This window comes from Eptatretus burgeri, chromosome 6 (genome assembly GCF_056783735.1).
Source record: "Eptatretus burgeri isolate ZD-2024b chromosome 6, Ebu_testis_v1, whole genome shotgun sequence".
Lineage (NCBI taxonomy): Eukaryota > Metazoa > Chordata > Myxini > Myxiniformes > Myxinidae > Eptatretus > Eptatretus burgeri.
Window position 1 is genome coordinate 32,408,171 of NC_140966.1, and position 144,179 is coordinate 32,552,349.

A 144,179-nucleotide genomic window follows, 5' to 3' on the forward strand; every position below is an offset into this window, starting at 1 on the left:
GGAGGTACCAAACGGCCGGGATGAAACAAAAATCCGGGCAAACGAAATTCCAGTGATTAAAAACAATGAGAAAATGTTTATACACAAGTCGAGGGTCATGAAAGAGGTAAGGATTTTCAATGCGAGGAAGATGGGGACAGATGGAAAGCATGAAGGAAAAGCAATAATAAACATAACGCTCAAGGATGATTGATGGCTAAAGCAGAGTGAGAGCAGAGGGGGAGCAAACAGAGCCATGAGAGGGTAGACTGCACTCAGCAAAATCACAGACAGTCATCTTGAGGGTCGACTTCAGAACAACCAAACGAGTCGTAAATGTGGGGGGTGTAAACTTGCTTGGAAAAGAGAGAAGAGAGCGAAACAGCAACGGGAAAGTAAAAAGACCACGAGATCCCCCAAAAGAAATGGATACTTGGTGATGACAGATCGAAAGTTAATTTGGTTTTCGCGCAAAACTTTTCGGAAAGTTTCGTGCTGGGCGCGGAGCAGGCGCGACGAAGAGGGAACAGGTCAGAGCGACCTTGAGAATTGGAGAGACCATTGTAGGTGTGCGTGAACACCTCGGTGTTTTGTTCACCGGTTAAGAAAGCACAATTCTCACCTGCCGCCAGTGCGAACGCCAACAAGGAGCAGCGCACGGCACAGCAACACATCGCGAACGCAGGACGCACGGCTCAAGGTTCCCCCCGGTGCTCCGGTCTGGTCTCTTGGGGCCAGACGAGCTCGAGGTCCGCCAGTTGGATCTACTCCTTGGCTGTGCCGGCAGAGACGCGAATGGAAAGGCAGCGGGTTTATCCTTGTGTGTGTGTGTATGTATGTGTGTATGTGTGTGTGTGTGTGCGTGATGCGTGTGTGTGTGTGTGTGTGTGTGTGTGTGTGTGTACGTTTCTCTCGCTCTCTCTCTCTCACTCACTCACACTCCACGTTAATCCACGCCCCGGGCAGCTCCCTTCCTCCCTGTCCCTCTTTCTCACCCTCTCACTCTACCCCTCTCCCGTAACCCCCACCCCGACTCTCACTAGCCCCCACCTCCACCCTCCCCCAAGCCCCGGGCGCGCCTGCAGGCAGAGCTGCTGCTAATCATTCGGCCTTTGTGTGCCGAAGTGCTTCGAGCGAGGCAATGGGGGTGGGAGGGGGGCAGAGGGGGAAAAAGGGGAGCATTGGCTCTTTGGAAAGCATATTCATTTGAAAAACCAAATCTGCAGCACTCAGAATCCATCAGCAATACGGGTTCAGTGGGGAAGTTCACATTAAGCTGTTCTTTCGCTTTGTATTAGGGGGCGGGGGGGGGACTGGCGAACTTTGCCCCCCATGCTTTGTGTGATTAATGTGGGTTACTGATATTAAAAGTGGTGCAAATCATGCACGTAACTGAATCTGTTTAAAAGGCCGGTGGGTGGGTTGGGCCCGTTTAATGCAACACGACGGACGACACGGCGCAAAGCACGACCAGAGCACGGGCTCCGTGCGCTAATCCTCTAGGAACGGGGGGGGGGAGGGTCGCCGCGGCAGGGAAGGCGTGCATTGCATTGGGAACCAAGCTAACGAGCGACACAATGACGTGCTACAAGGGTGGGGACGAGCAGAGAGGAGAACATCTTGTTGAATATGAAACAGCAATGCGCGAGGAGGGACGAGGACGGAGGCATGATGTCCGAAACGCGTGATCACGTGACAACGTTCACCACGGAACATACCAGCTGTTGCACCTGGACGCGACAACTTTATTAGGCTTCGACCGTTCAAGGCTTTTTTTATGGGTCCGTTGAGTAAGTTGTCGGTTTAAGACCGAGAGGGGTCACCACGAGACTCGGAGGGTCAACTCACGGGGAAGGAATCGAATACGTGTCCGTGGAACTGGTTACGAGCTCGAGGGGTGCACCGCCAGGGAGTGCACACTAAAGTTTTCGGCGATAGCTCACCTACTCTTGGTGAAGCACATCTTCGTGCGATCTTTAACATCCACTGACCGATGCTGACAGAGACGGGAAATCCCGTTTAACCACCATCCAACGACGGCACAAGCACCTGATGGATCCACCATTACCTGTGAAACACCGGGACGACAGTTTATAGCTTGGTCGGGATTCGAACCCGACGCGCCGGACAGTTTCGAGGCGAGTGTGCAGACCTCAAGGTCATCCCGCCAGCCCATCCCATGATTGTTGGACGAAGTCTTATAAACTCAGACGTGTAGTGCAAGGACACTCGGTAGCGCATACCTCCACCGCCACAACATATCGGGCCCAAGGAATTTTTGAAATACCGAGCTGGATATCGTTGTTGGCCCCCATCTCTCAATGGTGAAAAATCATTCTCAGATCCGGAGCCGGAATCGGATCTTCACCAAAATCGGATCAATTGATCCTCGTCACACACCCAAGCTCTGCACCAAGTTTCATCCGAATCCGTCCACAATTTTTTTTTCAGATACATGTTCACAAACCACAACAACAACAAACAAACAAACAGACACACAAAATGTTCGTGCGTGACATGCGAGGCAAGTTTGGCGCAATCGAACGCACAGACAATGCGAGCACATTCACGGCGCACAGCATGGATCGAGGCAACCCGTGCAGGTGTGCTGCCAAGCTCTGGTTTGCACACCTTGCTCACAAAGGAAGGTATAATTGATCGAACGAGCATGAATAGAATGAATGAACATTTGCAATTCCATAATCGACACAATGGAGAACAATTACCCGCAGCACGTTTCTCTACTCACAACACAATCACAACAGGTATACGTAGATACACGAAACACACACAGGGGGGGGGATAAGCCATTGTGAGTCCGTTTCACAGTGACGTCATTTTGGATTGGTACATTGAAATGTCCACCGACACTGAAATCTGATGAGTGGCCAAAGACGCAATGATGAGTGTGTCTGCAGTTCAGACGAGTGTGCGAGTTGACAGGTGGCAAAGTCTGTGGACACCGAAAGAGTGCCCGCTGAGTGCTGGGGACAACTATGGTGGTAGAAGGAGCACCGCAAGTGAGTGCGAAACACCAGGTGACCAAGCAAACCGCCGGTGGGAGCCCCCCAGTGAACCATGGCACGGAGGTTGAGGAAAGCCTGGGTCCTGGACTCAGCCTTCACTCTTCATCAACGATTCATTCACCATGGAAAGCCACGACCGCCATCACCTTGATGATCGGTGAAGGTTTCAATCAGCAGTCGATCCACTCCAACTGCACACTTTTCATGTCCACTCATCTCCGGTTCTCAAACTTTCTCATACTCCAAACGATAAACCAACCGTTAAACCAGAATGCTACTCAGGAGAGCGCATACCTCCACCAGGTTGAACGGTTTAGTTTTGTATCCACTAATGGACCGGATCTGGATCAGGACCTCCAAAATCACCGACCCGATCTGTCCACCAAGTTTCTTCCGAATCGGTCCATAACTTTTTTGAGATATCCTGCTCACCGACGAATACACAGACAGACAGACACACAGACAGGGGTGAAAACATAACCTCGGTTCACCTTCGGGATGTCAGACGTAATTCGTCAGACTGACTGTGAGCTCACAGAACAAGCAATGGTGGTATTGTGCATTTGGTCATTGTTCATCCGGTAAAAGGGTTTCACCTCGAGGCAGAGCCTGTTGCCAAACACCCGAGGTGAGCATCCTCCATGTTGAGTACCTGTACAGGTACGAGAACTATGTTTTGTTTTTCGATCTGTGCTCCGGAATCTCAGTGGCAGCAAATACATTTTGAGAACCAAATTCTCCTTTCCACACATTGGTACATATTCTGTCCATCGAGTGTTTCTCATGACCACTCCTAAATCACCACTTCATGAATGTAGATTTTTTTTTTAAACGACAGTTCAACGGTCATTGCAGGTGCGTTCACATATTACGTCCACAATAATGGCACGATTCCACTGTCGAGGGATGATGGAACTGGGACTTGCAGGATGGCATAGACTTTAGAGGTATGCACATTCGCCTCGAAGCTGTCCAGCCTGGGTTCGAATCCCGACCCAGCTATAAAACCATCGGATTGGTGCTTTACAGGCATGGCGTCGCATCGCAAAGTGCATCGTCGTCCTTGGAATACAGGTTAAGCTGGGTGTCCCATCTGCTGGCAACGCTTAGTGGACGTTAAAGTTCCCAGGGTGTCTTTCACGAAGCATTCTGAACAAAAATACAGTACTGCCACATTCAGTCGAACGGCAGGCCTGAACAGTCGGTTCGTGAAAGACTTTGGCCAATAACCTTCTCCGGCCAACCCCACAATAAGGTAGATAGATGTTAATATGTAGTGGGGAGGGAGGACGCAAAAGAAGTAAGAGTCGGTCTATCAAAAGAGGATTACAGTGTTAAATAAATAAATGAAACATATAGCCATTTTTTCCAGGATCTTTCCTTGTCTTTGAGTGCCTTGAGCAGTCAGCTTGAATGATGTCATAGGTCTCCATCTTCTACAACGGAAAAACGAATGAATTTACATATGTGTATGTATATACATATCTATGTAAATATATCAAAACGAATGTTGGAAAACATTATATACTGTCCCCGAAGTGCTCACGGAAGAAACCGAGAAGGGCTGGGGTAGGATGTGCGTGGGCTCGGCCGCTATGGGAAATGAGTTCTTCAGAGAAAATTTCAGGCCAAACAAGGCATGGAGGGGTTGAAGGAGGGAGGGAGCTGGGCATGGAAGATAGTGAGGGAGAACGAGAGAGAGAGGGAGGGAGGGAGAGAGAGAGAGAGGGAGGGAGGGAGAGAGGGAGGGAGGGAGGGAGGGAGGGAGGGAGAGAGGGAGAGAGGGAGAGAGGGAGAGGGGAGAGAGAGGGAGGGAGGGAGGGAGGGAGGGAGGGAGAGAGGGAGAGGGAGAGAGAGAGAGAGAGAGAGAGAGAGAGAGAGAGAGAGAGAGAGAGAGAGAGAGAGAGAGGAGGGGGAGGGAGAGAGAGGGAGAGGGAGAGGCAGGGAGACAGGGAGAGAGAGGAAGGGAGAGGGAGGGAGGGAGAGGGAGGGAGAGGGAGGTGAGGGAGAGGAAGGGAGAGAGAGGGAGAGAGACAGAAAGGATTCTGCAGAATAAGGCAAGGCCGATAGGCAAGTCGCCATTCAGGAAAAATACGAACTTCAAACAAAGTCTATTTTACCGTGATTTGTATCCCACGATTGTGCTGTGTCCACGTGACAGACAACATAACATGTTTCAGGGTCCATGTGACAATATGACATGTTCCAGGGTCCACGTGACAACATAACATGTTCCAGGGTCCACAAGACAATATTACATGTTCCAGGGTCCACGTGACAACATGACATGTTCCAGGGTCCACGTGACTGACAACATGACATGTTCCAGGGTCCACGTGACTGACAACATGACATGTTCCAGGGTCCACGTGACTGACAACATGACATGTTCCAGGGTCCACGTGACAACATGACATGTTCCAGGGTCCACGTGACAACATAACATGTTCCAGGGTCCACAAGACAATATTACATGTTCCAGGGTCCACGTGACAACATGACATGTTCCAGGGTCCACGTGACAACATGACATGTTCCAGGGTCCACGTGACAACATGACATGTTCCAGGGTCCACGTGACAACATGACATGTTCCAGGGTCCACGTGACAACATAACATGTTCCAGGGTCCACAAGACAATATTACATGTTCCAGGGTCCACGTGACAACATGACATGTTCCAGGGTCACGTGACTGACAACATGACATGTTCCAGGGTCCACAAGACAACATTACATGTTCCAGGGTCCACCAGACAACATAGCATGTTCCAGGGTCCACAAGACAACAATACATGTTCCAGGATCCACGTGACAACATGACATGTTCCAGGGTCCATGTGACAGACAACATAACATGTTCCAGGGTCCACAAGACAATATTACATGTTCCAGGATCCACGTGAAAACATGACATGTTCCAGGGTCGTGACAGACAACATGACATGTTCCAGGGTCCACGTGACAACATAACATGCTCCAGGGTCCACAAGACAACCCATGTTTCAGGGTCCACGTGACAACATGACATGTTTCAGGGTCCATGTGACAGACAACATAACAAGTTCCAGGGTCCACAAGACAATATTACATGTTCCAGGATCCACGTGAAAACATGACATGTTCCAGGGTCGTGACAGACAACATGACATGTTTCAGGGTCCATGTGACAGACAACATAACATGTTCCAGGGTCCACAAGACAATATTACATGTTCCAGGATCCACGTGAAAACATGACATGTTCCAGGGTCGTGACAGACAACATGACATGTTCCAGGGTCCACGTGACAACATAACATGCTCCAGGGTCCACAAGACAACACATGTTTCAGGGTCCACGTGACAACATGACATGTTCCTCCATCCACGAAGGGGCCTTGAAAATCAAAAAGCAACTTTGAACCTTGGCTGCAAGTTCGAAGGAACGCATGAAACGCTCATGGTTTCACGGTGAGCCATCGCAGACAACAAACTTCACGAATGTGGAGGGTGGTTTTTCAGTTCTGGCCGTTCAGGTTATAAATGAAAAGTACGGAGGGAAAGGGGTGAGAGAGAAACTTGCGTTTCATTAATGCAAACATGGGGCGCGGAGCGAGTTTTTCTTTCGGCTTTTATGAAAATAAAGGCCCAGGTTTAAAGAGCGCCGAGGCAAAGGTGCGTAAAAATAGAAAAACATGCTGAAACACGCGCTTGTTGTTAACAGGCGTGTTAAAAGCCTTATTTTAAACGCCTTTCGCCGCTCTGCTGTTCAATTCTTCAACTCCATGCTTAACTGTCGGAGAGAAAAGGAAGTGTAAGAATATGGCGGTGGGTGTGAGTGCTTGGTTTGGGGTAAGGGGATGGGGGGTGGCGAGGATAAACACGGAGACAGTTATACAAAGAATGCATTATACTCGAGCCTGCAGCAAACCATTACCGGACCTCAAAATTACCATAGCATCAAAACCAGGGACAAGCACGGAATTACAAGAGCTTCCATCGGCAGCTCTTAAAAATTGAATGTATCGTCATCGTGACGTCATGTATAACCTATATAAACGCATCTCGTTTTTTTAACGGCGTATGCAAGAGATTAAACGAAATATTAGTTCTGTGTGAGTCGTGAAAACAAGACTCAGTGAGCGACCTGTAGCTGCGGGTGGTTAAACTGTCTTTAGGAGGGTATTCAATCCATCTATTCAGGTGCAAAGAAAAGTGCATATGACGTCATGGCGTCGCTTTGTGGAAGAAATGTAAATGATCTGATCCCGAAGGATTGTCCATTATCATCACCAGGCAATGATTGGTGTTATAGACTGAAACTTTCCCAAGGTGTGTCAACTGCCGTTGCAAGCAAAGTATAACACTGACGTTTCGGCCGACAGGCCTTCATCGGACATTGGCCGTGGTTGGAAGAGGTCGTCACGCCCGAAACGTGAGATTTTGCTTCCCACAGCGGTTCGCAATCCCGTATCACCTGTCCTTTAAATTGTCCGCCGATGAGGGACCACAAGCCTTGACAAAGTCGAGCATATTGCTCCGTATCATCACCTAGTTAGATGGGTTTAGTGGGCTGGCAGGATGGCCTGCATGTTTGCACACTCGCCTCGAAGCTGTGTAGCCTGGGATCGTATCCCGACTCAGCAATAAACTGCCATCCTGGTGTTTCACAGGCAGAGTGATTCATCAACGTGTGTGCTGTCCCTCGGATGGACGTTAAGCCCGTCTGACAAAATTAGTTGGTGGATGTTAAAGATCCCACGGTGTCCTTCGTGAAGAGCAGGCGAGCTATCGCTGGCACCAGGAACCAATTCAAAATTCCTGCAATAACTGCGCTGGGAAGGCAATGATAAACAACCCAGCAGGACCCTTGCCAAGAAACTGCTTTGGCAGCACCGACTTTCTGAAAAACATCTTTCTGAAACCTGCAACATTCCCACCTGAAACCTGCGAAGATCCCAGCTGAAACCTGCGACGTTCCCACCTGAAATCTGCGACGTTCCCACCTGAAACCTGCGACGTTCCCACCTGAAACCTGCGACGTTCCCACCTGAAACCTGCGACGTTCCCACCTGAAACCTGCGACGTTCCCACCTGAAACCTGCGACGTTCCCACCTGAAACCTGCGACGTTCCCACCTGAAACCTGCGACGTTCCCACCTGAAACCTGCGACGTTCCCACCTGAAACCTGCGACGTTCCCACCTGAAACCTGCGACGCTCCCACCTGAAAACTGCGACGCTCCCACCTGAAAACTGCGACGCTCCCACCTGAAACCTGCGACGCTCCCACCTGAAACCTGCGACGCTCCCACCTGAAACCTGCGACGTTCCCACCTGAAACCTGCGACGTTCCCACCTGAAACCTGCGACGTTCCCACCTGAAACCTGCGACGTTCCCACCTGAAACCTGCGACGTTCCCACCTGAAACCTGCGACGTTCCCACCTGAAACCTGCGACGTTCCCACCTGAAACCTGCGACGTTCCCACCTGAAACCTACGAAGTTCCCACCTGAAACCTGCGACGCTCCCACCTGAAACCTGCGACGCTCCCACCTGAAACCTGCGACGTTCCCACCTGAAACCTACGACGTTCCCACCTGAAACCTACGAAGTTCCCACCTGAAACCTGCGACGCTCCCACCTGAAACCTGCGACGCTCCCACCTGAAACCTGCGACGCTCCCACCTGAAACCTGCGACGTTCCCACCTGAAACCTGCGACGTTCCCACCTGAAACCTGCGACGTTTCCACCTGAAACCTGCGACGTTCCCACCTGAAACCTGCGACATTTCCACCTAAAACCTGCGACCAAAACTTCCTGAAAGTGAAAGCTTCATGGTGTATAAGCTTGTAATGGTTCGTCGCAGCACGAGTAACACGTCAATACCCTCCCTATACATATCGATGATAAAGAAGTCTTCCCGTTTGAATGTTATATATATATATATATATATATATATATATATATATATATATATATATATATATATATATATATATATATATATATATATATATATATATATATATATATATATATATATACGCCGATGTCCCATGACCGCAGGTAATATCCCTCTGTTGGACGGCCCTCCAAGGCGGGACACATATGTGGGCGGAGCAGAACGCCTCGGTTAGCCACGCCCACGCAGGACGCACGTCGAACAGGCTGCGCACGCCTGCGCTGGAGTGGCGGCACAAGTTTTCAGTTGTTTTCACTCGGTTTTCTCTTTAAACAAAGAAGCCGTTTATGCGCGCAAGACACGCTCGCTCGCCTTCGCACGCGAGAAAACACCTGCCCAGTTACCCAGGTTCGCGGGTTAGCTCGACAGGCGGAGTTCCCCGGAGGTTTATCGAGTTAGCAGGCATCTCCAGCGTTCAAAACGCCAAGGAAAACGGCAAAGCAAACGCTTCGGGCGCAAAAAGCTTTGCGTTTCCGTCTTTGCAGCTCTACAGTGTTTATAGAACCAACGGGGTGTGTAGCGCAATCGGCGCCGGACACCATTCCAGGAGGGTGGGGGGGGGGGGTGAGACAGGGACTGATGATACTGACAGCGTGACAGCGTGACAGCGTGATAGGCAATCATATTATTAGCACAGCTTTCAAGGGCACGATTCACAAATAGTAAGCTGAAATATATATCTATCTCCATTAAACATAGAGGGAGCACACTGACCCAAGATGTGCAATGACACCGACGTCAAGTGTCGGAGTGTGCTGTTTGTATATTATATGTACAGTGGCCTGGAAAAGTATTCACCCCCTACCAATAATGCCACATTTAGATGAATTATGAATTATGTAGAAACAATTTTTCCAAATGAACATTTTTTTTCATAACTGAAGAGATCAAACTAAACACTGTTATAGTTTAAGGAGGTGACATGTCAGGACTACCTGTAAAAAAAAAACATGTACAAATCAAAGTTCACTGGTTGTAAAATTATTCAGCCACTGGTGTCAGTAGTTTGTGGAAGAACCTTTTACAGCAATGACTGTGATGAGTCTTTTTGGGTGGATCTCGACCAGCTTTGCACAGTGAGATGGCGAAATCTTTGCCCATTCTTCACGTGAAAATTGCTCTAGCTCTGCCACGTTTGATAGGGATCGTCGATGGAATGCAATCTTCAAGTCTCGCCATAAATGTTCAATTGGGTTCAAGTTAAGACTTTGACTGGACCATTCAAGAACATTCATTTTCTTCTTATTCAGCCATTCCAGCATGGCTTAAGCTTTGTGCTTCGGATTATTGTTCTGATAAAATGTGAATCTCCCACTCAGTTTTGGATTCATGGTTGACTCAAGCAGGTTTTCATCAAGGATTCTCCTGTACTTTGCACCGTCCATTGTCCTTTCTACCCTGACAAGCTTGCCAATCCCTGCTGATGAAAAGCAGCCCCATAATATGATGCTGCCAACGCCATGCTTTACAGTAGGGATGGTGTTGACTGGGTGATGTGCCGAGGATGTGTTTGTGATGGGTGATGTGTTTGGCTTGTGATGGGTGATGTGATTTGGTGATGTTTGGCCGACTGGTTGATGTGTTTGGATTGCACTAGACAACGCTTTGAATTGAGCCCAAAATAATTAAATATTTGTCTTGCCTGTTTTGTCTTTTTTTTTGGGGGGGGGGGGGTTTGTCTTGTCTAACCACAAAACTTTTCTCCACATGCCTGCAGTATCATTAAGATGCTTCTTTGCAAACTCCATCTCAGTTTTTGGATGTGTCTTTCTCTGTAATGACTTGTTTCTTGCCACCAGTCCATGGAGGCCAGCTTTGTGAAGGGAGCAGGATGTTGTCAATTGATGAACACTGACCCCCATGGCCGCCATAGAGCCGTGCAGATATATGTCATTGTTGGATTTACAGTGACATCCCAAACCAGTTCCCTGCTTGCCCAGCTGCTGAGTTCTTAATGGTAGATTAAACCGTACTCAAAGGGATAATGAGTAACATAGAAATCTTCTTATAACCCTCTCCTGAACGGTGCTTCTTCACCACTTTATGTCTGACTTCTTTGGAAAGCTCCTTGGTCTTCATGTTTCACTTGGTAGTTGCCTGCATGGCTACTTATGTGCAACATACATGCCCTGGGCCTCATTCTTTCTTCTCATCCCGCTGCCTTGACCTGCTGTGATTCCTTACACTCCTGGACTTTCTGTGCTCAATGTTCGATCATTGGTCCTAAGCACAAGAGTAGTGCAGGAGATGCCTCCCAAGAGGTCGAAAAAGTCGTGAGCGTGAGCCAGAAAGTGGAACTACGGACCTCTGGTAGCTTGTACGTGTTGCTGTGTTTGAGTCGGAGGAGTAACTGCTGAAATCTATCTGTCCGGGTTCTTCCCGACATCTTGGGTCTTTGTTCCTTTCACACTTCTTTGTAATTTTTTCACAATTTTCTTTATTCATTCTAATTCTTTTCTTTTTCTTCTCTTTCATCTTTTACTCTCTATTCCTCTCTTTTGTTATCTATCTATCTATCTATCTGTCTAAGGAGAAGTGAATTCTTGCAGAAATTTTTTCTGTTAAGTTCACTGGGCTGCACCTGGGTGGGTTTGAGGGTAGTGGAGTAGTGGCTGAAACCCGAATCCTATCTAGGTTCCTCCTGATGACTCCATATTTGCTCTTTACTTCTTTGGGTTCCTTCTTGGTCTTTCGTTTCATTATCAAGAGGTGAGAGTGTGGCCTCTTTGGGCAGGCATTATGGTGTGAACGAGTCGACTAGCCATTACATTAAAAAAAAAAAAAACAACATAGGGACAATACCTCTGGGCACTCACCTTGGTAGAATAATGATACTGAGGAGGAAGTCAACATGGGATGGAATCAGCAAAATGTACGTAATGAACCAATGTTAAAGCAAATACCTATTTGGGGGGGGGGCAACCCCCCCTCCATGAATTCTTTTCGACCCCGATTTTTAGCTCACCTACAACGTAGTTGTGGGGAGCTTATGGCATGGTGGGTCATCCGTCCATCTGTCTGTCTGTCTGTCTGTCTGTCTGTCTGTCCATCCATCCACAAATACTTGCAACAACTTCTCTGAAACCACACATAGGATTTCAACGAAACATTACCACAATGTTCATCACCATGTATGTACCAAAGTTTGTACATGGCATTAAAAAAATCTTGATCTAAGGGGTTATATGGGGGCAGATTCCCCCAAAATATGCATTTGCTTTCTTTTCTGAAACTACACAAACGATTTTGATGAAACTTGACCACCACCTTCATCACTGGTGGTAAACTAAATGACATAACAAAAAAATGTTTATGACATAAAAAAGGGGTCTAAGTCTTTCTACGGGGTGGGGGGGTGGTGTTGCCCCCAAAAATATGTATTTGTTTTCCTCTCCAATATAGTGATATCGTACTGTATGGCATGATATTTCAATAATGTAATGGACCTGATATGTTCTCGTGGATCAGGCATTACGTGGCGGAAATATGTGCTCTACCGAGTGCCCTTCTGGTTTTTATTTGTATTTATCTATGCCGAAGTGACAGATTGTATAATGGAAAAACAACAACGGGAAACATCGTAGAAAATAACATTCCACATTTTCAGCGAGGCAGCCACCACCTGTTGCACCACAGAACAAAACATGGCCAACGCAAGCGAGTAGTCTGTACCTTGTTAAAGTTGATCCATAGTTCAGGATTGAGTGACGGTGTGAATATTGTAGAGTGCTGGCTTAAGCACTCAAATGAAATGGTTGATAAGAATCAGCTCCCTTGGCACGCAATTGGCAATCACCAAACCGTCAGGTTAAACATACACCTCCCGAAGATGCCCAAAATGTCAAATATGTCCGAATTGGACAAATGAACACTTTTTTTTAGGAGTCGGAAGTGCTTGCAAGTTTGATTCTGGAGCTTAAGTTTTGAAATTCTCCATATTTTAAGATATTTTTGTGGTGATCGCATGTGCGGAAATGAAATAAGACAACAAACGCTGATGTCTCCGGGTGTTTATAAAAATTGCAATGCACCTAGCGATTCATAGCTATGATGAAGAGGCATTCGATAATATGTAAGGAAAGTGAAAAAAAAAAAACTTTATCGTTGAGAAATCGTTGCAGCCTGTTCCAAGTCAAAGCAAGATTAAGCAGGCCAAAAAAACATGGCGCCTTAAGACCCCAGCGAGGTTACCCAGGAAACGCCTTGAGACCCCAGAGAGCAAGGTGACCAAGGATTACCTGATTAAGGATATAATTAAATAAGGACGTTAATTATCTTCAAAAGGGGTATTTTAATTAACCCAAACACCCAATTTTCCCTCCTGCACTTCCTTGGAGTTTTCTTAGTATGCTTGCAAAGTTTCAGGCTGCTCGGTTTTATAGTTTTGGAGTTATGGAGGAGACACACTGACACACACACACACACACACACACACACACACACACACACACACACACACACACACACACACACACACACACACACACACACACATTTATAGATTAACCCCGTCATGGACCATAACATGTTATTAACCAATGTTAACTAAAACACTTAGAATAATTCGAATTAATAAATAAACAAGCAGTCAAAGACTGGTACTTACGAAATCGTCAACTTGACCTCTGACCTTGTCTAATAAAAGCTGTCTCTCGAGAAGGTAGCGACGCAAACCAGAAGTTTCTACGATGATTCTGTACCAAACCATCAAAAATCGTAACGTCGACCGAAGCAAAAATCTCCATTTCTCCACGCAATTATTCAATATTATTTTATCAAAGTCACAAAACCGTAATATTCGGCCATCCACCAACAATCTTTACATAATCTGACGGCTTAGCGAGTCAGGCATGCGACGATAACCGTTATTGGGATAAAAAAAAAGACTTTTAAACACCATCTTTATCGAAAACACCGTCAGCGCGCACATGCAAAACCTTTACATGACTCAACGACGCATCTGCTCGAGCGCGCTGCGCCACGTGACAAGCCATGACGCAACGAGTGAAATATTTTTTATACAATCTTAAAACGTCTCCAAAACATCCGATTTTTACCAGAATTTCGACAACCGAGTGTTAAGCATACTTAGCCATTACCAAAAGTGAAAACAGAATTGCGATCCGAGTTAAAACGAACTCGTAACGTCGACTAAAGCAAAAATCTCCATTTCTCCACGCAATTATTTTATCAGTCACAAAACCATAATATTCGGCCATCCACCAACAATCTTTACATAATCCGACGGCTTAGCGAGTCAGGCATGTGAAGATATCCTTTATTGGGATAAAAAAAATGAATTTTAAACACCATCTTTATCAAAAACACCGTCAGCATGCACACGCAAAACCTTTAAGTGACTCAACGACGCATCTGCTCGAGCGCGCTGCACCACATGAAGAGCCGTGACGCGGTGAGTGAAATATTTTTATACAATCTTAAAACGTCTCCAAAACATCCGATTTTTACCAGAATTTCGACAGCCGAGTGTTAAGCGTCCTAAGCGATCGCAAAAACCGAAGACAAAATTAGAATCGAAGTTAAAACGAACTCTTAACATCGACCGAAGCAAAAATACTCCATTTCTCCACATGAATTTACGGAATTATGTTTGACCTCACTGTGACCTTGACCTTTGACCGATCTTGACCAAAATCTAATCAGCGCTAGCCATCACCCTCCTGAATCACGTAGTGTAATTTGACATTGGTAGTTTCTTCCGTTCTCGAGTTATCGTGCCTACAAACAAACAAACACACAAACAAACACACAAACAGAGGACGGAAATCATCAATATACTTACGAAATCTTAATATTTCGTAAGTAACAAACTAATACATTATATCCACACAAAGTGACGTGTTTACTTGCAAAGCAACTTTGCCAGGATGTTCTTGATACGTCATAAATGATTTATACAGACTATAGATGTTTTGATGATTATTTATTTTTGTTTACGAGTTACACCCAACTACCAACTACAAGATGATTAACGCACCACATATGTATAAATGCACACAAACGTGACTACGACTTACCTGGCACAGAAACCACCCCAAAGTCGGTTTCGAGCTCAGACTAATTTCGTTTTCCCAATTTTTTCTCCTCCCGACATCTGCAGGGAATCAATACATTTTAAAACCCTTCTCTTACCGATTAGTACATTCAATGGCACAGCATCCTGTCATTTAAAAAATAATTGTGTGTGTATTCGTGTGCTCATTCAAGAATGGTCCAGGAAACAAAATGGTGCCCATGACCCACGTGACCAGATATTTTTGGCACTCGTTATATTGTTACTCCTTGTATATAGGAACTTCAGGAGGACCCAATTCTCTCAATATTAATATTGTTTGTGTCGTATAGCACAATCTTGAGCAAGCTGGTATTAAAAATCATAACCCACCGTTAATTTGCAACATTGTAAAGTACCCGTCTCTGTACGGATTTGTACAGGGTGAGTGATAAGTCTCAGAACATGGTTTTCGCTGCTTATACGTTATACCATGTATTTATGCTGTTTTCTGTTTTTTTTTTCAGATAATACAGGCAATACATTAAACCAAGATGGCAGACACCAGACCATTTTGAGTGGAAGAGAGGCTGGTAGCAGTGATGTGGTACTGTTGCGGGGCCGGGTATCGGCTGCGAGCACGACCGCAAGATGGAGCAGCAGAGTCGGCTCCACCGAACAACCGGAATTTAGATCATACCTTTTCAGAAAACTCCGAAAAGTACGGGTCCCTTATTGGACCGTGAATCGTCAATAATTCTGCCACGTGGTACAGGGTTATTTGCCAATCTTCAAAATACCTAGAGATCCACGTGGCGAGTTACCGAGTATTCACACCCTCGACGACACCCGTACGGAACGAGCCGCTAGCATGCTCGAACCGTGTGCGACTCGAGCGGATGATCACCGAGGTCCGTCGGTCCAAATGTCCCCTTACGGTGGCAACAGCCTGGGTAATTCTCCAACACGCACCATGTTAAATCAATAAAAGGCACACAAAAACGAACCGATACATTTAACACATGGGTTTATTTATAATGGGGCAGGGGGGCACGCAAGAAGCAGAGTTATCCGAATATAGAGATGCACATATGTACAGCAAGGCACTTAACAATTACTTACTGGACTGGTACCATGAACACACACACACACCCAAAAGAAACGGTGGCCACAGCCTTTATTGAGGCCTCAAGCTCAGATGGAAAGGCGAGCTGAAGACCAGAACCTGCCTCGGACCTGTCCACCTCGTGTGGTCTTCGAGCTGATTCGAACCGGGCACCAGCGAGAGGCGAGCCGAATCCAGACACCACAAGCCGCGATCAGCCGCCTCAGCTCCGCTCGGCGCTCGTCCTGGCAACCAAACCTCTCCTGGGTATCTTTCAGAGACACGGCGCGCAAACCTTGAGGCTCTGGTGGGGGGTCGTGTCTCTCAAGCTCAAGCTCTTGATCATGAGGAGGAGGAGGAGGAGGAGGAGGAGGAGGAGAAGAGGAAGAAGAGGAAGAAGAGGGTCTCGGTCCGAACACGTCGCACCCTTATTCACCCTGTCTGGGGGGGGGGGGCATGCCTCCGCCCTCCCCGATCTCCCTCACTGGACGGTTTTGGCGCGCACAATCGCTCTGCGCCCTGTCACTGGCCAAAACGAGCGGCAAGTCCGTTGATTAGCCTGGGGGCGTGGTGACGTCATGTGGACCCCTTCCCCACCATCATGAGGCTCCTCCTTGAACTCCGCCCACCAAACAGGCAGAGGAACATTATCCTGCATGGGCTCCGCCCACCAATCAGCCAGAGGAACTGCATTCTGTGTGGGCTCCACCCACGTACGTGCTGACAGGCACGCAGACAATGGCGTCGGTGTGCGGAAGCGAGGTGAAGGCGTGTTGTTGTAGTTGATGATTTAAAAATAAAAGAAAACCCTAACTATCAAAATAACGCACAGCGCATGTACATTTATTCACCCATTGGACTAGGGACGGGACCCAAACTGGAAACCCATAACGTACTTACCGATATAACCGTTCTATAGGACCTGTATGTTGAGTGTTCAAGCCTTCCAGATTCGCAACATGAACAGTACAACGACAAGAGAAACACAAGCAATATCTGAGTAATTGGAATTGCTGTATTCCTGTAATACAGTATTGTATTATTACTCCTGTTATTATGTATTATTTGTTACCAGTAGAGTACCCGCTCGACGAGCGATCTTATTCCAAGCATGCAACACGCTCTTCTGATACATACCTTTATTTAGGCGGTGTATAGGCAGGCAACTGACAACTCTGTATACACAAAAAAACACAGGGTTACGGGTTATTTTTGAAGCAAAAACATACCTCTTGCATATAATTCAAAACACCTCATTGCACTGGAAAACGTGTGGAGAGGAATACTGTGCTGTAAATGGTGGAGACTTGTAATAGCGAACGTAGTGAGCTTCATAATAAAGATATCTCCCGCATCATCAAAAAATAATTTCAAATCGTGATTTACATTATTTGATCGCTGATCCCGAATCCAGGCCGAAGTAACCGGAAATTGCGTCGACAGTTGTGAACAAGTTTGAGGTAAAGTCAGAAGCGAATGCAGGAAGAACTCTAATGTTGAGGAATAATGTTGAGGAAATAATATGGAATAGGTAAAGCCTAGAAGCGAACGTATAATTCTTCTTACATTCGCTTCTTAAATATATCAAATTAAACAGTCTTTTTGCTATGAAAAAATTAATATTACCTCAACATTACCTTCACAACAACAACTACACCGCCTAGAACAGGATCTCATCTGAAAAAAAAAATTCCTCCACATTACCTTCACAACGACAACTACACCGCCTAGAACAGGATCTCATCTAAAAAAAAAAATATTACCTCAACATTACCTTCACAATGACAACTACACCACCTAGAACAGGATCTCTTCTTCTTTCGGCTGCTCCCTTTCAGGGTCGCCACAGCGGATCATCCGTATGATCCGCATAGTGATTTAGCACACGTTTTACGCCGGATGCCCTTCCTGACGCAACCCTAGTCGCCTCTTACGACACAGGGATATCCGCCTCGAACAGGATCTCATCTGAAAAAAATATATTACCTCAACATTACCTTCACAACGACAACTACACCGCCTAGAACAGGATCTCATCTAAAAAAAAAATACTGGAAGTGAACGTAGTATTCTTCTTACATTCGCTTCTGACTTTACATAAAACTTGTTCACAACTGTATACTTGCCAACGATACCGTGGTACATGTAAGCGCTGCACAGCTGATGATTTTGATGCAATTTCCGGTTACTTCGGCCTGGATTCGGGATGAGCGATCAAATAACGTAAATCACGATTAAAAATTATTTTTTGATGATGCGGGAGATATCTTTATTAAAATCAGTGGAGGAAGTATTCACCATATCTGATTATATTTGGGTATTTAATGTCGCCGACGATGCCTTTATCTCCCAGCATGCATCATTCCCCATGAAAAAAAAACTGGAAACAAAAAAAAACAGAAACAAAATGAAATGAATGCGAGAGAAAAACCTTCGGAGTATAAGGCTTTATTTCACTTGATTGAAGCCGTCTCTACAAACACAAAAGGAATACATGTGCAGTCAATCACCGCAAAATATATCAGCAATTAGCCAGCATACGCGCGGAGTCCGGTATACTCTCAATTCTCACCATTCAACGAGCACCAAGTGAACCACTGCCGTAAATGACAATGCCCCAGGGACAATCCCCCCGACAGCGCGGCATCTCGGTTTTATCTGTCTCGTGTGCGAGCCACGCGACACGTGATCGCGCGTCACTTCATCTTTTCTTTCATCACATTCTCCCCATCTTTAAAATGTAACTAGAGGTTCAACTAACGCACCATGATTACTTCAAAGCTATAGGAGCATACATTTCAAGCAGTGTGAACTATTTAAACTACAGAAGCATACATTTCAAGCAGTGAGGATTATTTTGAGTTATAGAAGCATGGTAAGGTGCCATCGAGGGATGCCGATAATCCCCTTTACAGATCGAGTCGTCGAGGGGGTTTTATCCGTCGACCTCTCCGGGAGTAAATGGTGGTTTCACTTGAGGGAGGCTTCCGATCCCCTTGGGGAGCCTCGACTCGTGCCGGGGATGACTCCTCGATCGCTCTCGCGTGGAATGCGGTAGCTCCGTCTACATCAACCCCGACACCACCATTCTCGGGTGGAGAAGTTCCTGAGGGGGAAACACCTGGGGAGGGAATGTCAGAGGGAGGAGTTCCTGCGGGAGGAGTACCTGCAGGAGCCAGATGGCGAACCGACACAGTGGTCTCCCTGCCATCAGGAAGTCCAACATGAGCATACTCAGGATTAGCATCGATGAGTTCAACCTTCTCCGCCATCGGTTCATACTTGCTTTGTCATACCGGGCGCTTCATGAGCACTGTACCCGGATAGGTTAGCCAGTTGGGCACCGATTGGCCGCCAGTATATGGTCGTTGGTGAGTAAACATTCGTTCGTGCGGAGTAGCATTGATGGACGTACAGAGCAAAGGGCGTATGGAATTCAGGGCATCGGGAAGGGTAACCTCCCACCGCTCGGGCCCCAGTCCTCTCGATCTCAGCGCCAGGGTTACGGCTTTCCAAATGACTCCATTGTACCGTTCCACCTGCCCATTACCCTGTGGGTTGTAACCCGTCGTTTGACTAGTTGCTATGCCGTGCTCAAATAGGAATTGTTTTAGCCCGGCCGACATGAAACCCGGTCCTCTGTCTGAATGTATGTACGAAGGTTTCCCAAACATGGCAAAGAGGTCAGAGAGACATTTCACGACAGTGCCCGAGGTCATATCCGATCACGGGAATGCAAATGGGAACCTTGAGTATTCATCAACAACAGTGAGTATGTATCTGTTGTCTGTCTCAGTCGGCAGGGGCCCTTTGAAGTCGATATTTAGTCTCTCGAAGGGTGAAGTGGCCTTGATCAACCTGCCAGGAGCGGCGCCATAGAATCTGGGTTTTAGTTCAGCACAAACAGGGCAAGAAGCACTCATTTGTTTAATATCTTCGATAGAATAGGGAAGGTTTTGTCTGCGCACAAAATGTGCCATTCTGGTTAGAGACACATGAAGGTCTTGCAACGCCCGACCGGATGTTGCCGAACAGTAGACCCGAGAGAAGGTGTCTGCAGCAGGGTTTTCCCTCCCGGGCCGATAAACAATGTCGTAACTATAACAAGATAGATCGATCTGCCATCTCATTATTTTCTCGTTCTTAATTTTCACATTATTTTTCCCATCAAACATGAAGGCAACGGATCGCTGGTCCGTGACGAGTGTGAAGTGGTTGCCCAGTAAATAATGTCTCCATTTACGTAGGGCTTCGACAATAGCGTACGCTTCCTTCTCTATCGCCGAGTGTCTCTGCTCGCTTCCAGAGAGAGTTCTCGAGAAGAACGCGACGGGTCGGCCGGATTGATTGAGCGTCGCGGCGATCGCGTGATCGGAAGCGTCCGTTTCCACCACGAACGGCACCGTGCTTTCGATCGATAATACCACGGAATTACTGATATCATCTTTGAGGCTGTCGAAAGCTTTTACAACAGCGGCATCTAGCGGGAAGTTTTTGCAATGCACCAGGGGATGCATTTTCTCAGAGTATTGGGGAATCCATCTAGCGTAGTACGCGAACATCCCAATCAACCGACGCAATGACTGCAGGTCATGAGGTGGGGGTAGCTCACGGAGCGGGCACAATCGTTCAGGATCGGGCTTAATCGTGCCGTCGGCTATTGTGTAGCCGAGAAGATCAATTGACTTTGCCGAGAATACGCATTTGTCGTAGTTGAGAGTCAGATTATATTTTCTAGCAATGCTCAAGAATCTGTCCAGATTCGCATCATGTTCCCCCCCGATCCTTACCACACACCGTGACATTGTCCATGTAAACAAAAGTGTCTTTGAGGTTTTCATCCGAGATGATGTCGTCCATAACTCGTTGGAAGCAAGCTACTCCATAAGTGACACCGAACGAGATCCTTTTAAATTGATAGAGGCGTCTACCTGCCTCGAACGCGGTGTAAGGTTTGTCTTCCTCTCGAATGGGAATTTGATGATAGGCGCTTCACAAATCGATGGTGCTGAATATTTTGTAGTTGGCCACGCGTTCGACCATCTCGTCTATGCACGGCAATGGGTAGGCATCGAGGTGGGTGAAGCGATTGACCGTTTTAAGAGTAATAGACAACCATTCATTTCTTATGGTTCTGGCTGGTGGTCACCAATATCTGTGCGCACCATGGCGAATCGCTCGGTTCTATAATACCTTCTTCCAGTAATCGCTTAGTCTCAGAAGTGATGAAGTTCATATCGGCGGTGGTATATCGTCGCGACTTGATCGATATCGGTTTACAGTCTGGCGACAAGTTAGCAAACAGCAGGGGGGACGATACCTCTGCGGTGGTCAGAGCATTTAGAATTAAACGAGGTTTATTTCCTCCAAAGGGTATTTCGACACTCGTGTGCTGCTTGAGGATATTATGACCCAAAATTACATCTGCGCATAAATCACGAAGCACCAGTACCCTTACATCCCGATACGTGTACCCTTTTACGTCCAGCTCAACATTACAGTACCCTCGTACGCTGGACTGTAGTGATGTGGAGGCCATGCATACCGTATTGTCTGTCGGGTGGATCTTCCATTTCCTGCCCTTCGCTAGTAAGCTGTTGACGAAACTTTCAGAGCTACCGGTATCGATCAGCGCCTCGGCCATATGCCCGTTAATTCGTACGTTGATGATAACTTTGGATAGATTCCCCGGTGAAGCTGCTGTTACTTTCTTTTGTGAGTAGAGGGCCGCAGAAGTGGGTTTATTTCTTCTAAGAGTAGATTTGCATACCCTGGCATAATGCCCTTTCTTGTCACAGTTCATGCATGTGGCATCCTTGGCGGGGAATTTGCTACGGGGGTGTCTTTTATACCCACAAAAGAAACATTTACCAACCGAAGTAGTTGCCGAGGAGTTCGACGAGGTCTGGGTGTCCGATTCCTCGGGTTTATCTCCATCCTCAGTGTCGGAGGTATCCCGGGGAGTTCTTTGAGTTTCCGCTGTAGCAGCATTCATTAGCAACACCGGTGTCCCATATGATTCAGATTGCTGCTGAGCCACATCCATAGCTTGGGCCAGGTCAGCAACCATTTCAAGATTGGGTTGTGCTTTTTCCAGTAAGCGTTGCCGAATGGGGGCTGACCTGAGCCCCTGGATGAAAGCCTCTCGGGTCGCTTCATCTCGATGTTCCTCGGCAGTTACAGCCCGGAAATTGCAGTCTTTGCCCAACTGCCTCAGAGCTTGCAGGTACTGATCGATTGTCTCACTGGCTTCTTGCCTGCGTGTGGTGAGAAGATGTCTTGTGTACACCTCGTTCTTGCGCTTCACGTAGAGTGCCCGCAGCACGTCGATCGCTGCGTCATAGGTGTCACACTCTGAGAAGAGCCTGAATACTCTTGGCGAGACATGGTTTACAAGTGTGGCCAGTTTGTCGGCTGCCTCTTCAATGATGGTCGGATAGTGTGAGAAGGAGCGGTACCAATGGGTCCACTTCATTTCCGAGTCAGTGGCGTTGGGGTCCGCATCGAACCTCTCCGGCTTGTAGATCTTGTCCATAGTCGTTTGAGGTAGCCGAAGAAATCAAGTGAAATAAATTGAAATGAATGTGAGAGAAAAATCTTCAGAGTATAAGGCTTTATTTCACTTGATTGAAGCCGTCTCTACAAACACAAAAGGAATACATGTGCAGTCAATCACCGCAAAATATATCAGCAATTAGCCAGCATACGCGCGGAGTCCAGTATACTCTCAATTCTCATCATTCAACGAGCACCAAGTGAACCACTGCCGTAAATGACAATGCCCCAGGGACAATCCCCCTGACAGCGCGGCATCTCGGTTTTATCTGTCTCGTGTGCGAGCCACGCGACACGTGATCGCGCGTCACTTCATCTTTTCTTTCATCACACAAAACAAAAACTGAAGCAAAAGGGTCATAGGCAATGACACGGATTCACAATTGGCAGGGTATTGTGTTGTTTTTGTTGTTTCCTATTCTCTCTTGTGCACGCGTTAAGTAATATTCACAAGATAGAAATAAAACCCAATCGTGTTTATACAGCGCACAGCGTTTAGCAACAACCAGAAGAAAAGGTGATAGCAAACGACACAGATTCTCAATAGCCAGGGGTATTGTGTTGTTGTCGTTGTTTCCTATTCTCTCACGTGCACGCGTTAAGTATTAAGCTCACTGCCTTCGCTATTAATTTTTTTAGATGAGATCCTGTTGTAGGCGGTGTAGTCTAGGCGGTTCTAGTTGTCGTTGGTTCTCGTTGTCGTTGTGAAGGTAATGTTGAGGAATTTTTTTTTGCATCCCAGGAGATAAAGGCATCGTCGCAGACATGAAATACCCAAATAATATCAGCCATGGTGTATATTTCCTCCGCTGATTTTAATAAAGATATCTCCCGCATCATCAAAAAATAATTTTTAATCGTGATTTACATTATTTGATTGCTAATCCCGAATCCAGGCCGAAGTAAGACTTATCTGCACAGAGACTAATGAAATAACTGATCCTTGGGTCTCCTTCGTGTCCATGTAAATGCTCAACCTCTTGGGTAAGTTTCTAAATCCGTAACAACACTAAACATTGCAGCCACTTACCAGGACGGTGGTTTACAAGGCTTTTAAATGTACATGGTCATCAGGGTTCACCTACCAGGAAGGTGGTCTACAAGGCTTTTAAATGTGCATGGCCATCATGGTTCACTCACCTGGACGGTGGTTTACAAGGCTTTTAAATGTGCATGGCCATCATGGTTCACTCACCTGGACGGGGGTTTACAAGGCTTTTCAATGTACATGGTCATCAGGGTTCACTTACCAGGACGGTGGTCTACAAGGCTTTTCAATGTACATGATCATCAGGGTTCACTCACCTGGATGGTGGTTTACAAGACTTTTCAATGTACATGGTCATCAGGGTTCACTCACCAGGACGGTGGTCTACAAGGCTTTTCAATGTACATGGTCATCAGGGTTCACTCACCTGGACGGTGGTCTACAAGACTTTTCAATGTACATGGTCATCAGGGTTCACTCACCAGGACGGTGGTTTACAAGGCTTTTCAATGTACATGGTCATCTGGGTTCCTTCATACAGTGACAAGAGCTCGAATCATGCATTCACGAACCTCCAAGATGGTGCCCCCAACCCAGTCAAGCCGACCACATGGACCCACAATGCATCACTCTTTCATCGGTTCATATTAATTACTTGCCAAATGAATTAAAAAAGTTTCATGGAACAGAGAAAATCCAAATCAGTTCAGCTTTTGCACAGTTCGGGACAAAGTCATCATCGAACCCCAAAGCTGATACGGTTGCGCCCCCTGTGGGTTTGTGGATAATAATGTTATAATTTTCCTAGAAGAACTACGCATCGTGGTTGTTATAATTGCCCATAATTATTATCCCCCCTGTTGGGATGTGGCTTCTCTAACTTTCATCAGTTAATTGGTGTGCGTTTACGTAAAATTTGTGACCAAGTAAGCAACCCTCTGATCCCCAACAAACAGGAGGTGCAGGAAGTTGGTTAGTATTGGGAGAATTGTTGTAAAAATTGGCAATGTACCTTCGGTTTGTCCTTTTTTGATAAACTCAGAATGTTTAAATTTCCGCAAGTACATAATAGTATAAAAAAAATTAAAATCCAAACCAAGAACGTAATTGTTTATCATCCTTGTCCTTATCCACATCAATCATCCTCATCGTCATCCTCGTGGGTATCATCCTTAATTATGTTTCCACAATCACTGCCATAGCACTTACAGAGAGAAGTACAGGGAAGTCTGTTCTTGAGGCAGCTGCACCTTCCTTGATTTGATTGACATGCACATTCCATAAGTTCAATGACAGCTTGAGGGGCGGGCAGTGTGAGACACCTCAATGGAACATAAACACCTTCCTCAACATTCCAACCATTTTCTTTGACGGGAGGAAGAGCCGGACAGTTGGTAGTGTATGACTTGTCACGCATGGCAATGTAACTTGCACGTGTGATGTGTGGTAGTGAGGCAGCACGAGTAGGAGGTAACATCTCTCCCTCCAAGTTATTGGAACGAAACATTTCCCATCTCAGAGCTGGTGGGGTTGTGGGACCTGCCGAGCAGTACACGTTACAGATGAACTGCTCCAAACCCTTGACCTGTGGTGGCAATTCGCCATTGACCGGGACATTCGGAATAGAACCTTCACCAAGCACCCTGAAGCAGTTGATTGCCTGGTCATCTTCTTCAATCTTCATGTAGGCACCAACCCAGGTCTTCTTGGAAATACCTACAAATTTCCCACCCCAGTCAGCACCGGTGAAATTGTGGAGTCCAATGAGTCCTTGGCATTTGTGACGTCCAATTACTTGCACTCGCTCAACAACATCAATTTCTCTGTATTTCGTTCCCTTACTGGTCAAGAACTTGAAGAAAATTAGAGCTCCAAGTCGACCATGAGAGACCAGTTCAAGAAGAAGCATGAGAACATCACTGTCTGGTGACAAAACACATATCTTCCGCCAAGTGCTCGGATACAGTTGACAGGACTTGGTGAGGAAGAAGTGGATCGGCCTTTTCGTGTGAATGTTCTTCTTCAAAGTCGTAGCCCTTTATCTTTTTACTGGACACAACAACCAGCTTGAAGGCCCTGTTATCGGCAAAGTTGTCAAGCAAACCCTGGATGAACATGGTTGTCAGTCTGCTTTTGGTCTTTGAGAGACATGGGGCAGGCCAATTGAGAGAGGTGTCTGGACAGTCTGCTGAAACCCATCTTCCTTCTTTGGTTTATGCTTCACCTGACGATCAGTTCAAGTATTTTTGGATGAGGAACTGGCAAGCGACATCAACAACTTTGTCTACTTCTTCATTGTGAATTCCAGAAACTTTGAGATGACAGCCAAAGAGGAGATGAGTGAGGAAGAACTGGAATAGTGGAGGAATCTCAAAGTCTTCAAAGCTACAGTTGAATGACAAGTTTCGGTACTCCATCAGCTCCTCTTGTGGAATGTTTGCCATGCTCTTCAAATGGTCAATTGAGTCGTCATTATCCAGCATCACAGACCCAAGTTCCATAGCAATGCCAACTGCTGTTGGGAGGACGAGGTTGTCAGGCTCATTTTTGAGTAGTGATTCGATGAACTGGATATTAGGAAGTCATTCAGTTGTCAGTTTTTTCAGATGCTTGCGGTAGTTTTCTGTCTTATTAACCTACACCTGGTACCTCGTCAAAATTGACAAGTATGCATCATTCACCTCTGCCATGTTTAGGGTAACATCATCGTCAGAGAGGGTATTTTGAATGGAGAGGAGCAGCTGTTCATCACATACAGCGTGAATGACCTGGGCATTAATGTAATCTAATGGAGCGAATTTCCTATGATAGTACTTTTCAAGAGCAGAAGCATCCTCGGCGCTCTCTAACTCAGATACACAAGTTTTTACATGGTCATCTTGAGTCTTGTGATTTATATCCAGGAAGTTTTTGTCAATGTTATCCGAAAAAATGCAATGAAGAGGTTCTGAAGCATCATTAGGACAAAAGCTGCAAGACGAGAATGAACACACACCTGTGCCTTTGGTGTGGTTTTTGTCTTTTCGGGCAGGAAGAATCAGTTGCATTGGAAGGTCACCCAGGCCTTGGAGAGGAACATGCAGGGGAATCGGCCAGGTTCGTTTCCCTCTGAGTCTTTCAATCATGCTCTTGTTGACGATGGGTTTCCGACATTCAGAATGACAACATACAGATTTGTGCTCCGCTTCACTCAAGCTACCTAAGCGGTCACTAAGTTGTTTCATATCAAGTTGACCCAAAGATAATCGTTCATTCTAGCAAACAATTCGATCTTCAATCATGTTTGGGTTATTCACCAATCTCTTGCTTGGGGTAGCAATCTCATTGCAAATGATGCACACACTGCTTGACATGATGATTAGAATATCTCACCTGAAACAGAAAAAACAACAGCATGAGCATGTTCCAAAAATTCCTCAAAATAAAACAAAATTCCTAAAATTGGTTCATAATCAGTGGAGAGATATATATGAGTTCAGTCCCAGATGGGTGGGCTCCCAGAAGACAGGGGGGGGGGGTCCAGAATGAGATCTAGGGACAGGAAAATTTGAATATCATTTTTCAACATCTAGATTCTAAAATCAAACTGAAAATGAAAAATATATATATTGTTGCGGATTCGCGCCCGCCGGCGTGCGAGCAGCCACGTAACTCGAATCGCGGCACGTCGCCCACCGGACGGACAATCCCGTCGTGACCCTCTCGGACTAACGCCGGGAACTAGTCACGGGTGGGCCTTTCGGCCTCACCACGATCGTGCCAAATTCGACCTACCTAAGTACCCACACGGAGGGTAGACCGGGCGATCGCACCTCGCCGCAGGTCGACTTCGGACACGGGCCACTTTAAGCGACCCGTTCCGTACTATCGGGATAACCGAGCGGTGTTATCGTCAACCTCGACGGTTCCGATTAATTATCGGGCGTATTTAGCCCACGACCAACCCTTTACGTGAAGTAAGATGGAGATTCAAATAAAGAAAAGACGAAGCGAAACGGGAAAGACAGTTCAACATAAAGCACATTTATTCCGCGCAAACGGAAAGCACACATATACAATTACAACAATTATGCACAAAAAGCAAATGTAAAAGAGAAACACAATGCAGATCTACTACCGACTACGCGAGCACACGGCAACACTTACACAGTTTTACTTCACAGACGGCGCCGACAACACATATACAGTAAGTCCTCGCTTTTCGCAAGCGTTGCGTTCCTGGAAAACCTTATGATAAGCGAAACTGTGTTAAACAAAACATATTTTCCCATAGAAACCAATGTGTTAAAGGGGGGATGTGTTTTTGGCTCGGAATTTTTTGGACATAAACACAAATAAACAAAACACACTCCTCGAGTCGTGGAGACTTACCCCGAGGCTGGAGGAACGGAGTTGATTGCGGTGGACAAGTCACACTTGCGGAGTGGCAGAATCGTCCCCCTCTTCACTTGACACTGTGCTGTCACTTTCTTCACCAGCAGGAACGGTCTCTTGGCAGCTGGTTGAAGGAGCATCCTGGATGGTGGATGGAGTTGCTGCTGCATCTTTTGGCTTGAAAAATGCATGGAGAGTGGGCTGGATGGCTTTCCTTTTCTTTGCTGCATAACGTTCCTTGTAGCAACAAAGGGCATCATAAACAACACAGCTAAAATCAGTGCTCCTTTCAAGATTTGGATCTTGCTCGATAACAAATTCTGTGGCACTTTCAAACGAGCTGAGGATTTGGCTGAGGTTTTTCATGGTGAGATGCTTGGATGAAGGTGTCACAGCATCTTCTTCTTCCTCAAGAGCCCACTGCTGTTCCAACTCCATAAGATCTTCATTGCTTAAGGGTTCTGCATGAGACTCCAGTAAGTCATCCATGTCCTCTTCGTCAACCTCTTCAAACCAACCTCCTGCGCCAGGTCTACAATTTGACTTGTAATCAACGGAACATCAGCAAACCCCGTGAAATTGTGGACACACTCAGGCCACACTTTCTTCCACACAGCGTTCATTGTGGAGGCACTCGCCTCCGCCCATGAATCCTCAATGTTTTCCAAAGCCATTTTTATGTTGTATGTTCGCCAAAACTCCTTGATTGATAGCTTGTCCTTATCAGTTTTTTTGATAAGCTGCAGCATGTTATGCTTAACATAATAGGCTTTAAAAGCAGCAATAACTCCCTGATCCATAGGCTGTAAAAGTGAGGTAGTATTTAGTGGTAAAAATACTACCTGCACGTTTTCACACCAGTCTTCCATTTGCTGAGGATGGGCAGGAGCATTGTCTACAAGCAGCAAAGATTTGTTGTCAATGTTGTTCTCCTTGGAGTACTTCTCAACATGATTGGAGAAGTAATTGATCACGTAATCGTGGGTAAATGCCCTAACAAACTACGCGCTTTTTCTTGTATCACAGCAAGAAATAAAGGCATGCGACGTTTAGTTTGATCTTCCATCCACACACATAATAAACGCTCCATGTTGTGCACGGCACCATCTCTCATTCTCGTTAGTGTCGTTGCACTCGAACTGGTCGCAATCTGTGATATTTTCTTTATCTTTGCCGAACTTTGAATGATCGAATGTACAGTCGATGCAGCGATTGCTGCGCGTGGCCGATTTCCGTTGTCCCTTCACCTCGTTCATGTCTTTTAATTATATCCAATTTCACCTTCAATGTGACAGCCTTTCGTTGTCACTTGAAACGAGGTGTGCTCGGCAAAAGACTTGCAGGTCGCTTGGGATTCATACAGGAAGGTATGCAGGCGAGCATGAAGAGAATACGTACAGTACAGCATACAGTACATGTGCAGTAAAGTGAAAGTATGTTTATGCGCATCCTGTGTGATTGTTGTTTTTTGCAGGCAGTTTAAACTTTTTTTGCGTTTTTCCTTGCAATGACATTACGATAGGCATAAAATGTTTGCGATAATTGAAAAATTGGTCATTAAAACTAAATTACGAAAAATCGAAACTACGATATGCGAACTTCCGGTTAGCGAGGACTTACTGTACTCCAAAGCAAAAGAAAAAGGGGCCACCCTCAACGACAATGGGGCAGACGGGCCTGGGGCCGAGACCGCGTCGAGCCTACCCGTCTGGTGAAGAGCCGCAAAATGGTGGCGGCGCCCCGACTCCGCGGGCCTCGCTGGCACTGCCTGGAATGGGGTGGGAACGGGACCCCCCTTTTCGCACTATCTCAGCGCGGGGGGGAAACAGGGGGGGTTGTTGATGCTCTGGGGAAAGAGGATAGCTGGCTTGCTTGGGTCCCGCGACGAGCGACTCCACTGAGCCCTCGACCGCGTTCCCGGCTTCTCCTCTCTGCAGCTCCCCGACAGACTCCGAACCCCGACAGACCGACTCCCCTCCAGACCCGTCTTGACTGCCGCCGCCACACCTCTCCAACTCGAGCCCGAAACAGAAACTCTCTCGCTGCCGCTGTCGCTGCCGCTGTCGCTGCCGCTGCCACGCTTCGCCGCCGCCACAACGCACCTCTCCAACTCGCCCGAGCCCGAAATAGAAACTCTCAACTCGACCCAATTCGCTCCGCGCTCGGCACTTTATAGTGCGACAGGAGAAACCATATGCAGATTTTTGGATCAGGATCGGCTCGGAGGCGGAGCCACGCTTGCCCATTGGACGAAGAAAAACTGGGCGTGAATCATTCCTGATCCTCGAATCTGCATATATCGATTCTACTCCAACGCGCCTGGAGGCGGGGCCAAATCGCCCCGCGCTCGCTGATAGGACGGAACAGAAGTGGGCGTGTATCATTCCCGATCCGCCTTCCCCGGAAAGGCCGCTCCCTGCACCCGCCGCTCGGCGCGCGCCCCGCACGAGTCCAGGATCGGTGCCCACAAGCGGCGCGGGAATGGCGGCAGAAGGAGGAGAGGTGAAGGCGGTGGAGGGTCCATTGTGGCGATGATGGCCATTGCGACGCTTGGGATGGCGGTGATGCGATGATTGCGAGAGCGAGTTGTGACGGTAAAGGTCATGGCTGTTGGCGTTGTTGTTGTTGTTGTTGTTGTGAAGCAGCGTTGTGGTTGGTGGTTGTTGTGTGATGGCTGTTGAGACGTGGTTGGCTCAAAATAAAGATAGAACAGAAAAACGGCTATCTTGAAGGGTCGCAGCCCGAATGAATCACATTTATTCCCTCTAAACAACGGGTTTGGGCCTAACTACACATATACTTACAGAGATATCTCACCTACGGGACCTGAATGGTGGTTTGCAAATTTCCTCAACCACAACAATATTTTAGCACACAAATCCGACGGGATTACACTTCATACCACACTATTATGCACGGACCCAGACAAAAAGAGACCAAAGACGAACAAACAAAAGATGAACTGTCCAACTGTGCATCTCACCTTTTATTTACTCTCTCCCCTCCCCCAAACTTGGGGCTGGTATAGGATGTTTCCAACACGTGTTGGATTGCCATAGGTTTCTCCATTCCTGCTGCGATCACACCGGATTGGCCGAGCCGTGTCACAGTGGCATCACACCCAGGAGCCAGAGTCTTGGGTCTCTGTCTTCGTTCCTTGGCTCTTTGTCTTCGTTCCTTGGCTCTTTGTCTTCCTGTGTTCACTCCTTTGTGGAGGAGTGAGGCGCTTGGAGATCGGAAAAGTGTGTTTGCGAGATGCTGAAATAAGAGAAGGTAGAGAGGGTGAAAAGAACAGAAACCTATGTTAACTCAATGTATATTTATCCCATGTATACAATCTAACTTGGATGCTAAACAGAATACTGACTCACTTTATGTGTATGTTTTATGTAAGATATAACTGACTCACTTTATGTGTATGTGCTTTCACTCGCCCGAGAGGTGCATGGCGTCCTCTTCCGGCGCACAACCGTCACGGTATATCTTTAAAACGCTAAGGGGGTTAAAGCAAGCAAAGAAACTGCTTACATGAATAACAGAAAATGAGAGTGGGATTATATACTCTAAATAATAATTACATGTGCACAAATATGTTTAGGTTTAACTCCTTATCACCCATCAAATTCCAGTGGCCCATCAACCACCCTGCACAGTGAATTTGTCACCCATGTTTACTCAAATTCCGCCAACTTGACCTCATATTTGTAAAAACTAAACTCCAATTTAAACCGAGCAAGCGCAAGACTCTTAAAAAGCAACAGCAAGTTGCAATTCCTCTTCGGTAAACGTTGGAGTTTCGTTTTGTGCCATGTTTTCCTGAGCCGAGGAAAAATTGGCCAACGGCGTTTCCTTACTACAAACAGCTTTTCAGCACACCACACAACATAAGTGAGACATGTCCAACTGAACTGATGTTTGGAATTTCAGCTAGGGCAGTCACATTCATCAAATCACTTACTCTCGGAATGTTATTTCCCACAAAATGCTCGAAAAAATTTCGATCCTTGGGATTACTTCCAAACAAGGAATTGTGAAAGAGAGGTTCACGGAAGAACATTTCTTTTAAGTACAGTATGTTGTGTTCCAGCACCCCAGAGAGTGCTGCAATACAGATGTTCAAACGCTGGAGCTCAGATGATAACAGAGACAGGTGGTCATCCTCTCTTTGGGGTAGGACATTCCAGGAATCCACGCGAAGGGGCCGCCTCAGGTTAACCCAAGGAGACTGCCGGTTGGTGGACGACTCCTCAGCACCACTCTGCCACACAACACCGCAATCTGACCCAGGAAGTTTAACCCCTGCTTTTCCTCCTATCATCAAAGAATGGTGTCCTGAAAGCTTTGCCCCAATCTCGCCATCCGGTGAGCTGCCCTGTGAAGGGCAGTACCCAAAGTTCCCAAAGGAGTGGGGTTTCAGTAGGAATGAGAAGTGTTTTACGGTGGCCGGAGTGCAAATCCTGCTACCAACCTCCTAAAAAAAGTAATCCAACTGCAGGACATCCGCAGACACACTTGGGCACTAGATATGCATGGTCATTAGCTCACAAGGAGCTCCTCTACCCTTTGACAGGTTTTGTTTTTAATCCTGCTGGGTGTCCAATGTCCATATCCATTCACTCTCCTCACCAAGAAACCTGGTGGGGGAGACAGTTTATTCGCCAACAACCTGACCATGAAACAGATTCGTACAGGTTTACATGGTACCTGTAGCAAGTCACAGATCTAATCTAGCCTGACCTGACAAAAAAACAAACAAACACATCCAGCCGATTTTGATGAAGGACTTTTTGCCACTTTGGACAAAATTGGTATCTGTGGGGTGATACCAACTTAAATATTTTAGGCTTCAGCTTTAGCCCTTAATCTGTTATCCTAAAGCTTCTGCTTGTGGCATGAGCGGCTTTTTACAGTTGGCTTGTCTGAAAATTGCACACAATGGACATTTCGCTACAAGTTGCTCAATGTAACTGCTCATTCCAGGCCATAAGTTGACTTGACGGGCTCGAGCTTTGCTTTTTTCTTGTCCAAAATGGCCTTCATGGATCGTACTGAGCATGTTTCGACATTGTGCTGCCAGAATTATTATGCGGTCCCTAGCAAAGAGCAGACCATGGGCAAGATGTAGTTCATGTCTGCTGTCCCAAGATGGCTTGATGCTGGGTGGTGAGTTTGCTTTGTGGGATAGCCATCCATTTACAATAAATCCAGCTAAAAGATGAAAAACGCCATCATCTGAGATTGCAGAATGTAGGGTCTCTATTCTGCGTTGGCTTACTGGAAAATGGGAAATCAACTCGTGTACCCTCATCTGCATGTCTTCAAATAAAACATTGGCAGTTGGCACAGTGCTAATAGGAGCTCCAGAGAGAGTGTCAGGAATATAGAGTAGCTTGCTGGGCACATACTGGAGTTCCAAATCATAACGAAGAAGACGAAGCAACATAATTTGTAATCTGGGTGATGCTATGTGAAAGCAGCTTTCTCACGATGCTCACCAATGGCTTGTGATCTGTTTGCACCTGTCTTATACGCACATGCGTACTGATGGAACTTTTCTTCTGCAAAAACTACAGCAAGCAGTTCCTTTTATATCTGAACATAGTTTTGCTCTGCCACTGATGGCGAACGAGCAGCAATGTTATTTCCCTGGATATCCTTGTTGTGGATATCCTTGTAATACTGGATATCCTTGTTGTAGCAAACATGCTCCTAAGCCACTAGATGGCATGTCAGCCTGGATGACATGGTTTGGATGGCTCGAAGAACTTCTGTAATGGTGCATGGGAAATAGCCTGCCTGAGGGTGTTGAATGCTGCAACGTGTTCAGGGCACCACTGCTACCGTGCATCTTTCAGAAAATTACGTAGCGGCGCCATGATTGTCGACACGTGGGTGCAAAATGCGAGATGTAGTTAACTCGCAAGGCACGCTGTCGGTCTGCTTTGGATGTGGGTGTTGGCAAGTTTGTGACAGCTTATACTTTCGCCACATCAGGCCTCAGGCCTTCGGCAGTGACGACGTGTCCCATATAGCTGACCTCTGACACCTTCCACTGAATCTTCTGTTGATTAAATTTTACGTTACGAGACCAAGCACGCTTGAGGAGTTTGCCCAATATCTCGTCATGTTGGGCTTCGTTGGCCGCAGCCACAATCATGTCATCGGCAACGAAATACAACCCTTCGAGATCACCAAAGGCACCGATTGAGAGTCTGCACTACTTCGCTTGCCAAACTGAGTCCGAAAGGCATTCTGTTGAAATAATATCTTCCAAAAGGCGTGTTAAAAGTACACAACAATGCACTGTCCTTGTCTCGTAGAACCTTCCAGAACGAGTCCTTTTGATCAAAGATAGAAAACACCCGCTTACCTCCGAACCAGCTGATTACCTCCTCTGTAGTGGGGATCTGCTGATGCTCTCGTTTTTGCACTTTATTTAAATTCCTTGGATCTAAACACAACTGTAATGAGCGATTCTTCTTTTCGATGACCACGAGGTTGTGCACCCAGTCTGTGGACCCAATCACCTGTGCAATGATGCCTCGTGATTCCGGGTCCTCGAGCTTCTGCTTGAGATGATCATGCAAGCTACGTGGAGCTCTCCGTAGAGGTTCGATCACTGGACACACTATGTCTAACTCAATATGATATTGGCGGTTGAACATTCTGAGGCCGTGAAAGATATCTGCAAACGATTGGGTTATACCTGGCAATGTAAGTGGTTCTGGCTGCCGGTGCATGGAACAAATATCGATGTTGTTGTCACTAAATTTAATCAGGTCGAGGGCAATACAAGCCAACAGTCTGACAAATAGGTGGTGCTGAGGAATCAACAACTTAGAACTCAAACGTGCCCTTTCTGTTGTCTGTCTGGCAGTGAAGGTTAGCTTTACATTTGTATGCAACCTGACGCCCCCCATATGCTTTGAGAGTGACGATGAATTATGGATATGGGGTTTCGTTGTAATTCCCGATAAAGGGAAAAGGGTCTGACAGATGCCTGCGCACCAGTGTCCAGCTTGATCTTCACCTTCAGCCCTTCAATAGATAAGTGCACAAAGCAATTCTTGCCAGTGACAGCATCAACACCATCAATAATCAACTGATCAAGACTTACGTCATATTGGTCAACACTGTGAGTGTCGAAGGCATATACAGAGACATGACAGAAGTAAATAGACCCCTTAAATATATTCATTTCATCTGTGTAAAGAAAGTTTTACTCCGTGATTTGTACTAAGATTCAACTATTTCTTTGCAGAAACGAGTTCCTCGGTCGAGTATGACAATTAACTATGCCTCGAATCCAGAAAGCACACGACCTTTGCGATTTTCAAAGAGGACGAATTGTTGCTAATCGGAAGGTGGAGTCAGCCAGCATCAGATAGCTCAGAACCTTGGCATTCCGCTTTCTATGGTCAATCGGGTGATTGTGCAAGTCACCAGCGAAGGCAAGGAATCCACAGCTTCCCATTCTGGTTGACTTGAGCCCTGAGAAAGGTGTCTTCGAGCTGTCAAGCGGTCCATTGAGAAATCTCCCCGTTGCAAGGCAGCATATGTTGCAGAGGAGGTCCAAGTTAGCTCAAGAACTGCCATGTGGTACCTTCATCAACTGGGCTACTATGGGAGAGCAGCAAGGAGAAAACCTCTTCTTAGACCAGCCAACTTCCAAAGGAGAAAGAAGTGGGCTGACGAGATGGTCACCAGATCCTTAGCAAACTGTCATTTTTTCAGATGAGTTCCAATTTGCTCAATTTTCTGACAGTGGACAGGCATGGGTCTGGAGACTTTCCAGTCAAGAATTCTCTTTGAAGCGATTGCAGCCTACTGTCAAATACGGTGGTTTTTTTCAGTAATGGTGTGGGGAGCAATCTGGAGAGCTGGTCGGTCAGAGCTTGTGGAGTGTGTTGGCAACATCAACTCTACAATGTGCATTTCTATCCTTGAGGATAGACTTCTCCCTGTCTTCTCCACTGGTCAGATGATCAAAAACAACACTCTGTTCATGGAAGATGGAGCTCCATGCCACAATGCAAAAAAGACCAAAGGATGGCAGGACAGAAATGGGATCAAGCGCACTTCCATGGCAAAGTCGGTCTCCTGATGTGAATCCCATTGAACGCCTCTGGGCCATATTGGATCAAGTTGTGGGGAAAAAGTCCAGGAAACCAACATCAAGGACAGAATTGCAAAACCTTTTGTGAGAAGCCTGGGCAGAAATCCCACAAGAGAAAATTTCGGAACTTGTTAGTTTTATGTCTGAAAGAGTAAAAGCGTTGAAATCTGCAAATGGCAAGTCTACAAAATATTAGTGTGTGAATTAAAATGGATAAAATGTTATCCAAATGTGAAATAAATAAATTCTTTTAAAATCATGGCGTCTATTTACTTCTGACATATCTCTGTACTTGTCTCTGAGGTGGTGCATGGCACATTCTCTTGAAATGGCCCATGTGGCCACAATTATTGCAGTTTTTCTCTTTAGCTGGGCATTTGTGCCTGCGTTTCTTTTGGTATCTGTATCGAGAACACCTTCCGATGGTGGGTGGCCCTTCCGGAGCCGAAGATGAGCGGTGCTCACTGCGAGGAATATGAGCACGACCCAGCACTTTGTCTTGATGTCGAAAACTGTGCATCTCATTTACTTCGAGTGGTGTCTTTGTCATGGTCTCATGCCTCCTTGCTGTGAGTTGTGTGTTAGCTCTCATATGAGCCTCAACCAAGGTATACAAAAAAAAAAAAAAAACTGGGAGCGACTGGCCTCTGCTGCTCTGCATATGTCCACCGCTTTGGGAAGGTCAAGATCGTTTTCACGGAGTAAACGCTCCTTCAGGCGTAAATCCGACATGGTGAAAGTTATATGGTCTTGAACCATGTTCTCCGTTTCTGCAAAACTCTACAACATGGACTCCATCCTCAACTCGGTGTCATCCTGGTCAAAGGGTCGCCCCTCTTGCCGTCGGTTTTCCCACAAACGGTTCCTTTCATAAACTGCATTCATTTGTGGATTACAATATTCCTCACATTTCTCACAAACCGAGTCGACTATCTTCCTGTCCGTGGGTTCCCTGAACATGAATGTGTTGTTCACGTCAACCGCGGCCTGGCCGGCTCAATGAAACAAGATGGCGACTTTCTTGCTCTCCAGTGTCGACTCTGTCCTTTGGTTTGTCCTGACGCCTCCAAAAACAGTTCAAACAGCTGTCTCCATCGGCGCCAAACATTGCTGAGGTTCGAAGCATCCAGAGACAGTGGTGGCGTTGGTTTAAAACTCTCCACCATGAGTCAATGTGATAAACCTCTGTCACCATGAAATGAGCCAGACGAGGGTTCGACCCCACCTGTACATTTACTACTACTACTACTACTACTACTACAACTACTACTACTAATACCACTACTACGACTACTACTATTACTACCACGACGACCACAACTCCTAACACTGACGTCACGCAATGTATCCCATGGTAACAGTGGAACGGTACGTCACAAAAGTCAGGGTATTGTCTCGAACAATCAGTTCGATGTGGATCTGTCGCGGTGATCGACGTGTGTCAAGTCGGCTCCCGAATATTTCATTGAACATTCATCGAAAGAATTTATTTATCTCTCAAGATGCGGATCGTGAAGAAGAAAACGCAACTGAGGTACCTCACACGGACTTTTCACAACATTAAGTGAATTTTATCTCGTCATGTCGTCGAGTGTTTTATCCTCCGTCTCCGTGTGGTGATCCGTCCCGTCAGCGGAAATACGTCATCACGTCGTTCGTGCTTTCTCAAACGGAGTTATTTATTTATTAACGATAATAATCTCTGTGGTAATTTTAATACCAAGGACGAAACCACATGTACGAACGGACTCATTTGTACATGAAGTTACTTCATGGAGAAACTCCAGCTCCCCTCAACATCATTTACTGTTTAATAATTTCGATATTATAGATTCGGGGTTGTTCCCCCTTGTGTTGAAGAGCCTGTTTTCCCGGCACCCTGAACTCCGTTTATCTCCGGCACCCTGAACAAATTACAAATTCCTGCCGGTCACCAAAAGGATTGGTCAACCAATTCGTGAAAGACTTGTGCCACAACTGTTCCCATTGCAGACCCAAAACACCAAAACAAGGGATGGGTGGTGGAAAAATAATAATATGAAGAGAAAGTTTAAGGTTATAAGTTTGTCTTGATCTGGAAGAAGTGAACATGGGAAGTGTCTGGAGAGATCTGATCTGAGGGAAGTGATACACGGAATACCACTTCAACCACACCGATTAAAACAAACAGAAAGGGGTGAAAACAGTAACCTCCATCCATCTTCGAAGATGGCGGAGGTTAAATATGTTATCTTCCACAACAACCTTCCACAACATATATATATATATATATATATATATATATATATATATATATATATATATATATATATATATATATATATATATATATATATGTATACATACTGTAGTTAGAGACAAGATGGGTCACTCGATTGGATGGAGAACGGGTTAATGAAATTCTAAACTCATCAAGAAGATTTATGTTTAAAGTTGCAGCAAAATTTCACCCGAGAGTGCACCACGGTTATGATGGACCAAATGGCCTTATTTCCTTGTTTTGAGCCATCTTATTGGTTATCAGACATTCGAACACTTGAACAAACAGGGAATTGCCTTGCGGGTGTGGGAAAGGAGTGTTTTGTGGGAAAGGAGTGTTTTGTGCCCGTGACCTGACCTTTGGTACCTCCAGCACGGATTTAAAAGATGATGGAGATTGGTCCAGCCGTTTTTTTTTACCAAATCCAGAGGACTGGATGTTGTATTTGGGTCATTTTGTCTTTGCTTGTTTTGTCTGTGCAGAACGCCGATTGTTTATTAATTATGTACTATTGGAAAGTTTATCCGTAAATTACGTACAACTGCAATGTTCATGCTCTGTCTGTTAATGATATTTGGTGAGAACGTGAGTGTGTCTATTTATACGTATGTTATTAAATGTGAGTCCGTCTCCGACGATTGAAGGTGACTTCGTCCATTAATTATGTACAATGGGAACCATGACAATATTTCTCCTTCGACCTCGATGTACAGTACCTCAAGATTCCCGAAAACACTTGAGACTCTTTGGAACCTTGAAGACCCCTTGGACAATTAATACCCTTTAGAACCCTCAAGACCCTTTTGGACTATCACTTCAGGTTTTCCAGTTTCCATTTCCTGAAGCATCAATCTTACAAAGGCCATGTGAACACGCCAAACATTTACCCTTCACGTCCATTCATGGTGTTAAACCCCTCCAAGTCTGAACCATCCCCCTCTTCTGCTCCTCCCTCGTCCTGCCTCCTCTCGACTTCAACCTTGTTCTGCCCCTTCAAAACTTATCCCTCCCCTCCCCTACTTCTACCCCACCCAATTTCACCCCTGCCCGTCAGGGGATCCCCACACCCGTCTCAAATCGTGTAGACCTCAAACATCCACAAGGCCAATGTTCCAACCTGCCAGATATCTCAATCTAGACCACTTCGGATAAACCGGCCATCATCTGCGTAACTGAATCCTTCCTTCCACAGGACATCAATGACTCCTTAATGGCTCTCCCTGCCGATTGATTCCTTCAGTTTCATCGAGCCAAACTCTTTCCTAAGCGCAAGGATTCCTCTGGTTATGACTTTCCCTCCGTTCTCACTTCAGGTTTTTGTGTTGCACCATTCTTCCAACAGTGATAACTTCATCTGCATTTCTCTCTGAGATGACATGGACAAACTTTTATTCATTCATCCCAACTCTCTCTTCCTCATTTGGGGAACTTCAATTGTCATCAAGTGAATTGTCTGTGTTGTTACCTTTCTCACGAGTCATGGCACTTCTGCAAAGGACTTTTATGACTCCATCGGTCTGATTCAATCTCTGAACTTTCCCATCCGGATTTCTCCAAATGGAAAGTCTTTCCTCCTGGATTTGTTGATGACCAACTTCCCCGCCATTGTATAACACTCATCCTCTGCCCCAGTTGGCTTTTCTGATGATGTGCTGGTGAAGGTCACATCTCTCCCGCCATTCTCAGAGAACAACCTCGGTGCCGGCAAGTCTGTCAGTTCATTCAATAAGTCTGGCAGGAACTGCAAGCAGCCATCACACTTCAGGACTGGTCTCCTTTATCGACCGCCCCTGATATTAACTCAACCTGGGAATTCATCCACAGAAACCTGCTCTCTCTTATGCACAGATTATTATGATCTCTTCTTCAGTTATCTTATCTATCCTCCTGCTCTTGGTACTCTGAATAATGGGGTGAGGCTGTTGCTTTAAAACAACTTTCATTCTCCTCCTGGAAGGCAAATCCAACGGTAGGCAACCTCAGATCATTCCACAAAGTCGCAACAAGTGTGTGTTTACCCTCAGGAGAGCCAGAAAACAACATCTGTCCAATCTCCTGAATTAACTTTCAAACTCAACTCCTTCCTCTAAAACCTGGTGGCACCTTGTCACGTCTGTCTCAGGTGGATGCTCCCCTTCCATTCCTTCTTTCACTTCAAATGGCAACATAGCCGACTGCTCGTGAGAAGGCTGAATGCCCCAATTCTGTGTTTGCTTCAAAATCTTGTGTCCCTCATCACTCTCTGTGTGTACCCATCTTTCCCAGTCGTACGCAGCTCCTCCTAAGTTCTGAGTTTTTGGCATCTGAAAAGTTGTAAAAGTTTCTGGCAACCTTACACTCTGACTCTGTGACTGGACCGTTCAGCATCAGCTCATGTGTCCGACAAACCTGCTCTGCTGCTCTTGCATGATCTCTTTCTGCCCTTTTCACCCTGTTATTTACCGTAGATCATCCTCTCTCTGCTTGGAAATCAGCCGTCACAGAATTACATAAAAAGGTATAAAAACGGATCCCCTTGTTGACATACCAATTAACTTACTTCCAATCATCAGCAAGGTCATGAAATCCATCATCACAGTTGACATAAAATAGTTCCTTTTCTCCAACAGCCTCATCTCAGATCATCAAGTCAGATTCAGACCAAATCACTCACTGCACCTCAGACATGCAGCTTCTACTCTCCCAACAATGGATGGAGGCCCTCAATGACAGACATGAGATTTGGGCCATCTCACCGAGCATATCTCGAGCTCAAATTTTAGTCTGGCATCCTGCCCTGCTCTCCAAACTCTCTGCCTTTGTAATCCAAGGCCAACTCCACTGTTGGATTGCTGACCTCCTCCTTTCTCATCGCCAACATGTGGCTCTCAAAGGAACCCTTTCATCTCCTCTCCCTGTCAAGGCCAGAGTACCACAAGGCCGTGTTCAGGGCCTCATATTATTACTAATCCTCATCAATGATCTCACTGACTCTGGAAAACACCCTCTCTCTCTTTGCTGAAGACCACTCTCTGCCATGAGATCCCTCATGTCTCTGACAGACAGGCAGCAGCCTCTTCCCTCTCCTCAGACCTTGACAAAATCATAAACTGCTCAAACACATTGAACATGTCTTTAAATCCTGAGAAATCTCTCTCTCTCTCTCTCTCTCTCTCTCTCTCTCTCTCTCTCTCTCTCTCTCTCTCTCTCTCTCTCTCTCTCTCTCTCTCTCTCTCTCTCTCTGTCTCCCCTCCTCTCTCTCTCTCTCTCTGAAAGGACCACAACACAATCCATTCCATCTACTTTCTCAACAATCCTCTTCAAATGGTTCAGTCACTTAAAACTCTTGTGTCTCAGTCTCACTCTCAGCCATGATCTCTCTTGGGCAAGCCACATTTCAAAATTGGCCTCCAACGCCAGACAATGAGTGGGCATCCTCCATCGTGCAAAATCCTTCCTTGGCACACCTGAGCTCCTATCCACCAACAAGCCTTTCATCCGCAGCTTGATGGAATACTTCTCTCCCCTCTGGGCTGGCTACCCTGCTCAGCTAAGCACCATGCTCAGCTTGACGCTGCAGAAACAAAGGCGTTCAAGATGATTGGAATCTCTCATGATGAAGCTGAGTCAATGGGCCTTTCACTTCACCATTGCTGACAGGTCTGTGGTCTATATGTCTTCTTCCACCTAATTTCTGGACTTGCTCCCAATGCCCTCGCTGTGCTTTGTCATGCCCAGGTGTTAGCAGGATGCACGGTGTTCACCAGCAACCCCCTCCTGTTGAAACTGCCTCAACCCAGAATCACTGCTCACCTCCACTCATCTCTTCCTCTTTTTCCCCACTTGTGGAACCACCTTCCATACTCTCTTGAAACTCATTGTTCCCTCCAGGTGTTCAAGACAGGTGGTCACCTCCATCTCAGGTCGTTCCCCATCCAAAATTATGATATTTTCTAAGCCCCTTGAAACACCACGCACCCCTCCCAAAATTTTGCTTCTTGGGAAAAATTCCAGGGAGACCACAAGGGGAGTTCAGCATGCACATGATATTTTTGAATGGTCCTTATTTTTTATCGTCTGGCATTTCTGCAAACTATGCAATGTCCCTTCTTTTCTATAGTTTGACACATGGCACACACACATAAAAGGGATTTTTATGCCCCTGGAATTTTTCCCAAGAACGCCCCTTCTTTCCTTGGATGCTCTTTTGCACATCCAAAGGAGATGAGATAGAGCGGTGGAAAGAGAGAGGAGAAGATGCCTGAGGCCACAGATCCCTCACCTCATCTTGAAGAGGTCTGTGAGTGAAGCGTGTACCTCCATGGGACGCTCCACTTGAGCGATCCCACCTCGAGAGCTGGCACGTTATCTCCGGCTTAGTCACATTGCCGGGGCTCGTGGCAACGTGCGCTACGCACTGGTCCTCCGGAATAAGTACGTCTCAGTCGCACACCAACCGCGAGTGAAGATCCAATGATGGGCAAAGGCAACGAGGAGCAGTGAAGAAGAGGGCGAACAGAAATGACGTAAAAAGCGAACAGAAATTGCAATTTCTTTGCAATAGGGACCGAGAAAAATGTGGAACACAAATCAATTACAGTGAAGTGGGTGGAGTTTGCGGTGATAGATGAAATCAACACCACTGCACTCGGTACCACTGTGTGAACACTTTGAATCACCTAATTTACCTCGCGCAGGTCCTGAACAAATCTCAACCTGTCCTTTTGTGGCTTTTTAACCGGCAAGATTGGTGTGTTGCACAGACTCGAAGTTTCCACAACTATCCCTTGTTCTTTCACTGATTTAATTACCGGTGCTATTCTGGCCTCTGCCTCCTTTTGGAGGGGATTTTGGCGTCCATTTGGTCAACGCACTCCAGGTTTCAGTTTGACCATGAAGGGTGCTGCCCCGATGATGTGACCCACACCATTATCATGCTGGGTCCACAATTCTTGCTGAACCTTTTCCAGAAGACTGTCTGAATCCTTCATCTCACTTTCCGTTCTCGTCAGCATTTCACGTTTGAAAGGGAGATCAATTTCCTCCACCATCCCTTGTGGAACCTGTTCCTTTAAATCACAAATCCACCCTTCGTTATTTACCAATATAAGCACTTGCCAATGAAGCAATATTGCAGAGCAATCCACCGCTACACCCTGCAGGCGATAAACCATGAAGCCTAAATCCTTGAGGTGATATCCCACCACTGTGGTTATTGTTAAATGTGAGATTACATCTGATGGATACCTTGACAATCGTCTTTGTTCTTCCATGAGTTTAACTTCCACTGCAATGCCTTCTTTTCCAATCATTAAGCGGAAGATGGACAACTTATCACTTTCCCAAATGTGGAGCGATCCTCTTCGCAAATTACACATCATCTCCGGTTAGATCACAGTAAATTATACAATGTGGGGGATCGTCATAAGTTTGTGTCATTACCTGTTCATTTTCTGAACAATTTCGTATGCTTTGGCTCTCTGTTAAGATCGCATCTCAGCACATGAGAACATCACGAATCGGTGGTTTCAGCAAACTCCACCAGTAAACAACTGGTTATGGTGCCATTCAAACCATCATTGCAAATTGTGCTTTCTTTGGGAGTATGTCAACAAAAACCCCTTTCTTTGCACATGCTATCGTGCATCCAAACTTACACAGCAAGTCTCGACCTAACAAGTTCACTGGTCTGGTGGCAGGGCTGGATTAACCAGTAGGCCCTTGAGGCCCGGGCCTTGGCCTACAAAAAATATTTGGCCTACGAAAATTTCCGACGACGTTTTTTTGTTTGTTTTTTTTCAGTCTTAATTATTTGACTCGACATGTGCAGGAAGGCTGTACACACCGTGAGCGAAGGCGGCTGGCACGCTGCCAGACAGTGATCATCGACAGCGAGCGTGGGAACCATGTGATCACATCACAATCAGCCAATCACAAGCGTCGCCGCTACCGTCTGGTTGATGGGTGGAGTAATGTTCATGCTGAATATGAACATACTGACACCCTCTTACTTTCTTGTGAATTATCGAGCATCCTGATGCTTGCAGTTCTTCGTTTTGCTCTTATTTGTCGTTTTTTATTCTTGACGATGGCCGACGGATATATTCGGCACCACAAAAGTGGTACTTGCAAACGCGACAAAAAGAATAGGCGTGAAACAGAAACAAAAAGACTGTCTGGATCCATCTTGAAACTTTTTTCACCTCACGAGAGTCGAGATGAGCAAACGGAATGTGCGCATGCAGAGTCTTCTGATGTCAATGTCGAGGGATCAAGTAATCTTTCACTGCATCACATTTCGAAAGCTGATGATACCAATCCCATCGCATCAAGCAACAAGAGAAGCATTGGAATAACTGCAGCCAGTGCTGCGGCTCGTAGTTTCAATCCTGATCCTGCTGAATGGACTCTTTCCACAGAACTCGTGGATAATTTCATCCAGAATCCTCTCTGCCAAGATCGGAACGCAGATTTTTCGTAGATGGCCCAAGTGTATCCAGATAAAACACGGTATTTTCGGCGCGAACACTTTCAGCGGAAACTCACAAACGGGGAAATAGTGAACAGGGACTGGATGCTGTTTTCTCCATCAAACGGTAAACTATACTGCTACGTGTGCAAACTCCTATGTCCCGACGGCGATGATCACGAAAGTCATCACAGTAATTTTCGAATCGGATTCAATGATTGGAAGAATGCCTCTGCACGTCCAGCGTCGCACGAGCGTGGTACTGCCCATATTCTCGCAATCAAAAAGTACCTCGAAATGAAGGTGACAGACAGGATTCACACATCATTTGAACAGCGGTACCTCCACGAGGAAGCTTACTGGACCAATGTCCTGAAGCGAATTGTCGCTGTAATATCGTTCCTCGCCGAAAGAGGGCTTCCTTTCCGGGGCACGACTGAGCAGCTGGGTTGTGCTAACAATGGAAACTATCTTGGTTGTCTTTAACTAGTCTCAAAATTCGATCCATTTCTCGCCCAGCATCTTGAAGTGTATGGGAACAAGGGACAGGGAAGTGTATCGTACCTGTCATCAACAATATGCAACGAGTTTATCCTACGACTGGCCGAAAAAGTGAAATCTACCATCGTGCGAGAAATAAAAGATGCTAAATATTATGGTGTTTCCGTCGATTCGACGCCAGACGTTTCGCATATCGATCAGTTGACGGTAATATTTCGATATGTGATGCAAGATGGTAGCGCCGTTTAAAGGTTTCTACAGTACGTCGTCATTGAGCATCACGATGGTGAATATCTGTTTGGAAAATTGGAAGAGGTACTGGAAGCCAATGGGATTGATCTCATGGATTGTCGAGGCAGTCATACGACAATGCAAGCAACATGTCCGGTGTCTATTCAGACGAACAAGCAAGAGTCTGTAAAATTAATCCATTGGCTCAGTGGGTACCATGTGCTGCGCACAGTTTGAATCCGGTAGGAGTCGCTGCCGCAGAGAGTTGCTTGGAAGCCGTCAAATACTTTGGACTTATTCAAGCCGTGTATAACTTTATGTCAGCATCTCCCCAAAGATGGACCATTTTAAATAAGTCACTCGATGAACGTGCCATCAAACTCAAATGTTTGTCTGATATGAGGTGGTCAGCTGTCGCGGATGCTTGTAAAGCGTTTTCCGAAAGGTACAAGGACAGAAAGAAGGCGCTAATGAAGATAGCCGAGCACCCGGAAGACGCGCCGTCAGTGAGACTGGAAGCCAAAGCATTGGCTGAGAAGATGGAACTGACCGAAACAGCAATCATATGCACTGTCTGGTCTGATCTACTTGGCAACATTGATCAAGTAAACAGATGTCTCCAACAACCTGGAATAGATGTCGGAGCGGTTAAGCAGCATTATGATGCCCTCTATGAATACATAGAGTCGCTTCGAAATGATGAAAGATTTGATGCATTTGAGGACCATGCCAAAAAGATGGTTGAGTCCATCCTTTACGCTGATGATAATCATCGGGTCAAGAGGCGAAAGAAGGCCTTCGATGAAAATGACGAGGAAGAAGAAACCCCAAAATCTGGCAGGGAGAAGTTCAGAGTTGAGACGTACTTCTCCATACTCAATCTCCTTCTGACAGAAATCCATAGGAGAAGAGAGAGCTATCGAAAAGCACGTATCTGTTTGGATTCATCCCCACGGCCAACAGCCTCGACCATGATACACTCTCTCGCAGAGCGGAGAAACTGGTTTCAGCGTACCCTGCTAACGTTGAAATGCACATAGTTCAGGAAATAAAACTTTGCTCGAAATACTACAAGTTCATCGATGCATCGAACATGCTCAAGTACATTATTCACAACAATTTGACACAGACATTCCCCAATATTTTTGTTGCCCTCCGAATATATTGTTCGATGTTTGCTACGAGCTGTGAGGGTGAACAGTCCTTCAGCACACTAAAGGGCGTGAAAAATTGTCTTCGGTCGACCGTGGGGCAGGTGCGCGTGTCCACGCTCACTCTGCTCTGTGCTGAATCTGAGCTGATGAAGCAAATTGATTTCTCCGAAGTGATCGCGTCGTTTGCCAACCAAAAGGCACGAAACAAGGTGTTTCAGCAGGGTGGAAATTGAATATACATACATTCCTCCAAATTTGTTTTCTGTATCGTTTGTTTCTCAATTTTGAAGCTGAATTGGATTTTTCAGGCACTTGTGTATTTGAAAGTCGGACATATCGCCATTTACCGCAGTCTGTTCCGATTAAATTTCATGTTCAAAATCGTCGTTTTGGTCACTCTTGAATCTGGCCTACGAAATCTCAAGGACCTTGGCCTACGAAGACCTTAGTCCGGCCCTGGTGGTGGTGGTGAGAAGGAATGCATGTTTCTCCTGCAATCGCCCACATCTTACTGGCAATTTTACTGTTGTATCCCATGTTTGAACCTCACCCCCTCAACTCACTACCAAATTTCTCAAACTGTGGCAGTTCTTTGACTGCAATTGTGGAGCGAGTGGCCCCATCGACTAAAAAAGAAAGCTCCTTGCCTGAGGCGTTCAGAGTAGAGGTCGGCTCCTCTGTCGGACTCAATGTCAGCCTTGCTCCTTCCCTCGAGGGTCCACTCCCATCCTGTCAATACCTTCGTGAGTTTGCAGGCGGGGGACCTGGTCCCTGTCTTCGTTTGGGACAATTTTATTTCCAGTGTCCCCTCTTTCCACACGCAAAACAAGCATCTGATGGGGGGTTGCCCCTCTTGCATCTGCTTTCCTGTCCCCTATTTTGTCATCTATTCTGGGGTCTCCAATTCGTCCGTTTCCGGGGCCTTGGGGGTCGCCTTTCCCTTTCCAGTAATGGTTGCCGTTGACCCTCATCCTCTTCCGAATCAGACTCCTCTTCTTCATTGGAAATTACAGGTCCCTGAGGATGGTGGAGAGGGGGTTGCAGAGGGGTGGGGGGGGGACGTCATGACTTTCGTTATCTCACAATACCATCTGAAACACTTCTTCCTCAACCTTTACTTCCTTCTCTGCCTTCTCCTCATGTCTCTCCCTGATGTCCCTGATGTTATAAACTTTATCTCATTTACTTAGAATGGTGTTTTTGTCATGGTCTTCAACTGGGCGCGACTGGCCTCTGCTGCTCTGCATATGTGCACCACTTTGGGAAGGTCAAGATCATTTTCACGGAGTAAATGCTCCTTCAGGCGAAAATCCGACATGGTGAAATTTATATGTTCTTGAACCATGTTCTCCGTTTCTGCAAAGCTGTACAACATGGTCTCCATCCTCAACTCGGTGTCATCCTGGTCAAAGGGTCGCCCCTCTTGCCGTCGTTTTCCCACAAACGGTTCCTTTCATAAACTACATTCATTTGTGGATTACAATATTCCTCAAATTTCTCACAAACCGAGTCGACTATCTTCCTGTCCGTGGGTTCCCTGAATGTGAATGTGTTGTTCACGTCAACCGCGGCCTGGCCGGCTCAATGAAACAAGATGGCGACTTTCTTGCTCTCCAGGATCGACTCTGTCCTTTGGTTTGTCCTGACGCCTCCAAAAACAGTTCAAACAGCTGTCTCCATCGGCGCCAAACATTGCTGAGGTTCGAAGCATCCAGAGACAGTGGTGGCGTTGGTTTAAAACTCTCCACCATGAGTCAATGTGATAAACCTCTGTCACCATGAACTGAACCAGACGAGGGTTCGACCCCACCTGTACATTTACAACTACTACTACTACTACTACGACTACTACTATTACTACCACGACGACCACAACTCCCAACACTGACGTCACGCAATGTATCCCATGGTAACAGTGGAACGGTACGTCACAAAAGTCAGGGTATTGTCCCGAACAATCAGTTCGATGTGGATCTGTCGCGGTGATCGACGTGTGTCAAGTCGGCTCCCGAATATTTCATTGAACATTCATCGAAAGAATTTATTTATCTCTCAAGATGCGGATCGTGAAGAAGAAAACGCAACTGAGGTACCTCACACGGACTTTTCACAACATTCAGTTAATTTTATCTCGTCATGTCGTCGAGTGTTTTTCCTCCGTCTCCGTGTGGTGATCCGTCCCGTCAGCGGAAATACGTCATCACGTCATCACGTCGTTCGTGCTTTCTCAAACGGAGTTATTTATTTATTAACGATAATAATCTCTGTGGTGATTTTCATACCAAGGACGAAACCACATGTACGAACGGACTCATTTGTACATGAAGTTACTTCATGGAGAAACTCCCGCTCCCCTCAACATCATTTACTGTTTAATAATTTCGATATTATAGATTCGGGGTTGTTCCCCCTTGTGTTGACGACCCTGTTTTCCTGATCCCTGGTTTTTTACATGAAGGATGAGTCATTGATGTGTGCGCCATCCCACCAAAGGACGTGAAGGTGGAGAACCATCTCCCAGCACTGGGGGTCTTGGTGGATGTTAAAGATCCCATCATGTCTCGTGTCAAGAGTTGGCGAGTTATCTCCGGCACCCTGAACAAATTACAAATTCCTGCCGGTCACCAAAAGGATTGGTCAACCAATTCGTGAAAGACTTGTGCCACAACTGTTCCCATTGCAGACCCAAAACACCAAAACAAGGGATGGGTGGTGGAAAAATAATAATATGAAGAGAAAGTTTAAGGTTATAAGTTTGTCTTGATCTGGAAGAAGTGAACATGGGAAGTGTCTGGAGATATCTGATCTGAGGGAAGTGATACACGGAATACCACTTCAACCACATCGATTAAAACAAACAGAAAGGGGTGAAAACAGTAACCTCCATCCATCTTCGAAGATGGCGGAGGTTAAATATGTTATCTTCCACAACAACCTTCCACAACATATATATATATATATATATATATATATATATATATATATGTATACATACTGTAGTTAGAGACAAGATGGGTCACTCGATTGGATGGAGAACGGGTTAATGAAATTCTAAACTCATCAAGAAGATTTATGTTTAAAGTTGCAGCAAAATTTCACCCGAGAGTGCACCACGGTTATGATGGACCAAATGGCCTTATTTCCTTGTTTTGAGCCATCTTATTGGTTATCAGACATTCGAACACTTGAACAAACAGGGAATTGCCTTGCGGGTGTGGGAAAGGAGTGTTTTGTGGGAAAGGAGTGTTTTGTGCCCGTGACCTGACCTTTGGTACCTCCAGCACGGATGTAAAAGATGATGGAGATTGGTCCAGCCGTTTTTTTTTTACCCAATCCAGAGGACTGGATGTTGTATTTGGGTCATTTTGTCTTTGCTTGTTTTGTCTGTGCAGAACGCCGATTGTTTATTAATTATGTACTATTGGAAAGTTTATCCGTAAATTACGTACAACTGCAATGTTCATGCTCTGTCTGTTAATGATATTTGGTGAGAACGTGAGTGTGTCTATTTATACGTATGTTATTAAATGTGAGTCCGTCTCCGACGATTGAAGGTGACTTCGTCCATTAATTATGTACAATGGGAACCATGACAATATTTCTCCTTCGACCTCGATGTACAGTACCTCAAGATTCCCGAAAACGCTTGAGACTCTTTGGAACCTTGAAGACCCCTTGGAACCATTAATACCCTTTAGAACCCTCAAGACCCTTTTGGACTATCACTTCAGGTTTTCCAGTTTCCATTTCCTGAAGCATCAATCTTACAAAGGCCATGTGAACACGCCAAACATTTACCCTTCACGTCCATTCATGGTGTTAAACCCCTCCAAGTCTGAACCATCCCCCTCTTCTGCTCCTCCCTCGTCCTGCCTCCTCTCGACTTCAACCTTGTTCTGCCCCTTCAAAACTTATCCCTCCCCTCCCCTACTTCTACCCCACCCAATTTCACCCCTGCCCGTCAGGGGATCCCCACACCCGTCTCAAATCGTGTAGACCTCAAACATCCACAAGGCCAATGTTCCAACCTGCCAGATGTCTCAATCTAGACCACTTCGGATAAACCGGCCATCATCTGCGTAACTGAATCCTTCCTTCCACAGGACATCAATGACTCCTTAATGGCTCTCCCTGCCGATTGATTCCTTCAGTTTCATCGAGCCAAACTCTTTCCTAAGCGCAAGGATTCCTCTGGTTATGACTTTCCCTCCGTTCTCACTTCAGGTTTTTGTGTTGCACCATTCTTCCAACAGTGATAACTTCATCTGCATTTCTCTCTGAGATGACATGGACAAACTTTTATTCATTCATCCCAACTCTCTCTTCCTCATTTGGGGAACTTCAATTGTCATCAAGTGAATTGTCTGTGTTGTTACCTTTCTCACGAGTCATGGCACTTCTGCAAAGGACTTTTATGACTCCATCGGTCTGATTCAATCTCTGAACTTTGCCATCCGGATTTCTCCAAATGGAAAGTCTTTCCTCCTGGATTTGTTGATGACCAACTTCCCCGCCATTGTATAACACTCATCCTCTGCCCCAGTTGGCTTTTCTGATGATGTGCTGGTGAAGGTCACATCTCTCCCGCCATTCTCAGAGAACAACCTCGGTGCCGGCAAGTCTGTCAGTTCATTCAATAAGTCTGGCAGGAACTGCAAGCAGCCTTCACACTTCAGGACTGGTCTCCTTTATCGACCGCCCCTGATATTAACTCAACCTGGGAATTCATCCACAGAAACCTGCTCTCTCTTATGCACAGATTATTATGATCTCTTCTTCAGTTATCTTATCTATCCTCCTGCTCTTGGTACTCTGAATAATGGGGTGAGGCTGTTGCTTTAAAACAACTTGCATTCTCCTCCTGGAAGGCAAATCCAACGGTAGGCAACCTCAGATCATTCCACAAAGTCGCAACAAGTGTGTGTTTACCCTCAGGAGAGCCAGAAAACAACATCTGTCCAATCTCCTGAATTAACTTTCAAACTCAACTCCTTCCTCTAAAACCTGGTGGCACCTTGTCACGTCTGTCTCAGGTGGATGCTCCCCTTCCATTCCTTCTTTCACTTCAAATGGCAACATAGCCGACTGCTCGTGAGAAGGCTGAATGCCCCAATTCTGTGTTTGCTTCAAAATCTTGTGTCCCTCATCACTCTCTGTGTGTACCCATCTTTCCCAGTCGTACGCAGCTCCTCCTAAGTTCTGAGTTTTTGGCATCTGAAAAGTTGTAAAAGTTTCTGGCAACCTTACACTCTGACTCTGTGACTGGACCGTTCAGCATCAGCTCATGTGTCCGACAAACCTGCTCTGCTGCTCTTGCATGATCTCTTTCTGCCCTTTTCACCCTGTTATTTACCGTAGATCATCCTCTCTCTGCTTGGAAATCAGCCGTCACAGAATTACATAAAAAGGTATAAAAACGGATCCCCTTGTTGACATACCAATTAACTTACTTCCAATCATCAGCAAGGTCATGAAATCCATCATCACAGTTGACATAAAATAGTTCCTTTTCTCCAACAGCCTCATCTCAGATCATCAAGTCAGATTCAGACCAAATCACTCACTGCACCTCAGACATGCAGCTTCTACTCTCCCAACAATGGATGGAGGCCCTCAATGACAGACATGAGATTTGGGCCATCTCACCGAGCATATCTCGAGCTCAAATTTTAGTCTGGCATCCTGCCCTGCTCTCCAAACTCTCTGCCTTTGTAATCCAAGGCCAACTCCACTGTTGGATTGCTGACCTCCTCCTTTCTCATCGCCAACATGTGGCTCTCAAAGGAACCCTTTCATCTCCTCTCCCTGTCAAGGCCAGAGTACCACAAGGCCGTGTTCAGGGCCTCATATTATTACGAATCCTCATCAATGATCTCACTGACTCTGGAAAACACCCTCTCTCTCTTTGCTGAAGACCACTCTCTGCCATGAGATCCCTCATGTCTCTGACAGACAGGCAGCAGCCTCTTCCCTCTCCTCAGACCTTGACAAAATCATAAACTGCTCAAACACATTGAACATGTCTTTAAATCCTGAGAAATCTCTCTCTCTCTCTCTCTCTCTCTCTCTCTCTCTCTCTCTCTCTCTCTCTCTCTCTCTCTCTCTCTCTCTCTCTCTCTCTCTCTCTCTCTCTCTCTCTCCCCCCCTCTCTCTCTCTCTCTGAAAGGACCACAACACAATCCATTCCATCTACTTTCTCAACAATCCTCTTCAAATGGTTCAGTCACTTAAAACTCTTGTGTCTCAGTCTCACTCTCAGCCATGATCTCTCTTGGGCAAGCCACATTTCAAAATTGGCCTCCAACGCCAGACAATGAGTGGGCATCCTCCATCGTGCAAAATCCTTCCTTGGCACACCTGAGCTCCTATCCACCAACAAGCCTTTCATCCGCAGCTTGATGGATTACTTCTCTCCCCTCTGGGCTGGCTACCCTGCTCAGCTCAGCACCATGCTCAGCTTGACGCTGCAGAAACAAAGGCGTTCAAGATTATTGGAATCTCTCATGATGAAGCTGAGTCAATGGGCCTTTCACTTCACCATTGCTGACAGGTCTGTGGTCTATATGTCTTCTTCCACCTAATTTCTGGACTTGCTCCCAATGCCCTCGCTGTGCTTTGTCATGCCCAGGTATTAGCAGGATGCACGGTGTTCACCAGCAACCCCCTCCTGTTGAAACTGCCTCAACCCAGAATCACTGCTCACCTCCACTCATCTCTTCCTCTTTTTCCCCACTTGTGGAACCACCTTCCATACTCTCTTGAAACTCATTGTTCCCTCCAGGTGTTCAAGACAGGTGGTCACCTCCATCTCAGGTCGTTCCCCATCCAAAATTATGATATTTTCTAAGCCCCTTGAAACACCACGCACCCCTCCCAAAATTTTGCTTCTTGGGAAAAATTCCAGGGAGACCACAAGGGGAGTTCAGCATGCACATGATATTTTTGAATGGTCCTTATTTTTTATCGTCTGGCATTTCTGCAAACTATGCAATGTCCCTTCTTTTCTATAGTTTGACACATGGCACACACACATAAAAGGGATTTTTATGCCCCTGGAATTTTTCCCAAGAACGCCCCTTCTTTCCTTGGATGCTCTTTTGCACATCCAAAGGAGATGAGATAGAGCGGTGGAAAGAGAGAGGAGAAGATGCCTGAGGCCACAGATCCCTCACCTCATCTTGAAGAGGTCTGTGAGTGAAGCGTGTACCTCCATGGGACGCTCCACTTGAGCGATCCCACCTCGAGAGCTGGCACGTTATCTCCGGCTTAGTCACATTGCCGGGGCTCGTGGCAACGTGCGCTACGCACTGGTCCTCCGGAATAAGTACGTCTCAGTCGCACACCAACCGCGAGTGAAGATCCAATGATGGGCAAAGGCAACGAGGAGCAGTGAAGAAGAGGGCGAACAGAAATGACGTAAAAAGCGAACAGAAATTGCAATTTCTTTGCAATAGGGACCGAGAAAAATGTGGAACACAAATCAATTACAGTGAAGTGGGTGGAGTTTGCGGTGATAGATGAAATCAACACCACTGCACTCGGTACCACTGTGTGAACACTTTGAATCACCTAATTTACCTCGCGCAGGTCCTGAACAAATCTCAACCTGTCCTTTTGTGGCTTTTTAACCGGCAAGATTGGTGTGTTGCACAGACTCGAAGTTTCCACAACTATCCCTTGTTCTTTCACTAATTTAATTACCGGTGCTATTCTGGCCTCCGCCTCCTTTTGGAGGGGATTTTGGCGTCCATTTGGTCAACGCACTCCAGGTTTCAGTTTGACCATGAAGGGTGCTGCCCCGATGATGTGACCCACACCATTATCATGCTGGGTCCACAATTCTTGCTGAACCTTTTCCAGAAGACTGTCTGAATCCTTCATCTCACTTTCCGTTCTCGTCAGCATTTCACGTTTGAAAGGGAGATCAATTTCCTCCACCATCCCTTGTGGAACCTGTTCCTTTAAATCACAAATCCACCCTTCGTTATTTACCAATATAAGCACTTGCCAATGAAGCAATATTGCAGAGCAATCCACCGCTACACCCTGCAGGCGATAAACCATGAAGCCTAAATCCTTGAGGTGATATCCCACCACTGTGGTTATTGTTAAATGTGAGATTACATCTGATGGATACCTTGACAATCGTCTTTGTTCTTCCATCAGTTTAACTTCCACTGCAATGCCTTCTTTTCCAATCATTAAGCGGAAGATGGACAACTTATCACTTTCCCAAATGTGGAGCGATCCTCTTCGCAAATTACACATCATCTCCGGTTAGATCACAGTAAATTATACAATGTGGGGGATCATCATAAGTTTGTGTCATTACCTGTTCATTTTCTGAACAATTTCGTATGCTTTGGCTCTCTGTTAAGATCGCATCTCAGCACATGAGAACATCACGAATCGGTGGTTTCAGCAAACTCCACCAGTAAACAACTGGTTATGGTGCCATTCAAACCATCATTGCAAATTGTGCTTTCTTTGGGAGTATGTCAACAAAAACCCCTTTCTTTGCACATGCTATCGTGCATCCAAACTTACACAGCAAGTCTCGACCTAACAAGTTCACTGGTCTGGTGGCAGGGCTGGATTAACCAGTAGGCCCTTGAGGCCCGGGCCTTGGCCTACAAAAAATATTTGGCCTACGAAAATTTCCGACGACGTTTTTTTTGTTTGTTTTTTTTCAGTCTTAATTATTTGACTCGACATGTGCAGGAAGGCTGTACACACCGTGAGCGAAGGCGGCTGGCACGCTGCCAGACAGTGATCATCGACAGCGAGCGTGGGAACCATGTGATCACATCACAATCAGCCAATCACAAGCGTCGCCGCTACCGTCTGGTTGATGGGTGGAGTAATGTTCATGCTGAATATGAACATACTGGCACCCTCTTACTTTCTTGTGAATTATCGAGCATCCTGATGCTTGCAGTTCTTCGTTTTGCTCTTATTTGTCGTTTTTTATTCTTGACGATGGCCGACGGATATATTCGGCACCACAAAAGTGGTACTTGCAAACGCGACAAAAAGAATAGGCGTGAAACAGAAACAAAAAGACTGTCTGGATCCATCTTGAAACTTTTTTCACCACACGAGAGTCGAGATGAGCAAACGGAATGTGCGCATGCAGAGTCTTCTGATGTCAATGTCGAGGGATCAACTAATCTTTCACTGCATCACATTTCGAAAGCTGATGATACCAATCCCATCGCATCAAGCAACAAGAGAAGCATTGGAATAACTGCAGCCAGTGCTGCGGCTCGTAGTTTCAATCCTTATCCTGCTGAATGGACTCTTTCCACAGAACTCGTGGATAATTTCATCCAGAATCCTCTCTGCCAAGATCGGAACGCAGATTTTTCGTAGATGGCCCAAGTGTATCCAGATAAAACACGGTATTTTCGGCGCGAACACTTTCAGCGGAAACTCACAAACGGGGAAATAGTGAACAGGGACTGGATGCTGTTTTCTCCATCAAACGGTAAACTATACTGCTACGTGTGCAAACTCCTATGTCCCGACGGCGATGATCACGAAAGTCATCACAGTAATTTTCGAATCGGATTCAATGATTGGAAGAATGCCTCTGCACGTCCAGCGTCGCACGAGCGTGGTACTGCCCATATTCTCGCAATCAAAAAGTACCTCGAAATGAAGGTGACAGACAGGATTCACACATCATTTGAACAGCGGTACCTCCACGAGGAAGCTTACTGGACCAATGTCCTGAAGCGAATTGTCGCTGTAATATCGTTCCTCGCCGAAAGAGGGCTTCCTTTCCGGGGCACGACTGAGCAGCTGGGTTGTGCTAACAATGGAAACTATCTTGGTTGTCTTTAACTAGTCTCAAAATTCGATCCATTTCTCGCCCAGCATCTTGAAGTGTATGGGAACAAGGGACAGGGAAGTGTATCGTACCTGTCATCAACAATATGCAACGAGTTTATCCTACGACTGGCCGAAAAAGTGAAATCTACCATCGTGCGAGAAATAAAAGATGCTAAATATTATGGTGTTTCCGTCGATTCGACGCCAGACGTTTCGCATATCGATCAGTTGACGGTAATATTTCGATATGTGATGCAAGATGGTAGCGCCGTTTAAAGGTTTCTACAGTACGTCGTCATTGAGCATCACGATGGTGAATATCTGTTTGGAAAATTGGAAGAGGTACTGGAAGCCAATGGGATTGATCTCATGGATTGTCGAGGCAGTCATACGACAATGCAAGCAACATGTCCGGTGTCTATTCAGACGAACAAGCAAGAGTCTGTAAAATTAATCCATTGGCTCAGTGGGTACCATGTGCTGCACACAGTTTGAATCCGGTAGGAGTCGCTGCCGCAGAGAGTTGCTTGGAAGCCGTCAAATACTTTGGACTTATTCAAGCCGTGTATAACTTTATGTCAGCATCTCCCCAAAGATGGACCATTTTAAATAAGTCACTCGATGAACGTGCCATCAAACTCAAATGTTTGTCTGATATGAGGTGGTCAGCTGTCGCGGATGCTTGTAAAGCGTTTTCCGAAAGGTACAAGGACAGAAAGAAGGCGCTAATGAAGATAGCCGAGCACCCGGAAGACGCGCCGTCAGTGAGACTGGAAGCCAAAGCATTGGCTGAGAAGATGGAACTGACCGAAACAGCAATCATATGCACTGTCTGGTCTGATCTACTTGGCAACATTGATCAAGTAAACAGATGTCTCCAACAACCTGGAATAGATGTCGGAGCGGTTAAGCAGCATTATGATGCCCTCTATGAATACATAGAGTCGCTTCGAAATGATGAAAGATTTGATGCATTTGAGGACCATGCCAAAAAGATGGTTGAGTCCATCCTTTACGCTGATGATAATCATCGGGTCAAGAGGCGAAAGAAGGCCTTCGATGAAAATGACGAGGAAGAAGAAACCCCAAAATCTGGCAGGGAGAAGTTCTGAGTTGAGACGTACTTCTCCATACTCAATCTCCTTCTGACAGAAATCCATAGGAGAAGAGAGAGCTATCGAAAAGCACGTATCTGTTTGGATTCATCCCCACGGCCAACAGCCTCGACCATGATACACTCTCTCGCAGAGCGGAGAAACTGGTTTCAGCGTACCCTGCTAACGTTGAAATGCACATAGTTCAGGAAATAAAACTTTGCTCGAAATACTACAAGTTCATCGATGCATCGAACATGCTCAAGTACATTATTCACAACAATTTGACACAGACATTCCCCAATATTTTTGTTGCCCTCCGAATATATTGTTCGATGTTTGCTACGAGCTGTGAGGGTGAACAGTCCTTCAGCACACTAAAGGGCGTGAAAAATTGTCTTCGGTCGACCGTGGGGCAGGTGCGCGTGTCCACGCTCACTCTGCTCTGTGCTGAATCTGAGCTGATGAAGCAAATTGATTTCTCCGAAGTGATCTCGTCGTTTGCCAACCAAAAGGCACGAAACAAGGTGTTTCAGCAGGGTGGAAATTGAATATACATACATTCCTCCAAATTTGTTTTCTGTATCGTTTGTTTCTCAATTTTGAAGCTGAATTGGATTTTTCAGGCACTTGTGTATTTGAAAGTCGGACATATCGCCATTTACCGCAGTCTGTTCCGATTAAATTTCATGTTCAAAATCGTCGTTTTGGTCACTCTTGAATCTGGCCTACGAAATCTCAAGGACCTTGGCCTACGAAGACGTTAATCCGGCCCTGGTGATGGTGGTGAGAAGGAATGCATGTTTCTCCTGCAATCGCCCACATCTTACTGGCAATTTTACTGTTGTATCCCATGTTTGAACCTCACCCCCTCAACTCACTACCAAATTTCTCAAACTGTGGCAGTTCTTTGACTGCAATTGTGGAGCGAGTGGCCCCATCGACTAAAAAAGAAAGCTCCTTGCCTGAGGCGTTCAGAGTAGAGGTCGGCTCCTCTGTCGGACTCAATGTCAGCCTTGCTCCTTCCCTCGAGGGTCCACTCCCATCCTGTCAATACCTTCGTGAGTTTGCAGGCGGGGGACCTGGTCCCTGTCTTCGTTTGGGACAATTTTATTTCCAGTGTCCCCTCTTTCCACACGCAAAACAAGCATCTGATGGGGGGTTGCCCCTCTTGCATCTGCTTTCCTGTCCCCTATTTTGTCATCTATTCTGGGGTCTCCAATTCGTCCGTTTCCGGGGCCTTGGGGGTCGCCTTTCCCTTTCCAGTAATGGTTGCCGTTGACCCTCATCCTCTTCCGAATCAGACTCCTCTTCTTCATTGGAAATTACAGGTCCCTGAGGATGGTGGAGAGGGGGTTGCAGAGGGGTGGGGGGGGGACGTCATGACTTTCGTTATCTCACAATACCATCTGAAACACTTCTTCCTCAACCTTTACTTCCTTCTCTGCCTTCTCCTCATGTCTCTCCCTGATGTCCCTGATGTTATAAACTTTATCTCATTTACTTAGAATGGTGTTTTTGTCATGGTCTTCAACTGGGCGCGACTGGCCTCTGCTGCTCTGCATATGTGCACCACTTTGGGAAGGTCAAGATCATTTTCACGGAGTAAATGCTCCTTCAGGCGAAAATCCGACATGGTGAAATTTATATGTTCTCGAACCATGTTCTCCGTTTCTGCAAAGCTGTACAACATGGTCTCCATCCTCAACTCGGTGTCATCCTGGTCAAAGGGTCGCCCCTCTTGCCGTCGTTTTCCGACAAACGGTTCCTTTCATAAACTACATTCATTTGTGGATTACAATATTCCTCAAATTTCTCACAAACCGAGTCGACTATCTTCCTGTCCGTGGGTTCCCTGAACGTGAATGTGTTGTTCACGTCAACCGCGGCCTGGCCGGCTCAATGAAACAAGATGGCGACTTTCTTGCTCTCCAGGATCGACTCTGTCCTTTGCTTTGTCCTGAGGCCTCCAAAAACAGTTCAAACAGCTGTCTCCATCGGCGCCAAACATCGATGAGGTTCGAAGCATCCAGAGACGGTGGTGGCGTTGGTTTAAAACTCTCTACCAACAGTCAATGTGAATAACCTCTGTCACCATGAACTGAACCAGACGAGGGTTCGACCCCACCTGTACATTTACAACTACTACTACTACTACTAATACTACTACTACTACTACTACTACTACTACCACGACGACCACAACTCCCAACACTGACGTCACGCAATGTATCCCATGGTAACAGTGGAACGGTACGTCACAAAAGTCAGGGTATTGTCCCGAACAATCAGTTCGATGTGGATCTGTCGCGGTGATCGACGTGTGTCAAGTCGGCTCCCGAATATTTCATTGAACATTCATCGAAAGAATTTATTTATCTCTCAAGATGCGGATCGTGAAGAAGAAAACGCAACTGAGGTACCTCACACGGACTTTTCACAACATTAAGTGAATTTTATCTCGTCATGTCGTCGAGTGTTTTATTCTCCGTCTCCGTGTGGTGATCCGTCCCGTCAGCGGAAATACGTCATCACGTCTTCACGTCGTTCGTGCTTTCTCAAACGGAGTTATTTATTTATTAACGATAATAATCTCTGTGGTGATTTTCATACCAAGGACGAAACCACATGTACGAACGGACTTATTTATACATTAAGTTACTTCATGGAGAAACTCCCGCTCCCCTCAACATCATTACTGTTAAATAATTTCGATATTATAGATTCGGGGTTGTTCCCACTTGTGTTGAAGAGCCTGTTTTCCTGATCCCGGGTTTTTTCCATGAAGGATGAGTCATTGATGTGTGCGCCATCCCACCAAAGGACGTGAAGGTAGAGAACCATCTCCCAGCACTGGGGGTCTTGGTGGATGTTAAAGATCCCATCATGTCTCGTGTCAAGAGTTGGCGAGTTATCTCCGGCACCCTGAACAAATGACAAATTCCTGCCGGTCACCAAAAGGATTGGCCAACCAATTCGTGAAAGACTTGTGCCACAACTGTTCCCATTGCAGACCCAAAACAAGGGATGGGTGGTGGAAAAATAATAACATGAAGAGAAAGTTTAAGGTTATAAGTTTGTCTTTATCTGGAAGAAGTGAACATGGGAAGTGTCTGGAGAGATCTGATCTGAGGGAAGTGATACACGGAATACCACTTCAACCACACCGATTAAAATATGTTATCTTCGCACAACAACCTTCCACAACATATATATATATATATATATATATATATATATATATATATATATATATATATATATATATATATATATATATATATATATATATATATATATATATATATATATATACTGCAGTTGGAGACAAAATGGGTCACTCGATTCGATGAAGAACGGGTTATTGAGATTCTAAACCCATCAAGATTTGTTTTAAGCTGCAGCAAAATTCCACTCGAGAGTGCACCACGGTAATGATGGACCAAATGGCCTTATTTCCTTGTTTTGAGCCAACTTATTGATTAATTATCAGACAGACGAACACTCGAACAAACAGAGAATTGCCTTTCGGGTGTGGGAAAGGAGTGTTTTGTGGGAAAGGAGTGTTTTGTGGGAAAGGAGTGTTTTATAGGAAAGGAGTGTTTTGTGCCCATGACCTGACCGTTGGTACCCCCAGCACGGATTTAAAAGATGGTGGAGATTGGTCCAGCCGTTTTTTTACCCCATCCAGAGGACTGGATGTTGCATTTGGGTGATTTTGTCTTTGCTTGTTTTGTCTGTGCAGAACGCCATGTTTGTCTATTAATTGCGTACTCTTGGAAAGTTTGTCCATTAATTACGTACAACTGCAATGTTCATGCTCTGTCTGTTAATTATGTATCGTGGGAACGTGAGTGTGTCTATTTATTACATATGTGAGGAAACGTGAGTCCTTCTCGTGCGATTGGAAGGTGACTTCGTCGATTAATTATGTACATTGGGAACCATGACAATATTTCTCCTTCGACCCCGATATCCAGTGCCTCAATATTCCCGAAAACACTTCAGACTCCTTGGAACCTTGAAGACCCCTTGGAACCATTAATGCACTATAGGACCCTTAAGATGCTTTGGAACGCTCAAGACTCTTTTGGACTGTTAATTCAGGTTTTCTAGTTTGCATTTCCTGAAGTATCAATTTTGCAAAGGCCATGTGCACACGTCAAACATTTACCCTTCGTGTCCATTCATGGTGTTAAACCCCTCCAAGTTAGTACCATCCCCCTCTTCTGCTCCTCCCTCGTCCTGCCTCCTCTCGACTTCAACCTTGTCCTGCCCCTTCAAAACTTATCCCTCCCCTCCCCTACTTCTCCCCACCCAATTTCACCCCTGCCCGTCAGGAGCTCCCCACACCCGTCCCAAATCATGTGGACCTCAAACATCCAAGGCCACTGTTCCAACCTGCCAGATGTCTCAATCCAGTCCACTTCAGATAAACCGGGCATCATCTGCGTTACTGAATCCTTCCTTCCACAGGACATCAATGACTCCTTCATGGCTCTCCCTGCCTATTGCTTCCTCCAGTTTGATCGAGGTGAACTCTGTCCTAAGCCCCAGGATGCCTCTGGTTGCAACTTTCCCTCAGTTCTCACCTCATGTTTGTGTGTTGCACCATTCTTCCAATGGTGATAACTTCATCTGTATTTTTCTCTGAGATGACATGGATAAACTTTTATTCATTCATCCCAACTCTCTCTTCCTCATTTGTGGTGACTTCAATTGTCATCGCGTGAATTGTCTGTGTTGTTACTTTTCTCACGAGTCATGGCACTTCTGCAAAGGACTTTTATGACTGCATCAGTCTAATTCAATCTGTGAACTTTCCCATCCCGATTTCTCCAAATGGAAAGTCTTCCCTCCTGGATTTGTTGATGACCAACTTCCCCGCCATTGCATAACGCTCGTCCTCTGCCACAGTTGGCTTTTCTGATCATGTGTTGGTGAAGGTCACATCTGTCTGGCTTTTCTCAGAGAACAGCCTCGGTGCCAGCAAGTCTGGCAGGAACTGCAAGCAGCCATCCCACTTCAGGACTGGTCTCCTTTATCGACTGCCCCTGACCGCCTCAGCCTGGGAATTCTTTCACAGAAACCTGCTCTCTCTTATGCACAGATTATTACGATCTCATCTTCAGCCATCTTATCCATCCCCCTGCTCTTGGTACTCTGAATAATGGGGTGAGGCTGTTGCTTTAAAACAACTTGCATTCTCCTCCTGGAAGGTTAATCCAACGGAAGGCAATCTCAGATCATTCCACAAAGTCGCAACAAGTGTGTGTTTACCCTCAGGAGAGCCAGAAAACAACATCTGTCCAATCTCCTAAATTAACTTTCAAACTCGACTCCTTCCTCTAAAACCTGGTGGCACCTTGTCACGTCTGTCTCAGGTGGATGTTCCCCTTCCATTCCTTCTTTCACTTCAAATGGCAACATAGCCGACTGCTCATGAGAAGGCTGAATGCCCTAATTCCGTGCTTGCTTCAAAATCTTGTGTCCCTCATCCCTCTCTGTCTGTATCTATCTTTCCCAGTCGTACCCAGCGACTCCTAAATTCTGCGTCTTTAGCATCTGAAAAGGTGTAAAAGTTTCTGGCAACCTTACACTCTGACTCTGCGACTGGACCGTTCAACATCAGTTCATGTGTCCTTAAAACCTGCTCTGCTGCTCTTGCACGATCTCTTTCTGCCCTTTTCATCCTGTTATTTACCGTAGATCATCTTCTCTCTGCTTGGAAATCAGCCAATGTCACAGGATTACATAACAAGGTGTAAAAACGTATCACATGACATGGACGGGTCACATGACTATACTTAACCACATCTCATTGCACCCATGTCTGCATGCATTATCATAAACTACTGATACATCTCACAAGTTTGAACAAGACCGATAAATGCTTGTCCGAGAAATGGTCATTAGGATGTGTTCAACGTCGGGTTTTTCGAACTAAAATAGCTGCCAGTCGGCCATCTTCGATCGAATCGCGAAACAAAATGAGGTGCACATGTGAACCATCATGTGTTGTCTTTGTGCCATCTTTGAACAAAATCGGTCCATACATGTCCGAGATATGGTTGCGGACGGACGACACCAAATCCATCAGCCCCCCTTTTCGGATTAAGTCCAATGGGTGGAAAATAGTTTCAGTGGCAAAATCGCTCTGAGTTGAAATGCAAGTTGTGGGTCAGAAATTGCCTAAAATCATGTATTTTCTCGAAGATGTCCGCTCCCAAAACACCTCACTTCAGGATCTTCGAACCTTCAGCGTTCACGACGCCACGTGTCAGACCCGTCACAGGTCCATGGTCCATGAGTCGGCGGGACCCGGGCAATGACCAGGGGGCCAGTTTATATCCCCAGTCCATCCCTGGTTTCCAGAAACTTCGAAAGTAATCTTTCCTTTGTTTTCACGAAACAGACTGTTCAAGTTTATAAAAAAAATAAACACAAAGTATTAAATGAAGTGTAAAAAGTAAACTGATGCTAAACATCTCTTATGTGAAAAGTAAACACAATGGAATTATAACAAAAAACAGGAATATGTTGGGAAGTGGAACGAAAAATGCAATTTTGTTGAAAATTGAACTGGAGGTGATATTGAAGAACTTTTTTTATTTTTTAATCAGGAAGTCAATTTACCAATGAGATTCCTGGTGAATTTGATCTTCCTGGGTATTCGCTCCTCTCTCGTGTTTCCTTGTCAGATGAACTGCAAGCAGTCTATAATGGGATAAACAATCCCACCTTTTGGTACGACCGACTCAACAACATACAGAGTGGAAATTCACCATTTTCACAAAAGTACAAACGATGACACAACCACGTAGAGTTTAGTTTCGCTTTGTTTACCAATTCCTGGCAATCTAACATGGCGGATCAAAAATGTGGTGACGTCACAGATACATGTACCATGCAGATTGGCTGGGGAAACGGGCGTGGTGGGGGGGGGGATGTTTGTATGAGGAGGTGAATGAGGTGAAATGTAAATTACACATCCTATTAAAATAATTAATGTATGAATTAAGAAAGGATTTAAAAATAGACGATTACGATTATTGTGATTAAAGTACAATTTGGTTCAAGTACCTTTGCCCCAACCCACCCCTCAATCAATCCCTGGTGTGTTCAGTTACCAAGTTTAGGGGGTGGGGTGGGGGCACACACCATGGTTTTGGCGTCCCAGCTCGAAAGTATACACTGCTTTCGAGCTGCACAGGATTGAAAGATTCACAAAAGTTAAGCTGTGTTGTACTCCATGACAATGTGATCAGCAGCAGCGTCGTTATGCACATTCTCCAGGGGTGTGTTTAGTTACCAAGCAGCTAGCTAGCGCTTGTCAAGCCAGTCGTTCCTTATCGACGGTTTCAAATGAAGTGCTTGCTTGAGTGCTTAAGCCGCCACTTGGCGAGCACTCCACAAGAAACTTGGGAACTTAACACACCCAGTATAGCAACTCTTTGTGAGATAAATTTGTAAAAAAGAGGAAATTCTTCCAGTCCATTCACCCCTTATCCATTGTCCTCAAGCTTCGACAGTCGGATCAATTTCGCAAGTGGTCGAACATAGTTCTTGCCACGAACTTGAATGCTGGCAGTTTGAGCATGGCCATCTGAACCTGGAAAGGTCTCCATGACCTTACCAACTGGCCACTGAGCACGAGGCAGCTGGCAATCGACAATCAAAACCACATGGTCCGTAGTCAACCCCAGACTCTCCTTCTGCCACTTCTGTCGAAGCTGGAGACTGGGAAGGTCATACTTAATAAAGTTGGACCAAAATTGATCAGCAAGGATCTGGCTGTGATGCCAGCGACGGCGTCCGAGAAGCTCCGTTGCTGTTGGGGTAACTGAGACCAACTGGGTAACTGGGATGTTGCTCCGCTGCTCTTCTTGCTGTTGGGGTAATGGAGATTGACGGAACGAGCGGAGCTTGACGGAGGAAATGGAACAGAGTCCACCTGCGAGTAGGAGACACCAGACCGAGTGTCGCCTTAGCTCGTTAAACACTTCCACATGCAGACCTCTTTGCACTCACGTTGGGCCGATCTTTTCACAAGTTCTTTTCTTTGTTTCCAAAACTCCCCAAATCCACATCTTTACACCTTCCTCTGCATTTCACAATCCCTCACCACATCCGTCATCACATCTGCTCCGACTACACACCATTAGAATCCTTTAGTTTTCCTTCCCCCTTTCCCTCTCCTCAGCGACTGGGCTTACGTTGGTCTGTCGACCACGCCTGGTAAATCAAAGGTTGCAAATGCCTCAAACTTTCTCTCTTCTCTGAACTATCTAACTTTCCTCAGGTATGATTCTGATTGTGCTTGTCATGTTAATGTGAGTTAAGATTGTCGATGTACTGGACAGGTTAGCTCTGTTCTGTGTCCTCTTGTAAATGCGTGTATTTTCTTTTGCCGCACCTCATAAATCCTTACTTTCCCCTGCTATACATGTTGATGTGGATTAAAACCTGTGATTATTCATTCATTTCGGTTTATTGAGAAATTCGAAAATTCGACAAGGCAGTCTGAAGACTGATATTTGTCAAGATTACAATAATAAAACAAACTTACAAATTTCTATATATAGAGGAAGAATAACAATCATATAAAATTGCATGAAATAAATGTATAGAATAAAAATGCAAATTCGCCAGAAAGCAAAAAGAGACATTTTTAATTTCAATAAAAAATGTACAAGCACAGAGTCCGCACAGCTCAAAGCTCACTCAGCCAGGGTATACAGAGCGCTGGCATCAGCAAAGAGATCAACTGCACCGCAAACATCGAGCAGGACCCACACACGCCCAGTGTACACAGCGCGAGCACCGTTGCGGTCTGCGTGCCCAGGCCCCGCAAGTGGGAACATTTCCTCACCCTCACTTGTAATAAATTGCTTATGTTATAAATGTACCTAGCTCGTCATGTTTTTTTCCTCCATTGGTCCAGCATAGTCCACACGTAGTGCCAGCCGGGAAGTTTTACCCCAGGTTCTTGTGAGCCGGTCTGCTCGGCAGAGCAGACTTTGCAGCTCTGCTCGGCTGCACCTGATCAGGTAAATTCATGCAAGTATGCATCGAGGGCACGAGACCCCCCTTAGTGTGGCCATACACAGATAAGGTACCCACTCGACGTAGTGAAACCCTGCCAGTATTGGCAGTACCAATCATCGTCCATGGATGATTATCAACCAGCCGGCGTGTGGAGTTATCCGTGCTTGGTGGCCTCAGGACCGGGCCTTTAAGAGGGACCCGATTGGTCCCCCTCATGGCAAACTTTGAACCCGGATCCGCAACAATGTGTTGGTCATCTGCCGTAAGATTTGTGAAGGGGATAACCTGTGAAATGCTTTCTGTGCAGTGGCTGGCTCAGAAAAGAAACTTTTGCTCCGAAATCTAATAAATAAAATTTGTCGGCTGTCTGTCTGTTTGTATATTTGCATTTTTTAAAAAGACCGCTGGGCCGACAACCACCACATTTGGCACGCAGACCAAGTCCCAACACAGGGATTGTCCTCAGGGTATTTTCATCCACCATTTCAGTCTTTAAAGACCCCAAAGAACTGTAAGAATCCCAAGACCCATGAAACCGTTTACAACTTCAAAGACGCTTTAAGAAACTTTAAGATCACAAAGATCCTTTAGACCCCATTGCACCCTTTGGAGCCATTGGACCTCGAACACCCTTTAGATCCTCTTAGACTCCTTTATACCCTTTAAACCTTCACACCTTTCAGACATTTCAATACCATTTAGACCCCTTAGACTTTTTGAGACTCCTTCGACACTTTAGACCATTTCGACCTTTTCAGACCTTTCAACCTTCAGACCTTTGACCATTGCACATTTACAAGTTGACCATTTAGACTTTTAATTTGCCATCAATGACCTTTCATCGAGTACTTCCATCCACTTATTTGCTCCACAAAATAACCACACAAACCAAGTCCTGGCGAGGGTCTGCAATAAGCTTGGGCGAAAGAATTGATTACCCAGTTAGAATTGTTTCCCTCCAATGGAACCGGCAATGGAACCCTAAATTCCACAGAGCCGATTACCCGCCTTGCAAGTCTCTGGAGACGTTTCCTACTCTGCCTTATCTCACTTCATCCATCGAAAAGCTATTCGTTGGTTCAGCAAATTATATCGAAAGCTTCTCCTGTCATTCTTTTCAAAATAGACAGACATGTCAATTTTTCTGCGTTTAGTTCCATTTGTGAAGAAAATATGCAGACACGTACTCACGAACTTTGTGCATGTGTGTTGGACTTTTCCTTCTGGGATCCGACAGACAGTATTAGGCTATTATAGCTGTAGAGAGCATTGTGAAATTCAAAATCATCATGTTTCTTCACAGCAAAGATATCGCAGAATATTTATCAACAACAAATAAAATTTTAAAAAGTCTGGAGTGATTGCCTTATACTATACATCGCCTGGGTAAATTTTATTTTATTTCAATAATAATTGAAAAAAAATTACAATTTTCCCAGAGGCTTGGATTAATTTGAAGCAACTTTTACTTATTTGGCATAATTTGTATAATATTGTTATTAATCTGGGGTTCAAGGCTCACCAAGAGGGGAAGCACTTGACTTCCGACTGAACTTCCAGTTCTGAGGCCACTGAGCACAGAAAACTCCATGCTCTGGCGGGTTGTTAAACAACCACGGACGTGGATTTGTACTGCCAATTCTGGCAGGGTTTCACTACTTCGTGTGGGTACCTTACCTGTGGAAGGCCACACCAAGGGGTGGTTTCACGCACTCGATGCGTACTTGAGTTAAATTACCGCATTAGGTGCAGCCGAGCGGAGCTGCCGAGTACATACCAGCTATCAAGAGCCAATCTGTGGGGTAAAACTTCCCGGCTAACACTACGTGCAGACTATGCTGAACCAAAGAAGGAAAAGACATGACAAACTGGGTACATTTAAAATATAAGCAATTTATTACAATCAATGGCAAGGAAAAGTATGTGGAACAATAATCCAAGGCTTTAATACACAGAGATATGTACAGCTGGAGAATGCAAGGATTGGTGTGGTGTGGCAAAAGAAAATACACATACTTCCAAAAGAGAACACAATGCAAAGCTAACCCATCAAGTACTTCCACATTGTTCTCTTGTCCTAACATGACAGGCATCATCAGTATCATTCCGAGGAAGGTACGAGCAAAGAAAGGTAGAAAAGAACGAGGTGTGTGCGACCTCTTTGTTACCTTGCGCAATCGATGGACCAATGCTTCCCAGTCGCTGAGGAGGGGTAAATGGGAGGAGGAAAACTGAGGGTTGTCTATCGTGTGTGGTTGGAGGGAGGTGTAAAATGAGGGGTGTGATGATTGGCGGTGAAATGCGGTAGGAAGGTGTAAAGATGTAGGTCAGGGGGTTTGGAAACAAAGAAAAGAATGTGTGAGAGGATAGACAACCAGGAGTGTAAAGAGGTCTGTATGTGTAAATGCTTTTGGATTAATACTGCTCGTTCCATGCTCCATTAGCTCATTCTGTTCCGTTTTGCTGAGAGCGTAACAGGCGGAGCGATGCGTGTTCTATCTATCTCTCTCTCTCTCTCTCTCTCTCTCTCTCTCTCTCTCTCTCTCTCTCTCTCTCTCTCTCTCTCTCTATCGAGTGCAGCTTGTGGCTGCTAGTTGCATCATTGGTCGGGACACGGCAATGCCGCTGATGCAGTGTCCCCCTTACCAGTGCATTCGTACTCATTTTGCCGACCTCAGAAGGATGACAGGCTGAGTCAACCTCCTGGTGTATTAATTCAGCAGCCCAACGGTGCTTGAACTCAGGACCCTTGGATCCCAAGCCGCCACCCTAACCACTAAGCCAACACCAGGCTTGATGCGTTTTTTACAGCACCCTCATTGGTGTATGGACCATTACCCCGGCACTAGCTCTGCCCATGCGAGGCCTTGGCGGCGGAAATGCCCTCACTCACCCCAAACTCTGCCACGTGATGAAACTCTGAGGTTAACATTGCGCCTGGGTATTTGGTTGCACTATCCGGCCACAAAAACGTGCCGGATACCCAATGAGTGCTGTAAATGAGCAGAACGGTAGGGCTATCCACACGATGTTGAACTGAGCCTAGCACACACTCACATCCTGAGCTAGATGACATAAGTTCTAGAATGGAGTGTCTTTAATAGTCTGGGCCGCTCCCTTGTTCCCTGTTGGTCCCAAAATGCAGTGTGTATCAGTGGTGATGGTGGTGCAGCAGTGAGCATAGTGGTGGTTGAAGTGTCATGGTTGTGGTGGTTTATAGCGAGGGTTAGTGACTTTGGTTTGTGGTCTGTTGCTGTGGGGATTTTATGAAGGCATTGTGGTGGTTGGAGAAATGCTGTAGCATTGTGGTCTGAGTGGTGGAGGTTGAAGTGAAGTGTCCGTTTGATGATGGCACGTAGTTTGAATGGGAAATGGTACACTTATGCAAATGAGCTACTCTGTTGCAATGCATGCATGCATGTGTGACGGAAAGTCCCCTGTGTGAAAGAAAGTAAATGAAATGGATAAAGGATGGGAATAAAGATCTACCAAAAGCCCATGCAATGAATATGACCCACAAACCCACTCGACACAAGGGAAGGGCGATCTAAAATGAAGACTAATAAAACGAGAAGGGAACTCAGAAGAGCACATACCTCCGCCCTGTAATGCTTGATCCAGGAGAACATATCTGGCCCAATACATTTTTGAAACATCGTGCCATAGATAATGTTTTTTGAGCCCTTTCTCTCAATGGTGAAGAATCACTTAAAAAATTATCAGATCCGGATCTGGATCAGGATCTTCACCAAAATCGAATCAGTTTGTCATGGTCACACACCCCACCAGTCCACCAAGTTTCGTCCGAATCCCCAATGGTCAAGAATCACTTAAAAATTTTTAGTCGTCTGATCCAGATCCCGATCTTCACCAAAATCTAATCAGTTCGTCCTTGTCACACACCAAACCTGTCCACAAAATTTCATCGAGGTCCGTCCACTACTTTTTGAGATATCTTGTACACAGAGAAACACACAAACAAGAAGACGACGTCATGCAGATCACGATACTTGCAACATCCATAAAACAAATTTGACCTGAAAAATTAAATGACCTGATATGCAACTCTTCAAATTTCAAATCAATCGGATGAAAATTGAGGATTTTAGCAACACCTCTTTAGTTGTTGACCTTGGGCCTGCTGTCCTTTTGGTCCATGTTGACTTCAAAAATAATTGGCTGGTTGAATTCAGTGACTTGAAATATAAATCCTCTTCAAATATCAAGTCAATCGGATGAAAATTGAGGATTTTAGAAATACCACTTTAGTTGTTGACCTTGGGCCTATTTTGACCTTTTGACCTGAAAAACAATAGCTTTCTTCCTTATGACAAACTCTACCATGTGGTGAAGTTTTGTGAAGATCGGTTGAAAATTTTAACCTGGAGGTGACAAACAGACAGACAGACAGAATAACAAAATTGACGAACCAACATACTCGAAAAATCTTCGATTTTGCAAGTAACAAACAGGCAGACAGACAGACAAACAGACAGGGATAAAATGGTCCACAAAAATAATCTTGGTCATCGTCGGTCACGTGATTCGGCAGCCATATTGTTTTTTATTGTTTTTCTCAAAAGAGCCTTCAAAAATCTTCTCTGAAATGGCTGAACAGATCGAGGGGAAACTTCACACAAATGTTCCCCAAGGCATGTGTGGACAATTTTTTTTTTAAAGGAATAATTGATGTCACATGGTTTGGCAGCCATGTTGGATTTAAGCAAAATATTAAATAATGTTTTCTCTGGAATCACTTAATCAATCGACATGAAACGACACAGTTATGAATCTAATAGTGATGGGGAATACATGTTTTCAATTTCAACTTGATCGGACACATGGTCTGGCAGCCAGAATTATTTAATATTTTTGATCTGGGTTTTTTTTTTTTTTGAATAAAGCTCACTTGGCTGAATTTGGATGGGTTTTAGGGTTGAAGGGTAGCATCTGAAATGTGAATCCTATCCAAGTTCCTCCTAATGACTTCATCCTTTGCTTTTTGCTTGTTTGGTTGTTGTTTCTGTTTCTAATTACTCCATTGCTTTCTTTCTGATTACTCCATTCTGTTTCTGATTGCTTGTTTCTGATTACTCCAATGCAGGACTGTACCTCTTTGCTTTTCCATTTGATTTGAATTGAATTTATTTTAATCCAATTCTGAATTCAATTGAATAATAATTTAAAAAACGTCCTGGGTCCGTTGTGTCCAGGGTCAGGTGTCCGATCAAAGCGGGACATCTTGGTAGCCAGTCATCATTGCCAGCAGTTATAAAGTGGCAGTTCTAATTATGTCTCTTATTAATTACAGTACATAAATGCCACAGAAAACAATTCCTGACGAGGGTCTCCAATCTCTGATTGCTCTTTTTCTTGTTTCAATTTGATTTCATAATTTTTGACACTAGAAAATGAATTGGAGCATGAACCTGTAGATTAGTAGTAGTTTGGCTCTGAAATTGGCAAATTGAACCGAATCTCGCCTTGAGCGCACAGAGGAGTGAGGTAATCATTTTCAGCTGTCTGCCTGTATCTCAGTAAAATATAATTAGAAAATAATTCCAAACATGAAACTTTCTATTTTTAGTGATGTCATAAAGTAAACAAACACCTGGCACAAAAAACTCATGTGATGTGTTAGTTTCAATCAGGTGGTGGAAATGCTCCAATAGTTTAGGTCATTGAACAATATATCACTTACTTCAAAGATCTTTCAGGAAGAGGACACTTGTTGGGGTGTTGAAAAATGTAACCTGAGTAACCGACTGTTTTTTACACAAGTAACCCTCACAAAAGAGGTTTCTGAAATTCTCCTCCTGTGTTGAGTTATGTCTGGGCATCATGTAACTACTGTGGAAAAACTAATGATTCAAACACTTAAGTAAGGAAATAATGATACAAATAAGGGCCTCGATACATCAAAAATGTAATGTGAGTAACCGTGGAATTGCTCAGAGGAGTAAGGTAATCGTTTTCATCTGCCTGTCTGTGTCAGTAAAATAAAATTTGAAAATCATTCCAAGCAGGAAAATTACTATTTTTAATGACATCATAAAGCACACAAACACAAGGCACAAATAACTAATGTAATATGTGACACAAGGTGGTGTAAAATATGCTGCATTAACAGCAGAAAACCTCTGGAAAAATGTTTCTTTCTGCGACCTATAAAAGTTTTTATTTCAATTGAATTATATATTTTAACACTGCAGAAAACAAAATGCCGTTTTGACACTTTGACTTCCCTGTAGTTTCAATTGCAATTTATACTTGAACACTGTAGTATGCAAAAATGCCTTTCGACACTTCCAAAAATCTCCAGTTTAGCAGTACTTGGACAAAATATTACATCTCGACCAATCATACATGATGAGCTCACTCTCTTTGCGTTGGGGATTATCGAGATTTGGATAAATTCCTGGCTTGTAGAAAATATAGATCATGCTTGGAGAGGCAAAGCGAGATGATTTGAAAAGAACCTTCCCATGTCCTTTTATTTTTGTGGGTTTTTTTGTACATTTTTCCTGATATCGTTTTATTTAGGTGATGTTTGCTGGAGGGTGCACTGCAGTGTCAGTTCTTGAAATGGAGAATGTATATGATATCCAGTTTGGCACATGTGTATGAAGTTGTGGATTTACAAGAACTGTTCTTTTTCAGGGAAGCAAACATAATCGAGTCTCCTGGTTCACATGACGTTGCTCTGAACCAGCCTACCAACGTGGACCAGTCATTACCGTCCACCACTCCAAAGAAATCCATTTTTTGGAACCGTCTAAAGTAAATAATTTTATTTTCCCCTTCTTCACTTTTTGTTTTTAACTTGTGTTTGGAAATATCTACCTCAACAAATGTGCAAGATACTGATTTTTCACTCTTTTTCAACATAGGAAAAAGTTCGGCAAACATGACAAGAAGGGGAAGGGTCGTACCGACGATGAACATGTCGTGTAAGTAAGATGGAATGTCATGACATGAAATTTGCCAGCAATAGAAATGGTATTCCCTCAAGGAAATTAATATCAACCCTGCCGTATCTCAATGACATTTTGCACCTTAATTATTTTCTGTACCATCGATTCGAGCTTTCAGGTCAGGAGGATTGCTTTGATGTGCTTGCACCGAGTTGTTTAACTTGGATTGCAATTTTGATCCAGATATTTATGGCCAACATGGTGTTTTGCATGAAGGGCCAGGTATTGATGTGTGTGCCGTCCCACTGAAGGACAAAGCTATAGGACCATCGGCTCGCATTGGGGGATTTATTGGGCGTCAAAGATCCTCTCATGTCTCTTACAAAGAGTTGGTGAGTTATCGCCGGTTCCCTGAACAAATTTCAAAATCCTACTAATCAACAAAATGATTGGTCAACCAGTTCTTGAAAGACTTGGGTGACAACCGTTCCCACTGGCCAACGTTATGAGTAGATATGGGTTGTTGATAGGGTAGTTAAAGAAGACGAAGAAGAGAAAGTTTTTTTAAAGGTTTTCGGAATGTCGATCGTGAAGAAGCACAAATGTCAAATATCAAGAAGTACCTGATTTGAAGAGAGAAGGAATACATGGAATACCACTTCAACCAGATCTATCGAAATGTTGATCTTCATTTGCAAAGATAATCTTCACTTGTGCACTTATTCATGCACACGGAATGGTCATTTATATCAAAGATTATGTGTGTTGTATCTCGTCACGTACATTCACACGTGTACACACGTACATACATACATACATACAGTATGTGACCACACACACATACATACATACATATATACGTGCACATTTGTACAGAATCTTGTCCCAAGCGCACAGAGGGGCAAGTAAATGACAAATTGGACAAGGCCCGAAAAAATGAAGTCTGAAATTGAAACCAGTCACTAATCTTATTTTGCTTTATACACATCCAAGTTTGTGGCATGAATATGCAATACTCTATTTTCATTGGAATTTTTGGAGAAATGGTCCAACGAAGTGGGATGATATTTTGACTCAAACATTGCACAAAAATTATTGGTTAAATTGCCTTTGACTTATTGGTTAATTAATAGGTGATACTCCAACAAGCCGGGAGGCGACATGGCTGCTCGCTCTAGATGGAAAGCTGGCCGACGTGACTAGCCGATATTCATGCACATGCTATCAATCAATTTAGCACAATAAATATGATTATCACAGCCCTCTTAGTTTGTGCTCAGAAACCCGCATTGTGAAATTTCAGGCATGTTTCCAAAAAGACTCTAACAAATGGCAGCCCTGGTAATTCCATTTATCTATTCGCTAAAGATTTTTTCTATTTTTTATATGATGCTGTAAGACATTCTCCTTGGACACAAAAAAACAGGTCCCTCGGAGTTCCAGTTTCGGAGGTATTGATTTTTTTGTACAGTCCACAATAAGAGTATGGTGTACGATAAAGTATTTTAGCTGTTGCTAAGTAACGGAGGTGTGCATAGCAACCATTCATTTTTGTGTACATGCTAGCCACATTGTACACATTTCACCCAAGTTTCATCAAAATCAGACTCTTTCTCTTAAAGATATTCACAATTAACCGTTTCTGAAATGTTCGACATGTACTCGCCCAAAACCTATCTCCTAAAAATATTTTTTGTTAGGGCTGCAAATTGGCATGAATGGAGCTAGATAGATTGCGCACAGAACTCTAAGCTTCGATTTTTCGATTTTTTTTTTATTTTTTTCGATTTTTTGACCACTTTAAAGGGCTGTTGCTATGCCGTTGCTAGGGCCCGAGGTCCCATATTCGAAAGCACATGATTCCCAGATATATTGGTCCTACCTTCCAAATTTCATTGGAATTGGTTGAGTGGTTTAGCCCCTCGGCTTGACCAAAGTTTCGCGGACAGACAGACAGATGGAAATGTCCAGAATAAGGGTGCTCTCAGAGCAGCCAATGATTTGTTGATTCCATTAAAACACGTGGCACTTATGTTGGATGTCAATAAATAATATTTGCATATTTAGTCATACAATGTTTTTGTGAAGCAATGTTTAAGATATTTGTGAGTAATGTAATGTGAGCAACCCAAAATATGTAATTTGTTCCAAATGTTAAATTTGTTGCGATTAAAAATACAGCAATTGGAATTTGGTCTGTACATATCATCCTAACTGTGAAAACAAGTGGAGGAATCATGCACACCCAAACAATTATGGAAGTGCGGGAATAAAAATTGTAATGTGAGTAACCATGCAAAGTGAGTCACCATGTTTATCACATCAATAAAGTGGAAAATAGTATTATTGTGGTATCAGCAGTGAGAAAATATCAGCTTGCAACAACAGAGGGCAGTATAGCACAATATCAAGAGGCAGTATCACACATAAACACAAAGTTACCCTTCATTCAGTGCAGTGACGCATGGACCATGTACAGTCGTGGCCACAAATATTGGCACCCTTGCACTTTTTTTCAAATAATTCACAATTGTCTAAAAATTAGTTGAAATTGACAAAATTATTTGGTCTCCACAATTCTTTATTTCACTGTTAATATTACATAACCTTTGTTTTTGATTCAGAACTTAATAGTGTTTATCTTTTTAAATCAGGAAATAAAAAGAAATCTCATTGACAAAATTATTGACACCCTCGACTTAATATTTGGTAGCACAGCCTGTGGACGAAATAACTGCAGTCAAGCACTCCCTATAGCTAGGAATGAGCTTCCCACACCTCTCCATTGGCAGTTTGACCCACAGTTCTTGTACAAACTGCTCCAGTTCTCCCAGATTTGAAGAGTACCTTCTCCCAACTGCTGTTTTCAGATCTCCCCACAGGAGTTCAATGGGATTTTGATTGGGACTCATTGCTGGCCACTTCAGAACAGTCCAGCACTTTGTCTTGAATCTTTCCTCGGTGCTTTTAAAATTGTGTTTGGGATCATTATCCTGCGGCAACAGCCATGACCTTCCACGGAGACCGAGATTTCTGACACTAGGTTGAACATTCAGGTCAGGTCAGGTCAGGTATGGGAGCATGTGCCAGAACAGCGCGTCGCTGCGTCCACTTTCCGCCAGTACTCCAGGGGCCTCCGTCTGGCCATCCCCCAGGCAGATGCCAGGCCCATCCCCATCTCCTTGAGATGATTGTCAACCTGCTGCAATCACGAGGCACGTGGTCGGCCCACTGGCCTCCTCCACTCATGAGACTCCCTCGATGAGAGAATCTGGTGAGCAGGATCAGCGTCAGGAAAACGAGCCACATGTCCATACAGCCGCAGCTGACGCTCACAGACTATGTTGGTAACAAATCTCATTTGAGTCTCTCTCAGCAACTGCTCATTGGACATAAAGTCCAAGTAGCAATAGCCAAGGATTCTCCGAAGAGACCAGGTACCAAAAGAATGAAGGCGACGTCTCAGATCCCTGGTCAGAGTCCAAGTCTCACATCTGTAGAGCAAGACTGGAAGCACCAAGGACCTGAAGACTCAGACTTTTGTCCTCCTGCACAGGTCCCGGAAGCACCACACCCCATGATCCAGGGAATCCATGACTCCCCAGGCCCGACCCAGAAGTATATTGACCTCCAGCTCACAGCCAGCAGAGACGTGAATATCATTGCCAATGGAAGTGAATCTCTCCATGACCTCAACATCCTCGCCACAAATAGGTACAGATAAGATAGCAACATCCAAGATGTCATTGAAAGCCTGGATCTTAGTTTTGACCCAGGATACCCATGATCCCAGTGGCTCCGACTCCTCATTCAGCACCTCGAGGGCCCCCAAAAGTATATCTAGCATCTCCACAAAGATGACTGCATCATCTGCGAAATCATGGTCAGAGATCTCGATATTTACAAATGATGCACCGCAGGTTGGTCTCTCTGACATCCTCCCCAGAATCTCGTCCATACAAACACTGAAAAGTGTGGGGGCCAGTACACACCCTTGATGAACTCCAACAACTGGAAATAAGTCAGAGATGTTATCACCACATCTGACAGCACTCTCAATACCAGAGTATATTTCAGACATCAGATTCCACAATTGTGGCGGCACCCCATGAAGACCAAGAATCCTCCAGAAGGCATCCCGATTTATTGAATCAAACGCTTTGCAGAGATGAACATGGGCTACAAGCAGGCCCTGCTGAAACTCTCGTCTGCATTCGGTGAGGACACGAAGAGCAAGGATATGGTCAGTCTTTGACCCCTTTGGTGTAAAGCCTGTCTGCTCTAGACGCTGGTGCTCAAGCAGATGGTGGCGAACCCTATTAAGAATTATCCGAGCAAAGACCTTGTCCGGCATTGAGAGCAGTATCATCCCTCGGTAATTCTTGCAGTCCTGGCGATCACCCTTCCCCTTTCCAGAGAGGGACAACAAGGTTCCTCTTCCAGTCAGTTGGGATGATGCCTGTGTTCCAGGCAGAGCACAGAACTGAGTGCAATGACATGAGCACAACAGTTCCACCAACGGTGAGAAGTTCAGCATGACTGCCACAGATCCCAGGAGCTTCACTACATTTCAACCGGTTCACTGTAGCCTGCGTTTCCACATACGAAGGTGGATCTCAGTTCATTAGAGGATCATCAGTAGGGATAGTAACACCCCGACATCCAACTTGACAGCTGGTGGATCAGCCTGGTGCAGCCACTCAATGGAACCGGCCCAGCGGATCTTTACTTCGGACTCCTCTGTCAAGAGCCCACCACCCTCCGCTCTAACTGCAGTACAGCGAGGGACAAGTTTGGAGGAATGTAATGTTTAAGTTCCCCTCTAAGCAGGATGAGCATCACCTGACCGCAGGGGTGATGAGAATCACCCCCTCACAGATTCCTCGCACATAGGCCTCCTTGTCCACCTTTGGCGCACGTTCAGTTTTACGCCTCAGCTCTGCCATTCAGCCTGGCCCTGCAGCACTGGTCAATGGTATCCAGTGTCCCTTGAGTGTCAATCCAGTGTCAATGGTATCCAGTGTCCTTATGAGAAACTCTACCATGTGGTGAAGTTTTGTGAAGATCGGTTGAAAATTTTGACGTGGAGCTGACAAACAGACAGACAGACAGACAGACAGACAGAAAAACAAAATTGACGAACCAACATATCAAAATCTTCGATTTTGCAAGTAACAGACAGACAGACAGACAGACAAAAAAACTAAAACACAGACAGACAAACAGACAGGGATAAAATGGTCCACAAAAATAATTTTGGTCATCGTCGGTCACGTGATTCGGCAGCTATATTGTTTTTTTTATTGTTTTTCTCAAAAGAGCCTTCAAAAATCTTCTCTGAAATGGCTGAACAGATCGAGGGGAAACTTCACACAAATGTTCCCAAAGGCATGTGTGGGCAATTTCTTTTATTTTTAAAGGAATAGTTGATGTCACATGGTTTGGCAGCCATGTTGGATTTAAGCAATATATTAAATAATGTTTTCTCTGGAATCACTTAATCAATCGACATGAAACGACACAGTTATGAATCTAATAGTGATGGGAAATACATGTTTTCAATTTCAACTTGATCGGACACATGGTCTGGCAGCCAGAATTATTTAATATTTTTGATCTGGGTTTTTTTTTTTTTTTTTTTGAATAAGGCTCACTTGGCTGAATCTGGATGGGTTTTAGGGTTGAAGGGGAGCATCTGAAATGTGAATCCTATCCAAGTTCCTCCTAATGACTTCATCCTTTGCTTTTTGCTTGTTTGGTTGTTGTTTCTGTTTCTGATTACTCCATTGCTTTCTTTCTGATTACTCCATTCTGTTTCTGATTGCTTGTTTCTGATTACTCCAATGCAGGACTGTACCTCTTTGCTTTTCCATTTGATTTGAATTGAATGTATTTTAATCCAATTCTGAATTCAATTGAATAATAATTTTAAAAAACGTCCTGGGTCTGTTGTGTCCAGGGTCAGGTGTCCGATCAAAGCGGGAGTGCATCAAAGCGGGACATCTTGGTAGCCAGTCATCATTTCCAGAAGTTATAAAGTGGCAGTTCTAATTACGTCTCTTATTAATTACAGTACATAAATGCCACAGAAAACAATTCCTGACGAGGGTCTCCAATCTCTGATTGCTCTTTTTCTTGTTTCAATTTGATTTCATAATTTTTGACACTAGAAAATGAATTGTAGCATGAACCTGTAGATTAGTAGTAGTTTGGCTCTGAAATTGGAAAATTGAATCGAATCTCGCCTCGAGCGCACAAAGGAGTGAGGTGATCATTTTCAGCTGTCTGCCTGTATCTCAGTAAAATATAATGAGAAAATCATTCCAAACAGGAAACTTGCTATTTTTAGTGATGTCATAAAATAAACAAACACCTGGCACAAAGATCTCATGTGATGTGTTCGTTTCGATAAGGTGGTGTAAATGCTCCAATAGTTTAGGTCATTGAACAATATATCACTTACAGTGGGGAGAACAAGTATTTGATACACTGCCGATTTTGCAGGTTGTCCAACTTACAAATCACTTAGAGGTCTGTAATTTTTATCATAGGTACACTTCAACTGTGAAAGATGGAATCTAAAACAAAAATCCTGAAAATCACATTGTATGATTTTAAAATAATTAATTTGCATTTTATTGCATGAAATAAGTATTTGATACATCAGAAAAACAGAACTTAATATTTGGTACAGAAACCTTTGTTTGCAATTACAGAGATCAGGCGTTTCCGAAAGTTCTTAACCAGGTTTGCACAGACTGCAGGAGGGATTTTGGCCCACTCCTCCATCCAGATCTTCTCCAGATCCTTCAGGTTTCGGGGCTGTCGCTGGGCAACACAGACTTTCAGCTCCCTCCAAAGATTTTCTATTGGGTTCAGGTCTGGAGACTGGCTTGGCCACTCCAGGACCTTGAGATGCTTCTTACGGATCCACTCCTTAGTTGCCCTGGCTGTGTGTTTCAGGTCGTTGTCATGCTGGAAGACGCAGCCACGCCCCATATTCAATGCTCTTGTTGAGGGAAGGAGGTTGTTGGCCAAGATCTCACGATACATGGCCCCATCCATCCTCCCCTCAATACGGTGCAGTCGTCCTGTCCCCTTTGCAGAAAAGCATCCCCAAAGAATGATGTTTCCACCTCCATGCTTCACGGTTGGGATGGTGTTCTTGGGGTTGTACTCATCCTTCTTCTTCCTCCAAACACGGCGTGTGGAGTTTAAACCAAAAAGCTCTATTTTTGTCTCATCAGACCACATGACCTTCTCGCATTCCTCCTCTGGATCATCCAGATGGTCATTGGCAAACTTCAGACGGGCCTGGACATGCGCTGGCTTGAGCAGATGGACCTTGCGTGCGCTGCAGGATTTCAATCCATGACGGCGTAGTGTGTTACTTATGGTTTACTTTGATACTGTGGTCCCAGCTCTCTTCAGGTCATTGACCAGGTCCTGCCGTGCAGTTCTGGGCTGATCCCTCACCTTTCTCATGATCATTGAGGCTCCACGAGGTGAGATCTTGCATGGAGCCCCAGACCGAGGGAAATTGACTGTTATCTTGAACTTCTTCCATTTTTTAATAATTGCGCCAACAGTTGTTGGCTTCTCACCAAGCTGCTTGCCTATTGTCCTGCAGCCCATCCCAGCCTTGTGCAAGTCTACAATTTTGTAACTGATGTCCTTTGACAGCTCTCTGGTCTTGCCCATTGTGGAGAGGTTGGAGTCTGATTGATTGAGTGTGGACAGCTGTCTTTTATGCAGATAACGAGTTCAAACAGGTGCAGTTAATACAGGTAATGAGTGGAGAATGGGAGGGCTTCTTAAAGACAAAACTAACAAGTCTGAGAGAGCCAGAATTCTTACTGGTTGGTAGGTGATCAAATACTTATTTCATGCAATAAAATGCAAATTAATTATTTAAAAATAATACAATGTGATTTTCAGGATTTTTGTTTTAGATTCCGTCTTTCACAGTTTTTTTTTTTTTTTTGTATACCATTGGTCGAGGCTCGTATGAGAGCGAACACACAACTCACAGCAAGGAGGCATGAGACAAGAGGGGGTGGAGTGGAAGGGACAAAACAGTGGGGAACAGACACATAAGGTGAACTGTGGAAGGGAGAGGGATGGGGATGGGACGGGGAACATGGCGAAGAGAAGATGGACATTTCCGGGACTTTCAGGAAGGAAAGCAGGAGAAATGAAGGAAGTGGGCTTGGGTGGATTATCGGGGGTAGAAAAGATCGAGGATTTGGATGGGGGAAGATAAGAGGTGGTGGTGAACAGCTGTTTTGAAAGCCTGGAGGGAAGAATGGGAAAGAATAGAGTGAGGAAGTTTATTCCAAAGGCGGGAAAAAAGAGGAATGAAAGGGTGAAGATGAGCTGTGATTCGTGATTTTGGTAGTTTTACCAGAAGGGGATTGAAGTCTACCTATGATAAAAATTACAGACCTCTACGTGCTTTGTAAGTGGGAAAACCTGCAAAATCGGCAGTGTATCAAATACTTGTTCTCCCCACTGTATTTCAAAGATCATTCAGGAAGAGGACACTTGTTGGGGTGTTGAAAAATATAACCGGAGTAACCAACTGTTTTTTACACAAGTAACCCTCACAAAAGAAGTTTCTGAAATTCTCCTCCTGTGTTGAGTTATGTCTGGGCATAACGTAACAACTGTGGAAAACTAATGATTCAAACACTTAAGTAAGGAAATCATGACACAAATAAGGTCCTCGATACATCAAAAATGTAATGTGAAAAACCGTGGAATTGCCCAGAGGAGTAAGGCAATCGTTTTCATCTGCCTGCCTGTGTCAGTAAAATAAAATTTGAAAATCATTCCAAGCAGGAAACTTACTGTTTTAAATGACATCATAAAGGACACAAACACCAGGCACAAATAACTAATGTAATATGTTGCACAAGGTGGTGTAAAATATGCTGCATTAACAGCAGAAAACTTCCAGAAAAATGTTTCTTTCTGCAACCTCTAAATGTTTTATTTCAATTGAATTATATATTTTAACCTGCAGAAAACAAAATGCCGTTTTGACACTTTAACTTCCCTGTCGTTTCAATTGCAATTTATACTTGAACACTGTAGAGTGAAAAAATGCCTTTCGACACTTCCAAAAACCTCCAGTTTAACAGTACTTGGACAAAATATTACAACATCTCGACCAATCATATATGATTAGCTCCCTCTCTTTGAGTTTGGGATTATCGAGATTTGGATAAACTCCTGGCTTGTAGAAAATATAGATCATGCTTGGAGAGGAAAAGCGAGATGATCTGCAAAGACCCTTCCCATGTCCTTTTATTTTTGTGGGGTTTTTTGTACGTTTTTCCTGATATCGTTTAATTTTATGTGATGTTTGCTGGAGGGGGCATTACAGTGTCAGTTCTTGAAATGGAGAATCTATATGATATCCAGTTTGCCACATATGTACGAAGTTGTGGATTTCCGATAACTGTTCTTTTTCAGGGAAGCAAATATAATCGAGTCTCCTGGTTCACATGACGTTGCTCTGAACCAGCCTACCAACGTGGACCAGTTATTACCGTCCACCACTCCAAAGAAATCCACTTTTTGGAACCTTCTAAAGTAAATAATTTTATTTCCCCCTTCTTCACTTTTTGTTTTTAACTTGTGTTTGGAAATATGTACCTCAACAAATGTGCAAGATACTGACTTTTCACTCTTTTTCATCATAGGAAAAAGTTCGGCAAACATGACAAGAAGGGGAAGGGTCGTACCGATGATGAACATGTCGTGTAAGTAAGATGGAATGTCATGACATGAAATTTGCTGGCAATATAAATGGTATTCCCTCAAGGAAATTAATATCAACCCTGTCGTATTTCAATCACATTTTGCACCTTAATTATTTTCTGTACCATAGATTCGAGCTTTCAGGTCAGGGGGATTGCTTTGATGTGCTTGCACCGAGTTGTTCAACTTGGATTGCAATTTTGATCCAGATATTAATAGCCAACGTGGTGTTTTGCATGAAGGGCCAGGTATTGATGTGTGCGCCGTCCCACTGAAGGGAAAAGCTATCAGACCACCGGCTAGCATTGGGATATTTATTGGGCATCAAAGATCCTCTCATGTGTCTTACAAAGAGTTGGTGAGTTATCGCCGGTTCCCTGAACACATTTCAAATTCCTGCCAATTATAAAAATGATTGGTGAACCAGTTCTTGAAAGATCTGGGCCACAACTATTCCCATGAGGCAACATTATGAGCAAATATGCGTTGTTGTTAGGGTAGTTAAAGAAGACGAAGAAGAGAAAGTTTTTTTTAAAGATTTTCGGAATGTCGATCGTGAAAAAGCACAAATGTCAAATATCAAGAAGTACCTGATTTGAAGAGGGAAAGGATACATGGAATACCACTTCAACAGATCTATCGAAATGTTGATCTTCATTTGCAAAGATAATCTTCACTTGTGCACTTATTCATGCACACGGAATGGTCATTTATATCAAAGATTATGTATGTTGTATCTCGTCATGTACATTCACACATGTACACATGTACATACATACAGTATGTGAACACACATACATACATACATACGTGCACATTTGCACGGAATCTTGTCCCAAGCGCATAGAGGGGAAGTAAATGACAAAGTGGACAAGGCCCTAAAAAATGAAGTCTGAAATTGAAACCAGTCACGAATTGGTTCACGAGTCAGTAAGTGACCACTATTTTCATAATTGGTGTGTGTGTGTCTGTCTGTCTGTCCCGAGCATAGCTCCGTGGGTTTTGATCTGATCTTTATAAAATTTGGGTGGGAGGTTTGTTTCATGATCTAGTTGTGTTTTCCGGAGAATGGGCGTGCTGCGCCCCTTATGGGCGGAGCCACGCCCAAAAAACATGTGTTTTTATGGGGTAGCCAATTTCAAGTTACATCTTCTCTGAATCTGGCAGGGGTTTCGGTATTTGGTTATCCCAGTGGCACCTGCATAGCCCCACGAAGCTCAATTTTTCATTTTCGTCCCAAGGTCAAGGTCACAAGGTCACGAACTTAGAAAATGTAAAAAAAAAAAAAAAAAATCAGTAAATTGGGCATCGATCTCCCAGGGTTTTCAAATGTTTTGAATGAAATTTGGTATGCGAGTAGTGCTCTTCGAGTACTTCAACTTTCACCATTTACGTTTTTCCCGATTCCCGCCAGTTTGCTCATTGCGTCCCCTCGAAGGTCAAAAAATAAGAAAGGCGAACCGTGTACATTGCTTGTGAACCATCGCCGTCTCCAGACTTGTCTTATTTTGCTTTATACGCATTCAAGTTTGTGGCATGAAAATGCAATACTTTTTTTTCATTGGAATTTTTGGAGAAACGGTCCAATGAAGTGGGAATGATGTTTTGACTCAAATATTGCACAAAAATTATTGGTTAAATTGCCTTTGACTTATTGGTGAATTAATAGGTAATACTCTAATGATTTGTTGATTCCATTAAAACACGTGGCACTTATGTTGGATGTCAAGAAATAATATTTGCATATTTAGTCATACAATGTTTTTGTAAAGCAATGTTTCAGACATTTGTGAGTAATGTAATGTGAGCAACCCAAAATATGTAATTTGTTCCCAATGTTAAATTTGTTGTGATTAAAAATACAGCAATTGGAATTTGGTTTGTACATATCATCCTAACTGTGAAAACAAGTAGAGGAATCATGCACAAACAAACAATTAAGGAAGTGCGGGAATGAAAATTGTAATGCGAGGAAATGATGCAAAGTGAGTAACCATGTTTATCATGCCAATAAAATGGAAAATAGTATTATTGTGGTATCAGCAGTGAGAAAATATCAGCTTGCAACAACAGAGGGCAGTACAGCACAATATCAAGAGGCAGTATCATACATAAACACAAAGTTACCCTTCATGCAGTGCAGTGATGCATGGACCATGTGCAGTCGTGGCAACAAATATTGGCACCCTTGCACTTTTTTCAAATAACTCACAATTGTCTCTAAAAATTAGTTGAAATTGACGAAATTATTTGGTCTCCACGATTCTTTATTTCACTGTTAATATTACATAACCTTTGTTTTTGATTCAGAACTTTATATATCCTTTTAAATCAGAAAATAAAAAGAAATAGCATTGACAAAATTGTTGACACCCTCGACTTGGACTGGACCTCCATTTCTGGATGGCACAGCCTGTGGACGAAATAACTGCAATCAAGCACTCCCTATAGCCATGAATGAGCTTCCCACACCTCTCCACTGGCAGTTTGACCCACACTTCTTGTGCAAACTGCTCCAGTTCTCCCAGATTTGAAGAGTACCTTCTCCCAACTGCTGTTTTCAGATCTCCCCACAGGAGTTCAATGGTATTTTGGATCTGGACTCATTGCTGGCCACTTTGGAACAGTCCAGCATTTTGTCTTGAACCTTTCCTGGGTGCTTTGTAAATCGTGTTTGGGGTCATTGTCCTGTGGCAACAGCCATGTCCTTCCACGGAGACCCAAATTTCTGACACTGGGTTGAACATTCAGGTCAGGTCAGGTCTGGGAGCATGCGCTGGAGCAGTGCGTGGCTGCGTCCACTTTCCGCCAGGACTCCAGGGGCCTCCATCTGGCCATCCCCAGGCAGATGCCTGGCCCCTCCCCATCTCCTTGAAATGCTGATCAACCTGCTGCAACCACGAGGCACGTGGTCGTCTCACGGGCCTCATCCACTCACAAGGCTCCCTTGCTGAGAGAATCTGGTGAGCAGGATCAGCATCAGGAAAACAAGCTACATGTCCATACAGCCGCAGCTCATGCTCACAGACTATGTAGGTAACAAATCTCATTTGAGTCTCTCTCAGCAACTGCTCATTGGACACAAAGTCCAACCAGCAATAGCAAAGGATTCTCTGAAGAGACCTGGTACCAAAAGAATGAAGGCGACATCTCAGATCCCTGGTCAGAGTCCAAGTCTCACATCTGTAGAGCAAGACTGGAAGCACCAAGGACCTGAAGACTCAGACTTTTGTCCTCCTGCACAGGTACCGGAAGCACCACACCCCATGATCCAGTGAATCCATGACTCCCCAGGCCCGACCCAGAAGTATATTGACCTCCAGCTCACAGACAGCAGAGACGTGAATATCATTGCCAATGGAAGTGAATCTCTCCGTGACCTCAACATCCTCATCACAAATAGGTACAGATAAGGAAGTACATCCAATATGTCATTGAAAGCCTGGATCTTAGTTTTGACCCAGGAAACCCGTAACCCCAGTGGCTCTGACTCCTCATTCAGCACCTCGAGGGCCCCCAAAAGGATATCTAGCCTCTCCGCAAAGATGACTGCATAGTCTGCGAAATCAAGGTCAGAGATCTAGACATTTACAAATGATGCACTGCAAGTTCATCTCTCTGACATCCTCCCCAGAATCCAGTCCATACAAGCACTGAAAAGTGTGGGGGCCAGTACACACCCCTGATGAACTCCAACAACAACTGGAAATAAGTCAGAGATGTTATCACCACATCTGACAGCACTCTCATTACCAGAGTATAGTTCAGATATCAGATTCCAAAATTGTGGCAGGACCCCACGAAGACAAAGAATCCTCCAGAGGGCATGCCGATTCAATGAATCAAAGGCTTTGTAGAGATCAACATGGGCTACAATACAAGCAGCCCCTGCCAAAACTCTCGTCTGCATTCGGTGAGGACATGAAGAACAAGGATATGGTCAATGGAATGTCCAACCAGCAATACAACAAGCTACAGCAACTCCTTGTGTTGGGCATAATGTCGACCTCCATTTCTGGATGGATACAATCTCAGACTTCGAGTCAGAAATGTTGACCAAATGCCCTGTATTTTCAATTGTAATGCCGGATACCCTCCGCTCCAACTGCAGTACACCGAGGGATAGGTTTGGAGGAACGCAACATGTAAATTCCCCTGTAAGCAGGATGAGAATCACTTGACCACGGGAGTGACGAGAATCACCCCCTCACTGATTCCTCGCACATAGGCCTCCTTGTACACCCTTGGCACACGTACAGTTTTACGCCTCAGCTCTGCCATTCAGCCTGGCCCTGCAGCACTGGTCAATGGTATACAGTGTCCCTTGAGATAAAATTATTCTTTGCCCTCCGGTGAGTTCCAAGACAAACACCTGCAACATTAAGGACAGTGGTCTTGAAGGCACTCCACAACTCTTCAGGATTCCCCCAAGCACCCAGACCCCCCCAAATCTCCATTCAACCTGTTTGGAAACTCCTCAGCTACCCTCTCATCCTTGAGCTTGGCAACATTCAGCCTTTTCGGGGATGGTACCATTCTCCCAGATTTAAGCTGCAACTTCAGAGTTGCTCCAACAAGCCTGTGATCGGTATTGAGGAAGTGAACACTCCCGTGGACCCTGCAGTTCTGGATCATCCTCCATCGACCATCAACGAGTAGATGGTCAATCTCCTTTGCCACACCACCAGCGTTGGCATACCTTGTCCAGCGATGAGCTGTTGAGCACTGAAACCATGAACCAGCCACCCGAAATCCATGACTTCTTGCAAAGTCAAGGAACTTTGTGCTGTTCTGGTTCACAGTTCTCGACCCATGGGGACCAACACGTCTCATAACCATACCGATCAGTTCCAGTCGTTGCATTGAAATCCCCCAAGACCAGAAGATTGTCTCACCTGGGGTACTGATCAACCACAGTCTCAAGCATGGCAGAGAATGTGTCCTTCACGGTGAGATAACTCGCCTTCGTTGGAGCATATACAGAGACCAGAGATATGATACCCAAGGACTGACGACTCCTTAGTCTCATAATATGCTCGTTGACCGGTGTTACCTCAACTACCATTGGAATCAACTTCGTGGACACAGCTACAGCAATTCGTTGGACATGGTAACCATCAGAGCGAGTGGACCAACACTAGGTGCAACTACCCACCATGAGCTCTCTGCAATCCGGTCTCCGAACCTCAGAGAGTGCTGTTGAATGTTGCGCTCCAAAATGCCTTGTTAATCTTCTGATTTCATGATGCCATCCACACATTCAAGGCACCCAGTGCAAGAGGCAGCACAGCAATCTCAAAACATCACTGAACCTCCTCCATGTTTGACTGTAGGGAAGGTGTTATTTTCTTTGAAGGCTTCATTTTGTTCTTTGAAAACATAGAGATGAGGTGTTTTACCACAAAGCTCGAATTTGGTCATCTGTCCACAGGACATTCTCCCAGAAGGATTTTGGCTTGTTCAGATGTGTTTTGGCAAACTCCAGTTGGGCTTTCTTATGTCTCTCTCAGCAATGGTGTCCTCCTTTATCTCCTACCATAGAACCTCCTTTCGTTGAGTTGGCGACGGATGGTTTGAGTTGAAATGGTCGTACCTTGTGTCTGAAGGTCAGCTTGAATCTGTTTGGCAGTTGATCGAGGTGCTTTCTCCACCATTCGAACACTCCTTCGCTGCAATCGTTGACCAAGTTTTCTCTTGCGTCCACGCCCAGGGAGGTTGGCTGCAGTGCCATGGGCCTTAAACATTCTGATAACATTGCGTACAGTGGATACAGGAGCATCAAGGTCTCTGGAGATGACTTGTAGCCTTGAGATTGTCCATGCTTGGCTATAAAATTATCTAACCTCCTCAGTCAATTGTCTGGTTTTCTTTCTTTTCTCGATGTTCATTGTGGGACATACAGTGACACAAAATAGAAGAATGACTCCTTTTATCTTGTCAAACTGGTTGAACAAGTGATTTTTATATTGCAGTCACCTGCAACTCACCACAGGTGAGTTCAATTCCAAGGTAAAGGAGAATCACCTGCTTGAAATCTAATTATTTCTCACAACTTCTAAAAGGTGCCAATCATATTGTCTGGGCCATGTTTGGGCATAATGTAACGACTGTGGAAAAAATAATGATTCAAACAATTAAGAAAGGAAATTATGATACAAATCGGGGCCTCACTACATCAAAAATATAACGTGAATAACTGTGGAATTGCCCAGAGGAAGAAGGTAATCATTTTCATCGTCTGCCTGCCTGTCAGTAAAATAAAATTCGAAAATCATTCCATGTGGGAAACTAACTGTTTCTAATGACATCATGAAGGACACAAACACCAGGCACAAATAACTAATGTAACATGTAACACAAAGTGGTGTGAAAGATGTTGCAAAAAAAGAAGATGGTGTAAAAGATGCGGAAAACTTCCGGAAAAATGTTTCTTTCTGCGACCTATAAAACTTTTTTATTTCAATTGAATTATATATTTTAATATTGCAGAAAACAAAAAGCCTTTTTGACACTTTGACTTCCCTGCAGTTTCAATTGCAATTTATACTTGAACACTGTAGAATACAAAAATGCCTTTCGACACTTCCAAAAACCTCCAGTTTTACAGTACTTGGACAAAATATTACAACATCTCGACCAATCATACATGATGAGCTCACTCTCTTTGCGTTGGGGATTATCGAGATTTGCCCAAACTCCTGGCTTGTAGAAAATATAGATCATGCTTGGAGAGGCAAAGCAAGATGATTTGAAAAGACCCTTCCCATGTCCTTTTATTTTGGTGTTTTTTTTTTGTACGTTTTTCCTGATATCGTTTTATTTTATGTGATGTTTGCTGGAGGGGGCATTGCAGTGTCAGTTCTTGAAATGGAGAAAATATATGATATCCAGTTTGGCCTATGTGTACGAAGTTGTGGATTTACGATAACTTATTTTTCAGGGAAGCAAGCATAATCGTGTCTCCTGGTTCACATGATGTTGCTCTGAACCAGCCGACCAATGCGGACCAGTCATTACCATCCACCCCTCCAAAGAAATCCACTTTTTGGAAACGTCTCAAGTAAATAATTTTATTTTCCCCTTCTTCACTTTTTTGTTTTTAACTTGTGTTTGGAAATATCTACCTCAACAAATGTGCAAGATATTGACTTTTCAATCTTTTTCAACATAGGAAAAAGTTCGGCAAACATGACAAGAAGGGGAAAGGTCGTACCGACGATGAACATGTCGTGTGAGTAAGATACAATATCCCTTCGGAATGTCGTGATATGAAATGTACTAGCAATGGAAATCGTATTCCTTCAAAGAAAATGAAAACTAACCCTGTCGTATGTTGATCACGTTTTGCTCCTTAATTATTTTCTGTACCAAAGATTAATTATTGGTTTCATGGCTGGGGGAATGCTATGAAGTGTTTGTACTGAGTTGTTTAGCTGAGGTTGCAATCTTGATCCGGATATTAATGGTTATCCTGATGTTTTTGAATGAAAGTCGAGGTATCAATGTGTTCGCCGACCGACTGAAGGGTGAAGCTATAGGACCATCAGCTCGCATTGGGGGATTTCGTGGACGTTAAAGATCCTATCATGCCTATTTCAAAGAGGTGGCGAGTTATCGCCGGTTCCCTGAACAACTTACTAATTCCGACCAGAGAACAAAAGGATTGGCCATAAAAGTTTTGTGAAAGAGTTCGACCACAGCCATTCCCACTGGCCAACCTCATAAGAAGGAAGGGGTTGTTGGGGTAGTTAAAGAAGAAGAGAAGATTAAAGGCAATAATAATGTCTCAAAAAGAAGTGCAAGTGACCAGCGTCAGGAGGGATGCGATACATGGTATACCACTTCAAACAAGACGGATGAAAATGTTAATCTTCCTTTGTTAACATTTAATCCACAATAAAGCATGATAACAACTGCTTTACACAATATGTATCAGAATAATACCATCAATACTGCCAGCCAACACAAGGAACTTCGAGGAGGCTGAGGAAGTTGCCGGAGGAATTATTTGTTTCGGTTTGTCCGTCCGTCCATGTGTCCATGATAGGTTTTCATTGCCGCAATGACTTGAAAATGGCTAAAGGCTGAAGCTGAGTCAAACTTGGTACAGGTATGTACAATAATGCAAAGATGAACTAGTTTGATAATGGGGTGAAGAGGTCAGAGGTCCCGCTCAGTAAAAATCCTGTTACCGCTCTAACTTGTGGTAAACCAGTGATGGTATTTTTACCAAACTTGGTGGAAGTAGGCCGAGTATGTCGGGCGACGTCTGATGTAAGGATGGCCCAGACACTCCATTGGCTCGATCCAACATAAATCCTCAAGACATTCCACCAATGCATCACTTATATGCCTATAAATTACCAACCAGTAATCTGTCCCCATCCATGAACACTCATTAAAACATGCGACATCATTGCTGAATGATAAAAATGAGACTCAAAACTAGCCGTTTGTCATTCTTATTATTCGGGTTCCCCAGCCTTTCAGCCTGGGTAACCCATTGTTTTCCTTCTGTTTATTCCTGCGCATTATTTTTATTATTATTACTCCAGCATTTTCCGGGTTTATTCCCTTTTAAATTCATTTTCTCTGCAACCACTTACCAGATTGACCCTAAATTTTGAAATTGGTGAGCTTACTCATGTGGAATGTTTCAATGATAATGATGTCATGCATCATGTGGTGTGGCAGCCATGTTGGAAACTCGGAAAATCTTTGGAACTCAAACTCATAAACCGCTCCATGGAAAAAACCCAAATCTTAGCACATGTCAAGTTTCGTAGATCCACCCCAAAACGTGGGTTTCAGCTCGGTTGAATTATTGTGGAAAAATGTGACAATGGTGGTATTGATCCCACGCTCTTTCGTGGTCTGGTGAGGTGTAAAATGCAACCCCTCATCTCCGTGTCACCTCAGCACCAAGTTGCCCTCCATCGCAAACTGAGTTGCTCTCTTGATGTTGTGTATGTATATGTATATATATATATATATATATATATATATATATATATATATATATATATATATATATATATATTTCTGAATATGCATTTTTCGATATAAATATATATGGATATATGTATAAATATATATGTATGTATGTATGTTTGGATGTAGATATATTTGTATACTGAAGGGCAAGGATATATTCAATCGTTGACCTCTGGTGTAAAGCCTGATGCTCCACGCGCTGCTGCTCAAGCAGATGGTGGCTAACCCTATCAAGAACAATCCGAGTGAAGACCTTGCTCGGCAATGAGAGCAGCATCACCCATTGGGAGTTGTTGCAGTCCTGGCGATCACCCTTCCCATTCTCGAGAGGGATAAAAAGGCCCCTCTTCGAGTCAGTTGGGATGATGCCTGTGTTCTTGCCAGAGCACAGAATTCCATGCAATGACGTGGGCACAGCATTTCCATCAACCTTGAGAAGTTCAGCATGGATGCCACATATCCCAAGAGCTTTACCCCATTTCAACTGGTTCATTGCAGCCTGTGTTTCCACATGCGGAGGTGGATCACAGTTGATTGGAGTGTCAGCAACAGGGATAGTAACACCCATTACATCTAACTCAACAGCTGGTAGATCAGCCTGGCACAGCTGCTCAAAGTAACCGGCTCAGCGTGCCTTCACTTTGTTTTCCTCTGTCAAGAGCCCACCACCCTCCGCTCGAACTGCAGTACACCGAGAGATGGGCTTTGAGGAATGCAATGCGTGAATTCCCCTGTGAGCAGGACAAGAATACATTGACCACAGATGATGCTCTACTCCTCCAGATTACTCGCACATCAGCCTTCTTTGCCCACCTTCAGCACACATCCAGATTTATGCTCAATTCCCTGAACAGCTCACCTCCATCATTCAACCTGACCCCATGACTCTTGGCAATAGTATCCAGTATCCCTTGAGAGAGAAAATTCTTCTTCGCCCCACGGAGAATTCCAAGACATCCACCGGCAACATCAAGGATGGTGGTCTTGAAGGCACTCCACAACTCTTCAGGATCTCCCAATGCACCCAGTCCCCCCAAATATCCACTCAGCCTGTTCGCAAACTCCTCAGCTTCCCTCTCATCCTTGAGCTTGCCAACATCCAGCAGAGACAGGGACGGTGCCATTCTCCAGGATTTAAGGTGCAACTTAAGAGTTGCGACAACAATACGGTGGTCAGTATTGAGGAACTGAGCACTCTGGTGGACCCTGCAGTTCTGGATCATCCTCCAGCGATCAACGAACACATGGTCAATCTCCTTTGCCACACCGCCAGTGTTGGAATACCAAGTCCAGCGATGAGCTTGTGAGCTCTGAAACCGTGAACCAGCCACCCTAAATCCATGACTTCTTGCAAAGTTAAGGAACTTTGTGCTATTCTGCTTCACAGTTCCTGACCCATGGGGACCAAGACGCGTCTCATAACCAATCCCTATCAGTTCCAGACGATGCATTGAAATCCCCCAAGACTAGAAGTGTATCTTGCCTGGGGCACTGATCAAGCACAGACTCGAGCATGGCATAGAATGTCTTTCACGGTGAGATCACTCGCCTCAGTCAGAGCATATACAGAGACCAGGGAAATGACACCCAAGGAGTGACGAATCCTGAGTTTCATAATACGCTCATTGACCGGTGTTACCTCGATTAATTATCATTGGAATCAGCTTATTGGACACATCTACAGCAACTCCTTTGGCATGGTAACCATCAGAGCGAGCAGCCCAATAGTAGGTGTGGAATGTTTCATGACCACCCGTCATGTTTTACCACTACCCGGTCTCAGAATCTCAGAGAGTGCGACAATACTGATGTCCAAACACTTGAGCTCAGATGATAACAGAGACAGGTGATCATCCTCTCTTCAGGAGAGGAATTCCAGGCACCCACCCGAAGGGACCGCCGTCTGGTGGACGACACCTCAGCACCACCCTGACACACTCTCCCACGATTTGACCCGGGAATGTTAACCTATGGTTTCCCTCCAACCATCAAAGATTGGGGGTCCCGAAGGCTTTGCCCCAATCCCGTCATCTGGTGTGCTGCCCTGCGAAGGGAAGCTGCACAGTAGGTATTCCCATGGAGTGTGTTTTCAGATTTTTTTATGCTTTGAGAATGTTTTGTGGAATGAAGGGTTTTACAGTGGCCGGAGTGCAATTCCTGCCATCAAGCTCACCCGAATAAGAAGTAACCCAACTGCAGGAGGACGTCCGCAGCACAGTTGGGCACGAGCTATGGATGGCGTTGGCTCACAAGGACCTCCGCCCTTTGACAGATTTTGTTTTTAATCCTGCTGGGTGTCCATATCCAAACACCCTCCTCACCAGGAAGCATGGTGGGGGAGACGGTTTAGTTGCCGACAACCCGACCATGGAACAGGTTAGTACAGGTTTAGATGATACCTGCAGCAAGTCACAGATCTGATCTGGCCTGACCTGACAATTAGAGGGAAGGGTGAGTGTGGAAGCGATTCAGTGATTGGAAAAGCAGCATTAGCTTTACGATGAAGTCACCTGTAGCATTGTCACAATGGAGAAGGGAAGGGTAGCACGATGCTTAACCACCCTACCTTTCATCCCAATATTTCTTGCTTGGAAGGTATGAGGGTCTGGCATCCTCTTCCAGAATAATCCCGTCTTCTCGGTGTTAAATACCTGCTCCGGCATGAATCCCATCGCCTCGATTAGTTTCATGAGCTGCAGTTGAGAATGTGTATTTGAAAATGAAGGATTAGAATGGGGATTCGAGCACAGGTGTTGGAAATTAAGGGTTTTGCGATGGCGGTTCGACTACAGCTGTCGTAAAATGAGGGTTTGAGAACAAGTTTTGAATCTGGAGTTGAAAAATGAAGGTTTGGGAATGATGTTTGAAGGATAATAAAGATTTGCGAATGAGGTTTGAAAGAAAATGAAGTTTTAGGAGTGATGAATTGATAAAAAGTCAACAAGGTAGGGATAGTTACAATAAATTATCACGTGAAACCATCCCAACAACTTTCTTTGAATAATGGTTGTCCGTTCAAAAGACACTCTCACTCTCAATTTGAGTTATTGAGTTCGTAATCACCACAAACGTGTGTGTGTGTGTGTTTTAATGTTTCACTGGTAAAATTCATGCATAAAAACTATCACCATGCACTCTATCATTGCAAATGGATGCAGAAAGATGTAGTGATGTTTTCACATGATAATTTATTGTGACCATGTCTGTCTTATTTACATAGTTTTTGGTAGACCAACCCTTCACCTTTTTACATTTGGAAAAGATTTTTATATCCTGTTTCTGGACTTTAAAAATAAATATTTACATGCTCAAGATTTTATTTGGATTGTGCAATGAAATGTCTTGTCAGGTGTGTGAAAACAATTTGCATTAAACAGTGTTATTGTTATGTGATGGGCAGTGATCACATGCCACCATGAACCACACCCATAATCATACAGGTGTGATTGGCCCACTGGCTGAACCCAACAAGCTGATTGAAAGGCATGGTACTGCCCATCCCTCTTTTCCTGTCAAATTAGTTGGTGTAGTTAATAATAGATAGAAATCGGCATTCACAACTATCGCTTACCATGTTGGGGAATGTCGGTTGAAGCCCTCATGTTTTTTTTCTTCCATCCTCACTTTTTCACCTTTATTCGATTTTAAATTAGACACAAAACTTTCAACATAAGAGCACAGACCTATGGATAATATTTTAAAATCAAAGTCACATGATGGTTGGATGGAAAATGCAGGCAGTATGCCAAAAAGTCTGTTTTCTCGAGGCGTGGGTTGTTGGGTGTTTCAGGTATCAGGAACAAACCTCTACCTCGCTTCGTTTGGCCTTGGCCGAATAAGACGAGATATCGTAGATGTGCTCGATTGAGCAAAGCAAATCCCAAAGGGAAACATGTGGTTCAGTGGGGAACAAGTCCAATCTTGTGCTGAGGACCATTCACACGCAAGCAGGCATGGTGGAGGAGAGCTGAAGACAGGACCTCAAAAATTACAGGAGGGACTACAGGCTTCGGTCGGGAAAGCGCTGAAGCAACAGGATGTGTCTGCTGTTTCGACTGTGCAAAAAGAGAAAACCCACAGTGTGAACCAAGACACATCTCATCCCGGCTTCCTTTTGCACCCATATTTATCCCTTCAGTGCATGCCCACCCTGTGGCATCGCTCGGCATTGCCCCAACGGTACCTCTTGGTAGTTTGGCCACAAATCAAGGGGATCCCCTCTTTGAGCCTCTCGACTCGCCCTCGAATCTGCAGGGAAAATCTCCATCACTCACCTTTCCGCCAAAACCTGCATTCCAGCACCAAAACTCATGCCTTCATGACGTTGCGAGGCCGAATTCCCTCGAGAAGCAAATTTAGGACATGAAAAAGAAAAGAACATCAACAAAGGATTTAAGGGAGAAGCAGTTTCAGATACATGTCAGCATAACGTTCATCTAAAGGACAGCATACACATTGATGCATGACCGTGCACATGAAACACCGAGATGACAGTTTATAACTCGATCAGGATTCAAACCCAGGCGAGGCAGCTTAAAGGTGAGGATGCAGACCTCCAGGCCATTCTACCACCCCTATGAATAGACCCATTGCTTTCAGATAATTTGTTTTTGGCTTCATGTGAAATTATAGTCTGGGATTGTTATTGTGGTGAAAACTTTAACCACTCAAATGTAGTTTGAGCCTCTCAAAGGGAGATCAGATTAGGTTTACTTCTTCTTCCATACCTTTTCATCTTAACAAAGTCTTCTTCCTTTTTTGTTCCTCAATGAAGTATTTTCCTGTTTTATGTTTTGATTTCATCATTCCACATCCATCCTTTTAACCCTGTTTAGGTTAAACGTGCACGATCGATGTTTTATTTCATGTAACAATGCAACATGTGTGGAATATGCTTTTTGTCTTTTCCAAAATCATGCATTTTTCTTGAACTGACAAGCATTCTTTTTATTTATTGCAGTTTGCGATGTAGCCAGAAAGGTGAACAGACAAAAAAGGTAATGACAGAACAGCCATTGCTGAAGGACGTTCAACAAAAGGAAGTTGGACAGATGCAGGAATTAAATGGAGATGGGGATCAGCAATTAGCTCAGCTCCAAGAGCAAGCATTGCATGACAAAGAAGTGAAACAAAGATATGAGGATGTATGGATAAAACAGAAAGAAAACCAGAAACAAATTGAGGAAGAACAACAGAGAAAAAGAGAAATGGAAGATGAAATGAAAACAGAAATGCAGAGGAAAAATGATGAAGAGCAAAGAGAACAAGAAGAGCTGTGCCACAAAAAACAACGAGGACGTAGGCAAAGAAAGAAAGCAAAGCAAAAGGAAGAATCACAAAAGCAAACAGAAGGAAATGAGGAAATCAAAATAATGGAACAACAGATACAGCGAGAACAGGAAGAACAGAGACAGCGAGAACAGGAAGAACGTAGACAGCGAGAACAGGAAGAACAGAGACAGCGAGAACAGGAAGAACAGAGACAGCGACAACAGGAAGAAGAACAGAGACAGCGAAAACAGGAAGAAGAAAAGAGGCAGCGAGAACAGGAAGAAGAACAGAGACAGCGAGAACAGGAAGAACAGAGACAGCGAGAACAGGAAGAACAGAGACAGCGAGAACAGGAAGAACAGAGACAGCGAGAACAGGAAGTAGAACAGAGACAGCGAGAACAGGAAGAAGAACAGAGACAGCGAGAACAGGAAGAAGAACAGAGACAGCGAGAACAGGAAGAAGAACAGAGACAGCGAGAACAGGAAGAAGAACAGAGACAGCGAGAACAGGAAGAAGAACAGAGACAGCGAGAACAGGAAGAACAGAGACAGCGGGAACTGGAAGAACAGAGACAGCGAGAACTGGAAGAACAGAGACAGCGAGAACTGGAAGAACAGAGACAGCGAGAACTGGAAGAAGAAGAAAGACAGCGAGAACAGGAAGAACAACAGAGACAGCGAGAACAGGAAGAAGAACAGAGACAGCGAGAACAGGAACAAGAACAGAGACAGCGACAACTGGAAGAACAGAGACAGCGAGAACTGGAAGAACAAAGACAGCGAGAACAGGAAGAACAGAGACAGCGAGAACAGGAAGAAGAGAGACGGCGAGAACAGGAAGAAGAGAGACAGCGAGAACAGGAAGAAGAACAGAGACAGCGAGAACAGGAAGAAGAACAGAGACAGCGAGAACAGGAATATGAACAGAGACAGCGAGAACAGGAAGAAGAAAAGAGACAGCGAGAACAGGAAGAAGAACAGAGACAGCGAGAACAGGAAGAAGAACAGAGACAGCGAGAACAGGAAGAACAGAGACAGCGAGAACAGGAAGAAGAACAAAGACAGCGAGAACAGGAAGAAGTACAACATGGACAGCGAGAACAGGAAGAGGAACAGAGACAGCGAGAACAGGAAGAACAGAGACAGCGAGAACAGGAAGAAGTACAAAAGGGACAGCGAGAACAGGAAGAGGAACAGAGACAGCAAGAACAGGAAGAAGAACAGAGACAGCGAGAACATGAAGAAGAACAACAGAGACAGCGAGAACAGGAAGAAGTACAACAGAGACAGCAAGAACAGGAAGAAGAACAGAGACAGCGAGAACAGGATGAAGAACAGAGACAACGAGAACAGAAAGAAGAACAGAGACAGCGAGAACAGGAAGAACAGAGACAGCGAGAACATAAAGAAGAAGAACATAGACAGCGAGAACAGGAAGAAGTACAACAGAGACCGCGAGAACAGAAAGAAGTACAACAGAGACAGCGAGAACAGGAAGAAGAAGAACAGAGACAGCGAGACCAGGCAGAAGAAAAGAGACAGCGAGACCAGGTAGAAGAACAGAGACAGCGAGAGCAGGAAGAAGAACAGAGACAGCGAGAGCAGGAAGAAGAACAGAGACAGCGAGAACAGGAAGAAGCACAGAGACAGGGAGACCAGAAAGAACAGAGATGGCGAGAACTGGAAGAACGATGGAAAATAGAAGAAGATTTGAAGAAAAGAAGGAAGGAAAAGAGAAAGCAAAAATTACATAAGCAAAGAGAGAAAAAGGAGGAAAAGAAAAGAAATACACAACGGAGACAACAGCAAGAAGAACAGAAAGGACAAGAACAGAGACAGCGAGAACAGGAAGAACAGAGACATCGAGAACAGGAAGAAGAACAGAGACAGCGAGAACAGGAAGAAGAAAAACAGAGACAGCGAGAACAGGAAGAAGAAAAACAGAGACAGCGAGAACAGGAAGAAGAGAGACAGCGAGAACAGGAAGAAGAGAGACAGCGAGAACAGGAAGAAGAGAGACAGCGAGAACAGGAAGAAGAGAGACAGCGAGAACAGGAAGAAGAACAGAGACGGCGAGAACAGGAAGAAGAACAGAGACAGCGAGAACAGGAAGAAGAACAGAGACGGCGAGAACAGGAAGAAGAACAGAGACAGCGAGAACAGGAAGAAGAACAGAGACGGCGAGAACAGGAAGAAGAACAGAGACAGCGAGAACAGGAAGAAGAACAGAGACAGCGAGAACAGGAAGAAGAACAGAGACAGCGAGAACAGGAAGAAAAACAGAGACAGCGAGAACAGGAAGAAGAACAGAGACAGCGTGAACAGGAAGAAGAACAGAGACAGCGAGAACAGGAAGAAAAACAGAGACAGCGAGAACAGGAAGAAGAAGAGAGACAGCGAGAACAGGAAGAAGAACAGAGACAGCGAGAACAGGAAGAAGAACAGAGACAGCGAGAACTGGAAGAACAGAGACAGCGAGAACAGGAAGAACAGAGACAGCGAGAACAGGAAGAAAAGAGACAGCGAGAACAGGAAGAAGAACAGAGACAGCGAGAACAGGAAGAACAGAGACAGCGAGAACAGGAAGAACAGAGACAGCGAGAACTGGAAGAACAGAGACAGCGAGAACAGCAAGAACAGAGACAGCGAGAACAGGAAGAAGAACAGAGACAGCGAGAACAGGAAGAAGAACAGAGACAGCGAGAACAGGAAGAACAGAGACAGCGAGAACAGGAAGAACAGAGACAGCGAGAACAGGAAGAACAGAGACAGCGAGAACAGGAAGAAGAACAGAGACAGCGAGAACAGGAAGAACAGAGACAGCGAGAACTGGAAGAACTATGGAAAATAGAAGAAGATTTGAAGGAAAGAAGGAAAGAAAAGAGAAAGCAAAAATTACAAAAGAAAAAAGAGAAAAAGGAGGAAATTAAAAGAAACACACAATGGAGACAACAGCAAGAAGAACAGAGGAGAGAACAGGAAGAAGAAGAGAGACGTCAAGAACAGAGACAGCGAGAACAGGAAGAACAGAGACAGCGAGAACAGGAAGAAGAACAGAGACAGCGAGAACAGGAAGAAGAACAGAGACAGCGAGAACAGGAAGAACAGAGACAGCGAGAACAGGAAGAAGAACAGAGACAGCGAGAACTGGAAGAACAGAGACAGCGAGAACTGGAAGAACAGAGACAGCGAGAACAGGAAGAACAGAGACAGCGAGAACAGGAAGAACAGAGACAGCGAGAACAGGAAGAAAAGAGACAGCGAGAACAGGAAGAAAAGAGACAGCGAGAACAGGAAGAAAAACAGAGACAGCGAGAACAGGAAGAACAGAGACAGCGAGAACAGGAAGAACAGAGACAGCGAGAACTGGAAGAACAGAGACAGCAAGAACAGGAAGAACAGAGACAGCGAGAACAGGAAGAACAGAGACAGCGAGAACTGGAACAACTATGGAAAATAGAAGAAGATTTGAAGGAAAGAAGGAAAGAAAAGAGAAAGCAAAAATTACAAAAGCAAAAAGAGAAAAAGGAGGAAATTAAAAGAAACACACAATGGAGACAACAGCAAGAAGAACAGAGACAGCGAGAACAGGAAGAACAGAGACAGCGAGAACTGGAAGAACAAAGACAGCGAGAACAGGAAGAACAGAGACAGCGAGAACAGGAAGAAGAACAGAGACAGCGAGAACAGGAAGAAGAACAGAGACAGCGAGAACAGGAAGAAGAAAAGAGACAGCGAGAACAGGAAGAAGAACAGAGACGGCGAGAACTGGAAGAACTGTGGAAAATCGAAGAAGATTTGAAGGAAAGAAGGGAAGAAAAGAGAAAGCAAAAATTACAAAAGCAAAGAGAGAAAAAGTTGGAAATTAAAAGAAATACACAATGGCGCCAACAGCAAGAACAACAGAGGAGAGAACAGGAAGAAGAACAGAGACGACAAGAACAGAGACAGCAAGAACAGGAAGAAGAACAGAGACAGCGAGAACAGGAAGAACAGAGACAGCGAGATCAGCAAGAAGAACAGAGAAAGCGAGAACAGGAAGAAGAAAAACAGAGACAGCGAGAACAGGAAGAAAAGAGACAGCGAGAACAGGAAGAACAGAAACAGCGAGAACTGGAAGAACAGAGACAGCGAGAACAGGAAGAACAGAGACAGCGAGAACAGGAAGAACAGAGACAGCGAGAACAGGAAGAAGAACAGAGACAGCGAGAACAGGAAGAACAGAGACAGCGAGAACTGGAAGAACTATGGAAAATAGAAGAAGATTTGAAGGAAAGAAGGAAAGAAAAGAGAAAGCAAAAATTACAAAAGCAAAAAGAGAAAAAGGAGGAAATGAAAAGAAACACACAATGGAGACAACAGCAAGAAGAACGGAGAGAGCGAGAACAGGAAGAACAGAGACAGCGAGAACTGGAAGAACAGAGACAGCGAGAACAGGAAGAAGAACGGAGACAGCGAGAACAGGAAGAAGAACAGAGACAGCGAGAACAGGAAGAAGAACAGAGACAGCGAGAACAGGAAGAAGAACAGAGACATCAAGAACAGGAAGAACAACAGGGATGGATAGAACCGGATGAAGAACAGAGACAGGGACAACATGAAGAAGAACAGAGACGGCGAGAACAGGTAGAAGAACAGAGACGGCGAGAACTGGAAGAACTGTGGAAAATCGAAGAAGATTTGAAGGAAAGAAGGGAAGAAAAGAGAAAGCAAAAATTACAAAAGCAAAGAGAGAAAAAGTTGGAAATTAAAAGAAATACACAATGGCGCCAACAGCAAGAACAACAGAGGAGAGAACAGGAAGAAGAACAGAGACGACAAGAACAGAGACAGCGAGAACAGGAAGAAGAACAGAGACAGCGAGAACAGGAAGAACAGAGACAGCGAGAGCAGCAAGAAGAACAGAGAAAGCGAGAACAGGAAGAAGAAAAACAGAGACAGCGAGAACAGGAAGAAGAAGAACAGAGACAGCGAGAACAGGAAGAAGAACAGACACAGCGAGAACAGGTAGAAGAACAGAGACGGCAAGAGCAGGAAGGACAGAGACAGCGAGAACAGGAAGAAGAAAAACAGAGACAGCGAGAACAGGAAGAACAGAGGCAGCGAGAACAGGTAGAAGAACAGAGACGGCGAGAACTGGAAGAACTGTGGAAAATAGAAGAAGATTTGAAGGAAAGAAGGAAAGAAAAGAGAAAGCAAAAATTACAAAAGCAAAGAGAGAAAAAGGAGGAAATTAAAAGAAATACACAATGGAGACAACAGCAAGAAGTACAGAGGAGAGAACAGCAAGAAGGACAGAGACGACGAGAACAGGGAGAAGAACACAGACGACGAGAACAGAGACAGCGAGAACAGGAAGAAGAACAGAGACAGCGCGAACAGAGACAGCGAGAGCAGGAAGAAGAACAGAGACAGCGAGAACAGGAAGAAGCTCAGAGACAGCGAGAACAGGAAGAAGAACAGAGACAGCGAGAACAGGAAGAAGAACAGAGACAGCAAGAACAGGAAGAACAACAGAGATGGATAGAACCGGATGAAGAACAGAGACAGGGACAACAGGGAGAAGAACAGAGACGGCGAGAACAGGTAGAAGAACAGAGACGGCGAGAACTGGAAGAACTGTGGAAAATAGAAGAAGATTTGAAGGAAAGAAGGGAAGAAAAGAGAAAGCAAAAATTACAAAAGCAAAGAGAGAAAAAGTTGGAAATTAAAAGAAATGCACAATGGAGACAACAGCCAGAAGAACAGAGGAGAGAACCGGAAGAAGAACAGAGACGACGAGAACAGGAGGAACAGAGACAGCGAGGACAGGAAGAAGTCCAGAGACGGCGAGAACAGAGATGGCAAGAACAGAGAGAAGAACAGAGACAGCAAGAACAGGGAGAACAACAGCATGGTTTTGAGAGCTTCTATCAGGGACAGAAGCCTCACCGTAATCACTGGTGGCAGCATCAAAAACAAAAACAGGACAGTTTTGAGGAGCGTCACCAGGAACACAAGCCTTATCATTATGACTGGCAGCAGCAACAAAAACAGAAACAGCACAGTTTTCAGATGTTCCAACAGGAATTCAGGCCTCACCATAATGACTGGCAGCAGCATCGACAACAACAACAGCACGGTTTTCAGAGGTTCCACCAGGAATTCAAGCCTCACCGTAATGACTGGCGGCAGCATCCACAACAGCAAGTCTTTGAGAAGTTCCACCTGGAGCAGAAACCTCACCATGATGATTGCTTGCAACAGCAGAAAAAGGAACAAGAGAAACCGCATGTTGTCGAGGCGCCACTGCACCATCTGCAAGAAATTCAACAGGTAAGCACTCTTCAATACTTTGAAAAAGTTGGGGTCACCATATTGGGTGCAAACACAGCTCGCTCCAAGATCAATATGTTAAGTTGCAAGATATGTTGGTGCTTCATCTTCTCGACTCTGTTGTTAATACTTCCTTTGATGAAGAAGGAGATCCTTAATTCTGGAGATGATTGTAATTATAATTTTGGAGTAAAAGGTAACTAATTGGCATGGCCATCACCATGCAGGATAAATAACAGGAAGTGGAACTCCCCTCAATTGAATGAAATAACCAAATTCACCTTTTCCTCGATTACCTGTTCCTTCAGTGCATTTGCTTTTGTGCCCTTTCCTGAATGAGTTATCAAACTGAAGAAGATATCAATATATTTAATCTTTAATATTTCCATTGTGTTTTTTCAAAGGCACCTCGCAAGCGTTGCGGATTCCCTCCTCCACCCCCTCATCTGAAATCATCACGTCGGTTGGATCGTAAGTTGCCAAGATTCCTGCCTTGCATTACTAATCATTCCTAACTTTGTCTGAACTACATGTTCTTCACCTGCATCGTGTCCCATTTTTCTGTACGTCAGAAGTGTTGAGAACAGACGAATATTTTAATGCACTCAAAACCAGATAAGCTCCAAACAAATCTTAAAATTGGTTGAAGTCTGGCATGACTATTAATTTATCCATACGGAAGGCATTGTGTACACAAGGATGATCATAAAGACTGATTGTTTGAAAAACCATATATTTACAATCTCACTTTCAATCAGCTTGGGATGACTCGAGCTGCCTTCCACAAAGCAAATCATCATGGTTCGATGGAGCGGGAAAGGAGAGAGATGTAAATTGGTGGAAATTCTATTCATTCGATGCCTGATGTTGGCTTAATGGTTGGGGAGGTCGTCTTTGGATCCTCAAATCCTGAGTTCAAATCCTGCTCAGCTGTTGAATTAATACCAGGTGGGGTTAACTCGGCCTGTCATCCTTCCGAGGTCGGCAAAATGAGTGCCAGCATGCTGGTATACTGTGTTGGAGTGGCGACCGATCAAGGATTGTGCCCAATTGCCAAGGAGACTGCTTAAGCAGCATCAACGCTCTGTACAGAGTATGGTCCCAATCTCCTCTCCTCCTTTTCTATTCGTTCCGGTGTTGTGTTGAAAGGTATGATGACAGAGATTATGATGATAGTGCTGTTGAGTATTTTTGACTTCCTTTTGTTGTGTGCAGAAGACGTTATTGTAATACCTGCTGGAGAAGAAGATGCAATGTTTGGACCTGATCCACTCGCTCCCACGTTTAAGTGCTCCAAGAATATGAGAAGAAATATCAAACTATTTCAAATGGCTGATCCAAAATTTTTGAAATGAAAACCAATCTCCAGAACGACAGGTACCATTAACACTCGAATGACATTATGTAATTATTTGCACACTTTGTGTGTCCAAGTTATTCAATCTGTCACTTCCTTATTCAAAATATCATAGTGAGAACTTAATAATACTGAGTGAAGAGATTTTAATAATTCAAGTGAATACATCAGGCAGGTGAGGTCTCTCCCTAATCTATATAATCAATGCCATTCACATCTGTCACACGTGAAGGGAACTGGAGCAATCAACCCTCGGTGTTTGCTGCAGCTACCAACGTGCGTGACTTTGTACAAACATATTTACACTCCAACGTTATCTTTCACTCTTTCCTCCTTCCCTTTCAGCTGTTGTCATCTTCTTGATCGACTTTGAAACTGAATCAACAGGAACAACATGAGCAGAATGTCACTGAGTGGTGTCACAATTGGAAAGAAGAGCAATAGCTGAAGAAGCAATAAGAACAGCTGATGAAAAAAAAAGAAAAACTCTTCTTCATAGAACAGTTGAAGCAGACACCTTTGTGTCAGCAGGATACATGCAGCAGCAAGTCGTCCAACTTGCCCACCACATGCATGTGTGTTTGGCTTCCTGGATTTGTCGATTACATTCTGATCCATTCGCTCCACGAGCTCTTCTGGAAGCTACTTTTTGAATAACAAGAAGCTACTTGTACAAAATGAAAAAAAAAAAAACACAAATTCCCCCCCAAAAAAAAAACAATTGCACAAAATGCAAAAAAAACAAACAAAAACGACACAAATTCCAAAAAAACAAAAACAAAAAAAAAAACCACACAAATTCCCCCTCCCCAAAAAAAATTTCAGACAAAAAAATTACTGATACAAAATAAAACAAAAAAACTATTGATACAAAATTCCCCCAAAAAACCCAAAACGATACAAAATGCCCCCTCCCAAAAAAACTACTGATACAAAATCCCCCCCAAAAATACACATACAATAAAAAACGACATACAAAATACAACAACAAAAAACTGTTGATGCAGAATACAAAAAAAAAACTGTTGATGGAGAATACAAAAAAACTGTTGATGCAGAATACAAAAAAAAAACTATTGATACAAAATACAAAAATACCCCAACAAGAAACAGAAGCCTCACTGTGATGACTTACTGCAGCAGCAACAACAGAAACAACACATTATTAAGGGGTTCACACAGGAACAGAAGCCTCACTGTCAGGATTGGCAGAAGCATCAACAACAAAAACAGCATGGTTTTCAGAGGTTCCCCCAGGAATGCAAGCTTAACCGTCAAGAATGGCAGCAGCATCCACAACAGCAAGTCTTTGAGAAGGTCCACCAGGAACAGAAACCTCATCATGATGATTGCTTGCAACAGCAGAAACAGAACAATAGAAACAGCGTGTTGTCAAGGGGCCACTGCACCATATGCAGGAAATTCAACAGGTAAGCACTCTTCAATACTTTGGATAACTTGGTTTGAACATATTGGGTGCAAACACAGCTCGCCCCGAGATCAATATGTTAAGTTGCAAGATATGTTGGTGCTTCATCTTCTCAAGACTCTGTTGTTAATACTTCCTTTGATGAAGAAGGAGATCCTTAATTCTGGAGATGATTGTAATTATAATTTAGGAGTAAAAGGTAACTAATTGGCATGGCCATCACGATGAAGGATAAATTACAAGAAGTGGAACTCCCCTCAATTGAATGAAATAACCAAATTCAGTTTTTACTCGATTACCTGTTCCTTCAGTGAATTTGCTTTTGTGCCCTTTCCTGAATGACTTAACAAACTGATGAAGATATCAATGCATTTAATCTTTCATATTTCTATTGTTTTTTTCAAAGGCCGCTCAAAAGCATTGCGGATTCCGTCCTCTACTCCCTCATCTGAAATCATCACGTCGGTTGGATCGTAAGTTGCCAAGATTCCTGCCTTGCATAACTAATGATTCCTAACTTTGTCTGAACTTCATGTTCTTCACCTGCATCATGTCCCATTTTTCTGTGCGTCAGAAGTGTTGAGAACAGACGAATATTTTACCGCAGTCAAAACCAGATAATCTCCAAACAAATCTTCCAATTGGTGGAAGTCTGGCATGACGATAAATTTATCCCTACAGAAGTCATTGTGTACACCTGGATGATCATGAAAACTAATTGTTTGAAAAACCATATATTTACAATCTCACTTTCAATCAGCTTTGGATGACTCGAGCTGCCTTCCACAAAGCAGATCATCATGGTTCGATGGAGAGGGAAAGGGAAAGGAGAGAGAGATGTAAATATACGTAGGTAGCTATTCTCTTCATTCCCGTGTTGTGTTGAAAGGCTTGATAATGACAGAGATTCTGATGACAGTGCAATTGGGTGTTTTTGACTTCCTTTTGTTGATGCGTGCAGAAGACGTTATTGTAATACCTGCTGAGGAAGAAGATCCGATGTTTGGTCCTGATTCATTCGCTCCCACATTTCAGTGCTCCAGGAATATGAGAAGAAATATCAAACTATTACAAATAGCTGATCCAAAAATTTTCAAATAAAAAACAATCTCCTTTACGACAGGTACCATTTACACTCGAATCACATTATTTAATTATTTGCACACTTTTTGAGTCCAAGTTTTTCAATCTGTCACTTCCTTATTCAAAATATCATGATGACAACTTAATAATACTGAGTGAAGAGTTTTTAATAATTCAATTGAATACATCAGGCAGGTGAGGTTTCTCCCTAATCCATATAATATCAATGCCATTCAGGTCTGTCACTTGTGAAAGCAACTGGAGCAATCAACACTCGGTGTTTGCTGCAGCGACCAACGTGCGAGACTTTGTGACTGTACAAACACATTTACACTCCAACGTTATCTTTCACTTTTTCCTTCTTCCCTTTCAGCTGATGTCATGATCTTGATCGACTTTGAAACTGAATCAACAGCAAGAACATGAGCAGAATGTACCCGAGTGGTGTCATAATTGGAAAGAAGAGTAACGGCTGAAGCAGCAACAAGAACAGCTGATGAAAAAAAAAGGAAAAACTCTTCTTCATTGAACAATTGAAGCAAAAAAAGCACGCAGCAAACAAAAGTGCTAGAATTTTGACCAGAAACACCATGGTGTCAGCAGGAAATATCCAGCAGCAACTTGTCCACCTTGCCCACCACATGCATGCGTGTTTGGCTTCTTGGATTTGTCTATTACACACCCTTGTAATGGTTTTGGCTGATCCATTCGCTCAACTTGCTCTTCCGAAAGCTACTTTTTGAATAAGAAGAAGCTACTTGTACAAAATGCAAAAAAAACAAAAACTACTTATTCAAAATACAAAAAAAAAAAAACTATTCATACAAAATGGGGGTGGGGGGGGAACTATTGATACAAAATGGGGGTGGGGGAACAATTGATAAAAAATGGGGGTGGGGGAACAATTGATACAAAATGGGGGTGGGGGAACTATTGACACAAAATGGGGGGTTGCGGGGGGGGGGAACTATTGATACAAAATGCAAAAAAAAAAAACCTCTCCAAAATCCACCCTTCCCCCCCAAAAAACTACTTATACAAAATACAAAAAAAACAACATACAAAACACAAAAATAAATACTTATACAGGGTGTCCCAAAAGTCAACTCGGGATTTAGAAATTAAATAACATTTATGTTTTTTAATAATTTGTTTTTTTTTCATTTCAGAATTTGGATTAACATTTGGAAATTACCCATGGAAAATTCACACCTGAACAAAGAACCAAAATCGTGGAATTTTATTTTAAATTTCTTTGATCAATTATTCTCACCCAAAGAGCAGACTGCCAACACTTCAATGCCAGAAAACCACCTTCAGATTTCATGATTCATCGGTTGATTCAACGTTTTCAGCAATATGGGTCAGGAATAAAGGAGGATGTATACATCAATGAGCCCCATACAATTCAGCAGCTCAACGACAACAGCTGTCCAGAAATTCGAGGGCTGCAGCCAGAGTTAGTGCCCGCTGTTATGGAAAATGCCGTCGAAAGAGCCCGTCTCCGTGAAGCCGAAAATAGAGTTGATCCTCCTATTTAGGTTTTGTAATTGAGTCCTACGACTCTTACGAGAGAGAACCAGAACTTGGAAATCCATAAATCAACGTAATGATTGTGTTCATGTTCACGAGAATTGTCATTCCATTTTGTCCATCTGCTCTGTTCCCGAAATTGGTTGTTGAAAATCAGCCGTGCAGCCCAACGGGTAGCTTTATCTTCTATCGGCCTACGGGCCTACTGGAACCTCGACCAGGTCCAAAGCTGTACAACCACAATGAAGCCACCTGGCTTGCGGGACAGGAAAGGCTTAGTGACTGAGCTCGACGATGTGAGCGAGGGGAATGTGACTTCCCTGGATAGGCACACTCGAACGCAAGAGAAAATGTCTTTCCAAGTGACAAAATGTTCACGAGAATTGTCATTCCATTTTGCCCATCTGCTCTGTTCCAGAAATTGGTTGTTGAAAATCAGCCGTGCAGCCCAACGGGTAGCTTTATCTTCTATCGGCCTACGGGCCTACTGAAACCTCGACCAGGTCCAAAGCTGTACAACCACAATGAAGCCACCTGGCTTGCGGGACAGGAAAGGCTGAGTGACTGAGCTCGACGATGTGAGCGAGGGGAATGTGACTTCCCAAGAAGATGGGCACACTCGAACGCAAGAGAAAATGTATTTCCAAGTGACAAAATCGTTAAACTCAAGATGTGTTGCCTTTTTAGGCAACTTTTATACAACTCTAAGCTCCAAAATTTTTCATAAATAAAGCAAATTTATCTCCATTTTGTAAATTTTCTTTTGGTCGAAAAATAGTAATGAATTATTAAAAAACAAATGTTATTTCATTTCTAAATCCTGACGTGACTTTTGGGACACCCTGTACAAAATACAGAAATTTTTTTTAAAACAAAATGCAAAAATATAACACATCATGAAAAAATCCCCCAAAAGAAGCAGAAGCCTCGCTGTGATGACTGACTGCAGCAGCAACAACAGAAACAGCACATTGTTGAGGGGTTCCCATAGGAACAGAAGCCTCGCTGTGATGACTGACTGCAGCAGCAGCAACAACAGGAACAGCACGTTGTTGAGGGATTCCAGCAGGAACAGGACCCTTATCATCATGACTGACTGCAGTCATTGTGTTGTACTTCAGTCGGTTCTCCATATTATCTGGTTCAGGAGGACACAATATGAGCCAATGAAACCTTTGTCACCCCTGTGTGAAGCGGGGCCATCGCCGGAAAATACAAAACACACAGGAATTGGTGCTCTGTGTTGAGGCACGGCGGTGATGGTCATGTTTAACCCTCGACCAGTCAAAGATCCCCGGGGGGTTAATATCACGGCGCTTTTGCCTTATTAGCCGCGTCTCGCGTTGCGAATGCTGGCTCTAAGAGAGCTCTGCGTTGTTCTTCTTGTTGTTGTTGTTCTTCTTCTGGTGAAGACAAAACCTTTATTGACTGGTGGAATGATGAGGCTCTTGGACACATTTGTCCTTGTTTGCTCTCTCCTACCAACCTCTTTCTTCTCTCCCCCCCCCCCCACCACTTTCTCCTCACTCTCTCTCTCTCTCCCACACTACCCCTTGTCTCTCCCTCCCTCCTCTCTCTCTTTCTCATCACCCGACCCTCCCCCACCCCCCCCCCCAATATCTCTCTCTCTCTCTCTCTCTCTCTCTCTCTCTCTCTCTCTCTCTCTCTCTCTCTCTCTCTCTCTCTCTCTCTCTCTCTCTCACCCCTCTCCCTCTTGAAGTGACAGGTTGTATTTGCTCGAATATTAATTAATAATCAAGCAAGAAAAATGGAACAGAGATGAAATTAATTATTTTCTTTTCAGACAATTTTATGGAATTAATTTTGGTGCTGTCGATTTGGAAGTGTGGTGGGATATAGTCAATAAATATGTTTTACACTTTTTACACCAGAACTCCAATCGAGAGGTTGTGTGACGAAGGGATGGAAGGGTGTGCATGGGGTGGGTTGTGTGTTGGAGTGGCTATTGAGGATGAGAATTATTTATATTATTCAACCAACAAATAGGGCTACTTACTTGATAAAATAATAAAATATCATCTTAATATTTGTGAATAAGTAATTGAATTAATATCCATCCGGCTTACTTGAAAGTGGGAGAAATTGACACGATATTTTTGGAGGGTGATCACATAGTTTTTCCATATTCCCCATTGACTTCAATGTTAAATTGGGTTGTCCCAGAACTCACATATTCATTTGAATGTTCTCTGTCTTGTCATAATGCTCTTCAACAGGATTGTCTTCATCCAACACCTCCATCATTATATCAGCTGATTTTATTCATCCTTTCATTTTATCATTTCCATATTTTCATCTCCACCTCCCTTTCAAGATATCGACCATCCTTAATCGCCATTCACACAAACTGTTCACCAAAGCATTATGAATATTGACCTTTACTGAACTGAATGTTGTATTTCTGAAATTGCAAACTCATCAATAAATCAATCTACCCATATAAAACACAGTGTGTATTTGTCTGTCTCCCTTCACAAGAACGATTTACGGCCAATCTTTTAACATGACTGTGTGTTCACTATGGTCTATTTTTCAGGATAAAACAACTCAAAAAATATTTTTCATAACAGAGTCATAAAATGTAGACGGTGACTTGCAACCGGGCCTCAAGGGTGGTGCACAGAAACTTTTTTAAAAATAACAATAAATATCAGGCACAGGGAGATAAAAATTTGATGCACATAATGTGTAACACGAGCAGAGTAAAACGAGTGTTCATTTACATCCGAAAGATATCAAATAAATGAAGAAGATACAAGCACACCTGACGCAAGGCCGAGGCTTCAGACTTTCGCACACTCATGAGGCTGCACTGTCAAAATGAAAGGTCCAAGAAGATAAAGAAAATCGGGTAACATTTGTACATGTAGTGTTTTAAAATAACGCTTCTTGCTACGAAACATCATATCTTCCAGTCTCCTTGAATATTTTTCATTGAATGAAATCTCATTCAATGGACACAACACAAAATATTCTGGGGTATGGTCCAGTTTGAGTCCAACCAAACACCTTCTCGGGTTTGGCTGAAAACCTGACCATGAATCCCCATTTAAAGGAAACATTTCTGCACGATTTTCCTTTACAGACATCACATTCAGCATAATTTTCTTTATTCATCTTTTCTTCAGTAAAGTCGACACAGTCAATGATACCTGGAAATTGTGTTGATAGTGTGTGTGTGTGTGTGTGTGTGTGTGTGTGGGCGGGGGGTGCGGGTGATGGAGGTGACAAGGGGTGACATTTACACACGTCTTTCATTTTGTTTTGTCCCCCCCTTTCAGGAAGTGAAGGCTATATTCATCCGTAAAATTAGTTTCGATGTTATAAATATAGAATGAAAGTTTTTATACAACTGTAAATCTCCAAATTGTAAAACATATCTGAGTATATTGAAGGACCACAAAATAACTCGACGGACTCAGAAAGAGGTGCTGGGAGCGCCAGCAATCGCAGGCTGTTTGCTTCCACAATGCGAGTTCCGATAAAGAATTGGACTGGCGTAGCGAGCCTGGATGTGGGTTGCGAATGTCGACAGTTGTGGAATCTGCTGCAAAGTTGATGGCTATTGAGCTTCAGCTGTAACTCTGGGTAGTTGAGGCCTACTCAAAATTTCAGGGCCTATGAATATATTTTACGTTGTTAACAATAAAGTCTATTCAACAATGGTGTGTTGAAGAGTAATGCCTTTTATTCATTTTCTCCAAAGTAGGTAAAGATATTCAAATGAAACAAGGCACAATCTGCACATTAATTCTTCCTGCCACCGATTGCGAACTTTCGTGATTTTGACACTTGATGTCTTAATGCTACATCAGTCAAGATGGCAGTGGGTAGCACGACGTTGTCAGTGTCACTTACGTGTCAAATCGTACGGTTTGCCCCAAGTTTATACTATTTATTCAGGATTTTCAATTTCTTTGGTATCGTACAGAAATTGTATGTTTTTTTTCCAGCTATGGCACAGCCTTTCCTCTTGTCAATTCATTCAACTGTCGTGTTGGTGTGAAATAAATGTCGCTGTTAAATATCGACATGTTGTGTGATGCCTGAATTAAAATATAACGTCTTGCATGGAAAGGGTACCTCGAGCTCAATGTGTCGAGTTAGATGAGCTCTGGGATCTCTCTGTATCTGTAACACCATTGGCTCTCTGAAAGGACTCCACAGATTGGCCAATAATATTAACACGAGTTTCTTTCTTACCAGGAGCTGATTTCTGCTCTCAGTAAAGGAAAAGAAAAATCAACCTTTTGTACAAATGTCAACTATATCTTACCTAAGTATGCTTGTTTTATCATTTTTTTGTGTTGGTCGGAATCGGAAATCAGTTAAAAAAAAAAAAGTAATAATCGGGCCCAACCTCGTAACATTTGCCTCGGGCCCAGCGTGTACTAAGTTTGGCCCTAAGCGTGTACTAAGTTGGCTCAGCAAAAGTAACTGTCGGATATGCAAACAGCACTCATGTCCCACCACGACTGACTGTGTATGGAGAAGGATCAACCCTCTTCGGCCGAGATTGGTTACGAATAATCAGACTTAATTGGAGTGACTTAAACAGTCTCCAACTCTGATGCTGGATGCGATACCGTGCTTAACAAGTGCCCTGGCCTGTTCAGCTATGGTGTTAGCACCTTTGCAGAGCCCAAAATGAGGATTCATGTTTCTGCAGATGCTCAGCCATTGTTCCATAAGGCTAGACCTGTGCCCGACATGATGTGATCAATGATCGAATGTGAGCTTGATCGCCTGCAGAGTGAGGGCATCATCTCATTAGTCGAGTACTCTGACTGGGCAGCACCTATCATTCCAATACTCAAAGCAGATGGAACAGTGCGCATTTGTGGGGATTACAAAACGACGATCAGCCACTATTCAAAGTTGGATGGCTACCCTTTGTCCAAAGCAGATGATCTGTTCACCACTCTCATGAGTGGCCAGACATTCACCAAGCTTGACTTGACCAATGCCTATGATGCTCAAATGGAAATGAATGATGATTCAAAGCCCAAAACATGCATCAACACTCATCGAGGACTCTCCCTGTACAACAGATGCCCATTAGGCATACGCTCTGCTGCACCAATCTTCCAACGCAAGATGGAGACATTATTGAAAACTGTACCAAAGACAATCATATTCCAGGCTGACAAACTAGTTACTGGCAAGTCACAAAGTGAACAACTCGAGAACCTAAACTGAGTCCCCAATCGGCTGCCACAAGCTTAGGCCTAAGGCATGAGAAGTGTTCCATTATGGCACTTAAAGTTGAATACCTGGGTCATCAAATCTCCTGTCAAGGCATTCTGTCCTCTCCGAGCAAAGTTGAAGCAATTGCGAATGCACCAAGGCCAAAAAACATTTCAGAACTTTGTGCATTCCTGGGTATGTTGACTTACTTTGGTAATTTCCTACTTTGGTAATTTCCTGCCTCAACTAAGCACAACCGTCGAGCCTCTGCATCTTCTCCTCAGGAAAGGCGTTGCCTGGAAATGGGAAGCTGCCCAAACAAGAGCATTCAAGGCCGCTAAAACCATGCTGTCCTCCTCGCCATTACTTGTCCATTATGACCTATCCAAGGAACTTGCACTCAGTTGTGATAGCTCGTCATATGGCATTGGGTGTGCATTGATACAAACAAATGGAACCAGTAACCACCAGCCTGTTGTGTATGCATCACGAACCTCATTTGAGACTGAATGTCGCTATGCTCAAGTAGAACGAGAGGTGTTAGTGTGTGTCTGGGGCACCTTAAAGATGCACCAATATGTCTTTGTAAGACATATATATATATATATATATATATATTAATACTGAAGGACTAATTTTGTGCTCCTCCTCGCAGTCGCGCCACGTTTTTCTCGGTACTGTGACCTGGACTGAAAGAAACTTCATACCTGTAAGAGTACATCGCACATAGTTGCAATAGTCAACCTTCAACTCTGAAGCATCTATATATTAATACTGAAGGACCAATTTTGTGCTCCTCCTAGCGGTCACGTCACGTTTTTCTCGGTACTGTGACCTGAAAAGTTTTGACACTGTGTACATCAAAGTAGACACGTGCACAAATCAGGGGACTTCTTCACAAGGAGTAGTGTACACCAAAAATGTCGTGTACAACGACGTTTTGTAGGCCTCATTAGGTAAGGCCATGGAGTACATCGACTGGGATCCGGCTCTTACGAGAGCCTCCACTGGTTGGCATATTGGGCTCATGGAATGGAATCCGTCTGTGACGGGATTTCGGCTAGTTACCATTAATACTGATCACAAACTCTTGTTATGTCTCCTGGGAGAAACCAGAGCCATTCTGCTGATATCATCAGGTCGTGTGCAACGTTGGGTGTTGACCCTTGCCGGTGATGACTATTCATTGGTTTACCACCCGGGTAAGGAAATGTTCTGTGCTGACGTGCTCAGTCACTTGCCGCTTCCCTCATAATTCCAGAACCTCCACAAGCTGACGATATCATTCATCTCATGGCTAACGTCATTCACGATGAGGCGCCCGTAACTGCTGAGCAGATTGCTTGTGCTACCAATAGCAATCCAGATTTGTCACAAATTAAACGTTGTGTTATGTGAGGTAATTGGGCATCACTACCAGAAGGAGTGAAAACGTACCTCATCTGGGAGGATGGGCTCCGTGTTAATGCAATCTGCCCGCTTTGGGGTAGCCGAGTGATAATTCCGCCGAAACTCCACAGTAATATTATCAGTGCACTCCACAATGCCCATCCAGGCATAGTCACCATGGAGGCTATAGCCGCAGCCCATGTTTGGTGACCTGGTTTAGACAGTGACATTGAGTCCGGTACACGCCATTGCTACACTTATCAAGCCCATGCCAAGACACCGCCACTGCCTGCATTGGCCATGTGGTCGTGGCCATCAAAACCATGGTCCAGATGACACATCGACCATGCTGGTCCATTTCAAGGGTTGCTTTGCCTTATCGTCGTTGATGCCCACTCCAAATGGATTGAAGCTCTCGTGGTACCATCCTCATCCTCTGCTGGAACAATTGAAGCTCTCCATGCCATGTTCACACAACATGGTATTCCAAACTCCATTGTATCAGGTAATGGCTCGTCATTTACGAGTTCAGAGATTCAGAACTTTTGTAAAATGAATGGCATTCAGCACTACTCATCTGCCCGGTACAAACCTGCCAGCAATGGTCAAGCCGAACGTGCTGTTCACATCATCAAGAATGGTCTGTGTTTGAAGAATCAACATCATCATCATCAAGAATCATCATCAAGAATCAGCACCACCTATGTTTGAAGCCATGACAAGGAAGGCTCCATTCAATCTCGTCGAGCTCGTGTGTTGCTCAACTACGGCACCAGACCACGTCAAGCCACCGGTCCCTCACCTGCCAAGCTTCTGATGGGTCGTGAATTAACAACACGGTTACCATTGGTGAACCCGGACGTAACGGTCCAGGTCGAGAATAACAAGTATCAACAGAAACGTAGTCACGACCAAACGTCTGTACACCTCAACTTCCAGATCAATGATCTTGTACACATGTTGAACTCCGGATGTGGAACCAAGTGGTTATCTGGAATCATTATCAATAACATTGGTGAAATGATGTTTCCTGTGAAGTTGTGTGATGGTAGATGTATACGAAAACATGTTCACCAACACCTGTTGAGTCCTGCATTACGTCATGGGGTACCAAACATTGAACCGGCTCAAGTACCTTTGTCACCCACTCCTGTAGGAACACCACCTGTGCTTGAACCTGAGGTGTTTCCTCATGAAAGCTTTTCACCCATCAATGCACCTGAACTCCTTCCAGACCCTGTACCCTTATTGAGAAACCTACAGCAGTTGTAAACAAGGACAGCCCTCCACTAACCCTTAGAACCTCCTCCTGAGGTCTGTAAACCTCCTGAGGGTCTTGATTTGTGAAAAAGAGGGGGGGGGGGGATGAGATGTATCGATTTATAAAAATACATACATGGGTGCACCTGGCGTGGTGAAGCAGAGTCATGTGACCCACCCATGCTGTGTCGTGTCGTGCTGTGCCCATGTTCAGAATTAAACCTGTTGTTCCCCCTTCAGAACCTTCGTCCCTCTCTATCGAGTGAGTGCATGACCCTCCTGATACATCTCACTCGCCAAGTCGCCTGAGCACTCAATCAAGCACTCCATTTGAAGCCGTTGATAAGGAACGGTTTGCTAAGCAAGCGCTCGCAAGCAGCTTCGTAAGTGAACACATTCTTGTAAAAAGGATCTTTGGACGCTGACGGAGTTCGAACAACCCGTTAAATCACCGTGACTCATCATTGTATATAATAATTATATATTAGGAGTTGGTTAATCGGATATTAAATAATTATAATGTTCTTACACTGAACGAATAACACAGAATGGGAGAATAGAACCAACCGAGCTAACAAATGTTGATAAACACTGTGGTGAGATTAAAGAAGAGGAAGACGAAGTCGCATCACGTGACGTGTGACTCGCGCGTGAAGCAAATAAAAGCTGAAACGGTCCCTGGGGCCTTGTCATTAACTGGAGTAGGACACTGAGGCTCAAACGGTGAGAGGTACCCGGTTCTGTGTGTTTGTTGGTTAATTGTTATGATACCCCGCTGTGATTGATTGCTCATGTACTCCTTTTTTCTTTGTGTTTGTGGAGATGGCTTCAATCAAGTCAATTAAAGCCTAATTCAAACCGAAGGTCTCTGTGGTGAATTGAGGTGAATTGAGGGACATGACGCGGGATCACATGTTGTGCGTCTCGCGTATAAGGGGAGGTCTCCGCGGCACGGGGTGATTGTCCCCGGGGCATTGCCATTTACATCGGCTGTTCACTTGGTGCTCGTTGACTGAAGGTGCTCATTGACTGGTGAGAATGGAGATTATATCGAACTCCGTGCTTACGCGGATTTAGTCTGCAATGATTAATCGCACATGTATACGTTACTGCTTATGTACTCCTAGCTGAACCTGTATTCCCCGGTGTGCCCGCAGAAGCGGCTCCAATCAAATGGAATAAAGCCTAAACTCTGAAGGTTCTTCTCTCGCTCTCATTTCAATTTATTCCATTTGGTTTTCTCGGCTCTCTCAACCAACGATGGACAAGATCTACAAACCAGAGAGGTTCGACGCAGACCCAAACGCGACTGACGCAGAAATGAAATGGTCGCATTGGTTCTGTTCCTTCTGATCAAGGCCACTTCTCCCTTCGAGAGACTAAACATCGACTTCAAAGGGCCCCTGCCGACCGAGACAGACAACAGATACATATTCACCGTTGGTGATGAATATTCAAGGTTCCCTTTCGCATTTCCGTGCTCGGATATGACCTCGGGCACTGTCGTGAGATGTCTCTCTGACCTCTTCGCTATGTTTGGGAAACCTTCGTACATACATTCAGACAGAGGGCCGTGTTTCATGTCGGCCGGGCTAAAACAATTCCTACTAGAGCTCGGCATAGCAACTAGTCGAACGACGGGTTACAACCCACAGGGAAACGGGCAGGTGGAAAGGTATAATGGAGTTATTTGGAAAGCCGTAACTCTGGCGTTGAAATCAAGAGGACTGGGCCCCGAGCGGTGGGAGGTTACTCTTCCCGATGCTCTGAATTCCATACGCTCTTTGCTCTGCACGTCCACCAATGCAACTCCTCACAAACGAATGTTTACTCACCAGCGACGTTATGTTGACGGTCAAACGGTGCCCAACTGGCTGACCCATCCCGGTACAGTGTTCATGAAACGCCCGGTCCGACAAAGCAAGTATGAACCCCTGGTGGAGGGGGTCGAACTCATTGACACTAATCCAGAGTATGCTCATGTCAGGCTCCCGGATGGCAGGGAGACCACTGTGTCGGTTCGCCATCTGGCTCCCTCAGGTACTCCTCCCGCAGGTACACCACCTTCTGGCACTCCTCCTTCTGACATCCCCTCCCCAGGTGTTCCCCCCCCAGGAACTCCACCGGGCGACGGGGCTGCCGCGTTCCACCTGAGAGCGATCGAGGAGTCATCCCCGGCACAAGTCGAGGCTCACCAAGAGGATCGGGAGTCTCCCTCAAGTGAAACTGCCATTTACTCCCGGAGAGGTCGACGAATAAGGCCCCCTCGACGACTCGATCTGTAAAGGGGATTATCGGCATTCTCGCTGCTCATGCTCCTATATGCTCATTATATCATATATCGATGCTCATTTCCATGCTCCTACAACTCAAAATAATCACTGCTTGGCATGTATGCTTCTGTAGACCTATTAGTCCGCGTTGCTTGAAATGTATACTCCTATAGTGCTAAAGCAATCATGGTGTGTAAGATGGGCCCCTAGTTACATTTTAAAGGTGGGGAGAATGTGGTGAATTGAGGTGAATTGAGGGACATGACGCGGGATCACATGTTGTGCATCTCGCGTATAAGGGGAGGTCTCCGCGGCACGAGTGGTTGTCCCCGGGGCATTGCCATTTACATCGGCTGTTCACTTGATGCTCGTTAACTGAAGGTGCTCACTGACTGGTGAGAATGGAGATTATATCGAACTCCGTGCTTATGCGGATTTAGTTTGCAATGATTAATCGCACATGTATACGTTACTGCTTATGTACTCCTAGCTGAACCTGTATTCCCCGGTGTGCCCGCAGAAGCGGCTCCAATCAAATGGAATAAAGCCTAAACTCTGAAGGTTCTTCTCTCGCTCTCATTTCACTGTGCTCGAGCCGGGCATCATGTGATCACACGTCACGACCTTCCATTCACCACATTCTCCACGTCTTTAAAATGTAACTGGAGGCCCAGCTAACGCACCATGATTACTTCAGCGCTACAGGAGTATACATTTCAAGCAATGCGAACTATCTAAACTACAGAAGCATACATGCCAAGCAGTGAGGATTATTTTGAGTTGTAGGAGCATGGTAATGAGCATCGATATATTATGTAACAAGCATATAGGAGCATGAGCATCGAGGATGCCGATAATCCCCTTTACAGATTGAGTCGGCGAGGGGGTATTATTCGCCGGCCTCTCCGGGAGTAGATGGCGGTTTCACTTGAGGGAGGCTTCCGATCCTTTTGGTGAGCCTCGACTCGTGCCGGAGATGACTCCCCGATCGCCCCCGGGTGGAACGCGGTAGCTCCGTCGTCACCCTTCTCGGGTGGAGTTCCTGGGGTGGGGGAACACCTGGGGAGGGAATGTCAGAGGGAGGTGTGCCAGATGGTGGTGTACCGGCGGGGGGAGTGCCTGAGGGAGCCAAATGACGAACCGACACAGTGGTCTCCCTGCCATCCGGGAGCCTGACATGAGCGTATTCTGGATTAGTATCGATGAGTTCGACCTCTTCCACCATGGGTTCATACTTGCTTTGTCGTACCGGACGTTTCATGAACACTGTTCCGGGATGGGTTAGCCAGTCGGGCACCGATTGGCCGTCAACATAACGTCGCTGGTGAGTAAACATTCGTTCGTGAGGAGTTGCATTGGTGGACGTGCAGAGCAAAGAGCGTATGGAATTCAGAGCGTCGGGAAGGGTAACCTCCCACCGCTCGGGCCCCAGTCCTCTTGATTTCAACGCCAGAGTTACGGCTTTCCAAATAACTCCATTATATCGTTCCACCTGCCCATTACCCTGTGGGTTGTAACCCGTCGTTCGACTAGTTGCTATGCCGTGCTCTAATAGGAATTGTTTTAGCCCGGCCGACATGAAACATGGCCCTCTGTCTGAATGTATGTACGAAGGTTTCCCAAACATAGCGAAGAGGTCAGAGAGACATTTCACGACAGTGCCCGAGGTCATATCCGAGCACGGAAACGCGAAAGGGAACCTTGAATACTCATCAACAACAGTGAATATGTATCTGTTGTCTGTCTCGGTCGGCAGGGGCCCTTTGAAGTCAATGTTTAGTCTCTCGAAGGGAGAAGTGGCCTTGATCAGTCTGCCAGAAGCCGAACCATAGAATCTGGGTTTTAGTTCAGCACAAACAGGGCATGAAGCATTCATTTGTTTAATATCGTCAATAGAATAGGGCAGGTTCTGTCTGCGTACGAAATGTGCCATTCTGGTTACTCCCGGGTGGCACAGAGACACATGGAGGTCTTGCAAAGCCCGACCGATAGCGGCCGAGCAGTAGACCCGCGAGAAGGTGTCTGCAGCAGGGTTTTCCCTCCCGGGCCGGTAAACAATGTCGTAACTATAGCAGGTTAGGTCTATCCGCCATCTCATAATTTTTTCATTCTTAATTTTCCCGTTATTTTTCCCATCAAACATGAATGCCATGGATCGTTGGTCCGTAACGAGCGTGAAGTGGTTTCCCAGTAAATAATGTCTCCATTTACGCAGCGCTTCGACGATGGCGTACGCTTCCTTCTCTATCGCTGAGTGTCTCTGCTCGCTTCCAGAGAGAGTTCTCGAGAAGAACGCGACGGGTCTCCCAGACTGATTAAGCGTAGCAGCTATCGCGTGATCTGAAGCGTCGGTCTCCACCACAAAGGGCACCGAGCTATCGATCGATAAAACCACGGACTTACTGATATCGTCTTTGAGGTTGTGGAAAGCTGTCACAACAGCGGCATCTGGTGGAAAGTTTTTGCAATGCACTAGGGGATGTATTTTCTCGGAGTATTGCGAAATCCATCTCGCATAGTAAGCAAACATGCCGATCACCCGGCGCATTGTCTGCAGGTCCTGAGGTGGGGGTAGCTCACGAAGTGGGCGCAATCGTTCAGGATCAGGCTTAATTGTGCCGTCGGCTATTGTGTAGCCGAGAAGGTCAATTGACCTTGCCGAGAATACGCATTTCTCGTAGTTGAGAGTCAGATTATATTTTCTAGCAATGCTCAAGAATCTGTCCAGATTCATATCATGTTCCCCCTGATCCCTACCGCACACTGTGACATTGTCCACGTAAACAAGTGTCTTTGAGGTTTTCATCTGAGATGATGTCGTCCATAACCCGTTGGAAGCAAGCTACCCCATTCGTGACACCGAAAGGTATTCTCCTGAATTGGTAGAGGCGCCTACCTGCCTGGAATGCGGTGTAAGGTTTGTCTTCCTCTCGGATGGGAATTTGTTGATAGGCGCTTCGCAAGTCGATGGTACTGAATACCTTATAATTGGCCACGCGTTCGACCATCTCGTCTATGCGCGGCAGGGGGTAGGCATCGAGTTGGGTAAAGCGATTGACCGTTTGGGAATAATCGACAACCATTCGTTTCTTATGGTTCTGACTGCTGGTTACTAACACCTGTGCGTGCCATGGCGAATCGCTCGGTTCTATAATTCCTTCTTCCAGTAATCGCTTGGTTTCTGAAGTGATGAAATTCATGTCAGCAGTGGTATATCGCCGCGATTTGATCGCTATCGGTTTACAGACCGGCGACAGGTTAGCGAACAGCTGGGGGGACGTTACCTCGGCGATGGTCAAAGCATTTAAAATTAGACGAGGTTTGCTTCCTCCAAAGGGTATTTCGACGCTCGTGTGCTGCTTGAGGACATTATGACCCGGAATTACGTCTGTGCACAAATCACGAAGCACCAGTACCCTTACATCCCGATGCGTGTACCCTTTTACGTCCAATTCGACTTTGCAGTACCCTCGTACGCGGGACTGTAGTGAGGTGGCGGCCATGCATACCGTATTGTCTGTCGGGTGGATTATCCATTTCCTGCCCTTCACTAGCGAGCTGTTGACGAAACTTTCAGAGCTACCGGTATCAATCAGTGCCTCAGCCATATGCCCGTTAATTCGTACGTTGATGATAGCCTTGGATAGATTCCCCGGGGAGGCTGCAGTTAATTTATTTTGCGAGTAGAGAGCCTCAGAAGTGGGTTTATTTCTCCTTCGAGTAGATTTACATACCCAGGCATAATGCCCTTTCTTGTCGCAATTCATGCATGTGGCATCTCTGGCGGGGAATTTATGACGGGGGTGTCTTTTGTACCCACAAAAGAAGCATTTACCAACCGGAGTAGCAGCTGAGGAGTTTGACGTGGCCTGGGTATCCGGCTCCTCGGGTGTTTCTCCATCCCCTGTGTCTGTGCCAGTGGGGTTCTTTGAGTTCCCATCGTAGCCGCGTTCATTAGCAGCATCGGTGTCCCAAATGACTCAGATTGCTGCTGTGCCGTATCCATTGCTCGAGCCTGATCGACTACCTTGTCAAGAGTGGGTTGCGCTTTCTCTAGTAAGCGTTGCCGTATGTGGGCTGATCTGAGTCCTTGGATGAATGCCTCCCGTGTCGCTTCCTTTCGGTGTTCCTCGGCGCTTACGGCCCGGAAGCTGCAGTCTTTTCCCAGCTGATTCAGAGCTTGCAGGAACTGATCGATTGTCTCCCCGGCAGCTTGCCTGCGTGTGTTGAGATGTCGTATGTACACCTCATTCTTGGGCTTCACGTAGAGCGCCTGCAGCACGTCGATCGCTGCTTCGTAAGTGTCGCACTCCGAGAAGAGCCTGTATACGCTGGGCGAGACATGATTCACGAGGGCGGCAAATTTGTCAGCTCCCTCTTCGATGATGGTCAGATAGTGTGAGAAGGAACAGAACCAATGCGACCATTTCATTTCTGCGTCAGTCGCGTTTGGGTCTGCGTCGAACCTCTCTGGTTTGTAGATCTTGTCCATCGTTGGTTGAGAGAGCCGAGAAAACCAAATGGAATAAATTGAAATGAAGACGAGAGAAGAACCTTCAGAGTTTAGGCTTTATTCCATTTGATTGAAGCCGCTTCTACGGGCACACCAGGAAATACAAGCGCAGCATGGAGTACAAGCAGTAAGGTACACACGCGCAACTAATCACCGCAAAATAAATCAGTATTATATATCAATCAGTGTTCTCACCATTCAATGAACACCAAGTGAGCCGGCGACATACAACGGCAATGCCCCAGGGACAAAACCCCGCGGCCGAGCCGAACCTCAGCTTTATCTCTTCTGTGCTCGCGCCGGACATCACGTGGTCACACGTCACGACCTTCCATTCACCACAAACACTGTGGTGAAATTAAAGAAGAGGAAGACGAAGTCGCATCACGTGACGTGTGACTCGCGCGTGAAGCAAATAAAAGCTGAAACGGTCCCTGGGGCCTTGTCATTAACTGGAGTAGGACACTGAGGCTCAAACGGTGAGAGGTACCCGGTTCTGTGTGTTTGTTGGTTAATTGTTATGATACCCCGCTGTGATTGATTGCTCATGTACTCCTTTTTTCTTTGTGTTTGTGGAGATGGCTTCAATCAAGTCAATTAAAGCCTAATTCAAACCGAAGGTCTCTGTGGTGAATTGAGGTGAATTGAGGGACATGACGCGGGATCACATGTTGTGCGTCTCGCGTATAAGGGGAGGTCTCCGCGGCACGGGGTGATTGTCCCCGGGGCATTGCCATTTACATCGGCTGTTCACTTGGTGCTCGTTGACTGAAGGTGCTCATTGACTGGTGAGAATGGAGATTATATCGAACTCCGTGCTTACGCGGATTTAGTCTGCAATGATTAATCGCACATGTATACGTTACTGCTTATGTACTCCTAGCTGAACCTGTATTCCCCGGTGTGCCCGCAGAAGCGGCTCCAATCAAATGGAATAAAGCCTAAACTCTGAAGGTTCTTCTCTCGCTCTCATTTCAATTTATTCCATTTGGTTTTCTCGGCTCTCTCAACCAACGATGGACAAGATCTACAAACCAGAGAGGTTCGACGCAGACCCAAACGCGACTGACGCAGAAATGAAATGGTCGCATTGGTTCTGTTCCTTCTGATCAAGGCCACTTCTCCCTTCGAGAGACTAAACATCGACTTCAAAGGGCCCCTGCCGACCGAGACAGACAACAGATACATATTCACCGTTGGTGATGAATATTCAAGGTTCCCTTTCGCATTTCCGTGCTCGGATATGACCTCGGGCACTGTCGTGAGATGTCTCTCTGACCTCTTCGCTATGTTTGGGAAACCTTCGTACATACATTCAGACAGAGGGCCGTGTTTCATGTCGGCCGGGCTAAAACAATTCCTACTAGAGCTCGGCATAGCAACTAGTCGAACGACGGGTTACAACCCACAGGGAAACGGGCAGGTGGAAAGGTATAATGGAGTTATTTGGAAAGCCGTAACTCTGGCGTTGAAATCAAGAGGACTGGGCCCCGAGCGGTGGGAGGTTACTCTTCCCGATGCTCTGAATTCCATACGCTCTTTGCTCTGCACGTCCACCAATGCAACTCCTCACAAACGAATGTTTACTCACCAGCGACGTTATGTTGACGGTCAAACGGTGCCCAACTGGCTGACCCATCCCGGTACAGTGTTCATGAAACGCCCGGTCCGACAAAGCAAGTATGAACCCCTGGTGGAGGGGTCGAACTCATTGACACTAATCCAGAGTATGCTCATGTCAGGCTCCCGGATGGCAGGGAGACCACTGTGTCGGTTCGCCATCTGGCTCCCTCAGGTACTCCTCCCGCAGGTACACCACCTTCTGGCACTCCTCCTTCTGACATCCCCTCCCCAGGTGTTCCCCCCCCAGGAACTCCACCGGGCGACGGGGCTGCCGCGTTCCACCTGAGAGCGATCGAGGAGTCATCCCCGGCACAAGTCGAGGCTCACCAAGAGGATCGGGAGTCTCCCTCAAGTGAAACTGCCATTTACTCCCGGAGAGGTCGACGAATAAGGCCCCCTCGACGACTCGATCTGTAAAGGGGATTATCGGCATTCTCGCTGCTCATGCTCCTATATGCTCATTATATCATATATCGATGCTCATTTCCATGCTCCTACAACTCAAAATAATCACTGCTTGGCATGTATGCTTCTGTAGACCTATTAGTCCGCGTTGCTTGAAATGTATACTCCTATAGTGCTAAAGCAATCATGGTGTGTAAGATGGGCCCCTAGTTACATTTTAAAGGTGGGGAGAATGTGGTGAATTGAGGTGAATTGAGGGACATGACGCGGGATCACATGTTGTGCATCTCGCGTATAAGGGGAGGTCTCCGCGGCACGAGTGGTTGTCCCCGGGGCATTGCCATTTACATCGGCTGTTCACTTGATGCTCGTTAACTGAAGGTGCTCACTGACTGGTGAGAATGGAGATTATATCGAACTCCGTGCTTATGCGGATTTAGTTTGCAATGATTAATCGCACATGTATACGTTACTGCTTATGTACTCCTAGCTGAACCTGTATTCCCCGGTGTGCCCGCAGAAGCGGCTCCAATCAAATGGAATAAAGCCTAAACTCTGAAGGTTCTTCTCTCGCTCTCATTTCACTGTGCTCGAGCCGGGCATCATGTGATCACACGTCACGACCTTCCATTCACCACATTCTCCACGTCTTTAAAATGTAACTGGAGGCCCAGCTAACGCACCATGATTACTTCAGCGCTACAGGAGTATACATTTCAAGCAATGCGAACTATCTAAACTACAGAAGCATACATGCCAAGCAGTGAGGATTATTTTGAGTTGTAGGAGCATGGTAATGAGCATCGATATATTATGTAACAAGCATATAGGAGCATGAGCATCGAGGATGCCGATAATCCCCTTTACAGATTGAGTCGGCGAGGGGGTATTATTCGCCGGCCTCTCCGGGAGTAGATGGCGGTTTCACTTGAGGGAGGCTTCCGATCCTTTTGGTGAGCCTCGACTCGTGCCGGAGATGACTCCCCGATCGCCCCCGGGTGGAACGCGGTAGCTCCGTCGTCACCCTTCTCGGGTGGAGTTCCTGGGGTGGGGGAACACCTGGGGAGGGAATGTCAGAGGGAGGTGTGCCAGATGGTGGTGTACCGGCGGGGGGAGTGCCTGAGGGAGCCAAATGACGAACCGACACAGTGGTCTCCCTGCCATCCGGGAGCCTGACATGAGCGTATTCTGGATTAGTATCGATGAGTTCGACCTCTTCCACCATGGGTTCATACTTGCTTTGTCGTACCGGACGTTTCATGAACACTGTTCCGGGATGGGTTAGCCAGTCGGGCACCGATTGGCCGTCAACATAACGTCGCTGGTGAGTAAACATTCGTTCGTGAGGAGTTGCATTGGTGGACGTGCAGAGCAAAGAGCGTATGGAATTCAGAGCGTCGGGAAGGGTAACCTCCCACCGCTCGGGCCCCAGTCCTCTTGATTTCAACGCCAGAGTTACGGCTTTCCAAATAACTCCATTATATCGTTCCACCTGCCCATTACCCTGTGGGTTGTAACCCGTCGTTCGACTAGTTGCTATGCCGTGCTCTAATAGGAATTGTTTTAGCCCGGCCGACATGAAACATGGCCCTCTGTCTGAATGTATGTACGAAGGTTTCCCAAACATAGCGAAGAGGTCAGAGAGACATTTCACGACAGTGCCCGAGGTCATATCCGAGCACGGAAACGCGAAAGGGAACCTTGAATACTCATCAACAACAGTGAATATGTATCTGTTGTCTGTCTCGGTCGGCAGGGGCCCTTTGAAGTCAATGTTTAGTCTCTCGAAGGGAGAAGTGGCCTTGATCAGTCTGCCAGAAGCCGAACCATAGAATCTGGGTTTTAGTTCAGCACAAACAGGGCATGAAGCATTCATTTGTTTAATATCGTCAATAGAATAGGGCAGGTTCTGTCTGCGTACGAAATGTGCCATTCTGGTTACTCCCGGGTGGCACAGAGACACATGGAGGTCTTGCAAAGCCCGACCGATAGCGGCCGAGCAGTAGACCCGCGAGAAGGTGTCTGCAGCAGGGTTTTCCCTCCCGGGCCGGTAAACAATGTCGTAACTATAGCAGGTTAGGTCTATCCGCCATCTCATAATTTTTTCATTCTTAATTTTCCCGTTATTTTTCCCATCAAACATGAATGCCATGGATCGTTGGTCCGTAACGAGCGTGAAGTGGTTTCCCAGTAAATAATGTCTCCATTTACGCAGCGCTTCGACGATGGCGTACGCTTCCTTCTCTATCGCTGAGTGTCTCTGCTCGCTTCCAGAGAGAGTTCTCGAGAAGAACGCGACGGGTCTCCCAGACTGATTAAGCGTAGCAGCTATCGCGTGATCTGAAGCGTCGGTCTCCACCACAAAGGGCACCGAGCTATCGATCGATAAAACCACGGACTTACTGATATCGTCTTTGAGGTTGTGGAAAGCTGTCACAACAGCGGCATCTGGTGGAAAGTTTTTGCAATGCACTAGGGGATGTATTTTCTCGGAGTATTGCGAAATCCATCTCGCATAGTAAGCAAACATGCCGATCACCCGGCGCATTGTCTGCAGGTCCTGAGGTGGGGGTAGCTCACGAAGTGGGCGCAATCGTTCAGGATCAGGCTTAATTGTGCCGTCGGCTATTGTGTAGCCGAGAAGGTCAATTGACCTTGCCGAGAATACGCATTTCTCGTAGTTGAGAGTCAGATTATATTTTCTAGCAATGCTCAAGAATCTGTCCAGATTCATATCATGTTCCCCCTGATCCCTACCGCACACTGTGACATTGTCCACGTAAACAAGTGTCTTTGAGGTTTTCATCTGAGATGATGTCGTCCATAACCCGTTGGAAGCAAGCTACCCCATTCGTGACACCGAAAGGTATTCTCCTGAATTGGTAGAGGCGCCTACCTGCCTGGAATGCGGTGTAAGGTTTGTCTTCCTCTCGGATGGGAATTTGTTGATAGGCGCTTCGCAAGTCGATGGTACTGAATACCTTATAATTGGCCACGCGTTCGACCATCTCGTCTATGCGCGGCAGGGGGTAGGCATCGAGTTGGGTAAAGCGATTGACCGTTTGGGAATAATCGACAACCATTCGTTTCTTATGGTTCTGACTGCTGGTTACTAACACCTGTGCGTGCCATGGCGAATCGCTCGGTTCTATAATTCCTTCTTCCAGTAATCGCTTGGTTTCTGAAGTGATGAAATTCATGTCAGCAGTGGTATATCGCCGCGATTTGATCGCTATCGGTTTACAGACCGGCGACAGGTTAGCGAACAGCTGGGGGGACGTTACCTCGGCGATGGTCAAAGCATTTAAAATTAGACGAGGTTTGCTTCCTCCAAAGGGTATTTCGACGCTCGTGTGCTGCTTGAGGACATTATGACCCGGAATTACGTCTGTGCACAAATCACGAAGCACCAGTACCCTTACATCCCGATGCGTGTACCCTTTTACGTCCAATTCGACTTTGCAGTACCCTCGTACGCGGGACTGTAGTGAGGTGGCGGCCATGCATACCGTATTGTCTGTCGGGTGGATTATCCATTTCCTGCCCTTCACTAGCGAGCTGTTGACGAAACTTTCAGAGCTACCGGTATCAATCAGTGCCTCAGCCATATGCCCGTTAATTCGTACGTTGATGATAGCCTTGGATAGATTCCCCGGGAGGCTGCAGTTAATTTATTTTGCGAGTAGAGAGCCTCAGAAGTGGGTTTATTTCTCCTTCGAGTAGATTTACATACCCAGGCATAATGCCCTTTCTTGTCGCAATTCATGCATGTGGCATCTCTGGCGGGGAATTTATGACGGGGGTGTCTTTTGTACCCACAAAAGAAGCATTTACCAACCGGAGTAGCAGCTGAGGAGTTTGACGTGGCCTGGGTATCCGGCTCCTCGGGTGTTTCTCCATCCCCTGTGTCTGTGCCAGTGGGGTTCTTTGAGTTCCCATCGTAGCCGCGTTCATTAGCAGCATCGGTGTCCCAAATGACTCAGATTGCTGCTGTGCCGTATCCATTGCTCGAGCCTGATCGACTACCTTGTCAAGAGTGGGTTGCGCTTTCTCTAGTAAGCGTTGCCGTATGTGGGCTGATCTGAGTCCTTGGATGAATGCCTCCCGTGTCGCTTCCTTTCGGTGTTCCTCGGCGCTTACGGCCCGGAAGCTGCAGTCTTTTCCCAGCTGATTCAGAGCTTGCAGGAACTGATCGATTGTCTCCCCGGCAGCTTGCCTGCGTGTGTTGAGATGTCGTATGTACACCTCATTCTTGGGCTTCACGTAGAGCGCCTGCAGCACGTCGATCGCTGCTTCGTAAGTGTCGCACTCCGAGAAGAGCCTGTATACGCTGGGCGAGACATGATTCACGAGGGCGGCAAATTTGTCAGCTCCCTCTTCGATGATGGTCAGATAGTGTGAGAAGGAACAGAACCAATGCGACCATTTCATTTCTGCGTCAGTCGCGTTTGGGTCTGCGTCGAACCTCTCTGGTTTGTAGATCTTGTCCATCGTTGGTTGAGAGAGCCGAGAAAACCAAATGGAATAAATTGAAATGAAGACGAGAGAAGAACCTTCAGAGTTTAGGCTTTATTCCATTTGATTGAAGCCGCTTCTACGGGCACACCAGGAAATACAAGCGCAGCATGGAGTACAAGCAGTAAGGTACACACGCGCAACTAATCACCGCAAAATAAATCAGTATTATATATCAATCAGTGTTCTCACCATTCAATGAACACCAAGTGAGCCGGCGACATACAACGGCAATGCCCCAGGGACAAAACCCCGCGGCCGAGCCGAACCTCAGCTTTATCTCTTCTGTGCTCGCGCTGGACATCACGTGGTCACACGTCACGACCTTCCATTCACCACAAACACTGTGGTGAAATTAAAGAAGAGGAAGACGAAGTCGCATCACGTGACGTGTGACTCGCGCGTGAAGCAAATAAAAGCTGAAACGGTCTCTGCCGAAAGGACGGTCTCTGGGGCCTTGTCATTAACTGGAGTAGGCCACTGAGGCTCAAACGGTGATTGTGTACCCGGTTCTGTGTGTTTGTTGGTTAATTGTTATGATACCCCGCTGTGATTGATTGCTCATGTACTCCTTTTTTCTTTGTGTTTGTGGAGATGGCTTCAATCAAGTCAATTAAAGCCTAATTCAAACCGAAGGCCTCTCTCTCTCACTCTCTCACTCTCTCACTCTCTCACTCTCTCACTCTCTCACTCTCTCACTCTCTCACTCACTCACTCTCTCACTCTCTGTCTCTGTCTGTGTGTCTGTGTGTCTGTGTGTCTGTGTGTCTGTGTGTCTGTGTGTCTGTGTGTCTGTGTGTCTGTCTGTGTGTGTGCACAGCTGTTGCTCGCTTGGCACGTGCGTGCAATCGCGAAGACCTGTTGCTCAGTTCCTGGCGGTACGCACGGAGCCTGTGTTGCTTTCTCCTTTCCCTCTTCTCATCGTCTAAATGTTTTAGTTTTAGTTTTCTCTTGACCCCTTTCTCCTTGTTTTCTCTTTTCCATTGAGCGAGAGAGAGAAAGAGAGCGCGCACGGTAGGTGGAGTTCGGGTTTCTCAGAACCCCTCCCGGTTTTGAGGCCTGGTTTCCATCCGACGTGTTTTGTTAGTTTTTGCCATCGCTTTGGCTCCTTTAAATGATTCTTGGACTGCGTCCATATTATTATCATTAGTATCATTATTATTTTCCTCCATTCGCCAGCTTCGCTTGTGTATTGGCTTTTATTATTATTATTATTATTATTATTATTTTTTTACCCCGAGGCATTGAGTGTTATTACGCCTAAATCATGGCGACCGTTGAGCTGTTAGAGTCTTTAAGTCGGAAAAATGGGTTTTCGTGTACGCCACCACCCGAAATCTCAGTTGAAAAAGTCGTTTTGTGTGTCGGAAAATTAATCGGCATGCATAGCGTAATACAGGGGTCGGGAACGTTTATGACTCAGAGAGCCATTAAAGCAAAATATTTGGAAATCTATTTCAGTGAGAGCCATATAATATATTTTAAGACTGAATTCAACTAAATGTTAGTATAATAAGCCTCTGAATTTATTCTTTTAAATAATGTTGTTATAATACTCACCATTAATGGGACTTCTGGTGCTGCATGGATTTGCTGATGGCTTTGTAGTCTGGTTGGTACTTGGTGAGGTTAAGCTTCATGCAAGCGTTGAGGCTTTCATCCGTTAGACGTGATCGTAGGTTGGACTTGATGTTTTTAAGATGTGAGAATGACTGCTCACATGCATACGTAGATCTAAACAAGGTCAATACAGCAATACTCACACGCTGCAGTGTGAGGTATGTGACAGGAAGCGCGTTCCAAGTTTTGATAATCAGCTCGTCTTCGGGTTGAAGTTTTTTCATTTCTGTCCACATGTGCTTGCTCGCCAACTCTGCTTTCTGTCGTGTGATTCTTTCCAAATCTTCATTCAGTGACTTGAACTTATTCACCCACATGTCTGAGGCCTTCAGGTCAGCCACTTCTGCTTCAAAATCTCTGACGGAGGCACCAGGAATGTAACTCAGGTCGGCTGTGTTCAGTGAACACTCGTTTGGATGGGTGATGAACTCAAAAAGACGAGTGTGCTCACGAAATTCTCCAAAGCATGTTTTGAATGACTGTAGGAGACTGGATGTGAAGCCAGCTCACTGGTGGAGATCAAAGTTTTGAGTGGGCTCACTTGCTGTGCATGCATCTTTAAATTGTCTCAGTTTTTCAAAATGTAGTGAACGACCTGTTTCAAGATCCATGATAAAGAGCTCCAGCTTGTTTTCAAAAGCAAACACGGCTTGTTGAAGGGATAACACTGTATTTCCAATGCCTTGCATTTTCACGTTGAGCTCGTTCAGATGTTCAGTCATATCCACGAGATAGTAAAACTTGAGGAGCCACTCAGTTTCGGCTAGCTCAGGATGCTCAATCCCTTTCATTTCAAGGAAAGTCCGGATTTCATTCAGGCAAGCCGCAAAACGGCTAAGCACCTTCCCTCTTGACAACCAACGCACATTGCTGTGCAAAAGCAGACCATGATAGTTATCTCCAACTTCATCCAGCAGTGTTTTAAACTGGCGAGCATTTAAGGCTCGGGAAACAACAAAGTTGATCACACGAATGACCAGCGACATCACTTCGCCAAGCTGCCCATCACACATCTGAGCACAAAGTGCCTCCTGGTGTAGAATGCAATGGAAACTTAGGATGGGTCTATTTTCATGTTCACGGAGAAGCGCCACAAATCCTTTGTTTTTCCCCACCATACACGGAGCACCATCAGTACACACCGAGATAAGTTTATCCATTCGTAGATTTTTTTCCTGAGCGAACTCCATGAAAGACTTGAATAAATACTCACCTCTTGTGGACCCTTTTATTGGCAGAACAGCAAGACTTTCTTCGCGCAGTGTATCACCAGCAGCATATCTTGCAATCACACTGAACTGCGACAAATGGCTTACGTCTGTTGACTCATCCAAAGCCAGGGAAAAGAACGGCGCTGTATTTATGTCCTTCACTTGCGTTTCCTCCACTTGGTTTGCCATCATGATGGTACGATCATGAACAGTTCTTGCCGACAGAGGCATGTCTTGTATCCGTTTGATTTTCTTGTCTTTGTTCGGAAGATCATCAAAAAGTTCATTGGCGACATCCAGCATGAACGTTTTTGCATACTCGCCATCTGTGAATGGTTTTCCGTTCCTCACTATTGCTAAAGATCCAGCAAAGCTGGCGGAATTATAGTCACCTTGCCGGGTCCATACGCGGAGTTGCTGCTGGCTGGCTTGCACCCTGCTCAGTAGCTCTTGGCACGCTTTCTTTCTGCTGTCTCCCACAGGGTATTTTGATGCAAAGGTAGCATGGCGCGTGTCAAAGTGCCGCTTTATATTCGACCGTTTCATCGATGCAATTTTGTCATTGCAAATTAGACACACCACAGAACCTGCTCTCTCCACAAAGGCGAATTCTTCGGCCCATTCGTCCTGAAATGTACGATACTCCTCATCTTTTTTCTTTTCGCCATCTTCTTCGTCGAAGGGTTAGCTTTGAGCAAATGAGAGAGAGGGAGATGTTGACCCAAGTGAGTCTGGCTGGCCTGCGCACGGGCTGACATACTCGAGAGGTGCGGCGCGGCCGGCCGACTCTGGGATGCTGTCGCCTCAGCGGTGGCGCGTGATTGGTCGAGATGAATTCCGTGACGCGTCTCGGCGGCGGCACGTCATTGGAGGAACCGAAATCACGAGTCGCCTCAGCGGTGGCGCGTGATTGGTCGAGATGAATTCCGTGACGCGTCTCGGCGGCGGCACGTCATTGGAGGAACCGAAATCACGAGTCGCCTCAGCGGTGGCGCGTGATTGGTCGAGATGAATTCAGCTACGCGTGTCGGCGGCGGCACGTCATTGGAGGAACCTAAATCACTACTCGCGTCGGCCGCATGACTGGACAAAACAAAAACCGCTTCAGACAATTCCGAGGTGTTTTTTCTTCTCTCCTTCTGCCAAGTTCAGCCCTGCACGTGAATGAAGCACAACACCATTCAAACTATAGGTAAAGCTTCTGCGAGAAATATTGGGCTTTCCAAGTTTCAAACTCCAATTTTATCTGCGAGCCAGATGCAATCATCAAAAGAGCCATACCTGGCTCGCGAGCCACACGTTCCCGACCCCTGGCGTAATAGCTGCTTCGAGAATGAATCAGCGTGTTGTTATCTTCGTCGCTAAAGAGGAAATGGTGGCGCAGCTTGTGGAGTCAGGACTGACTGTGGAGCCGGATATATTCCTCTTCATATCACCCCTCGATGTTCCATCGATGAAGGTACTCCTGTCAAATATTCCTCCCTTCATAAAAAACGAGCAGGTGAAGGCTGCTTTAGAACAGTATGGCACTGTTGTTTCAAAAATAACTTTCATTCCTGTTCAGTTTAAGGACCACAGTACAAAACATATTCTTTCCTTTCGACGTCAACTATTTATAATTCCGAAGCCAAACATTCGTGAGCTCGACGTGATGTTAAAAATTGAACATGAAAAGTTTACTTACCGCATCTTTGCTACATCACAGACTTTAGTGTGTTACAAATGTGGACAGTATGGTCACATGAAAAATGAATGCCCAAGGGGCATTGAAAAAGAATCAAGTAAAGTTGAAAATGTAAATGAACCTGAGGTCACTGGGGTGTCTACTGAGGCAGGGGAAAACTCTGAAAATCAAACAAATGCAAAAAATGAGTCTGGTTGGGTGACACGAGGAAAACGGAGGCACCAAAGTGCAGTTTTAGTCGAACCTTCTTCATACGCGGAAGCAGTCGCTGTGAAGAGGGTTTCACTCAATCGGAATGAGAGTAACCAAAATCCTTCAGATGTTTATGCTTGTCCTCTCACATGTGATGACGAGGAGACTATGGAGCTTCAAAACAAATAATCAGTAGATGTCCCAGGCAGAGACGAAATTTGTTCTGGACATACAGAAGGTAGTTATACACTGAAGCAGGATGTTCATGCGGAGATTGTGTCTAACACCGAAGAACCAACTGTTGAAACCATAGTCGTGCCTAATACCTCAGCACCAGCAGTTCAGACTACAGTGGAGCCTAATAACTCAGAGCCATCTGTCCAAACTATAGTTGTGCCTAACACCACAGAACAATCTCACCAAACTGTAATTGCACCGAGTACCATAGAACTGCCTGTCACATCTACAGCCACACCCATGACCTCAGTGACTTTGAAGCAGACACCTGGAAAGTTAGAAGGAAATCTGCTTCCTGAGGATTCCTTTTTCGTGAAACCATTTCCAATGTCTGCTATATCTGTAAAGAAAAAGGATGCTGAATTTGAACACGAGTCGTGTGATTCCGATGATACTTGTTCAATATCAGATTCTTCTGAGTTGGATGGTGCAGCTGGAGATTCACAAGACCACAAGGGCTTAAATGCCCCTGCTCCTGCGAAGGTGATCAAGTTCCTCCACAACACTTTTCGGAAAAAAATTAAACTAACCGATTTCTTTACGGAACTCGATAAATTTATGCTTACCGCATCCCTTATTACTAAAAATCCGGCAGCCTATGGCGCCAATGAATCCCACGTACACAGATTGAGGAAATATGTAACTCTGGCAAGGAAAGAACTTCAGTAACCAGTACCCACCTATAAAATACGAAAATGGTTCTGTCTCTTGCTTGTTTAAACATAAATGGGGGCCGCGCCCCTATACGTAAAACACATGTTCGACTGTTACTTGATCAAAAGCATATTGATGTAGCTCTTCTTCAGGATGTGCGTTGTGGATCGACTTGTTCTGCAGAGTGGCAAACCACAATAAGGGGTTCTTGGTTTTTCAGTTCCTTTGATTGCTGCAGTGCAGGAGTTGCTTTCTGGTTTCGATCAAGTCTTTCATCGGACCAAATTGTTTTTCACGAATTCATGCAAGGTCATTTGGCTTTTGTGGTTTTTTCTTATGGAGGCTATAAAATCACACTATTAAATGCTTATGTCCCAAGTAATCCTGCAAAAAGAAACGAATATTTTTTCCATTCTTGATGATTGTTTATCCCAGATTGATTTTAGGTGTCTCGTGTGCCTCGCTGGTGATTTTTAATTGTACCTTGGAGCCAGCTCTGGACCGTAATGGCTTAGAACCCCACCCTGAGAGTGCAAAAGGGTTTGCGACCATTTTAGCAAAGTATAATTTGGTTGATGGTTGGAGATTGCAGCACCCCAAAGTTAAGCAATATTCGTGGTGTCAAGCTTCCAATAACAGGGTATCGTTCGCTCGCTTAGATAGATTTTATGTTAATAATGATTTTCGGAACTTCATATTGTCTACGGCAATTTCTCCCTCTGGCTTTTCGGATCACCACCGAGTTTCTTTAAAATTAACTTTTCCCTATCTTCAACGTAGGAGTGCCTATTGGGCTCTAAATGTTAGTCTTTCGGAAGACATTGTTTTTTGCAATGCTTTTAGGATCTTTTGGACTTCTCTTTACGGAAGGAAAAATACTTTTCATAGCAAGCTACAATGGTGGGATATTGTAAAAATCCACATCAAAATCTTTTGTCAGCAGTATAAACTTCATCACTCTCGGGATAGTCTTTCAAGGATAACGATTCTAGAAAAAGAGGTTTTAGAATTGCAAAGAAATCCTCTTGAGTTTAACAGAAATCAAGGATTACGTAAAGAATTTATAACTAAAAAAGAACTTCTTCACAGTCTTGTCAACGAAAGGGCTAAAGGGGCTTTAGTGCGGCTTAAGATTAAAAATTTGAGTCTTTTTGACACTTCATCAAAGTTTTTCTTCTCTTTGGAGAGGAAAAGTAAAGCTCAACAACAACTATTATCTGTACAATCACCTGAAGGAGAGATAGTAAGTGAACCTAAGATGATTAAAAGAATTGTAGTCGATTATTTTTCTTCTTTATTCTGTGCAAAAAAGATTGATTTGAATGTTGCAAATGCCTTTATTGAACCTTTACCCAAGTTGTCTGAGTCACAGCGAGCCTCTTTGGAGAGGTCCATCACACTAGAGGAGTTGGGTCTTGCTTTTTCCAGTATGGCGTCCGGGAAAGCTCCTGGTCTGGATGGAATCCCCTGTGAATTCTACAAAACCTTTTGGGACATTATCGGACCCGAACTTTTGGAAGTACTCAAGGAAAGTTTTCAAGTTGGGTAGCTCCCCCTAAGTTTCCGGCGAGCCGTTGTTTCCTTGTTACCAAAGAAGGGAGACACCCAGTTACTCAGAAACTGGCGTCCTGTCTCCTTACTGAATACCGACTGCAAGATTTTTTCAAAGGTCCTTGCCTCTCGCTTAAAATTGGTAGTCCAATCTTTGGTGCATCCTGATCAAACCTGTTGTGTGCCTGGACGATCAATATATGACAATCTTGGCACTGTTCATGACATTTCTGATGTGTGTGATCTTCTGCATAAAGGTACTGGCTTAATCTTTGTTGATCAAGAGCATGCCTTTGATAGTATAGATCATAGTTATCTATTTGCTATCCTAAAGGGTTTTGGTTTTGGTCGTATTTTTGTATCATATATTCAGTTGTTGTATCACAATATTTCTAGTTTATTCAAAATAAATAATGAGTTGATTCCTCCCTTTACTGTTACCAGAGGAATAAGGCAAGGGTGTCCCTTATCCGGACTCCTTTATGTTCTTTCCATTGAACCCCTTTTAGTTAAATTGCGTGAGAAACTTGTGGGATTCTCTGTCGCTCCGGACATACCTGCTATAAAAGTTGTTGCTTATGCAGATGATATCTGCACTACAATTCAATGTCAAGAAGATGTATCTGAACTACTTAAAACTATGAATAATTTTACCCTTGCTTGCTCAGCCAGAGTAAACTGGACAAAGAGTTATGCCTCCTTTTTTGGATTAGCAATGCATTTTTCCTTCCCAACACTACCTGGCAATTTATCCTGGAAGAATAATAGTGTTTACCATTTGGGTGTACACCTTGGTGATGCTCAAAGTATTCAGAAAAACTGGGATGGACTAACAGACAAAGTCTACTCCAGACTTCAGAGATGGAGGGGCCTTCTGTGCAAATTATCATATCATGGAAGAGTTTTAGTTATTAACAATTTGGTCTCTTCCAGCTTGTGGCACAGGTTTATTGTCTTGCAGCCCCCTGCGTGGCTAATTAAAAATATTCAAAAACACTTAATCGATTTTTTTTCTGGGGTGGTATGCACTGGCTTCGACCAGGTGTGCTCAGCCTTTCTCGGAATGAGGGGGGTCAAGGGCTTGTTGACATCACCAGCAGGATCATGACTTTCCGCATTCTTTTAGTGAAAAAGTTGCTTTATAACCACATGCCTTGGGAGAGTTTGACCCTTTGTTTGCTAAAGCAAGTGGGCCGGCTAGGATATGGCCGTGAGCTTTTTTTGCTCGACCTCCTGAAGATCGACGTGTCACCACTTCCTCTGTATATGCAGAGTGTGATCAATGCTTGGCAAGCTTTATCACTGCAACGTGAGGTCACTTCCTTTACTGCCTCGATGTTCTTAAATGAACCAGTTTTCTACAATCCCTGTTTTACAGGAATCCCATCCTCTAGGGCTTTTGTGCAACATTTTGTGGGGTCCAATATACTTCTTGTGCACAATCTGCTGGATTTTTCAAAAGAAAGATGGAAATCTGGTCATGAAATCTCCACCATTACTGGGTTGAAATCAATTCGGATAATTGGTCAGCTTTTTTCTGCTATCTTAAAGGCATTAATGAGTTTTGGAGTGGGTTTCAGGAGTCTTTTTGATATTGTGGATTTGCCCAATCAATATGCCTTCCCTTTTTTGCTTTTGGACTGGGATGGCAAATCTGTACCTTTAAATTCCATTGAGAAGGGGAACCTGTATTTCTTTTGTATTCAGTATATTTTTGCTGATTCAATGGAAAGAACATTTGCCAACTTCGACCCCTCTTGTCCCTGCATGGAGAGGTTTATATACCCCCCCAATTTCTAAACGTTCGGGCGACCTGCAATGGAGATTAGTGCATTGCATCCTCCCTTATAATATCTTATTGCACAAGTTTTCCAATGAGATCCCGGAATTGTGCCCATTTTGTGAAAACAATGAAACGCTTTGTCATGCATATGTAGATTGCATAAGACTTGTCCCTCTTTTTCAGTTTTTGCATGATATTATTTTAAAGATGGGTCTTTCTTTTTCCTTGGTGAAATTTATTTATGGTTTCCCTATTTCCTTGAGTTTCAAATCTGAGACTGGTTTGGCCAGGTTTTTGGTTGCTGAAGCAAAAATGGCAATTTATAAGACAAGGAAAAAGAAGGTGGAATCTGCGGATGCTTGTTCTTGTGTTTTATTAACCTTTAGAACTTTAGTTGTGTCTCGCATTCAGCTTGATTTCTTTTTCTGTTGCAAGTCTGGGAGAATGCAGGATTTTGTTGACAAATGGTGTGTAAAAAATGTTCTTTGCTCTGTTGTAAATGAATCACTTGAATTTCCTTTCTGATTTAAAATGTATGAATCAACCTAAAATGTTTTTTAATAATTGGTTGTTCATCTGTTTTGGTAAAATATTTTTTTCTACCTTTATAAATACCCTCTTGTTTGTTATAATATATTTTGTTTGCTTGCTGTGAAAAACAGTTAAGTGTTGTGCTGACGCCTTTGTCTCATTGGCGAGACACCTTTTTATACTTTTTTAATTAAAGAATATAAAAACTCCTCTCCTCTCTCCTCTCTCCTCTCTCCTCTCTCCTCTCTCCTCTCTCCTCTCTCCTCTCTCTCTCTCTGCCTCTCTCTCTCTCTGCCCCCCTCTCTCTCTCTTCCCCCTCTCTCTCTGCCTCTCTCTCTGCCTCTCTCTCTGCCCCTCTCTCTCTCTCTCTCTCTCTCTCTCTCTCTCTCTCTCTCTCTCTCTCTCTCTCTCTCTCTCTCTCTGCCTCTCTCTCTCTCTCTCGACGTGCTGCAGGCGCTCTACGTGAAACGCAAGGACCAGGTATACACAAGACATCCTCTCACCATACGCAGGCAAGAGGCTGGTGAGACAACCGATCGGTACGTGCAAGCTCTGAGACAGTAAGGCAAAGACTGTAACTTCCATGCTGTAACTGCCGAGAAACATAGAGATGAAGCAACCCGAGAGGCGTTCATCCAGGGGCTACGGTCTGCCCCCATCCGGCAACGCTTACTGGAAAATGCACAACTAGATTTTGAAACGGCTGTCAACCAAACCCGAGCTATGGACGTGGCCCAGCAACAATCTGAGTCGTTTGGGTCACCGATCTTGCCAATGAATGCTGCTACCACGGTAACTCGAGGAACTCCCCGAGTTACCCCCGAAACCGAAGAAGGAGATAATTTTGAGGAATCGGACACCCCGACCTCGTCGAACTCCTCTGCAACCACTTCGGCTGGTAAATGTTTCTTTTGTGGGTATAAAAGACACCCACAAAGCAAATGCCCAGCCAGGGATGCCACCTGTATGAACTGTGACAAGAAAGGACATTATGCCAGGGTATGCAAATGTACTCTTAAAATAAATAAACCTACTTCTGCTGCCCTCCACTCTCAAAAGAAGGTAACCGCGGCTTCGCCGGGTAGTCTATCGGAAGCTATCATTAAAGTACGAATCAACAGGCATATGGCTGAGGTTCTGATCGATACCGGTAGCTCTGAAAGTTTCATCAACAGCTCACTAGCGAGAGACAGAAAATGGAAGAGCTACCCGACCGATAATACGGTATGCATGGCCTCAACATCACTACAGTCGAGCGCGCGAGGATACTGTAACGTCGAGCTGGACATAAAAGGCCACACGTATCGTGATGTAAAGGTACTAGTACTTCGTGATTTATGTGAAGATGTAATCTTGGGTCATAACATCCTCAAACAGCACACAAGTGTCGAAATACCCTTTGGCGGGGGAAAAACCTCGTCTAATTCTAAATGCTCTGACCACTGCAGAAGTATCGCCCCCCCCCCCCCCCGCTGCTGTTTGCAAACTTATCTTCGGACTGCAAACCGATAACTATCAAGTCGCGACGATATACCACTGCCAATACGAACTTCGTCGCTTCTTAGACTAAGCGATTACTGGAAGAAGGTATTATAGAACCGAGCGATTCGCCATGGCGCGCGCAAGTATTGGTGACCACCAACCAGAACCATAAGAAACTAATGGTTGTCGATTATTCTCAAACGATCACTCGCCTCGATGCATAGACGAGATGGTCGAACGCATGGCCAATTACAAAATATTCAGCACCATCGATTTGCGAAGCGCGTATCATCAGATTCTCATTCGGGAGGAAGACAAACCTTACACCGCATTCGAGGTGGGTAGGCGACTCTATCAATTCAGGAGAATCCCATTCGGTGTCACGAATTTAGTAGCTTGTTTCCAACGGGTCATGGATAATATCATCTCAGATGAAAACCTAAAAAACACTTTTGTTTACGTGGATAATGTCATGGTGTGCGGAAAGAATTGGGGGGGGAACATGATGTAAATCTGGACAGATTCTTGAATATTGCAAGAAAATATAATCTGACGCTGAACTATGACAAATGTGTATTCTCGGTAAAGTCAATCGATCTACTCGGATACACGATAGCTGATGGCGCAATCAAGCCCGATCCTGAACGTTTGCGCCGGCTCCGCGAACTACCCCCTCCTCATGACCTGCAGTCATTGCGTCGAGTGATAGGGATATTCGCGTACTACGTTAAATGGATTCCCCAATATTCTGAGAATTCATCCTCTAGTACATTGCAACAACTTCCCGCTAGACACTGCTGTTTTAAATGCTTTCAACAGCCTCAAAGACTACATCAGCAACTCCGTGGTATTGTCAATCGATAGTACGGTGCTGATCGTGGTGGAAACGGACGCTTCCGATCACGCGATCGCCGCGACGCTCAATCAGTCCGGCCGACCCATCGCATTCTTCTCAAGAACTCTCTCTGGAAGCGAGCAGACACTCAGCGATAGAGAAGGAAGCATACGCTATTGTTGAAGCCCTACGTAAATGGAGACATTATTTAATGGGCAACCACTTCACGCTCGTCACCGGTCAGCGATCCGTTGCTTTTATGTTTGATGGGAAAAATTAAAAATGACAAAATAATGAGATGGCGCATCGAACTATCTTCTTATAGTTATGACATTGTTTATCGGCCTGGGAGGGACAACCCTGCTGCGGACACCCTTTCACGGATCCACTGTTCAGCGACATCAGGTCGGGCTTTACAAGACCTTCATTTCTCTCTATGCCACCCAGGAGTAACCAGAATGGCACACTTTGTGCGTCGACAAAACCTTCCCTATTCTATCGAAGATATTAAACAAATGGGTGCTTCTTGCCCTGTTTGTGCTGAACTAAAACCCAGATTCTATGGTGCAGCTCCAGGCAAGTTCATCAAGGCGACTTCACCCTTCGAGAGACTAAATATCGACTTCAAAGGGCCCTTGCCGACTGAGACAAATAACAGATACATACTCACTGTTGTTGACGAATACTCAAGGTTCCCGTTTGTATTCCCGTGTTCGGATATGACCTCCAGCACCGTCGTGAAATGTCTCTCTGAACTCTTTGCCATGTTTGGGAAACCATTTAGCCAAGTAGCTAAATCACGCTTCCCAAGCAGCGAGCGAGCACATACCAAACAGTTAACTTGCGCTTACCAAGCAGCTTGCTAGCACTTGCCAAGCCAGCCGTTCCTTATCAACGGTTTCGAATGGAGTCCTTGCTTGAGAGCTTAAGCCACTTGGCGAGCGCTCTACGATAACCTTGGTAACTGAACACAGGAACACACCCTGGCACTCACGACAACGCAATGGCCATTATAATTGATCCACCAATCAGGTGGATGGAGGTTATGTTTTCACCCCTCTCTGTCTGAGCAGGATGTCAAAAGGTTATGTACAGATTCGAGCGAAATGTGGTGGACAGGTTGGGTGTGTGACAAGGACGCATTGATTCGATTCTGGTGAAGATCCAGATCAGAAACTAGAAGTTTTAAATTGAGCCTCTCCCTGTAGCTATTCCGAGAGCATGGTCCCAAGGGTTCCCAATATTGTTCTTCTTCCAGTGCACCTTGACATCTTTCAGCATTGGCCACATCCATCCCCACTCCCCGCAGAGAAGGACAAGGTACCTGCTTTCAATGTTTCAAAATGTTGCTTGGAAAAAGCCTGTTCACAGAGGGAGGTCGAAGGGAACACCACACGACTTTTCACACATTCCTTTGTCAGAGCTGGGTACGACGTAGCCATTGTTAACCAAAATCTTGTCAAAGACAAACTTTCGAAAACATCTCCGACATTGAAGTCATTGACTCGGACGACAAATTTGTCCTACAATTCATCTGGAAGGGATCTCGGATCCATCTTGAGTGGATTTCAAATGAGTTGACGATCCAAGTCACCAAGGTCTGCAAAACAGTAATGCAACTCCTGACTGAGGGAAATTGTTCCGAGATGAGGACACTGATCTCATCCACTTGCTCTTCATGGAGGGCTGACGAGCTGTCGGTCACGTTCTCAAAGACATTGAAACGGCCCGCTCTGACTTTTTCTTGCCACAGCTGCGGCTTCATCAGAAAAGCTCGAACTTTGTCGACCAAGTCAAGCACAGCAGTCGAGGACCCTTGGAGCGATTTGTTGAGTGTGTTGAGCTGAGAAAATGTTTCCATGAGGTAAGCCAGCTT

At 45.0% G+C, this 144,179-nt stretch overlaps 2 protein-coding genes and 2 long non-coding RNA genes across 7 annotated transcripts in view; 1 reads left to right on the forward strand and 3 right to left on the reverse strand.

Annotated features, from left to right (window-relative positions):
- ROR1 (ROR family WNT receptor 1) overlaps window positions 1–984 on the reverse strand; it is a 167,964-nt gene extending 166,980 nt beyond the window's left edge. The window contains exons 1-2 of one of the 3 annotated variants that reach the window (XM_085884491.1): window positions 918–984; window positions 602–754 (exon numbers count right to left, since the gene is read on the reverse strand). In XM_085884491.1, the coding sequence (XP_085740617.1) occupies window positions 602–653 (52 nt within the window). In that variant the 5' untranslated portion in view covers window positions 654–754; window positions 918–984. Of the gene's footprint in view, window positions 1–601; window positions 894–913 lie in introns of those variants that run through there. The other 2 variants (XM_085884492.1, XM_085884490.1) reach the window with 2 other exon arrangements.
- A 29,964-nt stretch (window positions 985–30,948) lies between these two features.
- Window positions 30,949–37,747, reverse strand: LOC147024509 (uncharacterized). Its single transcript, XR_015058826.1, has 2 exons — window positions 37,643–37,747; window positions 30,949–31,246 (listed from the first exon to the last, which is right to left on the reverse strand). It is a non-coding gene; the product is annotated as an uncharacterized LOC147024509 (long non-coding RNA).
- A 22,095-nt stretch (window positions 37,748–59,842) lies between these two features.
- Window positions 59,843–108,620, forward strand: LOC147024510 (uncharacterized). The gene is made up of 14 exons (XM_085884509.1): window positions 59,843–60,045; window positions 73,335–73,454; window positions 73,565–73,624; window positions 83,066–83,185; window positions 83,296–83,355; window positions 90,294–90,413; window positions 90,525–90,584; window positions 97,308–103,935; window positions 104,340–104,406; window positions 105,151–105,312; window positions 105,638–106,722; window positions 107,128–107,194; window positions 107,683–107,844; window positions 108,178–108,620. The coding sequence occupies exons 1-10, from the start codon at window positions 60,014–60,016 to the stop codon at window positions 105,288–105,290; spliced, it is 7,407 nt and encodes a 2,468-aa protein (XP_085740635.1). The 5' UTR covers window positions 59,843–60,013; the 3' UTR covers window positions 105,291–105,312; window positions 105,638–106,722; window positions 107,128–107,194; window positions 107,683–107,844; window positions 108,178–108,620.
- LOC147024511 (uncharacterized) lies at window positions 95,968–103,810 on the reverse strand. Of its 2 annotated transcripts, none has more exons than XR_015059070.1 (2): window positions 103,702–103,810; window positions 95,968–96,402 (listed from the first exon to the last, which is right to left on the reverse strand). It is a non-coding gene; the product is annotated as an uncharacterized LOC147024511 (long non-coding RNA). The 2 variants fall into 2 exon arrangements; XR_015059071.1 differs by lacking the exon at window positions 103,702–103,810 and adding an exon at window positions 96,531–96,596.
- Window positions 108,621–144,179: the final 35,559 nt, after the last annotated feature.

Bases quoted from the DNA above. Each gene is read 5' to 3' on its own strand.
- LOC147024510 (XM_085884509.1), top strand. From the start codon at position 60,014: ATGCGGATCGTGAAGAAGAAAACGCAACTGAG. The intron at 90,414-90,524 runs GTAAATAATTTT...TTTTCAACATAG, and splicing joins ACTTTTTGGAAACGTCTCAA to GAAAAAGTTCGGCAAACATG. The intron at 103,936-104,339 runs GTAAGCACTCTT...GTTTTTTCAAAG, and splicing joins ATCTGCAAGAAATTCAACAG to GCACCTCGCAAGCGTTGCGG.